The following is a 144,179-nucleotide window of genomic DNA, read 5'->3' as shown; positions in this document are numbered from 1 at the left end:
AAAGTAAAGAAATCTCCAGAACCAGTTATGAGCTCTGCCCTAATCTGTTTCTCAAGTTCTACTTTTACTTTTGAATGCATATATTATAGAAACAAATCAAAGCAACTTGGGCAGATTTTTAGAAGAGGAGTTTCCAGCAGTTTCTGCTGGAAGAGTTCTCCTGAGCTTCGGCTGCTGCACCCGAGTGCCCGAGTGACCAGGGCAGACGGGGGCCTGGCAGGCGGCAGGAGGTGAGCCCATCCTTAGGCTCTCTAGGGCGAGGGTCTCCTCCTGGTCTTGTCACCTGCCCACTCCTTCCAGGGTGCACCGGTGTGTGTGCTTTCAGAGAGAAATACCCAGAAGAATTTGCTATTTGATCTATTTTCACAAAGCTGACTTTTATTTAATCTTCCAAAGGTATCCTGGCCCAATTTTTATGGAACCACCTTAGCCCGCCCGTGGCCTGTGTGACCTGGTAGGTACCATGCACAGACTTGCTTGGCTTAGCAGGGGACTTGGGGATGGGTTTAAATCGCTTTTTTACATCTTAGCCATGATTAGCCTAGAGTCTGCATCGTATTTTGCCCTTTCTCCAATTTGGGGACCCTTCCTTTGCTGATCTGCCAATACTTAAATTTTTCAATGCTGGCTTTCCAGCCATTGCTTCAGCTGTGTGCCTCGGGGTCTGAGTTCCAAAGGAGGCATGCGTCCCCACATGCCATGCTGTCCTGGTGTAGAACTAACAGGTGAGTTAGACACAGCTCCCTTCTTCAGCTTACAGCCTGGAAGGGTATCAGCTTCTAAACCTGTAAAAAGCCTGTTACCAAAATGCACTCAAAGCATCAAATCAGCACGGACAGGTCAGGACAAGACAAGAGGGAGTTAAGTGAGAAGTCAAGCGACAAGAATTCTCCGGGCAGGCTGGTGAGGGGTGGGAAGTAATGCAGAGTTAACATAAGCATATTCCTTTTCTCCGTTTAACAAAGAATAATTCAATTAGGCTTATTTTAAATTAGATAATCCCGATTTTACCTGAGTAAGCATATTCAGGAGATAGGAGAAAGGGAGTTCTGGTTGTAGACCTTGTCTTGGACTGCGGCTTCCATCCTGCAGTTGTCCGGAACCCTATTAAATACCTTCATATCGTTTAGGCTTTGAGCTGGCCACCCCATCCACCCACGCGCCTATCCCCTCAATCTTTCTCCGTTCTTTTCCTCATCAGGTTGTTACTTTGCATCCATCACGTCCTAAATGCTGTGCCAGGTACTGGCGGAAGGACTCGACCTCTACCCTCGAGGAGCGTGGAGTGTTATTTTAGCCAGAGGGCTAGAGGACTTCACACTAAATTATAAACACCACTTTTCCTTTTCTGAGTCCTCCGTTGAGCTCATCCACACAAAATCACTTAAATCACACCCATAAGGTGAAGAGGCTGGCCTGACGAGTGCCCACATAAACACCTCTCTCAAGATTCAGAGCCTCCCCTGTTCAATCGTGGGAGCCCCCAGGTTCTTTCCTCCCACCAGGACTGACCATTACCCCAGATTCTGGCTTTATTATTCCTTTCTTTTCCTTTATAGTTGGCCTCATAGCTATGTATTCTGAATAATACATGGTTTATAATTTCATATTTTTGCATCTAATATAAAAAGTGTCATGCAGTGTATATGTGTGCTCTTGGGCAGCTTATCATTTTTCTTGATTTGCCCCACAGCATGTTTTGAAGTTCCTCTGTGTGTGCAGTCATTTCATGTCTGCATGGCAATCCAGCATAAGAGTGTATCACAATTTTGCTCATCTATTGTTCTGTTGGTTTGCTGGCTTGTTTCCTGTTAGAGCAGTACTGCTATGAACATTCGTTTCGATGTCTCTTGCTCATAGACCAAATGTTTGTTTTTGGGTGCGCACATCTTTTAATTTAATAAGTAACGCTAAATCGTTTTCCAATGTAGTTGTGATAATTTACACTCCCACCAGCAACTAGAGTTTGCTTGCTCTTCCTCTTTACCAACACTTGGTATTATTAGACTTTGAAAATTTTTGCCAGGTCTGGTGCATTTGAAATTGTTTCTCACTGTGGTTTTAATTTTACTTTGCCTGATTACCAGTGAGGTTGAGCGGATTTTTGTTTTCTTGGCAACTTGTGTTTCCTACTCTGTGAAATGACCATTCATGGTTTTTTTTTTTTTTGGTGGTGATGGTTTTTCTTTGTGTGGCTTTTTTTTTGCCTATTTTTCTGTTAGATTGCCTTTTTCTTCTGATTTGCAAGACTTTTTTCTACCTTCTAGATCTTAATCTTTTGCTGACCATATGTGTTGCAAATATTTTCTCCCAGTTTGTGCTTATATTATCATTTTTTTCATAGTGTATTTTAATGAACCCATGTACTTAATTTCAACACAGAGTTAACAATCTTTATTTTATGGTCTTTATTTTTATATTGTGTTTTAAAGGAAAAGTATTTCCTATCCTCCCGTATTTCTTTCTAAAGCTTAAAGTTTTATCCTTCATATTTAAGTTTTTAAGCTATCTGGAATTGATTTTCTTAACAAATCAATATTATTGGTACGTATTAATAAAGCGTACAATTCATCCAAAGTGTACAATCAATGGTATTTGGTACATTTATCACTTTAATCATTATTAATGATGAATTATTATTATTATTGCAATAATAGCAACACAAAAACAGACAAACAAGAAATTCCTCACCTCTCGGTCTCTCCGTTTCCCTTGCTGTACATAGCTGCTGTTTCTGGCTATGGAATTGATTTTTGTGTGTGCTGTGAAGTAGAAATCCAGTTTCATGGTTCTCTTCATGGTTCCCCCATTGCCCTCTGTTCGTCACCTGTTCCCGGTGTCTGGACAGTCTGCCTTCCCCGTGTTGATCGGCAATGCCCATCTGTTCTACATCGAGTGTCCACACCCATGGCTCTGTCTTGGGTTCTCTAGTCCATTCCAGGGGACAGTTTGTCTTTCTCAGCTCTGATGATGGACTAGAGGATTTGGTGGCACTCTTGAGTCAGAATACTATGCGAAATTGCCAAAAAGTATTCATTTATTTATTTTTAAAAAGACTTTTCCTTACAGAGATGGGATAGTGGAAGGAACACTAGACCTGAAGAAAAAGGTAAAAATCCCAGATCTGACACCTTTGTGACTTTGGGCACTATAACCAACTTTTCTGAGTCTTGTTCTCTTTATCTGCTAAATGGAATACTAATTTCAACCCCAGAGGCTGTTATGAGAATTAAATTAAATTTTGTGCTTTAAAGGGTGTGAACGTACCTGGCATGTAGCAGAGGCCCACAGAATGTGTTTTGTAGCACTCCAAAACCTAGGTCACGTGAATGTTTTCTCATGGCCTCAGTACAAAGTAAGTCAGGGCTTCAAATTGCCCCATAAGAAAATGAGCCATAGACTCCAAAACTGATTTTTTTGTTTGTTTGTTTCAGCTTAGCAAGCTCTTTTCCCCAAACCTCCTTATGTAGTTCCAAACTCTTTTTAGAGGGTAAAGGGCTACTAAGTTTCTCTGCTAAAAAATGAATGAGGGCAAAGGGAAACTCACTCTGGGTACTGAGTTGGGAAAAAGTCATGCAGAAAAAGTCACTATCCAAAGCTTAAGTTCCAGGTTCTGAAGCCCAACCTACAGAAAGGCTTTTATTACCAGTTATTGGCAATATAATAATAATAGCAATAAAATATAGTCCTTTATAGTTTGATATGTCTTTTTATCAGTTGGTCCATTTTATTCTCTTCACACAACAAGGTGGTCAGAGGTAGAAAGCTGGCTCCACGAGTTGGAGACACATTCAAGTTCGCTGCTCAAGTAAGTGAATTTTCCGGCATTCAGACTCAGGTCTGCCTGCCTGCACTCTCTTATTAAGGTGCCAAGGGTGACTCTGTCTGTATATCCTGGGATGATTTCAAATATGTTGTCCCATTGTCTGCATTGTACATTTGTAGGCCAGATCACACAACTCAATTTTAGGTTCAGAGAACGTTGTAAATAAGACAAGACGTCTAGCAGAACTGGGGTGGGGCATTCTTTCAGGTAATTGCCAAACTTTCTCAACTCCTCAGATGCAAGGAGTTTTAGAAAGTTTTGTTGTATGCAGATGTAAATGTGTTCTCATGGGTTTCTCCGTGGGTCTTTACTGTAAAGTCCCAGCTGGGACCCAGGCCCTCTGGTGGTCTACTGGGCTTGGGACAAAGGTGAGGCTGACTTGATACCTGCTTCTGTGCCAAGGCAACCCGTATTTCAGGAGATCTGGCCAGGCTTCAGCAAGCTCAGTGGAGCAGCTGGGTCTCCAGGCCCTTGGTCCTACCCTGACAACACCTTGGGAGCAGCATCGTGGGAGCAAAGGGCATCTGAGTTGCCTGAGAGTTCCTGGGGTTCTCCTTAATTAGTGGCTGTTAATGAATCTTGAGTGTCGACTTGAAGGAATTTCTGGTGCTTTATACTGCTGCTTCCTGAAGAATTCAGAGCCCTTCCAGGCCTCCATTCCAAGTGTGGGCCTGCCTGTCTAGCCCACCTTTCACACACAAATATCCCAAGAAGACATGCTCAGGCCCTCACCCCGGTATCACGAATGGGATCTATATGGAAATAGGAACTTGAAGATGTCAGCACTTAAGAGGAGCCAGACTGGATTAGGGTGGGCCCTGATCCAAGACGATTGCTGTTCTTATAAGGAGAGGAACTTTAGACACGGTCAGCAGCAGCCAGAGCGAAGGTGGGCCTGTGCCACAAAGCGTCCTGGGTGCCAGAGCCCTGAAGGCCTGGAGGAGGCATGGCCCTGCTGGCACCTTGACTCAGACTTCGAGCCTCCAGAAGACAATACTTATTGCCCAGAGACAATAAATTCTTGCTGTTTTAAGTCACGCAATCTATGGTGCTTGGTTACAGCCCCTTAGGAAGTGAACACATCTTCTGCCTCCCAGTCCCTGGTCCCAAGAATGCCAAGGGGCTCCTCACCCTCCCTTCAGTGGCTTTAGCCCATTTCTCTAATGTGTGCTGGCATAGCCCTCTTTACTGAAATGCTTCTTCCCACCACTCTAGAGCTCTAGACGTTCTTTGGCTCCTTGTCCTTGAGACCCCGACCCCGGGCTCTCCCTTGTAACGCATACTCAAGGCATCGTACGCTTCCTCCTTGTTGATGTCTTCTAATCGTCACCACTTGAGCCTGACCAGAGATGAGCACTTCAGTCTGTAGGCATCTTCACCATGGTGCTCGTGCTCCCTTAAACTCACCTCCCACCACTTAAATTGTGACCATCCCATTCCTTGATGATCGAAGGGTTATCTTTGACTCTCCTCCTCTCCGCTCCCTGTCTTAGTAATCAAATCCTATCCATTTTTCCTTTCATGATATTTCTTGCCATTTTTGCTGCAGGCATCCTGGTTTAGGTGTGCAGAACTGGGTTCCAATGGCCTCCAGGCTTGATTTTCCACAGTTTCATCACTCTGTTGAATCATGATGTCCTGTCCCCTTCTCAGATGCTACAAGGTCTTCCTTCTCCCGTATTTGATCTCTCAGTCTTCCTAGTAACAGGAATTGACTTTACCCAAACACATTCAATTAATGCTAAGGTTTTTGAATTTCTGCTTGTATGTGTGTGGTATTCTGGGCCCTTCTCTTTGCAGGGATCTTCTCAGCCACCTCCCTCCATACAGTCCCAATTCATGCCTGTCTAGTAAGTTCTGCCATGCCAGTGGCCCTGGGTACCCCTTGCTGTGGTACACAGCATGCACTGGCTGCATTTCATGGAATGTATGTAGGTTTTTTTCTCAAGATGTAGGAGAAAGTTGGAGTTAGGCTCCCTCAGTCTGCCCATATGTTCTTGATGCTGTTGGATTAACTTTCATAAATTCCTCATTGACCTCTTTTCTACAATTGTGCACTCAGTCTTCTCAGCTCTTCTCAGTTCCCAACCCGTCTCATAAATCTGCTTCTCTAATCTCACTTTGGGAATGACCTTGATTTGCACCTGGTGCATGGATGGTGCCTTAGGCTGCAGGCACAGGGGTGGGAGAAAGAGCTTAAAAGTCAGAAAAGTTAGGTCCTTGAGGAAGTCACTTGCCTTCTCTGAGCTTCTGTTTTTTCACATATAGGCTAGAAACAGTACTTCTCTCTCAGGGTTGATAATGAGTTTTTGGTTTGAGTAATGTGCATGGAAAGGCTTTGCAGGAGTAGTTATGAAACCACTTCTCTGCACCTTCAGACCTTCAGCTATTTCTGTCTCTAGCCTCAAAGTGCTCCTCTACCTTCCCTTTCCTCTTCTCCCTCCATCTTACATTGGCTCCAGCAACTTCATGTTTTCTTTCTTCATTCCCTCTTTCTTCCCTGTTGGCAAACAGCCCCCTCCCTATCCTTAAACCACCTTTACCTTGACCCTGCTGCCTGCCTCCCACCCTGACAGCCATGCCTTCTTCCCTCTACTCTGGCGTCCAAAGAAGACATCAAGAAGCCACCCTGGTTCACAGCCCACTCTTGCCATAACTCCTGCCTTTCTTCCCAGCTTCTCTCTGCGAGCCAACAGACGCACCATCACATCTCAGTTCTTACCCTCCTTAACCTTCTTCAAAATCTAACATTGCTAACCACTGCCTTACTTCTTGAAATGCCCTCTCCTCTCAGTTTTCTTGGCACTCCAAACTTTTACTTGAATGTACCCTTCCTTTATCCTCCTTTGCTCTTTACCATATCATTGCTTTTCTGTCTACTTTTCTAATTCAATAATCCCCCCTTGCCTCCTGTTATGGATTATGTCCTGCAAAAAGATGTATTGAAGGGCTAATCCATGATTCCTTTGAATACAACCTTATTTGGAAACAGGGACATTACAGATGGAATTAGGCAAGTTAGAATGAGGTCACACTGGAGCAGGGTAGACCTTAATCCAACTTCCCTGCAGTTCTTATAAGAAAAAGGGATTTTTTGGGAAGTGGCTGTGGCTCAATTGATTGGGCTTCTGCCTACCATATGGGAGGATCCAGATTTGATCCCCGGGGCCTCCTGGTAAAGGTGAGCCAGGCCCATGCAGCGAGTGATGCAGCAAGATGATGAGCAACAAAAAGAGAGATGCAGGGGAGAGTCAAGGCGAGACATGACAGAAAGCAGGGACTGAGGTGGTACAAGCAGTAGGTTACCTCTCTCCCACATCAGGGCTTGCCAGGATCAAATCCTGGTGAAGCTTAGAGGAGAAAATGAGAAGAGAAGACAAAAAGAAACAGACACAAAATATCACACAGAGACCAAAACAGCAGGGTGGTGGGGAGGAAGAAAATAAAGAGGAATTTGGTAGAGGGAAGGATACCATGTGATGACTGAGGCAGATGCCTTGGACTGTCAGGAAGCACCACCAGAGGCAGGAGAGAGGCCGGAGTAGCTTCTACCCAACAGGTCCAAGAGGAAGCATGTCCTCCCCGATGCCTTGCGTTGGACTCAGCCTGCAGCCTGCAAGCCAACACCCCTCTATGGTTTTAAGCCATCCAGCTTGTGATATTTTGTTGTGGCAATCTTAGGAAACCAAGACTTCCCTTTTTCCCAGGCCTAGTTTTCTGCCATCAGTCCACCCCAAACAGGAAAGCATCATCTCATTTTCTTCCATGCTGGTTAATCCACACCTGAAGTATAGTGTTTATTTCTAGGTTGCACCTTCTAAAAGAGTTATTACAAACTTCAGTATGTTCCATGGAGGGTGACAAAGATGGAATAGTTGGTGAATGGATATGGAAAACCTATGAAGAGAAAATTTGGGAAAAACATACTCTCTGCTGTCTTAAAACATTTGAAAAGACTTCAGAAAGAATCTTGGTCTACTGATTTGGATCCCTATAGAAAACAGAAATTAGAGGTAGGCAGATTTGGAATAACTATCAAGTAATACCTTCTAGTCTTGTGAAAGTGGTAAGGTTGAAGCTCTGCAATAAGATGATGTGGCTTCAAATCACAGCTCTGCTACTTCTTAGCTGCATGACACTGAGCAAGATATTTCATTTCTCTGTGGCTTCATTTCATCATCTGTAAAATGAGTGTAGTTCTCATTTTGTATTATTCTGAGGATTACAGAAATCATTGTATTTAGAATGCTTAGCTAAATGTTAAGCACAAAGAAATTGCTCCTTCTCATGCTTCTCCTCCTTCTTCTATTACCATCTTCTTCACCATCATCATCATCATTATCATCTACAGTTAGTCCAGCAATGGAGCCAACTCTTCCCAAAGCAGGAGACTTCCTACTTCTAAAGGAATATTTAAGCCTAGTTGTGCTGGGGCAATGAGAAAATGTTAATGCTTTGCAGCATGTAGGACTTGATGCTATCAAAGGTCCCTTCCTACAGTCACTCCCCATCTCCACAGTCCATTTGGAGCTCCCACTTGGTGTTTCCTGGGCCCATCAACGGCAGCTTGATGCTCCCTAGAACCCAGGCCTAAACCATCCCTGCATTTCTGTGACTCCCTTTTGTAGGTGGCACATAGCAGACTGACAGAGAGGCTTCCTGAGGGCAGGGTCCCTACAAAAGGAACCAGTGTCCACAAGCCTCCATCCCCACTGGGGTCTCATGCCTCTTCTCATTACTAATGCTCTCTCCTGCCCCTCTAAGACTTGGCATGTTTTGTGGAATGCTCTTGGTGTCTAGCCTTTATCAAATTTCTAAGTCTGCCTCCATGGTAGTAGGCCCTGGATTCCACCCTTTTTCTCCTAAAGCTGGTCCCAGCTCATGCCCTGGTCTTGACTCCAACGAGCACCAATGTATATCATCAAGGTTACCAAACTCGTGTGCAAGTTTAAACATTTGCCCCTTTAGTCTTCAGTCATTCTTCATTGTACATCTCCTACATCCTTATGCTATGTCCTTCATTATCACCCTCACTCAGGCCAAAATCTTCTTTCCCACATTCATAACTCACAAATAAAATTCTATGCCCAGACTCTTCTTCCCAATGCCATCCATTTCTCCCTACCTCAAACATTTCAGTGCTTCCATAGCTAACTGTAGAGGGGTCAAACACCGTAAGTTGCATCCAAGGTCCCCTGTATACTGGTCAATTTTTGTTTACACTTTTTTGAGGAATAATTTCATACCGTAAAGTTTATCCATTTCAAATGTACAGTTTGGTGAGTTTTAGGAGGTTTGTGCAGCTGTACATTCACTACCACAATCAAGTTTGTACATTCCCATAAACTAGCAAAGTTCCCTTGTGCCCCTTTGTAGTAAATCCCTGCCCCTCCAACCCACTTCCTGCCACCTGTGATCTCAAGCAGCCACAAATCTTTTTTGTCATAGTTTTTTATTTTCTAGAATTTCATTGTAAAGAGATTCCAATAGTAAATAGTCTTTTATGTCTGGTTTCTTTTACTTAGCATGGTGGTTTTGAGATTCATTCATTTGTGGCATATATCAGTAATTCATTCCTTTCTGTGCTGTGTATTAGTCCCTCATATGGATAAAGACATTTGGGTTGTTTCTGGATTTGGGCTATTTTGAATAAGGCTTCCGTGACTATTCATGTACAAATTTTTGTATGAACATATGTTTTCATTTATTTTGGGTAGATATCTAGGAGTAGAATTTCTGGGTCCTATAATAAATGCATTTTGACTTTATAAGAAACTGTCTGACCCACTTTTCCACTCCCCTTCTAAAACCTACTTCCAGCTAAGTGCATTGTCCCCTGATCATGCCTTTGCTTTTTGACCTCTGACCAACTGATCCCTGAAGTGCCCTCTACATTTCATGCTATTCAAGTCACTGTAAAAACCATTTACTCCCTGTGCAAGATACTGTGCAGGGATAAATAAGACACAGCCACCGTCCTATGAGGACTCACTCTCTAGAAGGTAAGACAGCTGTGAGCAAGACCATCCCATACAAGGAAGGCCACTGAGAAAGAGGAGCCAAAGATGATGGGAGAGGACTGGGGAGACCAGGAGCGAGCTCTTGGATGGGGCACAAGCAGGGAGTGTGGAGACCTGCAGAGGAGCGAGCCTGCTCTGAGGCCTAGGAATGCACACATCTAATCTCACCTCACTTGGGAAGCCTTTGCTGAGAAGCCATCCTAAAGTGCTTGTCCTCAAAACTTCTCAGTGTCACCTCAAGCTGCAAATCTTCTTTTCTTCTTAGGAGAAATTCTTTCAGACTAATGTACAAATGAAGCCATATTCCAACAGGACCTGAGCCCAGCAGTCAAGTATTTGATCTAAGGGACAGATAACAGAAGCCTGGAGCCGGGCTGGAGGAGCGGCCTGGATGCTGGAGAACGTGAGCACTGTGAAGTCTGGAATCCAGCCACAGGGCGGAGCTGTTCTTCACCTGTGGCTGCAGATCTGGGGTGTGTTCTGGGCATTTGGAGTCCCTGTGCTGGGCCATTAGGGTCCTTTCATGTCCACTGCTAGGGCAGAGCTATGTAAACTGTGGGTTCTCCTCAGATGAATGAAAAAATGCATACATGGCCCCAGGTGGACTCTCATGTACGTACAGCATGTTGTAACATGTATTCTGGATCAATCAGCTGTGCAGACACCTGCACAACTTACAATTCTCACTTACTGCTTTCTGGTTTCATGTTCAACAATCCACATACAGAGTTGAATGTCTAAGAAAATAATTTCTTTGTGTTCTGATGCTGTAAAATATTGTTTGGATTAAAAGGGCAGGAATAAATGGATGGATCTCAATTTTTTTTTCTTTTGGTTTGGAGATGACAGGGCAATCCATCAGACAACTTCTTTGGCTCTCTGTGACATTTCAAGCTCAAATGTTTTAGCTTCCTTATTTTTTCTTTTCTCATTTTTTCACCCCCTGGCTCTCTATTGAACTGTGCCTCCAAGAAATGCATCCTATAGATGTGGCTCCTTTGACACTTGCCATGCAGCAGGCACTCAGCTGAGCTTGTCGAATGACAGCTAGGAATACTCAGGTTAGCTTGGCAGGTTGTGCCGAAGATGAGGTAACTTCACAGCCTACCTGTGATGTTGCCACCTGTGGCTGAGAGCTCCAGCAAGCCATTCTTGCAAAGCAGACCAGGCCCCAGACATGGCCAAAAACACAGATGCCAACAAAATGTGGTTTCAGCAGCAGAATTGTGTGTGAAGAAGAAATACTTGAAGCCAGAATGCTTGGCTACTTTACTTCCCTCTACCACATGTACAATGTGAACTTGGAAAGGTTACTTAAACGCTCTAATCCTCAGTTTCTCTGTCTATAAGACTGATAAAATAAGCAAGTATAAGAATAAAATGAACTAATGACTGTGAATCATTGTCAAAAATATAAAACATACTTGAAAATGTAACTAACCTTTGTGTTAGTTAGCTATTGCTGCACAACAAGTAACCCTAAAACTTAGTGAATTAAAACAAACATTTATAATGTCACAAATTTTGTGGGTCTGGAATCTGATATCAACCTAGCTGGGTGGTTCTGGCTCCCAGTTTCTTAAGACTTTGGCTGGGCCGCACCAATCGGGGGACTGACTGGGGTTAGAAGACCTGCCCGCACGAGGGCTTCCTCACGTGGCTGTTGGCAGGAAGCCTCAGCTCCTCAGCACGGGTCTCTCCGTAGGTCTCATGAAATGGCAGGTGATGTAAGAGCCCGAGACAGAAGCCGTCAAGTTTTGTGGCCTAGCCTCGCACCCTTCTGTTCAATCTGGGGGGCCCATACAGGGTAAGTACCAGGAGGGGACATTTGGGACCCCAGCAGCTGACTGCTCCCTGGGGAGTGCAGGATTTAGCTGGTTGTCCCTGAGGTCTTCAGCCCGTGACCACATCCCTGCTGGCTCCACCGGGCTCCCCCGCAAGCCTGCCCGCAGCTTCTACCCTCCCCACTTAGCCAAACGTTCCTGCTACCATTGTCAAGCTCTATTCTGAACTAAGCGTTTTCTCTCTGTCTCTCAGGGGGTTGCGCTCTCGACATGCCGGGCAGCGGCCGCCCTTTCAGGTGCGGCTCCTGGAGTTGACGTAGCCCCTCACGTCCTCATTTCACTTGAGTTGAGGCCTCTCATGGACAGTCAGGGAGAGATGGCCTGGGGCAGCCAAGGACAACTTCCTGGTTTCCAGGTTTGGAGATGGGTCTCGCGTTTTCTATTTTTCAAACAGCTTTTGTTCTGGGACTCTTCTTAGGTCCTGCCGGCTCTGAGGCGGGCGGTGTTGGCGGATTGAAAATCTAAGGCTCAGCAAGGGGAAAGTTCCTTCTAAGTCCTAACTGGGGTGTTTGCTGAAGTAAGGAACACAGTAAGTAGAGAAGATACTGTGTGGTTAAAACATGTAGTTTTGTTCTAAACATCTATAGCCTGAGGAGCCTGGGGTGTGAAGCAGAGGTAAAAAGCAACCCTCAGGGGAGGATCGGGATGATTAACTGGACACGGAAAAGAATCTAATATCCTGATGATTCTGCTTTCTCTGCAGAATTCTCCCCTCCTCCTGGATGTCATGCTGTTTCCAGCCTTCTTGGTCCCTGATGTCCAGCACTGGTCTCCTCAAGACTGTTCTCCTCTGTCCCATGGCCCTCACTGGCTGCTCTCACATGCCGCCATCCTGACGTGTTGCTGCTTTCTAGTGGGAATGTCCTGAACAGACAGGCTGTGAGAAGCTGCGGCAGCGCAGGTTTTCCACGATGCAGCCCTCCACACAACTTCCAGGCTCAATTTCCACAGGGCCCAGAGGGCCTACGCTAGCCATGAAGAAAGGGGCTTTGAGTGAGGACACCTTGGGCCACCTCTTGCGGAGCTGGAGCCAGCGCCTGCCAACTGCCTGGAGCCCAGCAGGTGGACTGTCCCCCCATGCTCATACCATAGACCGGGGTACATGCTGCCTGCTCTCCCTGCCCGGCCCTCCAGCCATCACAAGAAGTGGGGTCCCCTGAAGGCCAGGCGCCCCACAAGCCCAGTCCCACAGGCCATTCGAGCAGCTGCTTCTCCAACCTTATCTTCCTCTTGCCTCCACAGAAACCTGAGAAAGACAGAAAGGGGGAAGTGGCATGGTTTCCCAACACAAATAGCCCCACAGAGCTTTCTCAGCGGTGACCCTTAGCCTGTCGTGTCAGCCTCAGGCTGAGGGAGGAAGGAAGTAGACCTTCTATTGAGTATTTTTCTTCCCCTGTCAAGAAGATCAGAGGAGCTGAGGCCGGCAAAGAAAAGGAGTCAAAAGCGCCTTGGAGCCTCCTTCTGCAGGATTTGTGTTGCTTCTCCCCTCCCTTCTTGAAGACTAAGAAAACAAACTCCCCAGCCAAGTAAGGCCCCAGGCCCGACTCCAGCGAGCCCATAAATAAGGACCCTTCAGCCTCTCTCTCCCTGGCAAGTGGAGAGGGCACTTTGGAGCGGAACATTTGATAGCCGGGGCGGCTGGGGGGAGAGTGCTTGTGTTAATTGAATCCCAATTTCCTCCTCCCAGGCCTCTTATCTTTTTAATTATACGAGGCCTTTAATCTTCCAGAGGACTCTGTGTCATTAACGTGTGATTCCCACTGCAGATAGGGGTCTGCTCAGGGTAATGGGACCTGCAAGCTTTGGGAAACTTCTTACTTTTGAAAACACCCAGAGTGACCCAGGGCAACTGAAGGTGGACTCCTCTGGGCTCTCGGATGCCATCCCTAGACGCTCTGAGGCAGTGACAAGAGACTGCAGGGCACGGAGAACCACTTGTGTCCCAGAGAGACGGGCTCAGAGGCGAGGTCCCAGAAAAAGCTAGGTATTTCGTATTTCCTAAACTCTGGATGTAAATTAGATGCTTGTGAGTGGAAACTTACACTTGCACAGGCTCCCGCTCCCTCCGCAGAGCTGTGTTGTCCCAGGGTGACCTTGGCTTGCAGTGCTCCTGGATTGCTTTTCTTTCCAACCCCTGCCCTCACTGCTGCCCTGACAAATGGGTGCAAGGAATGGACATCTGGCTCATATCGGGTGATCAATAAATGCTTGTTAAGTAAATCTTTAAACAAGAGTTCCGAGAGCCATTCAACTTAAAACAGGAATTCACAAGCATTAATTGAGCGATTACTGCACTATGTTTAAGCGTCACCAGAATTCATTTGCTGGGCTATATGGGGCCCCCAGGGCCCTGACCCAGCAATCTTTTATGTCACAGGCACGTTGTCCCCTGTGTGTGCAGAAAGATGGGTTGAGGCGGACCCCCCCAAGGCACCTGGTGCTCACAAGACGAGCCGTTTCTCATCGCAATAGCAAGATGAATATTGTTACTTTTTAAATACACGATTATATACAAATAAGAGTGTGTATAAGGCAGTTTACTTGCATGTCTACTTCTCTACCATCCACAGCTCCATTCGTAGTTGCAATTGCAGCACGCCTCTGAGGACAGGGGCACAGCCCCCAGGATCACCAGCAGATGCTCCGCTTCCAGCTGGAGTCCGGGAGGCTCCTGTCTTCAGAGATACCTGCTCTCCTCTGGTTTCGCCATCCACTGACCTTGGAGCTGGTGGGGGTGCCGATGAGGGCCACACAGCAAGTGGGTGCGAGGGTCAGGGTCCACCCAGCTCTGACCCCCAGCCCACGCCAAAGCACCCTCCTGTTGAGATCACAGGAGGCTGCTCTGGACTGCACCGGCCGGCCACAGGCTCCTGAGCGAGACAATGACCCTGGACATGGTCCAGAGAAGAGCAATTAGGGCACTCGAGGGGAGGGGGAGGACAGACTTAAAAACCCCAAACCAGCAAAGCCTGGCAGAGGAAGGGCGAGCAGGGAGGTGAGGGGGCGCAGGGGAGGGGGCCGGTGAGTGCGTCTGCCCAGGAGGCGCTCACTGAAGCTGGCACAGCCGTTCCAGGACAATGACAAGAAAGCTCTACAAACATGTTCACACGTTTTCTACCCACTGTGCCACCCACGGGGCGGCCCAGGTTGGAAGCAGAAGTGGGCTCTGGTTGTGCGCTCCCACCGAAGGCTGACTCCTGGCTGCCTCAGTCCCCCACGTTTCCTGTGAAAGATCAGAGAGCAGGTCCTTCGAGCGCTGGCGCCCACACGCGGTCACGACGCTCAGCTCTGCTGCTGGGGCGTGTGGCCCAGCAACGTGGAAAAGGGCTGTGCTGTAACAAGCACTGCCAACAAGGGCGGGCAGCGCCCGGGCTGGCTCTCCAGCCATGGTTTGCCAACCTGTGGCCTCGACCAGGCCCCAGCCAGTGGACTCGCGCCTTGGTGAGCGCACCCTCACTGCACGAGCAGGTCGTGGTGTCCAGGGATGTCCAGAAGCCAGCAGGGGACTACTGGGGCTTTCCGGGGGGTGGGGTAACAGACAAAACTGTACCAGATAAAATGGCCCAAAGTAATAGTTCTGATATTCGTAAATATATATTGATGGTGGAAGACTGCCTTTTCTTAGAAAATATTAGTTGGGGAGGCTTTGAAAATATAATTTACTCTAAGAAACCCAAAGTCTCATTTTAAAATTCCTGGAAACCAGAAAACAAATGTGCTGCTCCATCTATCCATTCCACCAACGCCCCTGTTCTGAGATAGAAGACAATTTTATTTCTTGACAGGTTCTTTAAGTGACATTGCATGGTGTGGTGTGGTGTGTGTATTTGCGAGGTAAATGGTGTGTGTGTTTGTGAGGTGTGTAGTATGTGTGCATTTCTGTGGTGTGGGTGTGGTGTGTAGTGTGTATTTGTACGTGTGTGTAGAGGCGGTGGAGGAGACGGAGAGGAGAGCAGATCATGAATGAGTCAGTGCTCAAAAGCTTCTAAGAACTATTATGTTTCTGGCGTTTTTTGCTCTTAGCTCCATTGAAGACCCTCAAGAAAACGAGAAGGGCTTTGTTTGTTCAAGTGACCCCAATGGAGTCCACAGTCTTCGTGGCAACAGGCTGCGCTCGGTTCACTGCCTGCCCTAGTGCCCTTGGCAGACCTGGAGCTGCCCTGGGCTTTGCACTCTCAGCCACGCGGTCAATGGCTGCCGAGAGCAACAGATCAAGGCAGTCAGAGGCGTGGGGCCTGAGGGATGCAGTAAGAGGCGCAGGGGCCTGAGGGACGCAGTAGGAGGCGCAGGGACTGAGGGACACAGTAAGAGGCGCAGGGCCTGAGGGACAGCAGTAAGAGGCGCAGGGACTGAGGGACGCAGTCAGAGGTGCAGGGCCCTGAGGGACGCAGTCAGAGGCGCAGGGGCCTGAGGGACAGCAGTAAGAGGCGCAGGGCCCTGAGGGACACAGTCAGAGGTGCAGGGCCCTGAGGGACGCAGTCAGAGGTGCAGGGCCCTGAGGGACGCAGTCAGAGGCGCAGGGACTGAGGGACAGCAGTAAGAGGCGCAGGGCCCTGAGGGACGCAGTCAGAGGTGCAGGGCCCTGAGGGACGCAGTCAGAGGTGCAGGGCCCTGAGGGACGCAGTCAGAGGCGCAGGGACTGAGGGACGCAGTAAGAGGCGCAGGGCCTGAGGGACACAGTAAGAGGCGCAGGGACTGAGGGACGCAGTAAGAGGCGCAGGGGCCTGAGGGACGCAGTAAGAGGCGCAGGGACTGAGGGACACAGTAAGAGGCGCAGGGACTGAGGGACGCAGTAAGAGGCGCAGGGGCCTGAGGGACGCAGTAAGAGGCGCAGGGACTGAGGGACACAGTAAGAGGCGCAGGGCCCTGAGGGACGCAGTCAGAGGTGCAGGGCCCTGAGGGACGCAGTCAGAGGTGTAGGGCCCTGAGGGACGCAGTCAGAGGCGCAGGGACTGAGGGACGCAGTAAGAGGCGCAGGGCCTGAGGGACACAGTAAGAGGCGTGGGGCCTGAGGGACGCAGTAAGAGGCGCAGGGGCCTGAGGGACGCAGTAGGAGGCGCAGGGACTGAGGGACACAGTAAGAGGCGCAGGGACTGAGGGATGCAGTCAGAGGTGCAGGGGCCTGAGGGACGCAGTAAGAGGCGCAGGGACTGAGGGACGCAGTAAGAGGCGCAGGGACTGAGGGACGCAGTCAGAGGCGCAGGGGCCTGAGGGACGCAGTAAGAGGCGCAGGGACTGAGGGACGCAGTAAGAGGCGCAGGGGCCTGAGGGACGCAGTAAGAGGCACAGGGACTGAGGGACGCAGTAAGAGGCGCAGGGACTGAGGGATGCAGTCAGAGGTGCAGGGCCCTGAGGGACGCAGTCAGAGGTGCAGGGGCCTGAGGGACGCAGTCAGAGGCGCAGGGCCTGAGGGACACAGTAAGAGGCGCAGGGACTGAGGGACGCAGTAAGAGGCGCAGGGACTGAGGGACACAGTAAGAGGCGCAGGGACTGAGGGACGCAGTAAGAGGCGCAGGGACTGAGGGACGCAGTAAGAGGCGCAGGGCCCTGAGGGACGGCAGTCAGAGATGCAGGGGCCTGAGGGACGCAGTCAGAGGCGCAGGGACTGAGGGACGCAGTCAGAGGCGCAGGGGCCTGAGGGATGCAGTAAGAGGTGCAGGGGCCTGAGGGACAGCAGTCAGAGGTGCAGGGCCTGAGGGACGCAGTCAGAGGTGCAGGGGCCTGAGGGACGCAGTCAGAGGTGCAGGGGCCTGAGGGACGCAGTCAGAGGCGCAGGGCCTGAGGGACGCAGTCAGAGGCGCAGTGGCCTGAGGGACACAGTAAGAGGCTCAGGGGCCTGAGGGACGCAGTCAGAGGCGCAGGGGCCTGAGGGACGCAGTCAGAGGCGCAGGGGCCTGAGGGATGGCAGTCAGAGGTGTAGGGGCCTGACGGCAGTCAGAGGTGCAGGGGCCTGAGGGATGCAGTCAGAGGTGCTGGGGCCTGAGGGACGCAGTCAGAGGTGCAGGGGCCTGAGGGACGCAGTCAGAGGTGCAGGGGCCTGAGGGACAGCAGTCAGAGGCGCAGGGACTGAGGGACGCAGTAAGAGGCGCAGGGCCCTGAGGGACGGCAGTCGGAGGCACAGGGTCCTGAGGGATGCAGTAAGAGGTGCAGGGCCCTGAGGGATGGCAGTCAGAGGCGCAGGGGCCTGAGGTATGCAGTAAGAGACGCAGGGGCTTGAGGGATGCAGTCAGAGGTGCAGGGGCCTGAGGGACGCAGTAAGAGGCGCAGGGCCTGAGGGATGCAGTAAGAGGCGCAGGGACTGAGGGACGCAGTAAGAGGCGCAGGGCCCTGAGGGACGGCAGTCAGAGATGCAGGGGCCTGAGGGATGCAGTCAGAGGCGCAGGGACTGAGGGACGTAGTCAGAGACTCAGGGCCCTGAGGGATGCAGTCAGAGGCGCAGGGACTGAGGGACGCAGTCAGAGGTGCAGGGGCCTGAGGGACGCAGTAAGAGGTGCAGGGACTGAGGGACGCAGTCAGAGGTGCAGGGGCCTGAGGGACGGCAGTCAGAGGCGCAGGGGCCTGAGGGACGCAGTCAGAGGCGCAGGGACTGAGGGACGGCAGTCAGAGGCGCAGGGGCCTGAGGGATGCAGTAAGAGGTGCAGGCCCTGAGGGACGCAGTAAGAGGCGCAGGGACCTGAGGGACGGCAGTCAGAGATGCAGGGGCCTGAAGGACGGCAGTCAGAGGTGCAGGGGCCTGAGGGATGCAGTCAGAGGCGCAGGGGCCTGAGGGACTCAGTAAGAGGTGCAGGGACTGAGGGACGCAGTCAGAGGTGCAGGGGCCTGAGGGATGGCAGTCAGAGGTGCAGGGACTGAGGGACACAGTCAGAGGCACAGGGACTGAGGGATGCAGTCAGAGGCACGGGGCCCTGAGGTATGCAGTTAGAGGTGCAGGGCCTTGAGGGATGCAGTCAGAGCCGCAGGGCCTGAGTGACACAGTCAGAGACGCAGGGCCTGAGGGATGCAAAGAGAGGCACGGGGGCCTAAGGGATGGCAGTCAGAGGTGTGGGGCCCTGAGGGACCCAGTCAGAGGCGCAGAGCCTGGAGGGACCCAGTGAGAGGCGCAGGGTCCTGTGGGACCGGCTTTAAGGAAGACCATTGCGGCACTTGCAAGCCATGCAGCTCAGCAGGTGGCCCGACATGGCGCTGGTGCTGCAGAGCCCGGCTGCGTCCAGCCAGAGCAGCTGCTCTCCCAGAGGCGGCCCTGCCTTACGGCACACAAGTGTGTCAGGAGAAAATACTTGTAAGAAACTGACTTTGTTTCTACCTGCTTCTTGATCCCAAGAGGCGGCACAAGTTGGAGATAAGCAGATGACTCCGCAGGCCCCTGCCATGGACCCTGGGCTGACGAGGCAGGCCCAGTTCTGACCCCAGCTCAACCCTGTGAGCGCTGGACATTGCAGGAGCCCCTCTGCACCTCCAACGATGCTCTGCAAACGCTGTCTGCTTTGTGCCACCGGTTCTCACACTTAGTGGGCCTCTCGTGCAGCCTCCCGCCAACCCAGTCTTGGACACTTGGGGACAGTGGGAAGCTGCTACTGAGCAGCTCAGCTGCTAGTTCATCCCTGAAACCATCTCCTATTTATCACACAACTGCTCTTCGGTTATAAAAATTATACGTATTCATTATAGAAAATTTGAAAGATAAAGAAAAATGGATATTGAAAAAAATCTCTGATAAATATAATACATGGTGATAACTACTATTGGCATTTTGGTGTTTCTTCCTTTTTGTGCATGTATGACATGCATGTGTTTACAAAATTGGAATCATGCTAAATACATATTTCATACCTGGCTTGTTCTTTGCACTGACATTGTGAACACTGAATAGTCTTTCAAGAAATATTTTTAATGGTTTCAAATGGCATTTGTATATCAACAACAAATGGAACAATTTCCTTAGTATTAGACACTTAGGTTCTTTTTAATTTTTCAGTATTATAAATAATACCACATAAAACATCATTTTAGGGAAATCTTTGCTGCATTTTGATTACTTTTTGAAGATAAATTCCTGGAACAAAGGGTGGGGGATTTTTGAGGGCCATGGTACGGAAAGTCAGGCCGTGGCCTGGAAAGGCAGTGTGTTGACATGCCTGGCGGCCAGCAGTGCTGGAGCACGCTCACCCCCTCAGGTACCACCGGACACGAGGAGGTTCTTTTCAGACCTCCCAGCTCCCACCTCCTCCAGGCTACGCAGTCACTGCCTTAAAGTCCTTCCAGGTCTGCTTTCCACGCTCCTCTGCAGATACTCTGGTTTGTCATTTTGCTTTTTATAATGTGTACATCAAATCTAGCCTGACCTGTTCTCACCATCTTTATGCTGAATCCTATATTCTGTCAATGCAGTCTAAGACTGTATTGTTTTTTTTCTATATTTTAGCAGCCAATTGATTCATCTGGCACCATGAGGTCTCAATAATCTGGTTAATTGAGTCTCCCATTTAGGATCTGTTCAACGGATCTTTTGAGCCTAAACATTTGTTCTTGGTGCATCAGGCATGTTCCCACACCACACTGCCCTGTTGGCTTGACCCAGGTCTTCTCACCTGGGCAGAGGTCAAGAGAAGGTCATGGGTTGCTGGGACCTGGGCTGGCGCCACCCTGACCAGCAGGCCACTTATTGGTGCTCTCAAGAGTAGCTGGGATCTAGGCTTGAAACAACACTGAGAAGGGCTCTCGTGACGCTGGATGCCCTGCCAGCAGGCAGGGGTCTCCTTGGGGGCTCTGCAGGCTGCAAATCTGCCCAGCCAGACAGATTGACCATGAGATGGAACCAAGGACCGTGGCTTGCTTGGCCTCTCTAACCACTTTCCCAAGACAAATAGAATGAATTTCTTTGTGAAGCCTCACCTAAGGCAGTTTTGTGGGCAGGCCCGAATACTGCAGGGGCTGTAGCAAGAGTCCAGGTAGAAGCCTGCAGACTCCCTGCCTTCCCACCTCCAGGCTGTCCAGCCGCTTGGCCAGTCCTTGGCCAGGCTGTTCACTGGGGAGGGGCTCCAGGCAGGCTTGCCCTTTCAGCCCGCACACAGTCTTGAAGGCACAGAGGCCCTGGTTGTCCTGGGTCCACATACTGCTCATGGGAAACTGCTGAATCGGCTCTAGGAGCTTGGGCAGGGGCAGGGATGGGGCTGGGAGGATCAGCCAATCCAACAAAGCCAGAAACCCCCAGAAGAGGACAATGGAGCATGCTTAAGTCAAATCAGGTGTGTTTCATTTCATCATCCACAATCATCCTTTGCTATTTAAATCCTTTGTGCAGGAGGTAAAGCAGAAAATGTAAACACATGCTGAAATAAATCCTCTGCCTTATAGCTTGATTTTTACTTCACGTCAGAGTAAATAGACCTGCTGCGACAGCGGGCTCTGGTGCTCCAGAAGCTGTAGCTCCAAGGTCCTGGGTGTCCCCAGCCCCAGAGGCAACCTCTGGGAACACATGACTCTAAGCTCAGAAAACATGCTCCTCACCCACCCCCAGCCTCCTTTGACCTTTTATTCTTCATGACAAACCTGTAGGAGAGAGCCAGCCCCACGTCTCAGGGTCTCTGGGCTGTCACCAGCATTACTATCCTGGGTTACAGGAGTCGAGGAGATCTCTCCCCCTTTAAATCCTGCCCAGAGGTGGGGTCCAAAAGATGGCAAAAGACATGGAACCTTGTCCCTGGTCAGATTTTGAAAAAAGTAAAATTATTTATTAAATGTCAGTACTGGGCTGAGCCTGTGGATGTTTCCTGAGCAGCTACGACGGGTTACTAGTCCCCGCCTTCCCCCCAAGCTAGGAGGCCCAAGTGAGCGGCCTCCCCGGGCTGCCCCACCCTGCCGTGTCCTGGCCCCTCTCTCAGCTGCACCACATGTGCACCATGCCATCCAGTAAGTTCTCCTGGCCGAGTTGAGGGGAGGAGAGGCATTCCTTCCAAAGCTGGACTCATCACAACCAGGCCAAAGCCATCCCTGGAAAGGAGGCTGAGAATAGAACTGGGTTCCAGAGGACTGGATGAGTTTGGGGGCAGGAGGAGTGGGGAATAAGCCCAAAATGGATATGAGAGGATTAAAACTGGCAGCATAGAGGGCCTGGCTGACGAGAGTGGCAGAAAGTACAAGGAGAACCTTCAGCCCCGGGTTTTGCAGGCATCGCCCAAGGGCCAGATTGCATGGGAGAGGCCTCGAGGGAGAAGTCAGGACAGGGGTTGCTGCAGGGGAGGACGAAGGCACTGGTCAGAGGTGGGAGAAGAGGAGGCAGACAGCGGCAGCACCTCCACACCCTGCAGCTCCTCACAGCCTTTGTGCTCAGAAGCCCCTGCTCCACTTTGTGCTCAGATGCCTTCAGATGAGCCCTGAGCGTGTCTGTGGAAACGTGTGCTGAGGTTCGCTCTCAGAACTTCCAGCAGCGTCAAAGGGTGGCTTGAATCAACGCAAAGGATGACTCAGGCCGGTTCGTTGGCAAGTGCCGCGGGGCCTGAGGAGCCATCACGTGCGACTCAGTGACGGAAGTCAGACGAGCATGCCCAGCGGCATTTCAACCACAGCAGAAGGCAGGCAAATTTGGCAGCAACTCGTTCCTCAGGTCATGTGTTGCTGTTGGGGTCACCTCCCGCTTTGGTCTTAGCACACACCAGCTGCAGTTCCTGACCTTTGGCCTTGAGTAAGTTGGTCAACACTGCCTTAATGCTTCCACTGAGCAGATTTCACCTGGGGCAGAACGAGGGCCAGGGGCAGCGTGTCTTAGGGACATGGGCTCCCCTGTGGCTCCGATCCTCCTGAGCAGCTCCCTGTCCCTCTGCCTTTGCTGCTGAAACCCACAGATGTACGGTTCCTGCTAGGAGGGACTTGCATCTGCCTGCGGTAGAACAGTTTCTATCAATTAAATGACGTTGGTGTAGGCAGATCTGTTCAGTGCAGGGGTGAATCTTGCAAGGGCTGGCAATTCCAGGCAAGCAGATGTTCTCACCTTGCTCTCTTGCTGTTAGGCTCAGCCTGTCCTTGCTGAGGGTCTTCTTTCCAAGAAGAAGGTCCGTTTTGTTCCCAGTGCCTTCTTACGATCTGCAGATCCCTCCCTGGCTCACTGGCAGAAGCAGAGTGGAACTTGAGTTGGAAGATCCGCATGTACAGACTCTTTGAATTGATTAACTTCTTGAGTCTGAGTTTATTCAATTCTAAAATATTCACCCAGCCTAAAACAGGATCAAACCACCATCACAACTGCCATCACCCTGCTACCCGAGGCAGCGTTCCCTGTGTATGACGCGTGGTGCTAAGCGCTCCGCCCCAACTGAGTCCTCAGATCAACACGAGATGCAGTATCTTCACTTTACAGGTGAGGAAACGAATCACAAAATGCTTAAATAAATTGCTCAAACACATGCAGTTAGCAATGATGGGCAGAAGTTTGCGCCCAGACACACTGACTCCAGGGTCTGAACTTTCAAATCTCAGCCAATGCTGCCCGGGAAGCACATCTGCCTTAACCGCCAGTCTGCACCGGCCCTCCTCTGATTCCCCCGCTGCCGCCGACCTTCCAGCTGGATGCCTGGATTCAATTTTGTCTGGGACGTGGCGCAGCAAGGAGGCCTGTCTTCCACAGTCTGTACTCTTCCCCTGCTGCTTTGATTCCCACATGCCTAAAGGTGTCCGCTGGACCGCACGGCAGGGCTGGCACCTGCCTCTTTGAGTATGAAACAGCTGGTGAGTGTCAGGTGTGGGCCTGAGATCAGGACATGGGCCCGTGGAATGAGCTCAGCATGTGCCCTTTCCCAGGACATGGGGGAGGAAACAACAGTGTCTTGTTGCTTGGGAAATGTTGATGGGTGGCCTGGCATCTTGGGAATGTGTTCAGACAACCAGGGCATGTTTTCCCAACCTTGCCTTCTCCGCCCCATTCCTGGGATGGCACTTTGGACTCCTCACCACTGTTTCCAGACACACAGGAGAAACCTGGTGTTGATTTTCAGCGCTCCAAGGGCAACTTCAAGGCAGGAAGCTCTGTGTGTCAGCCTGTGCGAGTCAGTGCTAAATACTTGATATATGCCCTTTAACTAACCTCCCCAGCCCCATGGAGACACCACTGTAACTCCTATTTTATAAATGTGGAAACTGAGGTTCAGAGAGGTCGAGAAGGCTCCTCCAGGTCCACAGGCAGGGATGACGGAGCTGGACTGAGTCTGCGTTAGCTGCTGTGTTTCATCTGCAGCTCATGGGGCTGTCCATGGGTGGGCGGTGGGAGGTGAGTGGGGGTAGGGGTGGAGGGGTGGGTAGGGGGTGGGTAAGTATTGGGTGGGGAGGTGGGGGGAGGTGGGTATGGGTGGATGGGAGGTGGGCGATGGGGCCGTTCAACAATCCAGGTGAGTGGAGGAGGCCACAGAGGAGGCCATGGAGAAGAAATGGGGGTTCTGGAGCTCCTGGAAAGGAAGGCATTGCACCCACCCAGCGTCCCAGGCACGTGTTGCTTTTGCAAGCTCCTGGCCCTTTAACTCTGCTCGGTGCTGTGGAGTCCCCTCCTTGCGCTGCTTTACTACATTTGGGTGGTTTCCTTACAGTGATTGTCGTAGTCATAACTATAATAATCTAGCAGCAATGATAAGATTCTGAATGGCTCAAGCGCCTTTCTTCTGAGGATGCTAATGTCCATGAGGTGGGGGTGAGAAAGGTCTTAGTGGAAATATGCTTAGGCCCAATTTGGCGGACAAGTGCAGGGAAGTGCAGACGTGTCCCGAATGAGAGCAGCCGTCCCTCTCAGCGGTGGCGAGCTCTGCCTCCTGTCGGAACTGCGTCCTGTTTGGGAAGATCCCTGGGTGCCTTCGCGGCCACTTCGGGCCACGTTGTTTGCTGTACACAGCTCAGCCCTGTGTTCTAGGAACTGCAAAGCCCACTTGAAGCCATTGCCTCATTTAACCCACAACCTCAGAAACCCCGTCTGTTGTGATCGTTCCGGCCGTGGGGTCTATTCTCTTGTTCAACAAGCTTGGGCCATGTGCCAGGCGTGTCCCTGGCACTCAGAGGCCAAGTGGCTGAGACACCTGGCAGGACTCAAACTCAAGCCTTCTTTCTCCACTCCCTCTGCTCCTTTCCTGTTTCATGCCACCATCTTAAATGCTAAGTGCGAAAACTACCAACTTTCAGCACTTTATCTCTAATGTTTCATATATTCATTAGGGCTTCCCAAACACATGGGAAAATATGTAAAAAGTAAAGGACTCTACAGTTTCCAACATGGTTAATATTGTTAGTACAGCCTGTTTGTGGCGAGGAGTGTGTAGCATGTAGGTCTCTTTTATTTTAGGCAGTACCAGGGATAGAACCCAGGGATTTGTACCTGGGAAGCAGGTGCTCAGCCCCTAAGCAACACCGGCTGCCCATGTGGGTCAGTCATGGCCGATGTCCAGCCTTTGTTCACTTCCACTCAAAACCCTGGCCTCTATCCTCACCTTTCCAAGATTTCCAAGCACTCTACTTCTGGAACATTTGGTACCTTTCCTTTTAAATTTATTTTGCAGCAGGTTTTTAAATAATGCTGAATACTCTGGAAAGAAACATTGAGGGCAGCCCAGCCCAGTTTCCAATTTTCAAGCCCGCCCTCCTGCCAGGTTCTGACTGCTCCCCTCCTGGTCTGTGGTTCTTCAGACTCCAGGTCCTGCCTTATCTCTCAGGTTGGCCCAGTACATGCTGCCACCACGTGGTGGTTTCATTTTCTCCTTCTTCCAACTGTGTCTGCACTTAGAGAAATGCATCTTACCACATCAGTGAATTTACTGAGTGCCAGCTGTGCCCCAGTCACCAGGTGCAAGAAAAGACAGAAATGTTGTCTTCCTGGGACTAACATTCTGTGTGCATGTATGTGTGTGTCAAGCAGAGAGAGAGGGGGAGAGAGAGGAAAAAGAGGGAGGAAGAGAGGAGAGAGAGAGGGAGAGAGAGAGAAGGGAGGGAGATAAAAAGAAGAGAGAGAGAAAAGAGAGAGGGAGAGAGAAGAGAAAGAGAGAGGACAGAGAGAGCCAGTAAACAAATGCATATGGAAAGTGTGATGGTTAGGCTATTGTGTCATCTCAGCCAGGTAATTGTGACGGGTTGTTTGGTCAAGCAAGCCCTGGGCTAACTGTAATACAAGGGCATTTATGGACTTTAGTCTCCATTGACTTTACTGCAGTGGTAAATCATAGATAGCTGGTTATAATTTCATCAATTAGGGAGATTGCCATCAGCAATGAGTGATGCTTAACCCAATCAGTTGAATCCCTTAAAAGGGGAAGTGATCCCAACATCGAAAGAGAATTTCCCAGCTCGTTTTTGGACAGCCAACATCTCCCAGAACTCGTCAAGAATCTTCACTGGACTTTCATCAGAGCTCCTGGTTGCAGCCTGCCTGCGGAACCTGGACTTGCGCATCTCCAAGGCTGTGTGAGAGACTCTGATAAATCTCTATTGACAGATATCCCTTGTTGATTCTTTCCCTAGAGAATCCAGACTAATACAGAAAGAACAATGATATAACTTCAGATATTGTTAAATGCAGTGGAGTGACTGGGAGAGCTTCAGCTGGAATGGTCAGAGAACGCTCTTGTGAGGAGGGGATGGTTAAGCCAAGAACTAAAGAACAACCAGGAGTCAGTCATGGCAAATGGAGCTTTCCAGGCAGAGGGAGATGGGGTGAAGGCTGAGGTAGTAGTGGGCTGAGAGGTAGGCAGGGTCAAACCACACAGGGCCTCCAAGGCCTTTCCATTGCATTGGGAGCAATTAGATGGTCATGAAAAAGGGAGAGACAGGATGTGAAATACCCTGTGAGGCTCTTCACGTTGTGTCTGGACTTCCATTAAATTGAACATGCAAATGCAAGGGGGTTCACGCAGAAATTGTGAACAGGCTTACACCATTGTTGTACATTAGAATTGTCTGTGCTGGGCCCCACCTGTGGCTACTGTGGGATGCAGCAGACCAGGTTAGCAGGCCAAAGGCCAGATCACCTATAGGCTGAGTCCCTCCCTGTCCCCTCTCCTGGAGAAGTGGACCCCTGCAACCTCCTCAGCCTGGGGCCACAGACCTGGAGCCAGAGGACCACAGCAGTCTGCTCCAGCGTGGGGGGATGGGTGCAGCAGTGTCTGCAGCCTGACTCATTGATCACCCCCACCCCGCCGAGCCGAGCCTCCTTCCTCTGCCCTCTCTTCCTGGTGGTGCCCCACCTCCCCTGGTGTCCTCAGCCCTACTGCAGCTTTCCAGACCATTTCTGCCTATCCTCTAGCTATTTTTCTGAAGAGAAGTGACTTCTGTGCCTCTCTAATCCTCCATCTTTCTGGAAGTCAGATAATGGTGTAATGTATTAATAATTGCTGTTTGAAAAAATTTTCATTAAGTCCTGAAAATGATGATTTTTCTACTTTCATTCTTATCAGCAGTTTATCACCTAGAACTATTTGGTTAACATGGTTTATATAGAACAATTAAGATAAATGCTTACTTTTTTCTTTTAAACTGTCAATCTTATTAATTAGTTGGTGTACCAGTTGCTTTCATTGCTCTCCAGTGGATTGTGTCTTTTTCCTCTTTCTCTGCAATCAACTGCTGTGAGTGTACCTGGCACCAGGGAGTGGTTCCCGCCAAGGAATCCTTAAAAGATAGCTGATTCCAGGTCTGGGGGAGGAACTGTACAAGATGATCCTGGGATGTTTTTTGCCAGAAAGCTAGGAAGTTATCAACAAGTAATGGTTTTAGTCAAAAGGATATAGATGTCCAAACATAAGAGTTTTCATAGGCCAAAAATAGGGCAACTTTAACATAAAAAAGAATAATAAAAATTATTAAAGCAAATTGACTATTCAAAATATTTTATTTCACTGTACAGATAATAGATATATATCTACAGAGACGGAGACAGAAGAAACTGAATCAAATATTAATGCGTATATAATGTTTTTAGCCATTGCCGAATTTCCCTCTGTAAGTATTTTTGTATTACTTCCAAATTACATAAGGGAAGCTGTTTCTGTACAACCTCTGCAACAGAGTATATTGTTGAACTTATGAAGATTTACCCATTTAGCAGGTGAGAAGTGGCATCTTGGTGGGATTTTAATTTGCACCTATCTTATTATGAGCCATGTTGAACAACTTTTCTCATGTTTAAGATCCATTTTCAGCTGTTTTCCTATGAACTCTCTGTTCATGTATATATTTTTGATGGGATTTGTTGACATCTTCCTCCTGCATTTATAAGAGCTATTTGTATAATAGAGATAGTAGCATTTGTCTACTGTGAGATGCAGCAGACCAGGTTCACTGTGATATAAATTGCAAATGTATTTTCCCACTTACTTGTGTGTCTTTTGACTTGGTAGTCTTTTTGACATGTAAAAGTTGTTTTTTTAAAAATATAGTTGAATTTATCAGTATTTAACTGCTTTTGGATGACATTTTTATTATTTTTCCAGTGCGTCTGGAAACAGCTGTACTGGGCATTTTGTACTCCTCTGAGAAGAGAAAAAGCAGCCCCTGACGCCCAGGGGCAGGCCTGGTGCCATCCGCTGGCCTCAGTGTTGCTGTGATCTGACCTGGTGCACACCGTGAAGCCGCGGCATCCTGCTGGACACGATTTCACAGAACATCGACGTCAGACAAGGTCACTCTGCGGCAAAAACAAGACCACTCCACAATCATGTCTGGACATAGATAAAACCAGACCAGATGCTTCCCATCTTGGCTAATACGAGTAACTGCTGCTCCTTTATCACTTACACCTTTAACATTAGTCTAGTTTTCCATCCTTCTAGATAAGATTTACTGAGATACCCAATCCTAGACAGCATCTGATCGAGAACAAAGCCCTGCATCCTTAACTCTCCCCACAATCCCCTGGCACCACCCGAAATCCTGTAATAAGTCTGTTCTAGCACCCACTTCCTGAGCCACGCCACGTTCCCATGGCGTGTGCACATTCTCCTTGCCTGTGGATGTATTCCTGGCAGTTTGATGGCGTAGGGAGGGGTAGAGGAAAGCCCTGGCTGAGGAGGAAGTGTGGTTGGAATGCTTGGGTGCTGATCTTGCTTCTAAGATATGTTTTCATGTTATATATGAGGAAAAACTAATGAGGCATGGTTACCATGGGGGCAGTCCTGGGCTTTGGCTCCCTTTCCTAATTCATTCTGTAGCCTTGGCTTCTGTTGAGAGTCTACTGCAATGTCCACTCTGCCTTGTTTTCCTTTGTTTTCCCCATTGTCCATTTCCTCAGCAAGGACAGGAACAGTTAAAGATGCTCTTCAGTGCCAGTTTGCGTTGGGGTGAATTAGTGAAAATTCTCAGGATTTGGAGGTTGTGGAGGGTGGGCAGGAAGCTGGGTTAGCAGCTGAGTGTTGCTGTCACTCTCTGTTTTCTCCAGAATCCTTTTTCTCCTTGAGTCGCCAGATCCACGGGGACAGAGCCTGCTGCCCGCCCACTCCCCTGTCCTTGGACAGGGAGCTCGGCGGCTGGGCGGCACCTGCGCGCTGGCGCCACCCCGTGGCCTCCGGGTAGAGCGACCGGAAAGTCTGCGGGTCCACCCCAGAGGTGCCCACAGGTGAGTGTGTCCTGTGGGGGGCTTCTCCCAGTGTGCAGTGCAGGGACTAGGGGGTCCGAACCCAGTGTCCCCAGGAAGAGTTAGGGGGAGGGTTGGGATGAAGGAGAGGCGGGGTGTTCCCCCATGGGCCAGAGTGTTAGGGGGACACACTGGTGACCAGGAGCTGGACCCATGCCTAGTGGCCCATGAAAAAGGGGCCTCCGTCCCATCTGGTGCTGGGTTGTTAATGCCCTACCCGCAATACGCTGGACCGATTATCCGGAGGTCAGGAATTGCCAGTGACGGCTGGGGAGGCCCCCAGAGGATGCCCTCTGAGTGTCCTGTGTGCCCTCTGGTGCCCTCTTGTTCGGTGAGGGTCACACAAGGCCCCAAGCTCCCAGGAGGCGTGGGTGGGGGCAAGCTGCTTTGAAGGCTGTGTGCAGTGGAGTCCTTTACCCAGCCCCCGTGTGTCCCTTCTCTCCTGGGATCGAGGAGCTCCAGAAAACGTTGCACCCACACAGCATCTGCCAGGACCAGCCCAGACCCCACCTGCCTGGAGGCCTCTGCCTGGGGCAGGTCCAGCTGCTCCGAGCCTCTGGAAGGCATTCCACATCCAGCCCAAGTCGTGTGGGCCAAGGGGCTTCCAGGTGGGCTTTTCCAAATCAGCAGCCATCCTGGGTGGGACAAGAGAGCCCCAGGGATAACCCAAAATTATTTTCCCAGGTCATAAGAGTGGCTTTAGCTAGCCTTGGCTGAACACAGATGCCCTCCCTCGGCTCCTGGCCAGGGGAAACCATCTATGGCATAGTTCGGGGACACTTGCTGTTTTCAGGGGCCACCTGGCAGAAGTGGGGAGGCATTCTAAGTGAGCTTCCGGGAACCAGATGGCCAGATTCCAGTGTACACCTGCAGAGTTAGGGTGAGTGTTACTATTAGAGAGTGAGGTTAAGTTACAGTTAGAAAGGTGAGAACTGGGTTGAGTCCAGGGTGATGGTTGGAAATAGTTTTCCTCAAGTTCTCCAAGTCCCCTTCCGAAGGCGCAGTCACATGACGAGCCTGTCTCTTGAAATTGTTCCTGTGACACCGGATCCCATATACCACCTAGATCCCCTCGCTTGGAGATCGACAGGATCCTCCAGAAATTTTCAGTCACACTTTTGCTTTGGGGGGGAGGTATCCCAAACTGCTTTTCAGACTAATTTTTTAAAGTGAGAGCATATAATGCTTCACAAAACTTTCTAAATGTCACGTTGGCTGTTGGGAACCGCTGGAGCCTGACGTGGGGGCCTGGGTGAGGCATCGCAGGTCTGCTCTGTGCACGGGCTGTTGCTCCTCAGTTGTATGAGCATCCTCCAGGGTGTCAGGCACATGGCAGCACACCTGGGAGGCCCCGGGAAGGTACCAGCATCACTTTAGGGGAATCTTGGGGACCGCTAAGTCTGCAGAAAGGTTTACAGTCCCACTCCAGTGGCCTGGGCAAGACACAGCTTGGGGGAGAGGCCCATGGAGGCCTCTTCTGGCACCAGCCTCTTAAATGTTGTTGAAGTCCCCTGGCAAGAGGCACCAGTTCATGCAAAGGCTGCCTTCAGCTGCTGGGGCCTCGACGACCCTGATCCCAATGGAGATGGAGCCAGGTGGACCCACACTGAGCGGGCAGGCGGGTTGTCACTGTGCGGAGGCGTCTTTCTCCAGCCTCTAGGCTGCCAAAGGCCCATCAGCACCTGGGGGGGGCATGCCCCCATGGCTGCCAGGTGGGAAGAAACCCCTCCCCTCCTGCACACACCTGGATGGGTAGATCACAGAGCAGGTGTTCCTGCACCGCCTTGGTGAGCCCCTCCTGGGGTATGTCCATCACCTTGGAGGCAGCGCCTCCTTTTTGTCCTCTTCTCATTCTCACAGCCCAGGCCGACCTCTGGCAACCCCCCATGGCCAGTTTCCCCGCCCAGCTCCACGGGCAGAGCGCGATGGGCAGCCCGCTGGCCTATGAGAAGCGTGGGACAGGGGCTGCTGGGAAGTTGGGTCCAGCCAGGGCTGCTGGGCAGCTGCCGCCCCCTGCTCTCCTGCCCTGGCTGAAGGGACGGCTGAGCTGCCACAGCTTCGCCTGCAGTTCCTGCCCCAACATGCAAAACGTCAGCTGCAAGGGGGGTCCCACAGCCTCCCCAGTTCTCCAAGGGCAGCTCCATTCCCAAATCCCAGAGCCAGCCCCTCTGTGCTCTTTCTTTACACACCACTTCCCTACCTGCAAGTACACCCAGAATCCAGACACTCTCACCCCAGGGCCATCCCAGGCCGGCTGTGGCAGTGACCTCCTGACCTAGCTTCTGCTCCCATCTGCTTTCACCTTCGTGGCTGAATGATCCTGTTTAAGCCTCGGGGAGCACACCTCAGTTTTGAGCTCGAAACCACCAGCAGTTCCCACCTCACTCTGTGAAAGCTCGAGTCCCCCAGGACCTGCGGCCGACCGGACCCTGCTCTCCCCCTTGTTTTGCAGACTTCCCTCCTGATGTTCCCTGTGCGGCTTGCTTTTCCCCAGCAGCGCTGGCCTGCTGGAGGATCGCCCACCACACACTCCCACCTCAGGGCCTTTGCACAGTGAGTCTGTCCTGTTCATTCTTCCCCTATGGAGCCAGTGACCCACTGGTCCTGTCTTAATTTGTTACACTGTTTAAAACTGCGGTCCCTTCCTCCTCTTATCCTGCTTCCTGCTTATTTTTTCCGTAGTGTTTTTTACTAATTATTTACTTATATAATTTGTTTATTAGCACTGGAACACAAGCTTCAGGATGTCAGGGATTTCTCTGTTTTAGTCCCCTCTGTAGTCATCTAAATATCTAGAATGGAACCTAGAATAAAGAGGGTGTTCAGTAAATGAATGGAGTGTGATGTGTTATAACTTGGTATGCTGTCATGAATATTGGTATACAAATATCTGTTTGAGTTCTTGCTTTCAAGTCTTTAGGGAATATACCTAGGAGTGGAATTGCCAGCTCATGTAGTAATTCTACGTTTAACTTTTTGGGGAACTATGAAACAGTTTTCCACTGTGACTGTACCATTTTTCATTCCCACCAACAATGTAGGAGGGTTCCTGTTTCTCCACATCCTCCCCAACACTAGTTTTCTGTTTTGATTTTTTTATAACAGCCATCTCGTGAGTGTGAAGTAGTATCTCACTGTAGTTTTAATTTGCATTTCTTTAATGCCCAGTGATGTTGAGCACCTTTTCATGTCCTTATTGGTTATTTGTATATCTTTTTTGAAGAAATATCTATTCAAACACTTTGCCCATTTTTAAATTGGGATTTTTTTTGTTCATTTTTAGTAGTACTTTATATATTTTGGATATTATACTCTTATCAGAATATGGTTTGCAAATATTTTTTTCCATGTGGTAGATTTTCTTTTCACTTTTTTGATAATGTCCTTCCACTCAAAAAAGTTTTTAATGTTGATGAAGTTCATTTTATTTATTTTTCTATTTTGTTGCTTATAACTTTGGTGAAAAATTTAAAAATCCATTGCCTGCTACAAGGTCCTGAAGATAGTTTCCTATGGTTTTTTTTCCCCCTCCTTCTCTCTCCTGCCCTGCTGGTTTTTTATTTTTTGTTGTCTGTATCCATTCGCTGTGTGATCTTCTGTACCTATTTCTTTTTTTGTCTTCTCTTCTCATTTTCTCCTCTAGGATTCACTGGGATTTGATCTTGGGAGCTCTGATGTGGAGAGGGATTGCCTGTCACTTTCACCACCTCAGTTCCTCGTTTCTATTGCTCCTCACCTTGACTCTTCCCTTCGTCTCTTTTTGGTTGTGTCATCATCTTGCTGCATGACTCACTTGCGCGGACACTGGCTCACCGTGTAGGCACTTGGCTCACCCTGCGGGCATGCTGGTTTTGTTTTTGTTTTTGTTTTTGTTTTTACCAGGAGGCCTCAAGGATTGAACCCAGGTCCTCCCATATGGTAGGTAGAGGCCCTATCACTTAAGCCACATCTGCTTCCCTCCCTATGTTTTCTTATAATAGTTTTATGGTATCTGCTGTGTATTTAGGTCTTTGATGTATTTTTGAACTAATTTTGGTATATGGTGACATGATGGTGTCCACATTCTTTCTTTTGTATATGGATTTCCTGATGGTCCAGTACCATATTTTGAAAGACTGTTGTTTCCCTATTGAATGGACTTGTACCCTGTCCAAAGATGTGTGGGTTTTTGTTTGGACTCTAAATTCTATTCCATTAGTATATATGTTTATCCATATGCCAGAACCACACAGTATTTATTACTGTAGCTTCATATTAAGTTTTGAAATGAGGAAGTGAGTCCTCTAACTTTGTTCTTCTTTCATGATAATCTTGGCTATGCAAGGTCCTTGCAATGCCATTTGAATTTGAGTTTTTAAATTTTTTTTTGCAAAAATGCTGCTGGAAATTTGATAGGGATTGCATTTAAATTTGTGATCACTTTAGGTAGTACTCAAAGCTTAACAATATTAAATCTGCCAAGTCATGAATGCTAGGTGTATTTCCATTTATTTAGAGCTTCTTTAATTTCTTTTAGCAATGTTCTGTAGTTTTCAGTATACAACTCTTTCACTTTCAGGTTAATTTGGTCTTCTGATTGCTTTTGGTGTGAAGTTAGTTTATTGATTTCTGATCTTTCTTCTTTTTTAATGTAGGCATTTAGACCTTTAATTTCCCTCTGAAAACTGTCTTCCTTGAATCCCAAAGTTTGGTATGGTATGTTTTCCTTTTCTATTGTCTCAAGATATTTCCTAATTTCCCTTGAGATTTCTTTTCTGACCCATTGGTTGTTTAATATGTGTTGTTTGATTTCCACATATTTGTAAAATCCCAGCTTTCCTTCTATTGATTTCTAACTTTAGCTCATTTTGGTCCCAGAAAATACTTTGCATGGTTTTATATTTTAATATTTACTTTGCTTTTATTTGTGACCTAACCTATGGTCTATCCTGGAAAACGTTCCATGTGCCCTTGAGAAGAAACTTCTGCTCCTGCTGGATACAGTGATCTGTAGATGTCCCTCCTGTCTAAGCGGCTAGTAGAACTTCTCATGACCTCCATTTCCTTATTGCCCTTCTGTTTCATTTTCCCATCCATCACTGGAGTTGGTGCATTGAAATCTCCAGCTATTACTGTAGAAGTATCTCATATATTTTTGGTCCCTTTTGTGAGGTGCATACAGCTTACTAGATTGAAACTTTTATTAATATATAATATTCTTTATTGAAGTATGTTTTTCTGACAATAATGTGGTGATTTGAAGTTGTATATAGCCCAGAAAAATTGTTAATAAATTTAACCCACTCCTGTGAGTGTGAGTTCACTGTAAGAAGGACCTTCTGATGAGGATTCTTCAGTTAAGCTGTGGCCCAGCCCATTCAGAATGTGGCCCAGCCCATTCAGCCATTCCTATCACTGAATGCTTTCTAAGAGGATGGAACTCAGAGAGAGAGGAGGTGGGCAGCAAGCCTCAGGAGACAAGAAGCTGAAGCCGGCAGGGAAGGGAGAGCCTGGGAGACACTGAGATGCAAGCTCAGGACGCGGATCCCAGCGGGCAGCCCAGAGCCCCCGTCTTCAGGGAGAAAGCATGGCCCTGAGGCCTGATTTGGATTTTTAGCCTCAAAACCATAAATGAGTAAATTCCCATTGTCTAGCTCAACCCATTACATGGTAGTTTCCAGAGCATCCTAGGTAGCTAGAGCAAGTAATAGTTACTTGGGCTCTGTATTAATAACAATTCTCATGGTATATCTCTTTCCACTCTCTTACTTTTAGCCACTTTGTGTGTTTGTTACTAAGGTGAATCTCTTGTAGGCAGCGTTTAGCTAGATCAGGCTTTTTCCTCCAATCTGCCAGTCTCTTCCTTTTAATAGAAGAGTTAATTCTTTGTCATTTAAGGTAATAGCAGAAGGAAGAATTTAGCTTTTTGATTTCTGTATTCCTTTTATTTTTTTGTTCCTCAATGACTCCAGTGCTGCCTTTTTAGTATTTATAGATTTTTTGTAGTATACCATTTTATTTAATTTCCATTCCTCTTTCCTTTGCTCTACATTTAAAAATTATGTTATTAGTGGTTACCTCTTTTATTAACAATAACATCTTAAACTAATAACCTAGTTCGACTAGTACCAATCTCATTTCGGTAGTACACAATCTCTATTCCTATATCTCTGTCTCCTCTTCTTTGTGCTATCACTGTCTCAGAGTATATCTTTATACCTCACATGCCCATTAGCAAAGATTTAATTTTATTTTACTTTTTATTTCTCTCTGCTTCTCCCCTCCCCCCCTCCCACCCCACCCCAGTTCTCTTCTCTCTGTGTCCATTCGCTGTGTGCTCTTCTGTGACCACTTCTATCCTTATCAGCGGCACCAGGAATCTGTGTTTCTTTTTGTTGCATCATCTTGTGTCAGCTCTCCATGTGTGCAGTGCCATTCTTGGGCAGGCTGCACTTTCTTTCGTGCTGAGCGGCTCTCCTTACGGGGTGCACTCCTTGCACGTGGAGCTCCCCTACGCGGGGGACACCCCTGTGTGGCAGGGCACTCCTTGCATGCATCAGCACTGCCCATGGGCCAGCTCTACATAAGTCAAGGAGGCCCAGGGTTTGAACACTCTATCCATTGGGCCAAGTCCACTTCCCTAGCAAAGATTTTAAATATTTTTTACAAACTTGCCTAAGTCATATATTTCATGGCCCTATTGTTAAGAGCATGTTTTTTTATTTCATCTTGTTGTAGCGACCCTTTCACTAATATATAGTATCCTTCTTTGTCTCTTATAACAGTTTTTGACTTAAAGTCTATTTTGTTCAATATTAGTATAGCTACCAGAACTCTAATTTAGTTACTAATTGCTTCAAGTATTTTTTCCATTGTTTCATTACACCCTCACTACAGCAAATTCAATTACTGTACTTTATAACTCTAAATTTGTGTATTCTTTTTATAATTTCTATCTCTGTCTTGTTTGATGTTTTCCTGATTTATTTTCATTCTTTATAAATGGTTTGATTTAGGTTATTGAACACTTTTAAGATAGGTGATACAAAGTATTTGATTAATAGTTCCAATGTATGAGCTTCTTCAGGAATTTTTCTTGCAAATGCTTTTTTATCTTCTTCTGTGAATGGGTTATTATTTCCTGTTTATTTGTTTATTTTTTATTTTTATTTTTTGACATTCTGATTTTTATGTTGTTATAACTCTTGTAATCTAATGCTCTCACTCCATTGCAATTAGTAGGATTTTGTATGTGTATGGTTGTTGCATGGTAGGTGTGTCATTTTGTGACTTTTCCAAACAAATTTGGTCCCAAATGGGGAATGGAAAGAGAAGAGAGGAAAATAACTTCTACCTAATTGAGACACCTTTGCCACTTTTGCCTGAAGGGTGTTGGAACAATGGCTGCCCTTAGAGCCCACCCTGGCACCGGAGAGCACCACTGGGAGCCAGGGCTACAGACCCCACAGCTGCCTGACATGTGGTTGGTGGATGGTTTAGGGTTTAAGGGTATGGGGTCAAGAGTTTAGGGTTGATTGTAGGGGTCTGGGTCAAGGGACAGGGTCAAGGGGCAGTGTTTAGGGTCATGGTTAGGAGGTCAGGGTTAGGGCATTAGGGGGCAGTGGGTGAAGGCAAGGGTTAGGAGAAGACAATGTTGGGTCATGGTCTAAGGTCAAACAAGGGCCAGAGTAAGGGCTTAGGGATTAGGGGCCCAGGGTCAGGGTTAGGGGTTAGGATTCAAAAGTTGGTGCCAGGAACTTGGGGCAGTAGGGATTGCCGGGAAACTGACCACCAAGCTGCTCTTCTACCCTGAGTGAGGGGCCCTCTGACCCTAGAAGAGGGACCATGCTACCACCATCCCACCTGCAGTCTCTGCCCGACCTGCACGACATCAGCAGTAGGTGGTCCTGAGGCCTTCCCACTTCAATGGACAGCAGCTCCGTGCCCAACACAGTGGAGTCAGCCCTTCTGCAATCTTCATCTCACTCCCTACTTTATTCCTTTGAATATACCCGGAATCTAGATGCTTCTCACCCCATCACGAGTGCAAAGCCTCAGCCGTGGCAGTGACGGCCTGACTGGCTCCCACTACCTCCTTCCCCTTCACAGCTGGAGTGATGCTCTTCAGACCTAAGAGATCGCATCATTTCTGTGCTCAGAAACCATCAGTGGCTCCCCAGCTTACTCATAGTAATGGGGATAAAGTCCTCACAGGACCTTCCAGCCTTACTCTGACCCCACTCCTCCCTTGTTTTGAAGATTTTACTCCTAACAGTCTCTGTCTGCTCATTTTGCCCAGGCAACACTGGCCTCCTGGAGGATCTCCCACCACACATAGAGCACTTCTACCTCAGGGCCTTTGCACATGGGGACTGCCTGGTTCACTCTTGCACTAGACAGCCATGTGACTCATTGGTCTATCTTTACTCAAATGATTACACTATTTAGAATTGCAGCCTCTCCACCCCCCACCCCCCCTTTATCCTGCTTCACTGTTAATTTTTCCCATAGACCTCATACCCTTCTAATATACTGTGATGTTTAAGCTCATGTGTCAACTTGGCCAGGTAATTTTGCCCAGTTGTTTAGTCAAGTAAGCCTATTGTTACTGTGAGGACATTTTATGGGCTTAAATCATCAGTAGGTTTTTTGCATCTATGGCTGATGATATCTACAATCAACTGAGGAGATTGTCTTCAGCAATGAGAGATGTTTCATCCAATCAGTTGAAGGCCTTAAAAGAAGTGATGATTTCAGCAGAGGGAGAGCATTTCCATCTCTACTTCAGCCAGCAAACTTGTCTTAGAGAATTCATCCAAAACCTTCATTAATAAGGTGGAAGTGAGTAGTTGTGCAGTGAAGGGATATGAGGGGGTGTAGGGATACTATTGGGTTGGGCAGTGCAAGCTTGGCAGGGGGCTAGGGTGGGAAGGATGGGTTGGAGGGTCCGTGGAACTAGGGGGAGGGTTGAGGGAGGGAGCAGGTAAACACTGGGGATTGGTGGGTACGTGGCTTAAGCTACAATGTTGAGAAAGCTCTTTTGGCAATATGACAAGGAAGGGTTACTGGTTTAGGGTGTTAAATGCGGGCATGTTCGGCACAGGGCGCACCTGGGGCAGGCTGCTAGGGAGTGTGTGAGTGCTCATCTTGTCAAAGTGCATTATATCAGTGGATGCAGACCCATATAATGAGCAGGAAGGTGTTGTACTTCCATTTTGGGGAGGCCCAATATGTTCTCAGACAGAGGGGAAGGTGTCTCTCAAGAGCATGGGTGGTTCTTAATAAGGGAGGACAGACTAGTGTGTCCAGCCTCAGTGTTGTTGCAAGTATCTATGAATCTTGTCTTTTAAGGAGTGAAACCTGGTGGTTTCTGTGGACCCTGAGGGGTGGGGGAGGGAGAGATAGACTAGATGGAAGAGGGGCTAGTTAGGGGGCAATGGAAGTGTTCTGCATGATCTTGCAATGATGGATACAGGCCATGTTAAGCTTCATCAAAAATTTATAAAAGTGTATGGTCTAAAATATAAACTGTAATGTAAATTACTGACCATGATTAGTAGATGTGTTTCAATATTTGTACATCAGTTACAACAAATGTACAGTCTATGTGTAAAAAGGTCATTAATAGGGAAGGGGAAAAGGGGGAAGATGTTGGGTATATGGGAGATCCCTATATTCTGTACGTGACTTTACTGTGACCTAAAACTTCTTTGAAGACATAATGAAAAGAAAAGTAAAACACTGAGGAAGAAATGGAAGAAATTGCCACTGTTCATATAGGACAACGGTTATTACAGTGCAGTGATGAAAGGCAAAATGTCAAAAAAAGTTTTTTAATAATTTTCAATTTTTACTACCCCAATTTTTTAAAACTTTATTTTAGTTCTAGTTTTTCTAAATTATTATGTATTTTATTTCATATATTTAAGCCTATCATTACTATCTCATTTTCCTATTAATTGAATTTGGCCATATACTTGGCTTCGTTTTTGATGAAGTTTTGGATCACAGAAGGGTTACAACTATGGCAAGGGAGGAGCATTGGTGTAGGGTGTCAGTGATGGGAGATACATCAGAGGAGGTTCACCTGGGCATACATATAAGGTAAATAAATATGTTCAAATGTTCATGGGGCATTGCCACAGTGGGTAGAGTTTCACACAACTACCGAAAGAATACTGAATTCCCGTCCTGGGGGGCTCTGCCACATTCTCTAATGGAACAGTAACAATCCCCCAAGTACAGGGGCAATGACCAGTGAAGAAGGATGGTCCACTGATGGGCCCTTGATATTGATGACTATGCTTATGGGCCTTTTGCTCTTGAAATTGCAACTTAGCTTAGTGTTGTAGGGTGCCTAAGAATTACCTCCTGAGAGCCTCCATATTCCTCAAATGTGGCCACTCTCCAAGCCAAACTCAGCATATAAATGAATTACCTTCTGCCCAGCATGGGACATGACTCCTGGATATGAGCCTCCCTGGCACTGAGGGATTATACCAAGCACTGGCTTGTGATGCAACTGGAAAAAGAGCTTGAATGAAAGGGGGAAATGGTAAAGATAAATGAGTTTATATGGCTAAGAGATTTCAAAATGAGTCGGGAGATATGCACATCTCAGCAGGATCTCATAGACTGTCAAAGTAGATACTACCCCAAAGAGTGGAGCTCCTGAAGGCTATGGAGACACACAGGTCCGACGGTCATGGCAGATAGCTCCAGAGTTTGGTGCCTTCTCAGTGGCCCGACTTTGGAGTTTGTGCTCCCAAGTGTGACAGAGTTGGACTCAGATGTGGCTTCTCTACACATGTCTCTTCTGTCCCTTTTATTGAACCTATAGTTGGCCCTGAGTTGACTGGTGTGTGTCTAAGAGACTTGAATCTCTGGGCTGTCCATGTGCCAGCTGGGCCCTGAGTCTCAGAGGAGTTGCAAAATCTATTCTCTAGTTCATTGGACTCATCCAGAAGAACTAACAAGGAGGTGAGGATGGACAACCTCCACACCAAGGAACTAAGAGAGTCTACAAATGCAAGCAAGAGAGTCCCATCTGTCAGCCATATGGGATCAAAACCCCCTTTCAATTAGAGGTGGAGTAGGCATCACCCTCACAGAATCCTCAGGATTGGGGAATAGAATATGGACTAGAGTGGGCTTACTGATATTCTACTATAGACTTATTGTGATTCTAGCAACGGAAGAAATTATATCATTGATATGGAGACAGTGGCCACTGGAGTTGCTGAAGTCAGGGAGAGGGAAAAAGAAGTGTAATATGGGGACAACTTTATAAAATCCTATAATATTTACAGATATCTCCTATTGGTTCTGTTTCCCTAGAGAATCCTGATTACTACAGCTTGGCACCAGAGTGGTTCTTGAGAAGCAGAGCTTTAAAAATGGGATTTCTGGGTTGGTTCTGGGGTTTTTGCAACAGGCTCTCTACTCTAATTAGATACAAAGACACATAATGGCTCTATTTCCAGCAATAAAGAAGCCACTGATAGACCATGGTGTGAGTTGTCAATAGAAATACATAAAATATCACCACTGGCTATGGCTACTCGCGCTTATAAGAGGCAAAGCTCTGGGTGGGAATGTTTTTGACAATGTAATAGAGTTTTGTGGAATTAAAATGCATAATTATGTTGTCTTGTTTTTCCTAAATATGCTGGCTACTGCTATAAAAGAAAGGGATGAGCTCAAGCCTTCAAATTTTCAACTTAAGTGCCACATAAAGGATGTAAAATTTCTGTGTGCCCTGAAAGAAAATCTTATTTGGCATAGCTGCAGACTTGAGATCTCTGAAAAACAGGCCAGAGTCTCATTGTGTGAGTAGCAGAGTTGCAACAGAAACTAAATTCTCAACTATGCAGGCTGACTGCTGTTAAAGTGAGGGTATTGATTAGAAAGGAATGGGATCCCCAAAATTGGAATGGGGACTTACAGGTTGATAATGATGGCAGTGGGGAAATTCTGTCGAGTCTTTGCCAGATAAACCTGTAACAGTATGTGCTGAGAAAACAGCCAGTGACCTCCATTCTGTCCTGAGGAGACTGCCATCTAACTGCCATCTGAAGAGATTAGTCTTGTTTCACCAAATGAAACTGCAATGGAATGCCCTGAGGTACCTGGCTTGCAAGAAACTTCTAATCCTTGTTATCCATTCCCACCACCCCTCTTTCCTTCTAGACCTGTAACTAAACTGAAGTCCCAATGGTTCCAAAAAGGTGAGGTACAAAGTATGACTCTTGAGTTTTCCAATTTAAATAGACAGAAATCAGGGGACTATGTGTGGGAAGGGGTACTAAGGGTGTGGCATAATCGTGGAAGGAATATAAAGTTGGATCAGTCTGAATTTATTGACATGGGCCCACTAAACAGAGATCCTGGATTCGGTGTGGTAGCTTGAGGAGCTAGAAAGGGCTCTAACAGTTTGTTTGGGTGGCTGACTGAAACATGGACCGAAAGATGGCCACCATTGCCTGAAGCTGAAATGTCAGAACTGCCCTGGTATAATGTAGATGAGGGTTTAGAAAGATTGGACTATTAGAGTGGATTTATCATATAAGACCTGCTCACCCACCCCAGGAATATCCAGAGGGCACACCTTTCACCAGAACTGTGAGGAATTTATCTATCTGTCTGTCTATCTATCTATCTATCTATCTATCTATCTATCTATCTATCTATCTATCTATCTATCTATCTACCTATCTATCTATAGATAGGAGATAGTGGCGATGGAAACCAGGACTTCCTACACAGGAAGCATGCTCTCAACTACTGAGCTACATCTGCACCCCAATAAGAGTTGGTTTTTATTGTTTGGTTAGTTTTTGTTTTTAGGAGGTACTGGGAATCAAACCTAGAACCTCATATGTAGAAAACAAGTGTTCAACCACTTGAGCTATATCCATTCCCCAAAGAATAAATTTGTGAGACTAATTTCATCATCAATGAAGTGTTCTGTGGTTGCTCTTCTCTGTAGGTCATATATTATTGTGGGAACTGCTGTCACTGAGCTGGGATCCTTAAACACAATGGGGGATGGGTGGATTCCAGATTAGCAGAAGCCAAGTGGCAGCCTGTAATCACCAAAGACAAGGCTGCCACAATAAACAGCAGACTCAAACAATCAAAATAATATGAGTCACAGAGACCTATGGTGTTGGCTAATAGATTATGGGGTACCTAGAAGTAAAATAGGTGGATGGTCTACTAAATTCCTACTTGATTTGTGTAAGCAGAACAGTTCTAGGTCAAGTGAATACAAGTCTAGCTTAACTTACAAAAGCAGAGAGTCATGACCCTTTAATCAATTCCCAGACTTGAGACACATTATAGACCCAGAGCTCCTTGAATGAGGGGAAGGCCAGGTCCCCTTGGGGAAGGACCCTGTTACACTGCCAAAAATTTATACTGTTAATCATCCTTTCAGCCTTTCCCAAAGGGACCTATGGGCTTTTACCAGGGTAACTGTGCACTGGGGAAAAGGAAATGATCAGACATTTTGGGGATTATTAGACACTGACTCAGAAGTGACATTAATTCCAGGAGACCCAATACATCATTGCTGTCCACCAGAGTAGGGGCTTATGGAGGTCAGGTGATCAATGAAGTTTAGTTCAGATCAGTCTCACAGTGGGTCCAGTGGGCCCATGGACCTATTCCATGCAGTTATTTCCCCAGTTCCAGAAGGCATAATTGGAATAGACATACTCAGTAACTGGCAGAATCCCCATCGTAGATCCTTGACTTGTGGAGTGAGGGTGATTATGGTAGGAAAGACCAAGTGAAAGCCACTAGAATTGCCCCTACCTAGCAAGATAGTAAATCAAAAGCAATACTGGATTCCTGGAAGGATTGCAGAGATCAGTGCCACCATCAAGGATTTGAAGGATGCAGGGTGGTGATTTCTACCACATCCCATTCAATTTTCCTATTTGGCTTGTGCAGAAAACAGATGGATCTTTAGAGATGGCAGTAGGTTATCATACACTTAACCAGGTGGTGGCTCCCATAGCAGCTGCTGACCCAGATGTGGTATCATTGCCTGAGAAATCAACTCATCCCCTGGTATGCAGCTATTGATCTGGCAAATGCTTTTTTTCTAAATTTCTGTTAGTAAGGACCACCAGAAACAATTCACTTTCATCAACAATTCACCAGCAGTATAACTTCACTGTCTTACCTGAGGGGTACATCAACTCTCAACCATAAGTCAGAATATTACAGGGACCTTGATGTTCTCTCCCTCCCACAAGACATCACACTGGTCCATTATGCTGATATTATCATGTTGATAGGACCTAGTGAGCAAGAAGTAACAAAGACTCTAGACTTCTTGATAAGGCATTTGCATGAGAGAGGATAGGAGCTAAATTCAACAAAATACAGGGGCCTTTCACATCAGTGAAATTTGTAGGTATCCAGTGGTATGGGACATGCTGAGATATCCCTTCTAAGGTGAGGTATAAGCTCTTGCACCTGGCCTCTCCTATGATCAAAAGAGAGGCACAACATTTAGATGGCTTCTTTGGACATTGGAGACAACACGTTCCTCACTTGGGTATGCTACTCTGACCTATTTACCAAGTGACCAGAAAATCTGTTAGTTTTGAATGGGGACCAGAACAAGAGGAGGCTCTTGGGCTATCTCCCTGATATCCCTGTGTGCCTGTTGGCCCCCTTCATGCAGAGTTTCCTGGGATGGGGAGTTGTTATTCTGATTTCTGCCCATGTCCATTTCTTTTGTTATTCTTGAAGGGGAAAAAGGCTTTTCTCAGTGTTCCCCATCGTCTGCAGTAGCTGGATTGATAGAATGGTGGAATGGCCTTTTGAAGACTCAGTTTTCAGTGGCAATACCTTGCAGGGCTTGGGCAGTGTTCTTTAGGAGGCTGTGTGTGCTCTAAATCAGCGTCCACTCTATGGTGCTGTTTTTCCCATGGCCAGGATTCATGGGTCCAGGAACAGCAGGAGGCTCTGTGATAGGTCCAGCCTGCTGTGCAAGCTGCATTACTACTTGAGCCATATGATCTAGCAGATCCAATGGTGCTGGAAGTTTCAGTGGCAAATAGAGATGCTGTGTGGAGCCTTTGGCAGGCCCCTATAGGAGAATCATGTTGCCAACCCTTAGGATTTTGGGACAAATCCCTGCCATTCTCTGCAGATAACTACTCTCCTTTTGAGAAATAGCTTTTGGCCTGTTACTGGGCATTAGTGGAGACTGAACATTTAACCATGGGCCACCAAGTTACCATGAGACCTGAGTTGACAATGAGCTGGGTATTGCCTGATCCACCAAACCATAAAGTTGGGTGTGCACAGCAGTACTCCATCACAAAGTGGAAGTGGTATATAGGAGACGGGGCTTGAGTGGGTCCTGAAGGCACAAGTAACTTACATGAGGTGCCCAAATGCCCATAGCCCCCATTTCTGCCATATTACCTTCTCTTTCTCTGCCCACAGCTATGGCCTCTTGGGGAGTTCCTAACAATCAGTTGACTGAGGAAGAGAAAGTTTGGGCAGGTACTGTTTGAAAGTGGACAGCTTCACCACTGTAGCCCCTTTCTGGGACATCCTGAAGGACAGTGGTGAGGGTAAATCCTCCCAGTAGATGGAGCTTTGAGCAGTACACTTAGTTGTTCATTTTGTTTGGAAGGAGAAATGGCCAGAGGTGTGTTTGTACACTGATTCATGGGCTGTAACCAATGGTTTGGCTGGATGGTAAGGGACTTGGAAGGAAAATGATTGGAAAATTGATGACAAAGAGATCTGGGGAAGAGGTATGTGAATAGACCTTTCTGAGTGGGGACTTCAGCAGAGAAAGATTTTAATAATTAAGTGAACTAGGTGACCTAGTCTGTAGATACCAGTCAATCTCTTTTCCCCAGCCACTTGTGTTTTACCCAATGAGCTTATGAACAAAATGGCTGTGGTGGTAGGGATGGAGGCCATGCATGGGTTCAGCAACATATATTCCCCCTCCCCAAAGCTGGCCTGACTACAGCCACTGCTGAGTGCCCAATCTGCCAGCAGCAGAGACTCACACTCAGTCCCCAGTATGGCACCATTCCCTGAGGTGATCAGCCTGCTACCTGGTGGCACTTCTATCATGGAAAATACAGCAATTTTCCTAACTGGAATAAACACATACTCTGGATATGGGTTTGCTGTCCCTGAACTCAATACTTTTGCCAAAACTACTGTCTGTGGACTTACAGAATACCTTATCCACCATTGTAGTACTCCACAAAGCATTATTTCTGATCTAGGAACCCACTTCACAGCAAATGATGTGTGGGTATGGGCACATGTTTCCCATCATCCTGAAGCAGCTGGGTTGATAGAATGGTGAAACGGCCTTTTGAAGACTCAATTATGGTGCCTACTATGTGGCAATACTTTGCAGGCTGGGGTGATGTTCTCCATGAGGCTGTGTGTGCTCTAAATCAGCATCCACTCTATGGTGTTGTTTCTCCCATATCCAGAATTCACAGGACCAGGAATCAAGGGGTGGAGATGGGAGTGGCACAACTTACTACTACCCCTAGTGATCCACAAGAAAAAATTTTGCTTCCTATCCTTATGACCTTAAGCTCTATTGTCTTACAGGTTTTAGTTCCAAAAGGAGGAGTGCTTCTGCCAGGAGGCACAACAACAATTTCATTGAATGAAAGTTAAGACTGCCACTTTCACTTTGGGCTCCCCATGCCTCTGAATCAAAAGGCAAATAAGGGAATTGCTGTACTGACTGGAATGGTTAATCCTGACTATCAAAGGGAAATAGGACTGCAGTTACACAGTGGAGGTAAAGAAGAGTTTGCTTGCAATACAGAAGATCCTCTAGGGCATGTCTTAGTACTACCATGCCCTATGATTAAAATCAATGGAAAATTTCAACAACCCAATCCAAGCAGGACTACCAATGGTCCAGAATCTTCAGGAATGAAGGTTTGAGTCACCCCACCAGGCAAAGAACAATGTCCAGCTGAGGTGCTGGCTGAGGGTAATGGGAACATGGGATGGGTAGTAGAAGAAGGTAGTGATAAATATGAACTACAGACACATGACCAGTTACAGAAATGAGGACTGTAATGGTCATGAATATTTCTTCATTATTTTGTTGTATGTTTGTATATGTACATTTAAAAACTCTGTTTTTTCCCCTATCTTATTCCCTTTTCATATGACATAAGTGGTATTAGTTTCATGTCATAGTATTTAAGTTATAAGATATCATGTTTCAAGTTTAAGAGTGAATATTATCCAAGGACTGGCACCCCGTCTGGAGAGATTTAGTGCATTTCTGTTGTACACAGTACAGTTACGTATTGTTAGGCAAAAAAATGTATCCGTTATTGGTTTTATTTAGAGATCGACATGTATGGCCGGCAGTTGACAAGGGGTGGACTGTGATGGTTGGGCTCATGTGTTAACTTGGCCAGCCGATGGTGCCCAGTGGTTTGATCAAGCAAGCACTGGCCTAATTGTTACTGTGAGGACATTTCATGGACTTAAGTCATTAGTGAGTTGATTGCATCTATGGCTGATTACACCCACAATAAACTGAAGAGATTGCCTTCAGCAATGGGCGATGTCTCATCCAACTAGTAGAAAGCATTGAAAGAAGTGATTATTTCAGCAAGCAGAAGAGAAAATCTCCAGCTCTACCTCAGTCAACCAACATCTCCTGGAGAATTCATCAAAAGCCTTCAACAGAGTTCCCAAACTTTCATCAGAGTTCTGAGCTTACAGCCTGCCCTACAGAATTTGGATTCGTGCATACCCAGTCGAATGAGATAGTTTATAAAATCTCATATCATTTAAATATATCTCCTGTCAGTTGTTTCCCTAGACAACCTTGAGTAATAGATATTACATGTGATTTGTTTATTAATACTAGAACCTAAGCTCCAGGAAGTCAGGGATTTTTCTCTGTTTTGTCCCCTTTGTTGTCTAAACACCTAGCATGGAACCTAGAATAAAGTGGATGTTCAGTAAATGATTGATAAAACTGTATTATAACTTGGTATTTCCCCTTGTTAATATATCTTGAACATCTTATTCTTAATGTATTTATTTTTGTAGAGAAGTTTTAGGTTAACAGAAAACTGTGCAGATAGTACAGAGAATGGAGAAAACAATTTTTCAAAAGTGGTTTTTATTTTATTGTGTTAACATATATACTGCATAAATTTATAAATAAAAAACAAGTTTTTATTAACTAAACCCAAAGCACAATAATAATAACTAAGTACAGTTTTTTGTAATACAGGTTTATTAATGAGAAGAATGGACACCACCATTTCATTTAATGAGCTGAAAAGTAAGTGTTCCCTGTCATCCAAATTAATCACAAATGTGCATCTACTAATGCTATTATAGTTTTGTATACAAGAGCCAAGGAATTTCACATTGATTCTCTTAGTTCTTTAGCACATGAGAGATTCAAATACTTTACACACAGTATTTGCTGGTGAGCAATGCAATAAAGATCCATAGCCTTTAAATGCTGTACAGTCTTACCAGACCTGTCAATTTGTCTTTTCCTCCTCCATACATATTTTTACCTATAATAGTTGTAATTCATGCTTCCAGATTCCATTTCAGCTTATACTGAGTTTAGTGTTTTATCAACTTCTTTGAAAATATTCTCACCTGAAATTAGTAATTCCACACAGACTATACATAAAGGCTGATTTTAAAAAATTAATTTAATTTTAATTATCTTTTTAAAAAAGCTAATAGATCACACAAAACATTACATTAAAAAAACATAAGTTTCCCATATACCCCACTCCCCACCCCATCATTTTTTAAATTATATATTTTTGAAGATACATAGATCACAAAAAAAGTTACATTAAAAAATATAAGAGGTTCCCATATACCCCCCAACCCCCACCCCATGTTTTTTTAGTCTCTTTCAACTCAGTACTGAGGCACTGACCTCTCAACTGAACCACAACTGAGCAGTCTCTGTATCACCTGTGGACTCATCAAGAGCCAAGGAGAACCACTTTCAGTGATTTGTCTTGTTTCAATTTCCCCCATTTCAAGCAATTTTAAGTGTACAATTCAATGGTATTTTTGAACATTTACAGTGTTGTGCTACAGTCACCTCCCTCCATTACCAAAACTTTTTATCATCCAAAGTAGTAACTCTGTACTCATGAAGCAACAATTCCCACCCGTTAGCCCCACCCCTTACCCCACCTCTAAGCCCTGGTAATCTGTAACCTTTCTGTCTCTATGTATTTCCCTAATCTATATACTTCATGTAAGTGGAATTGTGCAACATTTTTGTTTCTAAGTTATTTCACTTAGGTTATTATTTTCATGGTTTATCCATTTTGCAGCTTGTATGAGATCTTCATTTCTTCTCCTTTTTAAAAATTTCTTTGTCTTATTTGTTTTAATGTTACATTAAAAATTATGAGGTCCCCATATACCCCCCTCACCCCACTCCTCCCATAACAACAACCTCCTCCATCATCATGGGACATTCATTGTACTTGGTAAATACATCTCTGAGCCCTGCTGCACCACATGGTTGATGGTCCACATTATAATTTACACTCTCCCCCAGTCCACCCAGTGGGCCATGGGAGGACATACAATGGCCAGTAGCTGTCCCTACAGTACCACCCAGGACAACTCCAAGTCCTGAAATTGCCCCCACATCTCATCTCTTCCTCCCATTCCCCACCCTCAGCAGCTACCATGGCCACTTTCTCCATCTCAATGCTACATTTACTTCCATTACTATTCACAATAGTTCCAGAATAGAATATTAGTAAGTCCACTCTAATCCATACTCTATTCCTCCATTCTGTGGACCCTGGGATAGTTATGTCCACTCCACCTCTGTATCGAGAGGGTGCTTAGAGTCCACTTGGATGATGGATGCAATTCTCCTGTTTGCAGTTGTAGGCACTCTTGGCTCCCTGGTGTGGTGGTTGACCTTCTTCACCTCCCTGTTAGCTGGCTGGGGTAAGTCCAATAAACCAGAGGGTAGGAGTTGCAAGTCTGTTGAGGCTCAGGGCCTGGCTGTCACATGGACAGTCCAGAGATTCAGGTCCCCTGAATATACACTAAAACCCAGTGCCAACCACAGGTCTGGTAAAAGTGACAGGAGAGGCTTGTGAACAAAGATCACATCTGAGTTCAACTCCATCACACTCAGGAACACAAACTCCAAAGTAGGGCCAACTGAAATTGACACTGAAGTCCATCTGCCATGACCCTAGAACCTGTGGGTCTCTGTAGCCCTCAGAAGAACCAATATTCTGAGGTTGTATCTACTTTAGCTGTCTCTGGGACTCTGCTGAGGTGTGCGTAAGGGCAACCCCTCTGATGACCTCCCAGCTCTTTTTTGGATACTCATAGCCATATAAACTCATTTGTCCTTTCCATTTCCCCCTTTTATTTAAGGTCAAAAAGCATTTTTAACTCCTGATATTACATGTAGGCTGAGATATTCTACTGGTCTGAGTTGACCCTTTTTTTCAAGGTCGTTCTCCAGCTGTTAGGCCTCAAAGCAGGGTCTTTATGGATAACCAGAGATGGAGTGAAGAAAACTTCAACACAGGAGTTAGGCAAACTCACATTTATTATGTCTGCAGAGGTGAGGAGCCAAGGCCAGTCCAAAGTGACTCAGACCTGACTTCCCATGCTGCAGTTCCACTCTTGTTTAAATACCCAAGTTACTATTTAGCATTTGCTTTGATTATGCATTAGTTTTTATGCATATGGAGGAACACACATAGCCAGTTATATAATTGTATGATTAGTATGTTCAGGAAATCATGCTTGCACATACAGTGCATGATCAAGAAAGGGGCAGATAACTCCATCCCTGGTGGGAATTTTACTATGTTAATTAAGCAAGTTGATGCAAGGGCAGCAAGGGGCTGCTTCTGTGAAGGTCTGGCCAACTGGTTGAAGCTGGTTTTCATACTTCATTGCTTCAACAGGATATTCTTGACCACCAAAAGTGGAATTTGGGCCAAAGAGAGGGTTGCATTTCATTACCTTCTGATTTACATACAATTCTTTTCTTTGTATCCTAGCAACAGGGAGAGAAACAAGTTACTTTCAGGTATTCGGTCATCTTACATCCATCAATTCCCTCTTTCTAGTTTTTGGTGATATTCTTATCTCAGGGGAAAAGGACAAAGCTCAGATCTTCTGTAACTACTTCCTGATGAAATTATAGGTGTTGAGCTCTTAGAAAACTTTAGTAAGAGGGTTGTCAGAGGAGGAAAAGTTAGTTTGTTAGAGTTTGCACCTGCTTTTATTTAAAGCACTGCATGTATGGTATGAGTACAGCTGCAATCATCAAAAGAATAAGGATAATAATTAACAAAGGGGACCAGCCACTTGGTGAAGCTGGATGGGTTCCAGGAGGGGAAATTATTTTCCTGTATTATGAGATTATTGGCTTTGTTTTTTTAGTTTTTTAATGCTCTCACTTCTTTGGAGAGGTTGGCGACTTAAGTACAGGGATGCGGCTGCAGTATCAACGAATGCTGTGATTCCTAAAAAGGTAAACAAGGGGATTAATTGGCTTTTAAAAATTATTTGTGGTGTTACATGTTTTGGGGTTTGCTTTTACAAAAGCCTGTTGAATTTTGTTTAAGTAGGCTGTTCTGGCTATTGCTTTTAAGGTGTAGATTAACTGAAACATTTCACAGTAATCTGGTTTAGGCATTACTTGATAGTGATTGTGCAAATTTACACAGTGCCAATACTTGGTTCTATTGTAGAGGTTTTTGATGATTTGCAAAACATGTGTGAAGGATGAGTGATATCTTCCCTCAGGCCTAGTTACGGGCAGGTTCCTGTAGTAAGAAGAACAAGATTAGTATTTGTGGGAGATTTTTCTTCTTGAACAGGAACCGCAGGTTCTCAACTGGCTCCATCTCATATTTTGCTTCATGCTCTGGTGTGATCTCTGGCTCAGAATCTCCTTTATCTGCTGGCTCTGATAAGTAGTAGGGTTTTGCTCTGGTATGATGGACCCAGGACTTGATTCCCTGTAACTTAAGAGAAGAATGAGATATTAAGAGTACTGTGTAAGGTCACTCCCATTTGGGTTTAAGCTGATCTTCAGGATGTTGCTTTTCCAAACTTTTAAAAGAACCTGATCCCCGATTGAGAAGGGCTGGAGAGGCTGGTCAGTGAGGCTGGTCAGTGGGGTATTTTATTTTATTTTATTATTTTTTTATTTTATTGACTTTGTAATAATATTACATTAAAAATATATGTATATGAGGTCCCGTTGAACCCTACCACCCCCACCCCACCTCTCCCCCCCCCCCCAGCAACACTCCCTCCCATCATCATGACACAGCCATTGCATTTGGCAAGTACATCTCTGGGCACCCCCGCACCCCATGGTCAACGGTTCACACCATGGCCCACACTCTCCCCCATTCCATCCAGTGGGCCCTGTGAGGATTTACAATGTCTGGTGATTGCCCCTGAAGCACCATCCAGGGCAGCTCCATGTCCCAAAGACGCCTCCACCTCTCATCTCTTCCTGCCTTTCCCCATACCCATCAGCCATCATGTCCACTTTTCTCAATCCAATGCCACCTTTTCTATGTGGACATTGGATTGGTTGTGTCCATTGCACCTCTATGTCAAGAGGAGGCTCAGATTCCACCTGGATGCTGGATGGGAGTGGGGTATTTTAGATGCATATTTGCATATGTGTGCATGGTGGTAAGGAACTCTCCTAACTGCAAAGCCCACTTAAATGGAGGGCTCCCTCTAAGGTCACTGGTGAATTGGGTTTTTCCTTCAGGTTACTCAGAAAGGGCTTTTTGTACATAAGTTCAAAAGGACTTAATTCAAATCCTCTTCTAGGGGCCACCCTAACCCGAAGGAGAGCTAGGTTAAGTGCTTCTGTCCATTTCAACTGTGTTTCTTGACAAATTTTACTTAAGGTTTTCTTCAAAGTATAGTTCATTCTTTCTACCTTCCCTGATGACTCAGGTCTCCAGGCTGCATGTAGTTTCCACTTAATTCCAAGGCACTGATTGACACCCTGTACCACAGCTGAAATAAAAGCAGGCCCATTATCTGACTGAATTGTTTGGGGCAGTACAAACTTCGGGATGATTTCCTGCAGGAGGAATTTAGTTACTGTGGAATGATGTTCTGTGTGGCAGGGAAAGGTTTCCACCCACCCTGAAAAGGTGTCTACAAATATCAAAAGATACTTAAAATTTCCTATGATTTTGGCATTACTGTGAAGTCTACTTGCCAATCTTCTGCTGAGGCAAGCCCTTGACTTTGTGTCCCAAAAGAAGTCCATGGTGTTCCCTTTGGGTTATTTTTCTGGCAGGAAAGACACTGGTTAGAGACTTTTTGCACAGCTCAAGCAAGGTGAGGTCCCACCATTAGTCAGTGAAGAAGGCTCAGTAGTGCTTGTTGTCCCAAATATGTGGTTTGGTGGAAATAAGAGACTAGGGTATATACTAGATTCTCAGTCAGATAGAATTGTCCTTGGCTGTTTTGCAGCCACTTACCCCCTTTTTCTGATTTTTTTTGAATTTTCCTGAAAACCCCATTTTCTTGCATGTTTGAGGTCTGCAGGGGTATAGACTAGACATAAAACTTCCTCTATATGTTGAGGAATCTGAGGTTTAATGAGTGCAGCTACTTGACTAGGAGGGTAGCCTTTTCTTGCACCCTCTTTTGCCACTTGGTCTGCTTGCCTGTTCATAGGGCTACATAGGAGTCTTCCTTATGATGTCCCTGGCAGTGCATTACAGCTACTTCTGCTGGTAGTTTTATTGTTTCTAAAAGTTCAGTTATTTGTGTGGCATGCTTAATGTCTTTCCTCCCAAATGATAAAAGTCCTCTCTCCTTCCAAATGGTCCCATGTGCACACAAGAAAAGCATATTTTGAATCAGTGTAAATGTTCACTCTTTTTCCATCTCCTCTTTAGAGGGCTCTAAGAAGAGCAGAGCTCCCTTGGGGAAGTGGTGCATCTTCTATTACTTCCCCTACAGTTATAAGAGCATATCCAACTTTTCAAACACCCCCTTCAATGAAGCTACTTCCATCCATGAAGATTTCTAAATCTGGATCTAGTAGAGGAGTATTCTGCAAGTCTTTCCTGGAAGAAAAGACTTCTTCTAGCATTTCTATACAATTATGAATAGGTGTTTCCTCTGTACTTGATGGGAATAGAAAAGCTGGATTTAAGGTTGCACAAACTTTTAGTTTAACTTCTGGGTTGTCTAGGAGTGCTGCTTGATATTTTCCAAGCTTCCCTTGGGTTAGCCAGATTTCTTTTTCCTTCAAGCAGTGTGAGTATTCAATGGGGGGGGGGGGGGCGTTGAATGGTGAGGGGTTGTTCTAATGTAAATTTTTCAGTTTCCTGTAGTAAGACATAGGTTGCAGTAACAGCTCTTAAACATGCTGGCCCTTTTTATGCAGTATTGTTTAGTAATTTTGAAAAGTATGCTACCAGATGATGCTCACCTCTCAATTTCTGAATTAATACTCTAAGGGTTACAGCTTGTTTTTTATGGACAAATAAATTAAAAGATTTTCTGAGATCTGATAATTGCAGAGCAGGGGCACTCATTAGCTCCCTCTTCAGTTGGTGAAAGGCTTGCTTACATTCATAGGCCACTGGAGGGGCTCTGCATCCCCACCAACTAAAGCTGTGTGTGTTTTTTGTTGGATCTCCTGTAATTTAGTGATTGATTTTTGCTTTGGACCACCTTTCCACAGCCCAGCAAGAATGCAGATTCCAGTGAGGATCAGCTTCAGGGACCACCTCATTTGGGGATGTAAGGTTTTGAGGTGCCACCTGCTGCAATGTCTTGGCTTCTTGTTGCACTTTTTCAAGGACCATACGTCTTTCCTTGGGGGTGAGGAGGACGTTTATAAGGGCTTGTATATAAGCCACATTTTGTGTGGCAAAAATGGAAACAGTGTTGTTACTTTCTCAGTATCTGCACAATAAGCAGGAGTGTTATTTTTCCAATTAAATAAACCAGATGTGGTGAAAGGAGTGTGGATGAAAAGAAAGCTTTGGGGTCATCCTTGATCATCAATTCCATTTGGAACTTGCTGGAGCAGGAACTGACCTACAGTCTCCTTTGGGTTGGGGGGGCTACCCTGGCCAAAAACAGCTCCACTCTGAGTGTGGGAGGGAGATTGGAGGAAAGGTCCCTGTGGGAGGGAAAGGAGGAATTGCATCAATGGGTTCTAAGAGAGGGGATCTCAGGACCTCAACTGTTTTTGTAACTGGGGCTGAAGGGGGCCCACACAACATTAACCCACAACTCTTTCTAGTTTCCTTATCTTTCCACAACTCAAAGAACACTTAAACAAATGGGTCTGCCCATTTCTCTTGCTGTTTACAAAACAAATCCAATTGCAGTGTAATATTAAAACTCAAAGTCCCATTTTCTGGCCAAATTTCTCTGTCATCTAATCTATATCTAGGCCAAGCTTCATTACAAAAAGTGATTAATTAATTTTTCTGTAACCCAGATTCCCCAAATTTAGACCAGTTTTTCAGGATGCATCCTAGTGGTGAGCACTCAGGTGCTGATGCCTCGTTCCCCATGGTGGTGGAAAGAGAGAGAGAATAGCCAAAAGTAAAGGCACAAAAGGCAGCAGGCTTCCCCTTAAAGGGAATGAGGGAGCGGGACTCAAACCCACAAAACCTCTCCCACTACCACCAAACCTTCACTACCTTAGCGAAGGTAAACCAAATGCTAACTCACAGTTAGCCAAAGCCAAACAGCAGGTTTCCCTTTTAAGGTATTGAGGAAGTGGGACTCAAACCCACTAAGACCTCTCCCACTGTAACCAAACCTCCACTACCGTAGTGAAGGTAAACCAAATGCTAACTTGCAATTAGCGAAAACAAGAAGAGTAAGGAATAAAGGAATGAACTGACCTGCCAGGAGAAGGAGATGATCTAGTCCTCTGTCCTAACCTCATGAGCCTTTGTTCCTTTGGCAGCTGGAAAGGGGCTCTGCCCTGGGTAGCCCCTGAGTCCTTGGGAAAATCCTGAGTGGCCGCTGGAGTCAGGGATGCCTGGGTGCAGACAACCACTTCCACAGCTCACCTTGGATGCATTCTCTGGTTACCATTTTTATTTATTTATTTAGCCCCTTCATGGTCACCAATTTGTTAGACCTCAAAGCAGGGCCTTTATGGATAACCAGAGATGGCATGAAGAAAACTTCAACACAAGAGTTAGGCAAACTCACATTTATTATGTCTGCAGAGGTGAGGAGCCAAGGCCAGTCCAAAGTGACTCAGACCTGACTTCCCATGCTGCAGTTCCACTCTTGTTTAAATACCCAAGTCACTATTTAGCATTTGCTTTGATTATGTATTAGTGTTCATCCATATGGATGAACACACATAGCTGGTTATAAATTGTATGATTAGTATGTTCAGGAAATCACACTTGCACATACATTGCATGATCAAGAAAGGGGCAGATAACTCCACCCCTGGGTGGGAATTTTACTATGTTAATTAAGCAAGTTGACGTGAGGGCAGCAAGGGGCTGCTTCTGTGCAGGTCTGGCCTACTGGTTGAAGCTGATTTTCATACTTCTTTGCTTCAACAGGATATTCTTGACCACCAAAAGTGGAATTTGGGCCAAAGAGAGGGTTGCATTTCATTACCTTCTGATTTACATACAATTCTTTTCTTTGTATCCTAGCAACAGGGAGAGAAACAAGTTACTTTCAGGTATTCAGTCATCCTACATCCATCACAGCCACATCATCAGTTGGTACTTGGTAGTAATCCCTTGGTCCCAGGGAGGCTCATCCCCGGGAGTCATGTCCTATGCTGGGGGGAAGGCAATGCATTTACATGCTGAGTTTGGCTTTGAGACTGGGCCCAATTTTTTATTTCTTTTTATAGCTGAATAATATACCATGGTGTGTATATACCATTTTCTTTATCCATTCTTTAGTCGATGGATATTTGAGTTGCTTCTACCTTTTGGCTATTGTGAATAATGCTTCTAAGAACAGTTGTGTACATTTGTTTTTTTTAATACCAGTTTTCCATTCTTTTGGGTATATACGTAAGAGTGAAATTGCTGAATCATATAGTAAGTCCATGTTTAATGTATTGAGAAGTTGCCAAACTATATTGTATGGTACTTCATCATTTTATATTCCTGCCAGCAACTGTATGTTTCCTTTACTCCTCATCGTCTCCAACCTTTCCATTTTTTGGATAATCACCATATTAGTTGGTATGGAGTGGTATCTCATCATTTTGATTTACATTTCTCTAATGGCTAATGATGTTGAACATTTTTATGTGCTTATTACTTATTTGTATATCTTATTTGTAGAAATATTCATTCAAGTGCTTTAACCATTTTTTAATTGGGATGTTTTGTTTTGTTTTTCACTTTATCAGTGGAGTCATTTCAAGTTTCCTTTTTTCATTAAAAATTTTATTGAAGTAAATATTCATACATGGACATACATAAACAAATGTATAGTAAAAGTTGTGAACTTAGAAAACAAACATGCATAAACAGTGCTCCCATATATCATCTCACCACCAATACCTTGCAACATTGTAAAACATTTGTTACAAATTATGAAAGAGCATCATCAAAGTATTGCTACTAACTTTAGTCCATATCTAATTGAGATGTTTTTGTTGCTGAGTTTTAGTTCTTTATTATATATTTTGGATATTAAACTCATCATATATATGGTTTCCAAATATTTTCTCCCATTCCATAGATTTTCTTTTCTCTTTATTGATAATGTTCTTTAACTCACAAAAGATTTAATTTTGAAGAAGTCCTATTTATTTTTTTCTTTTTTCACTCATGCTTTGGATATCATATGTGGGTATCTGTTGTCAGATACAAGGTCCTGAAGATTTCCCCTAGGTTTTCTTCTAAGAGTTTTATGATTTTAACTCTTATATTTAGATTTTTGATATAGTTTGAGTTAGTTTTTTATATTGTGAGAGGTAGGGTCCAAAATATTTCCTTTGCATATGTACTTTCATTGTCTCAGCCCCATTTGTTGCAAAGAGCATTCTTTCCCACATTGAATGAATGGACTTGGCACCCTTGTTGAAAATAAACTGACCATAGATGTAGAGGTTTATTCCTGAACACTCAATTTTATTCCATTTTTCTGTGTCTATTCTTATGCCATTCCTACACTCTTATTTTTATTTTATTTTATTTTATTTTCCAAATTCTACTCAATTTATTCATTTTTTAAAAAGATATTACATTAAAAAAATGAGGTCCCCATTCGCCCCCACTGCCCCCACCCCACCACTGCCCCCGCAATAACACTCTCCCCCATCATCATGTCACATCCATTGCATCTGGTGAGTACATCTCCAGGCATCGCTGCACCCCATGTCCCGTGTTTCACACCATAGCCCATACTTTCCCACATTCCATCCAGTGGGCCATGGGAGGACATACAACATCTGGCAATTGTCTCTGGGGCACCACCCAGAACAACTCCAAGTCCTGAGAATGCCTCCACATCTCTTCTCTTCCTCCCCTTCCCTGCACCCAGCAGCCACCATGGCCACTTTTTCCACATCAATGCCACATTTTCTCAATTATTAACCACAATAGTTCATGAGTAGAATATCATTAAGTCCACTCTGATCCTTACTGTATTCCTCCTTCCTGTGGACCTTGGCTTGATTGTGTCCATTCCACATCTATGTCAAGAGGGGGTTTAGATTCCACATGGATATTGGATGCAATCCTCCTGCTTTCAGTTGTAGGCACTCTAGGTTCCATGGTGTGGCGGTTGACATTCTTCAACTCCATGTTAGCTGAGTGGAGTAAGTCCAATAAATCAGAGTGTAGGAGCTGAAGTCTGTTGAGTTCGGGGCCTGGCTATCATTGTCAGTCCAGAGATTCAAATCCCCTAGATATATCTTAAGCCCCAGCACCAACTACAATTCCGGTAAAGTAGCATGAAAGGCTTGTGAAAAGAGATCCCATCTGAGTCCAGCTCGATCACACAGAAACACCAGCTCCAAAGAAGGGCCAACTGACATGGCAGTGAACCCCATCTGCCATGATCATAGAACCTGTGGGTCTCTTTAGCTCTCAAGAGGACCAATACCTGGGGTTGTATCTACTTTATCTGTCTCTGAGACTCTGCTCAGGTGTGCATAAGGGCAATCCTTCTGACAACCTCCAGACTCTTTTTTAGAGATTCATAGCCATATAAACTCATTTGTCCTTTCCATTTCCCCCTTAATTTAGGTCAAACAGCATTTTTAACTCCTGTTATTATATGTAGACAGGGATATTCTGCTGGTCCGCACTGAACCGTTAATTCAAGGTCCTTTTCTAGTTGCATCATCAGCTGGTACTTGGTAGTGATCCCTTGGTGCCAGGGAGGCTCATCCCCGGGCATCATGTCCCATGCTGGGGAGAAGGCATTGCATTTACATGCTGAGTTTGGCTTTGAGACTGGCCACATTTGAGTAACACGGAGGCTGTCAGGAGGGAACTCCTAGGCAAAGACCTACACTCTTTTAGATACTATAGCTTAGTAATATGTTTCAAAACCAGGAAGTGTGAGTCCTCCTACTTTGTTCTTCATTTTCTAGATTGTTTTTGTTATTTGTGGCTTCTTGAAATTCCACACGAGTTTTGGGATCAACTTTTCCATTTTTGCAGAAAGGGTTTTGGGGATTTTGATAGGGATTTTGTTGAATCTATAAGTTGCTTTTGGTAGTATTGACATTCTAACAATACTAAGTTGTCCAATCCATGAACATGTGGTGTCTTTCCATTTATATAGGTCTTTAATTTTTTCATCAATTTTTTTAGACTCCAGTGTACAATCTGTTCCTCACAATTTTTATGTAATTTATGTATATTTCTTCCTAGGTATTTTATTTTTTTTAGTGCCATTGTAAATGAAATTTTTCTCGTTATCTCCTTTTTTGATTTCATTATGCTAGTATGTGGAAATACACAATGATTTTTTCCTTAGTAACAGCTTTATTGAAATATAATTCACATACCATACAATTTACTCACTTAAAGTGTAAAACTCAATGCATTTTAGTATATTCATAATTGTTTAACCATCACCCCCAAAAGAAACTTTGTATTCTTTATCACTTTTCCCTTCCCTCTGCAATTTCTTCCCAATTTTCCCATCCCTAAGTAGCTACTAATTGACCTTCTGCCTCTATACATTTGTCTATTCTGGACATTTCATATAAATAGACTCATACAGTATGTGGTGTTTTGCCATTGGTTTCATTCCCTTAACATATTTTTGAGGCTCATCCATACTACAGCGTGTATTAGTACTTTATTTCTTCTTATTGCCAAATAACATTCCATTGTTGGATATACCATATTTTATTTATCCATTCATCATTGGCGGACATTTGGATTGTTTCCCCTGTTATGAATAATACTGCTATGAACATGCATGTACAAGTTTTTGTATGAATATATGTTTTCATTTCCCTTGGGTAGATAACTAGGAGTAAACTTGCTGGGTCATATGGTAAATCTGTTTACTTTCTTAAAAAGTTACACATCATATTTTTAAAAGTTCTATTCTAGTGACATATATACAACCTAAAATTTCCCCTCTTAGCCATAGTCATAATTCAGTGCTGTTAACTGTTCATTACCAAATTTTACAATCACCCCAAATAGAAACTTTGTACAATTTAAGCATTAACTCACCATTTCCAACCCCCAACTCAGCCTCTGGTAACCTATATCCTGGATTCTGACTCTGAGTTTGCTTATGCTAATTATTTCTTATCAAAGAGGTCATACAATATTTGTCCTTTTGCTTCTAGTTCATTTCATTAAGCACGATGTCCTGAAGGTTCAATCCATGTTGTTGCATGTATCAGAACTCCATTCCTTTTTATGGCTGAATAAGCCATTGTATGTATATACCACATTTTGCTTATCCATTCACAGTTGATGGACACTTGGGTTGCTTCCATCTTTTGGGAACTGTGAATAATGCTGCTATGAACATCAGTGTGCCAATATTTGTTTGAGACTCTGCTTTCAATTCTTTTGGGTATATACCTAGAAATGGGATTGCCAGGTCATATGATAATTATATACTTAGCTTCCTGAGGCACTGCCAGTTTTCCACAGTGGCTGCACCATTTTTGTCAGAATCGTTGACCCAAATGGTATCAGGAATGAAAGACAAAGAGAAGACTGGGATCAGGGGGTCTGAGAGCATCGAGTCATCGAGCTCATCAGACAACTTTATTATTTCCAAATGGCATTATATAAACTCAAGCTATTGTAAGCATAAGCAATAACATGCAGCTGTACAGTAAAAATTCTCACAAGCTGCAGGACTACAAAATCTTATCTCAGAGTACAAGGTCTTAGGGCTCTTTCAAACTGCAAAATGTGTTTTCTCATATTTCTTCCTGCCCCAGGCAGCTTCAGTTCTGTTGACCTGAAAGGCTTAATTGCTGCATTCCTGTGTTAACAGCATAACCATGGAAACAGCACCACCGTGCCTTTGTTTCCCACAAGCGTTCATATTTCTCCACAGTCTAACACTTATAATTTTCTGTATTTTTTAGGAGATACTGGGGATTGAACCTAGGACCTCACACATGGGAGGCAAGCACTCAACCACTTAACTACATCTGCTTCCTGGTTTTTTTTTTAATTATTTATTATTTTTTTTTAATTACATTATGAAAAATATGAGGTCCCATTCAACCCCACCGCCCCCGCCCCCCACTCCCCCCACAGCAACACTCTCTCCCATCATCATGACACATCCATTGCACCTGGTAAGTTCATCTCTGAGCATCACTGCACCCCATAGTCAATGGTCCACATCATAGCCCAGACTCTCTCACGTTCCATCCAGTGGGCCCTGGGGGGATCTATAATGTCCCGTAATTGTCCGTGAAGCACTATCCAGGACAACTCCACGTCCCGAAAATGCCTCCACATCTCATCTCTTCCTCCCGTTCCCCACACCCAGCAGCCACCATGGCTACCGTTCCCACACCCATTCCACATTTTCTCTGTGGACATTGGATTGGTTGTGTCCCTTGCACATCTATGTCAAGTGAGGGCTTAGATTCCATATGGGTACTGGATGCACTCCTCCCGCTTCCAGTTGTAGACATTCTAGGCTCCATGTTGTGGTGGTTGACCTTCTTCAACTCCATGTTAGCTGAGTGGAGTAAGTCCAATAAATCAAAGTGTAGGAGCTGAAGTCTGTTGAGGCTCTGGGCCTGGGTGTCATATTATCAGTCCAGAGATTCAAATCCCCTACATATATCTTAAACCCAGCACCGACTACAATTCCAATAAAGTAGCATGCAAGTCTTGTGAAAAGAGATCCCCTCTGAGTCCAATTCCATCACGCAGAAACACCAGCTCCAAAGAAGGGCTATCTGTCATGGCAGTGAACCCCTTCTGCCATGACCATAGAACCCGTGGGTCTCTTTATCCCTCAAAAGAACCAATACCTGGGGTTGTATCTACCTTATCTGTCTCTTAGACTCTGTTCAGTTGTACATAGGGGTATTCCTTCTGACAACCTCCAGACTCTTTTTTAGAGACTCACAGCCTTATAATCTCATTTCTCCTTTCCATTTCCCCCTTACATTAGGTCAAACAGCTTCCTGAAGTCATGTCATTATATGTAGACAGGTATATTCTGCTGTTCCGCATTGAATCTTTAATTCAAGGTCATTTTCTAGTTGCTTCTTCAGCTGGTATGTGGTAGTGATCCCTCGGTGCCAGGGAGGCTCATCCCCGGGTGTCATGTCCCACGCTGGGGGGAATGCATCGCATCTACACGCTGAGTTTGGCTGTGAGAGTGGCCACATTTGAGTAACATGCAGGCTGTCAGGAGGAAACCCCCAGGCACAATGCTACTCTAGGCCTTGTTCTTATTGCAGGTGTATAGGCTCAAAAGTGTAACCATTAGTATCATGAGCCCACTGTTGGGCCCTCCTTCCTTCCTGGTTCTTGCTGTTGCACCTGGAGGATTGCCGCTGCTCTCCCAGGACCCACAACAGTGACCCCCCCGGCCAGGAGCCCAGTACCCCCCCAGCTGTTGTTTTTGTTTCCACTATGAGTATATATAGACATTACCATATACCCTGGGCATATGCCCTGTATAACTCCCTGTCAACCATATATATCCTGTCAATAACATCCCATATCAGTATTCCTCCGCTGCCATTGTTGAACCACTCTGTGATCCAAAACTTCCCGTAAAGTGAATCCCAACATAATGTCAGCTTCAGAAGAGTCTTAGATCACCGAAATTCATATATACAATATACAGTATTTCCCCAGATCCACCATAAAATCTTTTCCCTTGCACAGCAATAATCTTTTAACTTATTCATATCATATTTCCTGAAACTGATGTACAGATTCCAACACTATACTTTTCAAACAAGGTGACATTTGTGCTTACTATGTGGTCCATATTTTAGGCTGTACAGTTTTCTAAATTTTTTAGTTATCCTATGTTTTGACTTATGGTTTTCATTATTAGTCTGTCATCCCCTATATGTTTTTGGTGTAATATTAGCTGTTTTATATTCATCCTCATATACACTCACATAACTCCTCTTTTGCCCCCTTATTTACCTTTGTTCCATCCATTCCACATCCATTTTCCCCTCCCCTTAGGGCCCACAACGCCTGCCAATCTAATGCCCTGGGAGCCGTCCTTTCTCACGAGAGATACAGTTCTCTCTATTCAACGGCATTAGTCTTCCCCAGGATATGGGTCCACCCCACCCAATGGTAGAACCCACCTTGGCAAAATGAGCCTTCAGCTATTCCCTCCAGAGTCTGTCATGCATCAGACCATACCCCCTGAGCGTCCTAACCAGGTAACCCTCCTACTTATACTTTGATACGTTTTACTCAACATTTAGTTCTCAACGAACTTCTGACACTCTCCCATATTCGTATGTTGCCCCTCCCTCCCACCTATTTCTTGGACAATATTACCCCTCTTCCCATCCCCAGCCCCCCTCAAACCCAGAAAACCCCACCCGAAGGTAACCCCTTGCCCCCATTTTGTCCCTTCTTTGTGCTCATACTTACCGCCAGCTCATCACAGATTCCACCCCTGCAGACATTAACTCACATCCTTCCTCCACCCCCCGATTTCCTGTAAGCCACTTTTCCAGACTCTAGCTCTCTGAGGCACTTAACTTATTTCATATCATTGAGGTCATATAGTATTTGTCCTTCAATGCCTGAGTTGCTTCACTCAACATAAGATTCTCAAGGTTCATCCATGTTATCACGTGCGATTGTAGTGTATTGGTTCTTACAGCTGAGTAGTATTCCATTGTGTGTATATACCACATTTTATTGATCTACTCATCTGTTGATGGACATTTGGATTGATTCCAACTTTTGGCAATAGTGAACAATGCTGCTATGAACATTGGTGTACATATATCGGTTTGTGTCCTTGTTTTCAGATCTGATGGGTATATACCCAGCAGTGGTATTGCTGGGTCATATGGCAAATCTATGGATAATTTTTTGAGAAACCGCCAAACTGTCCTCCAGAATGGTTGGATCCTTCTGCATTCCCACCAGCAATGGATGCGTGTTCCCCTTTCTTCACATCCTCTCCAGCATTTGTATTCTACTGTTTTTTTCATGGCTGCCAATCTTATGGGAGTAAGATGGTATCTCATTGTAGTTTTGATTTGCATTTCCCTGATTGCTAGAGATTTGGAGCATTTTTTCATGTGCTTTTTAGCCATTTGTATTTCTTCTTTGGAGAAGTGTCTGTTTAAGTCTTTTTCCCATTTTTTAAATGGGTTGTTTATCTTTTTGTTTTCAAGATATATGAGTTCTTTATATATGAAAGTTATAAGTCTCTTATCAGATATATGGTTGCCAAATATTTTCTCCCATTGTGTGGGTTCCCTTTTTACTTTCTTGACAAACTCCTTTGAGGTGCAGAAGGCTTTAATTTTGAGGTAGTCCCATTTATCTATTTGTTCTTTTGCTGCTCGTGCTTTTGGTGTGATATTCATGAAGCCATTTCCTATTACAAGGTCCTGTAGATGTTTCCCTACACTGCTTTCTAAGGTCTTTATGGTCTTGGCTCTTATATTTAGGTCTTTGATCCATCTTGAGTTGATCTTTGTATAAGGTGTGAGATGGTAATCCTCTTTCATTCTTCTACATATGGCTATCCAGTTCTCCAGGCACCATTTGTTGAATAGGCCATTCTCTCCCAGTTGAGAGGGTTTGGTGGCTTTATCGAATATTATATGGCTATATACATGAGGTTCTATATCTGAACTTTCAATTTGATTCCATTGGTCTGTGTGTCTCTCCTTATGCCAGTACCATGCTGTTTTCACTACTGTAGCTTTGTAGTATGTTTTGAAGTGAGGAAGTGTGATTCCTCCTATTTCGTTTTTCTTTTTCAATATGTCTTTGGCTATTCGGGGCCTCTTTCTATTCCAAATAAATTTCATAGTTAGTTTTTCTAGTTCCTTAAAGAAGGCTGTGTTGATTTTTATTGGGATTGCATTGAATGTGTAGATCAGTTTTGGTAGGATAGACATCTTAATAATATTCAGTCTTCCTATCCATGAACAGGGAATATTCTTCCATTTATTTAGGTCTTCTTTGATTTCCTTGAACAATATTGTATAGTTCTCGATGTATAAGTTTTTTACCTCTTTAGTTAAATTTATTCCTAAGTATTTGATTTTTTTATTTACTATTGTGAATGGTATTTGTTTCTTGATTTCCTCCTGATCTTGCTCATTATTGGTGTATAGAAATGCTACTGATTTTTGCGCATTGATCTTATAACCTGCGACTTTACTAAACTCATTTATGAGTTCTAGGAGCTTTGTTGTAGATCTCTCAGGGTTTTCTATATATAGGATCATATCATCTGCAAATAATGAAATTTTGACTTCTTCCCTTCCAATTTGAATGCCTTTTATATCTGGTTCTTGTCTCAGTGCTCGAGCAAGTACTTCCAAGACAATGTTAAATAGGAGCGGAGACAATGGGCATCCTTGTCTTGTTCCTGAGTTTAGAGGGAAGGATTTCAGGATTTCGCCATTGTAAACAATGTTGGCTTTCAGTTTTTCATATATACTCTTTATCATGTTCAAAAAGTTTCCTTGTATTCTGATCTTTTGGAGTGTTTTTATCAGGAAGGGGTGCTGTATTTTGTCAAATGCCTTTTCTGCATCTATAGATATAATCATGTGGTTTTTTTCTCTCAATCTGTTTATATGGTGTATTACATTGATTGATTTTCTTATGTTGAACCATCCTTGCATACCTGGAATAAATCCCACTTGGTCATGGTGTATAATTTGTTTAATGTGTTGTTGAATACGATTAGCAAGTATTTTGTTAAGTATTTTTGCGTCTAGGTTCATTAGAGAAATTGGTCTGTAATTTTCCTTTCTTGTGGTGTCTTTGTTTGGCTTTGGTACTAGGGTAATGTTGGCATCATAGAAGGAATTAGGCAGTGTTCCTTCTGTTTCGATTTTTTGGAATAGTTTCAACAGGATTGGTGTTAGTTCTTTCCGGAATGTTTTGTAGAATTCACCTGTGAAGCCATCTGGCCCTGGGCTCTTCTTAGTTGGGAGATTTTTAATGACTGATTCTATCTCTTTGCTTGTGATTGGTTTGTTAAGATCATCAATTTCTTCTTTCGTCAGTATGGGCTGCTTATGTGTTTCTAGGAATTTGTCCATTTCCTCTAAATTGTCATTTTTGTTGGAATATAGTTTTTCAAAGTATCCTCTTATGATAGTCTTTATTTCTGTGGGGTCAGTGGTGATATCACCTTTCTCATTTCTTATTTTGTGTATTTGCATCTTTTCTCTTTTTTTCTTTGTTAGTCTCGCTAAAGGTTTGTCAATTTTGTTGACCTTCTCAAAAAACCAACTCTTTGTCTTGTTTATCTTTTCAAGTGCTTTCTTATTTTCTATTTCATTTAGTTCTGCTCTTATCTTTGTTATTTCCTTCCTTCTTCTTCCTGTTGGGTTACTTTGTTGTTGTTTTTCTAATTCCGTCAAAAGTGCAGTTAGTTCTCCAATTTTTGCTCTTTCTTCTTTTTTGATATATGAATTTATGGCTATAAATTTCCCTCTCAGTACCGCTTTTGCTGCATCCCATAAATTTTGGTATGTTGTGTTATCATTATCATTTGTTTCAAGGTAGTCATTGATTTCTTTTGAGATTTCCTCTTTGACCCACTGTTTTTCTAAGAGTGTGCTGTTTAATTTCCAAATTGTCGTGTGGAGTCTGGGTCTCTGTCCCTTGCAAATTTCCAGCTTCACTCCACTGTGGTCAGAGATATTGTTTTGTATGATTTCAATCTTTCTGAATTCATTAAGCCTTTCTTTGTGGCCTAGCATATGGTCAATCTTGGAGAATGTTCCATGTGTGCTTGAGAAAAATGTATATCCTGCTGTGTTTGGGTGTAATGATCTATATATGTCTATTAGATCCAGCTCTTCTAATATACTGTTCAAATGTTTTGTTTCTTTAGTGATTCTCTTTTGAGATGTTCTGTCCAGAGTTGATAGTGGTGTATTAAAATCCCCCACTATAATTGTAGATGCATCTATTCTTTCACTTAGTTTTTCCAGCGTTTGCCTCACATATTTAGAGGTGCCCTTGTTAGGAGCATAAATATTTATGATTGTTCGATCTTCTTTACAGATTGTCCCTTTCACTAAAATATAGTATCCTTCTTTGTCTCTCACAATTGTTTCACATTTAAAGTCTATTTTGTCTGATATTAATATAGCTACTCCTGCCTTTTTTTGGTTGTTGTTTGCTTGTATGATTGTTTTCCAGCCATTCACTTTCAACCTCCATGAGTCTCTGGGTCTAAGATGTGTCTCTTGTAGGCAGCATATAGATGGGTCGTATTTCCTTATCCAGTGTCCCAGTCTGAATCTTTTGATAGGTGAGTTTAGTCCATTGACATTCAGTGTTATTACGTTTAGAGAGTTATTTATGGTAGCCATATTTTGGTTGGATTTGTGTTTGTTATATTTTGTTTGTATTATTTTATTTTCCCCTTCTATTTTTGTCTTTCTTGTTGCTTTTACACTCTCCTCCATCTCTGACTGTCCTGTTTTTTCCTTTCTTCCTGCAGAACTCCCTTAAGAATTTCTTGAAGGGGAGGTTTCTTGTTGATATACTCTTTCAGTTTCTGTTTATCTGTGAATATTTTGAACTCTCCATCATTTTTGAATGCTAGTTTAGCTGGATAGAGTATTCTTGGTTGGAAATTTTTTTCCTTTAGTACCTTGACTATATCATACCACTGCCTTCTTGCCTCCATCGTTTCAGATGAGAAATCAGCACTTAATCTTATGGAGTTTCCCTTGTATGTGATGGTTTTCTTTTCTCTTGCTGCTTTTAGAATTTTTTCTTTGTCTTGAGCATTGGATAATTTGACAAGTATATGTCTTGGGGTGGGCCTGTTGGGGTTTATGACCAGTGGAGTGCGCTGTGCTTCTTGGATATGTACATCTGTCTCTTTCAGTAGATTTGGGAAGTTTTCATTCATTATTTCCTGCAACAGTCCTTCTGACCCCTTTCCCTTCTCTTCTCCTTCTGGAATGCCTATAATACGTATGTTTGAACGTTTTGTGTTATCATTCAGGTCCCTAAGTCCTATCTGGATTTTTTCTACCTTTTTATTGACCACTTCTACTATCTGTTTGATTTCCAATGCACTGTCTTCCACATCACTAATTCTCTGCTCTGCCTCTTCTAGTCTGCTGATATTTGCTGCAAGTGTATTTTTGATTTCTTGAATTGTGGTGTTCATTTCCATCATATCTGTTATTTTTTTGCACATGTCTGCAATTTCCCCTCCAAGTGTTGTCTTCATGCTGTTAACCTCTTTCATTACTTCATCAAATTTGTCGGTGATAAATGTTCTGAGATCTTTCATTGCTTGTGCGAAGTCCTGCCCCCCTTCCTGATTGGATTCAGCCATGTTTTCCTGATTACTGGTTTGGTTTGTAGATTTTTGTTGCTGTCTTGTCAACATTTTTTCTTGACGGGTTTAATCAGTTCCTTAGCTTCTTTGTCTAGTCTTGGAGATTAATTAGCTGTTGTTTTTGCATAAGTGTTATATCTTCTCTTTGTCACTTTGTTCTTCTTATTCCAATTTCTTATTGCTAGTTAAGCTCACTTTAAAGGAAAGTATTAGTGCTGGGGAAAGGCAATTGTGTAAGGGAGGAAAAAGTGTGAAGTAGTATTGGTGATATATGTTAACAAAGCAACAATATGAGTTCTGGGAGGATGGAGGTTAGATCATGTAAATTGTGTAGAGTTATAGTAGTAGGAAAGTACCTATAATGAGGTAGACGACTGAATATGGGAGGAATGTGGTACGTACTAAGAGGCTATTGTTTCCGTGAGAGAGGGAAAGAGAAAAGAAAGGTAATAGTTTCAGGGATGAATACCAGATGGAAAACTAAACAAAGGTATTAGAAATTAAGAGTTAGACACTTTGTGGATCAAAGAAAGGGAGATGGAATATAGGAGAGATAGCAGATGGTGGAGGATATCAAGTTGTAGGGGAAAGGGGATAGTGTAGATAGGCTAAATCTATTCACAGAGAAATGAGGCAGTGGAGGGTGAGGAAACCCAGCAAATGTGAGGTATTTCCTGTAGGACCTATTGTATTGTTAAGATAAAATAGTATAAAAAGAATATTGGGGACAGGAAAGAGAGGATTAAAAAAACAACAACAACAACAAAAATAAAATAAAATAAAAAATGAAAAAAAACAAAAAAAACCACAAAAAACAAAGAACAGAAACCCCGCCGCCAGGCTCGGCTGGGCTCGGCTGGGCTCGGCTGGGCTCCGGTCCCCTGCCCTCCGCTGCTCGGCTGGGCTTGGCTGGACTTGGCTAGGCTCGGCTGGGCTCGGGTCCCCCGCCCGTCGCGGCTCGGCTGGGCTCGGCTGGGCTCGGCTTTCCCGCCCGCCGCCCGCCGCGGCGCAGCGCGGCTCGGCTCTCCCGCCCGCCGCAGCTCGGCTGGGCTCAGCAGGGCCCGGCCGGGCTCGGCTTCCCTGCCCGCCACCCTCCGCGGCGCAGTGCGACTCGGCTCTCCCACTCGCCGCTCTCCGCGGCATGGCTGGGCTCGACCGAGCTTGGCTGGGCTCGGCCCCCTCGCTCTCCGCGGCTCAGCTGGGCTCGGCCCGGCTCGGCTTCCCCGCCCACCACCCGCCGCGGCGCGGCTAGGCTCGGCTGAGCTCGGCTCCCTTGCCCGCCACCCGCCGCGGCACAGCGCGTCTCGGCTCTCCCGCCCGCCGCCCGCCGCAGCTCGGCTGGGCTCGGCTCCCTTGCCCGCCGCCTGCCGTGGCACAGCGAGGCTCAGCTCTCCCACCCGCCACCCACCGCGGCGTGGCTCGGATCCCCCGCCCGCTGCCCACCGCGGCCCAGCTAGGCTACCCTGGCCGCCGCCCGCCGGGGCTCCGCGCGGTGCTAGCTGCCTCGGCTCTGCCTACCCAAGGAGGGAATCCTCCACACGTAGCTGGGATCTCCGTGTATATTTCACAGATGGATCCTCTCTGTTACCTTCCCTCCAAATCGATGTCCAAACACCTTGGGACTAGGAAAAATCCCGAAACAGCCCGGTCCCAAGGAGTCTCCGACGCCTCCCAGCTTATTCCCTCCAGGAGCTAGTAACCGGGAAGTTCACTCAGCGGCCATCTTGCCTCCGTCAATCGATTGGTTTTTATAAAGGGTATTTATCTGGGGTAGGAGCTTACAGATACCAGGCCATAAAGCATAAGTTGCTTCCCTCACCAATGTCTATTTCCACAGCAGCAAGATGGCTGCCTCTGCGAGGATTCAGGCTTTCTGGGTTCTTCTGGGCTCAGCTCCTCTGTTTTCTCCACAAGGTCAGCTGTAGACTATCAGGCGAATGGCTGTCTCTCTCCCTGGGGCTCCAGGTTAAGACTTCAGCATCAAACTCCAACATCAAAACTCCAATATTTAAAGCCCCTGTTTTTTTTAATAGTAGCTATTCTTATGGGTATGAAATGGTATCTCATTGTGGTTTTGATTTGCATTTCCCTAATAGCTCATGAGGCTGAGCATCTTTTTAATGTGCTTTTTTGGTATATCATCTTTAGAGAAAGTCTATTCAAGTCTTTTGTCCTGTTTTTAATTGGGTTTGACTTTAGATTGTTGAGTTGTAGGATTTCTTTTTATGTTCTGAATATTAAACCCTTATCAGATATGTGGTTTCCAAATATTTTCTCCCATTGAATAGATTGACTTTTCACTTTCATGATAAAAGTCCTTTGAGGCACAAAAGTTTTTTATCTGATGAGTTCCCATTTATCTTTTTTTTTTTTCCTTGTGTTTAGGAAGTAAAGTTTAAGACATTATATTGTTCTTATCTCTGATTTCATCTTTATACATTGTATATCCATTAATATAGATTCAAAATGTTATCTTAATTTGGAAGATAATTTTGCCACATATGGAATTCTTGGTTGACAGTTTTTCTTTAAGGACTTTAAATATGTCATTCCACTATCTTCTGGCCTCTCTGATCTGGTGAGAAATCTGTTGTTAATCTTATTGAGGATTCCCTTCTATGGAAAAAGTCACTTCTCTCCTGATTTCAAACTCCCTCTTTGTCTTTTTTTTTAAAAAAAGAATTATTTTATTCATTTCTCCCCCTTCCTGTTCCCCCCATTGTCCTTTCACTGTGTGTTCTTCTGTGTCTGCTTGTATTCTCATTAGGCAGCTTGGGGAACCAATCCTGGGACCTTCTGGAGTGGGAGAGAGGTGATTAATCTCTTGTGCCACCTCAGCTCCCTGTTCTGCTATGTCTTCTTATTTTCTCTCCTCTGTGTCTCTTGTTGTGTCATCTTGCTGTGCCAGCTCTCTACGTTGGCCAGGACTCCTGCATGGGGTGGCTTTCCTGCACTGGGTGGCATTTCCATGCAGGGTGGCACTCCTGCATGTGGTGGCATTCCCACATGGGCTGGCACTCTGTGAGGGTCAGCACTCTGTGTGGGCCAGCTTGCCCTCACCAGGAGGCCCTGGGCATTGAACCCTGGACCTCTTATATGGTAGATGGGAACCCAGTTGGTTGAGCCACATCCATGTCTCTCTTTGTCTTTTGATTTTGACAATTTTGCTATAATGTGTCATGGTTTAGTTGTTTTAGAGGCTATTGTTCTCGGTGTTTGTTGGAATTCCTGCATGTGTATATTTATGTCTTTCATCAGATTTGGGAAGTTTTCAACCACTATTCTTTTTTAATTTTTTTGTCTTTTTAAAAATCAATTTTGATACACATTAATAAAGCAGACAATCTATCCAAAGTGTACAATGTATGGTATTTGATATAATCACATAGTTCTGCATTCATCATTTCAGTCATTATTAAAGCATTTTCATTATTCCAATCAACAACAAAGACAAAAATGGAAAAAGCTCTACTCCTTAATAAGCACCTCTCAATCACTCTGTTCTTCTCCTCCTGTATATAGCTGCTATTCTGTTTCTGTGTTTCTAATTTATTTGTGTTTATATTTTGTATAGTTGAGTCAAACACTATATAGTACTTTTTTCTAGTTTCTTTCACTTAGTATATTTCATTTTTAAAAAGTGCTTAAAGGAAGATTATTGATATTTTACTATGCACTACTGTCCATATTTTAGTTTGGTTATATTTTTGCCTGATATTAACATCTTGTAACATTAACATACATTTCTTCAGTTTCAAAGAAACAATCTTATATAGGCAATATTGCCCATATTCACATTTCACATGAGGCTTCACTATGCTGTACAACCCCACGTTCCTTTTTTTTTTTTTTAAAGCTTTTCTAGTAATATACACAACCTTAGACTTTCCCTTTCAACCACTGTCATACCCATATATTAGCCCTGCTAGTTACAAACACTATGATGTGCTTTATCATTTCTATTCATTTCCAAAGATTTACAAACAACATTTTTAAAAATCAATTCTGCACAGATTAACCCTTGGTTTTCCATTCTCTAACCTCATTCTATTTTCTAATGACCTATATGCTAGTTATTAACTCCATGGGTTTCACAATATATTTTGTTCACAGTAGCACAACCAAACAGCATTTGTCCTTTTATGTCTGGCTAGCTTTACTCAGCATACTGTCCTCCAAGTTCATCTATGTTGTCATACGCTTCATGTATTCATTTCTTTTTACAGCTACATAATATTCCATCATATGTATGCACCACAATTTGATTATCCATTCATCAATTCAGGGACACCTGAGTTGGTTCCATCTTTTGGGAATTATTAATAATGCCACTATAAACATTGGTGTGCAGATGTCTGTTTGTGTCACTGCTCTCAGTTCTTCTGGGTATATATCTAGTGGTAGTATTGTCAGGTCACATGGCAAAGCCATATTCAACTTCCTTAGGAACTGCCAAACAGTCCTCCACTGTGGTTGTACCATTCTACATTCATACCAACAATGAATAAACATTCTCAACTCTTCACATCCTCTTCAATACTTGTAGTTTTCCATCTTTTTAATAGTGTCCATTCTAATAGGTGTGAAATGATATCTCATTGTAGCTTTGATTTTTATTTCCCTAATTGCTAGTGATGTTGAACATTTTTTTCATGTGTTTTTTTTCCCCACTGTTTGTATTTCTTCTTTGGACAAATGTCTATTCAAGTCTTTTGCCTCTTCCCCCCCCCCCCCTTTTTTTTTTGGAGGTACTGGGGATTGAACCAGGACCTCATACATACAAAGCAAGTATTCAACCACTGAGCTACACCTTTTTCTCTGTCCATTTTTTAATCAGGTCATTTGTCCTTTTATTATTGAGTTGTAGCATCTCTTTATATATCACAGATATTAAACCCTTACTGGATATGTGATTTCCGACTATTTTCTCTCATTGAGTCAGCTGCCTTTTCACCTTTTTGACAAAGTCCTTTAAGGAGCAAATGTGTTTAATTTTGAGGAAGTCCCATTTATCTATTTTGCCTTTTGTTTCTTATGCTTTACCCAAAGTGTAAGGCTCAAGAAACCACTATCTACCACAAGAGCTTGAAAAGTTTCTCTACATATTCTTCTAGTAGTTTTATTGTCCTGGCTTTTATAGTTAGGCCTATGATTCATTTAGAGTTGTATCTTGTGTAAGGAGTGAGATTTAGGGGTCCTCTTTCATTCTTTTGGTTATGGATATCCAGTTCTCCCAGCACAATTTGTTGAAGAGACTGTTCTGTCCCAGTAACATGGATTTGGTAAATTTGTCAAAAAACACAAAAGTTGGCTATAGAGGTGACAGTCTATTTCTGGACTCTCAATTCTATTCCACTGGTCAATGTGTCTATCTTTATGCTAATATAATCCTGTTTTGACCAATGTAGTTTTGTAATACATTTCAAGGTCAGGCAGTGAGAGTCCTTTCACATTGCTCTTCTTTTTAGGATTATTTTGGCTATTTTGCTGCCCTTTCCCTTTCAAATGAATTTGGTAATTGCCTTTCCAACTTTCTGTAAAGTCGGCTGTTGGAATTTAGATGGGTATTGCATTAATCTATATATCAGTTTGGGTGAGATTGACATCTTTACCATATTTAGCCTTCTAACCCTGAACAGGGAATATCTTTCCATTTGCTTAAGTCTTTGAATTTTCTTAGCACTGTTTTGTAGTTTTCTGAGTATAGGTTCTATACATGTTTGTTTAAATTGATTCCTAGGTATTTGAGTGTTTTTGTTGCTATTGTAAATGGAATTTTTCCCCTCATTTCCTCTTCAGATTGTACAGTACAGAAACACTATTGAATTTTTGCTTGTTGATCTTGTATCCTGTCACTTTGCTGAGCTCATTTATTTGCTCAAGAAGCTTTGTCATAGACATTTCAGAATTCTTAAAAACAGGGTCATGGCATCTGTGAACAGTGAGAGTTTTACTTCCTCATTTCCTATTTGGATGACCTTTAATTTTTTTCTTGTCTAATTGCTCTAGCTAGAGATTCTAGTACAATGTTGAATAACATTGGTGACAGTGGACATTCTTGTCTTGTTCCTGATCTTAGAAGGAAAACTTTCAAATTTATACTCTAGAGTATAATTTTGGTTATGGGTTTTTCATATATGCCCTCTATAATATTGAGGAACTCTCCTTGTATTCCTATCTTTTGAGGTATTTTTTTCAATCAAGAAAGGATGCTGGATTTCGTCAAATGCCTTTTCAGCATCAATTAAGAGAACCATTTTTTTTTTGTTCCCCTTTGATTTGTTAATGTGGTTCAACACCCTTGTATACCAGGAATAAATCCCATTTGGTCATGGTGTATAATTCTTTTAATATATTCTTGGATTTCATTTGCAAGTATTTAGTTGAGAATCTTTGTATCTATGTTCATTAGAGAGATTGGTCTATAATTTTCTTTCTTGTAATATCTTTATCTGGCATTGGCATTAGGGTGATGTTGGCTTCATAAAATGTGTTGGGTAATATTCCCTCCTCTTCAATATTTTGGAAGAGTTTAAACAGGATTGGTATTAACTCTTCTCGAAGTGCTTGGTAGAATTCATCTGTGAAGCCATCTAGTACTGGACTTATCTTTGTTGGGGTATTTTTGATGACCGATTCAATCTCTGTAAATTTGATTTGTTTGTTGAGTTCTTGTACTTCTTGTAGGGCCAGTGTAGTTGTTCCTGCATTTCTAGGAATTTGACCATTTCATCTAGGTTATCTAATTTGATTCATACAGATTCTCATAACATCCTCTTATTTTTATTTCTGTAGTGCAGTTGTAACACCACTCCCTTTTCATTTCTGCTTTTATTTATTTGCATAGTCTCTCTTTTATTCCTCATTAATATCACTAGGGGTTTGTCAATTTTATTGATCTTCCCAAAGAACCAGCTTTTGGTTTTGTTGATTTTTTCTATTTTTCTGTTTGTTACTGTTCTCAATTTCATTTATTTATGTTGTAATCTTTATTATTTATTTTCTTCTGCTTACTTTGGGATTGGTTTGCTGTTCTTTTTCTAGTTTCTCTAGGGTTTAGTTAGGTCTTTGACTTTGGATTTTTCTTCTTTTTAAATATAGGCATTTAGGACTATACATTTCCCACTTGTCACTGCTTTTGCTCTTTCCTATATGTTTTGATAAGTTGTGTTCTCATTTTCATTCATCTTGAGATATTTATTAACTTCTCTTACAATTTCTTCTTTGATGCACTGATTGTTCAGTAGTGTGTTGTTCAGCCTCCACACATTTGCAATTTTTTCCCCCTTCCTATCCATTATTGATTTCTAGCTTCATTCATAATTTTGCTGGATGAAGAATTCTCTGCTGGCAATTTCTCTCTTTCAGTATCCTAATTGTTTCATACCACTGTCTTCTCACCTCCATGATTTCTGATGAGAAATCCATACTAAGTCTTATTGGGCATCCCTTCTACATGATGGTTTACTTCTTCCTTGCTCCTCTTGAATTTTTTCCTTATCTTTGGTGTTTGACATTCTGCATAGTATGTGTCTTGGAGTAGGTCTATTTGAATTGATTCAGATTGGGGTATGCTGTGCTTCTTGGTCATGGAAATTCCTTTCTTTTCTGAGAGTTTGGAAATTTTCAGCCATTATTTCCTCAAATACTCTTTCTGCCCCTTTTTCCTTCTCTTCTCCTCCTGGAAATCCCATGATATGTATGTTGTTGTGTTTCCTGTTATTCATCTCCCTGAGCCCTTGCTCAATTTTTCCCATTCTTTTCTCTCTGTTCTTCTCTCTTTTCAATTTCAGTCATTCTGCCTTCTGCAACACCTCTTCTTCTATCATTGTAAGTCTGCTGTTGTGTGCCTCTAATGTGTTATTTATCTCACTTACTAATTTTCACTCCCATAAGTTCTTTTATTTTTCTATTCGGGTTTTTTAATTCTTTGTGTTCACCCAATATCCTCTTGATGTCCTTTATCTCTTTAACCATACTGTGTTCAACTCATTGACTTAATTTAGGAGATTTGTATGAACCTCATTGATTAGTTGTCTTAAATCCTGTATCTCATCTGGAGCTTTGATATATTCCTTTGCTTGGATCATATCTTCCATTTCCTTAGAATGGCTTGTAATTTTTTTCGCTGATGTCTAGGTATCCGATTATGATAGTGTGTTTACTCTGATGCTCAATTTCTCTCTCTTGCATAGGGATTTAATGGCAAGAGGTTGTATGTTACTACCATCCTTTGATTCTTGGTTCAACCTGTTCTAGGTCTTTAGGATTGTCCTTATTAGTTGTTCAAATCCTGGCCATGGACCCAGTTGCAGACCCACTTTCACTGGCTTTGGGGGGGGAGGGGAGGCTCTAAGGGCCAGAAAAGGCCTTTCTTATTTACTTTTAATTTCCTCTCAAGCACATCCTTGGTCCTCCAGCCGATGGAGTTCTTAAGCAGCCTGCTCAGTTCCAACTCTGGTCAGAGTGTGCTGGCTACAACACAGACTGGATCAGTGTGACAGAGAATTGCCTGGAGGCTATTCAGAGCCTTGCAGGTCAAACTTTCTCAGAGACAGTTCTCCAACCTTTGCTGGCAGCCCCTTCCTTTTCCCAGGTAGGAAATATTTCCACTCTTCTCTGCATCCTCAACAACCAGTCCTGGTTAGTAGGGAGGGTGATTGAGAGGGTTAGATCTCTTTAGTCCTGTGCCAGATCCCAGGGCAAACAGTGCTGTGGCTCCATCCAGCCTGGAAGGGCTTGTGGGACAGAGCACACCAAATTTGTTGGCCAAAAGCTGAATCTGCCTTAGGCTGCATCCCCCTCCCTCCCCTTTCCTTTGGAGGTGGACGCTGAGGGTCTCTCTGTCCATATCCACCAGCCAGAGGCTGGAGAATTCAAAGCTGTCTGTTATAAGGGTAGGGGATGGGTGCTTGCAGCTGCAGCTTTTATTCATGGAGTTTTTCTGTAAAGATTCAGATATCTGTAAATAGTATGAAATTTTTAAAAGTTTTCTCAATCAGTTTTGGGGATACACAAGTCCAAATTCCATAGGGCAGGCTGTAAACTAAGGACTCTGATGAAGGTCCTTGTTGAGTTCCCCAGGAGAGAGTGCCTATCTGAAGTAGAGAAGGGAATATCTTCTCAGTTGATTGTAGATGTGATCAGCCATCTATGCAATCAATTCACTGATGATTAAAGCCCATGAAATACTTTTGCATTACAATTAGCCCTAACAACTGGGCACCTAGGGGACACTGACAGACACCTGGGTTCCATCTGTTGCCCCTTGTACTTTCTGGGGTAGGGACTCCGTCAACATCAGGCTAAGGGTTCAGGTAAGGGAGAGGTAGAGGGTTAGGTTTCAGGTCAGAGAGTGCTAGGGTTTTGAATTCTATTTTGGTTGAGGCTGGGATGAGTTTGGCTTAAATTCCCCAAGTGACCTTCCAAAGGAAATCCACTTGTGCCATAGAACTGACCCTTCCATGGTTGCCATACCCTCAGAGACTATGACCCAGTCCGAGCCTGCCTGAGATGGTGGGCAGAGGAGTCTCCCACAAAACCTATGTCCCACTGCTGCCAATCAACAGGTGGTCCAGCAGACAGAGCAGATTTGCCTTGTTGATATGCAGACAGGCCATTCCTGTGGAGTGGATTCAGTCTTGGCAGATCTGCCTGGCACATCCTCAGCTCCATTTTATGCCAGGAGGCCTCAGGCTGGATCCCAAAAGATTACCATTTACTTCCCAGTCCAAGGGAACTGCTTGAGCTTACCTGGGCCCATGGGAAGGGCATCACAGCCAGGCCAGGACCCTGCTATTGCCCTGAGGTTGATTGAACATCCCCATATATTTCAAGTTCCCTGCCCCAAGCAGCCCCATATGGGCAGCAGGACCTGGAATGTAATCATCTGCATCTCAAGAGGAGCCATGGACCTCACTGAGTGGAGAAGCCCTTCAGGGTTGTTTTCCTCTGCCTCTCCATTGGTCTGGATGCCACTGAGGCAGCAGGAGAGACGTGGGGGAGATCATTCCTGGCTAGCATTGGCTTAAAGACAACTTTCCAAGAACCCTGTGAAGGCTGCAGGTGGTGGGTACGAGGCAATAGGGAGGCCCTTGCTGGGCACACCCCCTGATGCATAGGAGTCCCTGCTGAGATCTGGTGGTGTTAGGGCTCACCCAAAAACATTTTTAAGGAGATCCTCCTACCTTTGGCTTAAAAGAATCAAGGCACAGGAGGGCCATTAATTGAGTAGACATCCCAGGCTGTGGGGCTCCTCCTTGGGTGCAGGCTGTGCTTAGTGATGAGGGTGGAACATGGATCCGGTTTTGCTGGGCGGGCTACAGGCAGGTGTGCTTTACCCAAGAGCATTGCCGGTCCTGTTGACCCTGTTCTGGCCCACTGGAGCCTTTCAGGGATGAACTTTGCCAGTTCCCACAGATGGAACCGATGGCTCCCAACCAGGCCTCAGCAGGGCTGTCCACTACCTGCAACAGTCATGTTGGGACAAGGTGCCCTCAGGGCAAAGAGAAGTGTTTTCTGTTCTCTGTTCTCTGTGGTGGCCAGGATCAGGTCTGCCCTCCAGTCTGGGAGGCTGGGGAGGGCTCCCCAGGTAAATAGAGTTGTCCTCCTAACTCCCACACTGGTGAGCATTATGGTCACCTCTGACTCTGGTACCCTCCGACAGGCCAACGCCTATGTCCAGGTGCCTCTGGCAGACCTTTTGCCCACCATCCTGGAAGGCCAACACATTCTCCCAAATGAGGGATTCCAACAGGGGGCTAGGACCTGGGTCCAAATGCAGCGTTCCCCAACCCCATGCCCAGCGAGTCAGGTGAGGATTAGTGAGGGGTGAAGGGTTGGAGAGGTGGTGGGCCTTGATTCCACCGGTGGTGGGGCCTCCTGGGCAGCTCCTCAGAACTTGACCCTGGCAGTGGGCGCTGGAACCAGTCTGCCTACCCGAGGATGTGAGAGGACGCCTCCACCCACCTGTGTCCCTCTGGGGCTGATAGAGTCCCCCGAGACGGGGCGGTTCCAGCAGTCGCCTCCAGGGCTGTGCTGCCCCCCTCATCCCATGTCCAGGAGGGAGGCTATGGGTGGAGCAGGAAGCTTTCGCAGCCCTTCCCACTCAGGTCGCCTGGGGCCCCTGGGAGGGCTTGTCCCAGGTGGGAACCTCAGGAGTTCTTTTCCAGGGCCCTGGGGAGGTTGGCCGCCAGGGTCTCCCCCCTTTGACAGCTGGACTTGTGGAGGCCGAGGGAAGGTCTTTTCCTCCTCACCAGTAAACAATTTTCCGAGTCCCCTCAGAGACTGCAGGCGGCCAGAGCACACTGCGTAGGAGCTTGTGACAGGTGTGCTCCTCAACGCGTGTTGGGGTCACCCGAAAACACTTTCAGGGGGTCCCTCCTGCTTTGTGTCCCGCCGAAGTCGCCTAAGAGGGTCAAGGGCACAGAAGGACTAGGACGTGAGCAAGCCCAGGAGACAGGAGAGGAACAGGGAGGCGCTCCAGCCTGAGGAGATAGCTCCTGTGGGGCTATAGCCCTGTCTACCCCTGTGGGGAGCGCGAGCTGCTGGTGCAGGATGGGGGATGAGGCCTGCGCCCTGCGTCCCCTGCCTGGGAGACGCCCCTGTCGATGTCCAGTGGATGAAAGCTCTTGTGAAGTCCCCTGCGGGTCCTCGGTTCTGGTGAGGTGCCTGAGAGGGCCGAGGGCGCAGCGGGAGCAGTGGTGACTGGGTTGCAGGGGCCCTCAGGGCAAGGTGGGGGCTCAGCTTGGTGGGGCAAGGGGTTGCTGGTGGAGGGGAGCCCAGGCGGGCAGGTCCAGTGCTTGGCTGCGCCCTTCCCCCAAACCTGGGCGGTTCTGGGGATGTCCTGGGGACAGGGCGACAGGCGGGCTCACCTCCTCCTCCACCCAGCAGGTCTGTGGGGTGGCCGCCCGAGGTGTCCGCCTTCCTCCCCACCTCCCTCCCTCCTGGACTGCCCCTCTCTTCCTCCTCCCTCCGCATCTTGGCACTCACTCGGCAGTAATCCTCTGACTCCACCCCAAACCACACCATCCCACTGAGGTCCCTCACGCTCACTCCGAGGCCCCTGGACTCTCTTCTCCCACTTCCTTCAGAATTCTTATGATGATGTAGTCAGCCTTGTGCTTTTTCCTTATTCCCCTTTTCCTATACAGTGCTGTATTTGTCATCCCTACATCAAAAGGCTCCTCTCTCTCTGGAAAGAGCTTAAGATGTCAAGATGATGCTCTCAGGGGTTCCTGCACACACGTTCACCCACGGGCAGCACGAGGACGCTGGGGGATGATGCACGCTCATCTTCCACGTCGACCCGAGAGGACAGCAGTTGGCCTCGGGACCCAGAGTAGCCAAATCCTGTACACCCCATGCCTCCCTCACAGCTCATGCCCAGTATTCCTATGATCTCCTACACGTAGATCAAGTCCCTCTCCAAAGGCTGGAAATCAGGCTGGCGAATCCCTGCAGCTCCGCATCCACCTGCACAGCATCTACCAGGAACAGCCCAGACTGTGTCTGCCGGGAGGCCCCGGGGCAGTCCCCGGCTGCTCTTAGGCCCTAGTCCAGTCCCACAGCCAGAACCAAGTCCTGCTGGCCAGGGAGCTCCTGGGGAGCTTTCCCCTGACAGGAGCCGTCCTCCATGTGGCAAGGAGGGCAGGGGACAACATGAAATCTTTTCCCAGGCTCCCTGGGGCTGCAGCAGGGTGGCCCTTCTGAGCCCTCCGGGCCCAGTTGCTATGCGCTGAACAGCCGCCTTCCCTCAGGAAGAGCGAGTTTCCAGGGCTGCAGCAGGAAAAGCCCGAGGAGACTTGGCACCGACTTCAGCCTGAGGGAGAAGTGCCCAGCTCCTCCAGTGCAGTCTGCAACTGGTGGGAGAGAGACGGGTGCGAGGGCCGGACCAGGGGTGCCCCCTGACCTGTAGGCCTCTCTGCTGAGACCCAGGGGTCCTCGGGCGCTCCTGAAAATGTTTCCAGGACCCCTGCCTTCTGCTCCCGCATCCCAAGAAGTCCTCGGGAGAGGGCCCAGGGTGCAGAAGAACCAGCGACGACGGACCATACAGCCGGGGCCTCAGGGCGCAGCCTGCACCGGGTCCCCTCGGTGGGAGAGCTCCGCGATGGGGGAGCAGGGGGCCGTGATCCTGGATTCTGCCAGGAGGGGCTCCCGGGCAGGATGGTTTCCTTCTTGAGCCCACCGCCTGCCAGCCCCAGGTGTTCACTGGAAGCCTGTGGGGTTTGGGCAGCGGGCAGGGTCTGGCTGGGGTCCCTCTGCCTCAGTCCAGGAAGCTTGTGCATGTGTGTGTGTGCATGGGTGCACGAGCATGTGTGTGTGCAGGTGTGTGATGGGACTGTGGGAAACCAAGACACCAGCAGGCCTGGGCCCTCTTTCCGCCCCACCCACGGGTGGATTTTCTCCTCCTTCCTGCTGCCTTTTTTACACTACGTAACTCATTTCAAGTGAAAACCCTCTGGAGGCTCTGACAACTGACCCAGGACATCAGACTGATATCTGAATGATCCATTTTCACCATCAAACAGACTCTGTGCTCCCTTCCAGGGGCTTTTTGTTTCCTTTTTGTCTTCCCTTCATCTGGTGCTTGCCCTCCATTGGCCCTCTTTGGAGACGGCAGCGGATGTGTTCCACAAAGTAGGTACGATGGGAGGATAGTGATAAGGGGTTAGGACCCCCACGGCTGAATGACTCGTGGGGGCTGTCAGGGTTGTGCCTGGTGGCCTTTCCTGGAAATTTCCTAGACACCTCACGAGGGCAGAGACAGGCCGCCAGATCCAGGGGAGGGAAAGGGGGTGGTCCAGCCTCAGACTCCCCAGGGACTAGTGCCTGCATTCCCTGGGACACCCCCACCCCACTCTCACCTGAGCAATGGCTGGGCCCCTCTCCACACCGTGGGGAGGTCCTGGGAGTTCCTGTGTGGCTGTGGCAGGACTGTCCCGTGTGCCCCTGTGTTGGATGAATGCTCAGGGTTGGATGAATGTCCCCCAAATTCCCCGCCTCCGCTAGGGGAGCACGTTTTGGCTCCAGCTGTCCCCAAGGGGCCACCCAGCTCCCCGCCGACCTGGGCCTCCAGAGCCTTCTCCAGAGCGTCCCTCTCTACTCCCAGCTGTGCCTCGCCAGCCACAAGTGCCCTTACCCTGCCTCGAGGCCCCGCGAGGTGCCCCAGGGCCATCTCAGTGAGGGGAACTAATCTAGTCCCACTACAGCGGCCACCTGGGGACCGTGGGGCCTGCCAGCGGGCAGGGGGGCCCATGCCCTGACTCGATGGCGGCCTTCTGGGCTGGAAACGGTGGGCAGGGCGGAGCCCGAATACCTTGTACCCGACGCCCTCAGGTAGCCGCCACCAGGCCCTGCCTGACCCTGATGGCCAGGCTGGCCCAGGAGGACAAGGCGGTGTCAGGAGCCACTGCCCCCGCCACCCCCACTGCCCCTGGGAGCTGAGCTCGGCCTTCGGGGTCCCTGTCAGCCTCGTCCACCTGCACTTCTGGCTCCACAGTGAGGGTTGGGAAGAGGGAGTGGTGGAGTGCTGGGTTTCAAGCTCGAGAGAGCCAGTGTGACAGATGCCGTGAGAGTGAGGATGGAGATGCGTTTTGGCTCAAATTGACCAAGTGGCCTCGAGAAGGAAATCCCGCAAGTCCTGAGCCTGACCCTTGCATTCTTGCCCTGCTCTCCCACTGGGACTCGGTCTGAGCCACGGGAGGTCTTGGGAGGAGAGGTCTCCTGGCCAGACCCTAATCGCCTCAAGTGCCCATCAACAGGTGTCCAATCTCCTCAGGTGCCCATCAACAGGTGTAGTTCAAGAAATGCCTTAGAGCTGTCCCTGCGAGAGTAGTCCAGGTAGGTGCTCAGCCCGGGACTGAGTGGGGAGGTCTCAGGATGGACGGGAGGATTCTCCCCTCCTTCCCAGGCCTGTGACGCACCCTCAGTGCCTCCTGGGACCAGGGGGAGGGTGGTGCACCAGGTGTGGGGCCCTTGCTGTTGCCCCGGATACTGCTGAAGGCTCGGGCCATATCCCACAGGCCGGACCCCGGCCCACGGCCCAGCCCCTGCCCCAAACCGCATCCTAACCCTCATGGGCGGCTCTGGGACCGCATCACGTAGCTCTGGGAGGGAACTTCAGGGATATAGCTGGACAGGTGAGCCCTCCTAGGAGCCTTTGAGGTGCCAGTCTGCAGGCAGGAGCTCATCTGGGGAAGGGCCAGGCCAGGAGGCCCCGCGCCAGCCAGAGGAAAGGTTCTCAAGTCCCGCGTGGAGAGCGCAACCTGGCAGTGCGGTACAGGCTGGGAGTCCTGCACTGGTGCATCCCCTGAACCGCAGGCGTTCCCAACAGGAAGCATTCCTGAAGCCCCCCTACCAGTCCTGAGGCCAGAGCAGAAACCACGCAGGTAGCAGGGGCTGTCGGGGCACAGCTGGGCCTGGGGTGAGGGGCTGCTGGTGGGCGGGGCTCAGTGGCGCCCAAGGGCATGGGGCGGGGGTCCGTCCTCCTGTGGGGAGGGAGCTAAGCAGGCTGGGTCTGGGGCACAGCTTTGCTGAGGGGGGCGATCACCAACACTGGGCTGTTCGTGGGGAGCTGGGGGCAAGGAGCAGCAGACAGGTGCTGGCTGCTTCCTCCGACTCAGCCCAGGAGGGCTGGGGGTGGGGGTCGAGGATTGGCCCACCACGCCTTCACCTCCCCGGAGACTTCCCTCCCTCCCTCCTGCCAATGGGCTCTCTCCCCCCCCTCCCTCAGCCTTCAGGCTCTTGGAACTTCTTCCCCAGGAGTTCTTCAGCTTGACCCCAAACCGCTCTCTCCAGTCAATGTCAGATCCTCCCACTCCCTTAGGCCCATGCCCTCTCTTCTCGCACTCCCTGGGAAGTCCTTGTGATGGACCCGGCCTGGGTCTCCAGAGTTTGTCCAAGTGACGTCACAAAGGTGCCTCTCTGCCCCCAAGAGCACAGGATGTCAAGAAGGTGCTACCACGGGGTCCTGAGCACGCCTTCACCCTCGTTGCTCTGTGAAAGGATGTGCCAGTAACTTCCCAGTGGCCCGGTGAGGGCGGTGACTGCACTTAGGACCCAGGGGAGGCCCCCAGGGGTGCACGACCTATCATCCCTCATGCTTGGCTTGTGCCTGGTATTCCAGAAGCTTCCCAGAAACAGGCTAAGGTCCTAAGGCTTGAAATCATGACTTTGGAATGCCTGGGGGCCCCAGGCAGGTCGGGGGCTGGGTCAGGGACCCCTGCCGGCTGTCTCCTAGAGGCTCCCAATCCACGACAGCAGCCCTGGCCCAGCCTGGTGGGCTCCAGAGCCCTCATCCTGGTGCCCCTGTACCTCCCCCTGTGTTTCCCTGCTCCCCATCTGCTGAGGGGCTTTCCAAGTATGGTTCCCATCTGCACGCACACCCTAGCCCCTAGCCCCTGGGCAAACAGCAGCTGCCAGGACTGGCCACTGCCCATGCCTGGGCCCCACAAGGCCTCACATGGCTTGTCTGTCTCCAGCTCTGGGTGGTCATCTAAGGCCAGTGCCAGAAAAGAAAGGAACTTCCCGGGCTGATGTGGCCCCGGGAGGGGCACACCCCTGACTTGCAGGCAGCATTCGCGGAGGAGGGACGCAGTGGCCTGGGGTCGACTTACAGAACATTCTCCGGCCCCTTTCGGTGGCAGGTTTCTGGACCTGTCCTACCCCTGGGGCCTCAGAGGCCCTGGAGGACACCACGGGCTAAGAAACCCTCGGCTCACGCCCCTTGGGCAGGTGAGCGCAGCCGCCGGCCGGCCCTGGCTGGCAGCACCTGCGCTCTGGCGCACCTAGTGGCCGCCTCTCAGGCCGCCGGGAAGGCCAACGCTGCATGCCCGCTGAGGGAAGCCAGGGCCGGATCTCAGGGCTTGACCACCAAGAGTGCAGGACAGGGCCCCGCCGGGGTCCCCAAGCCGAGTTAGGGAGATGCTCAGGGTGAGGGAGAAGCGCTGTGTTCATTTTCGGGCCAGACTCTCAGGGTGACGGTTAAGGTGGTTTCAGGGTGATGACCCGCTGGACCTAAGTTACCACATTGGCCCCCGAAGGCCTCGTCACGCCTGGTGCCTGGTGGTTCTCATTCTGCCCCCCCCCACCATGTGCCCAAGACCCCATGTTTCTGGAGGTCAGGAATTGCCAGAGGTGGGCTGGGAGGCCCGGGAGGGCGCTCGGGGCTGTACCGTGGGAGGCCCGGGAAGCCCTCCTGGTGGGTGATGGTCACCCACGTGCTCTGGGTCCTCTCTCCAAGCAGACTGCGCTCCCTGCAGGGCAGGAAGTCCTCGGAGGGCTTGTGTCTGTCCTTCCTTCCTCTGGTGGTTGTCCTCCATCGGGTCCTCTTTGGAGAAGGTGGTGGATGTGTCCCACGAAGTAGGTACGACGGCAGGAAGGTGACATGGGCTGGGGAGCCCTGGCTGAGCGTCCTGCAGGCGGGCTGTCAGGGTCGTGCTCGCCGGTCTTTCCTAGAACCTTCAGGAAATGTCCCAGACACCTCAAGAGGGCAGAGAGAGGCCCAGGGTCAGAGGAGGGACGTGGGAGGTCCAGCCCCGGCTTTCCCGGGGGCCAGCGCCCGCGGTCTGTGACGCCCCCACCCCACCCACACTGCCCGAGCCACAGGCACCCCTTGGCCTCCCCGGGGGCTAGCGTCCGTGGTTCCTGGGACACCCCCACCCCACCCAACCGCACCTGAGCACCGGGCGCGCCCCTCGGCCTTCCCGGGGACTAGCGCCTGTGGTTCCGGTGGCGCCCCCACACCCCTCCCACCCGAGCAACGGGCTGGCCCCCTCCACACGTGGACATCCTGGGAGCTCCCCCGGCTGTGGCAGGACCGTCCCGTGCGCCCCTGGCGGGGCTCGGGGGGTTGGACAAACGTCACCCCAATTCCCCGCCTCCGCTAGGGGGGCACGTTTCCTCCCCAGCCGGCCCTCGGGCGCTGGGCGTGGCGTCCCTTCGTGGGCCCCAATGTCCACCCGGCTCCCCGCCCACGTGAGCCTCCAGAACCTTCTCCAGAGCGGCCCTCTCCACTCCCAACTGCGCCGCGCAGGCCGCAAGCGCCCTGCCCTGCCTCGAGGCCCCGAGAGGCGCCCCGAGACCGTCTCAGCGCGGGGAGCTGTTCGAGTCCCGAAGCAGCGGCCGCCTGGGGACGTGGGGGCTGCCGGGGGCTGGGGGGCCGCGCCCTGACTCGACGGAGGCCTTCCGGGCTGGAAGCGGTGGGCAGGGCGGAGCCCGAAAACCCGCCCTGGACCCTCTCAGGCGGCCGCCTCCAGGCGCTGCCCGACCCTGCCCGCCAGGGTGGCCCAGGAGGACGAGGGGGTCGGCAGCCCCGCCACCCCCCCCGGGGCGCCTCGGGTCCCTGCAGGCCTCGCCCGCCTGCGCCACCGCGTGGCCGCCTGGGGGATCGCCCGCGCCGGCCGCCCGCGGGTCCCACGTGGGAGATGCCGGCAGGTGCCTGGTGCCTCCGCTGCCAGGTGGCACTGCCCGGGACGGGGACAGCGCGGCCCGCTTCCGGGCTCCACGGTGAGGGTTGGGAAGAGGGAGATGTGGGGTGCTGGGTGTCAGATTCAAGAGAGCCGAGGTGATTGTTTCCGTGAGTTGAGGCTGGAGATGAGTCTTGGCTAAAACTGACCCCAGGTCATGAGCTGACCCTTGCATTCTTGCCTTGCTCTCCTGCTCCACGGGAGGTCTTGGGAGGAGGGGCCTCCCGGCCAGACCCTAATCGTCAACAGGTGTCCAATCACCTCAGATGCCCATCAACAGGTGTAGCGCCAGAAATGCCGGGAGCTGTCCCAGTCCAGGTGGGTGCCCAGCATGGGACCTAGTGGGGCGGTAACAGGACGGACCAGAGGCCTCCCCTCTTCTCCCCAGGCCCGTAGCGAACCCTCAGTGCTACCCGGGACCTGGGGGAGGGCAGTGCCGCCCACACAGGGTCCTTGCTGTTGCCCCGGATATGGCTGAAGGCTCCCGCGTGTCCCGCAGGCGGCCCCCACCCCTCGCCCCAGCCCGGGCCATGAACCGTCTCCTAAGCCCCCTGGGCGTCTCGGGTCCACATCTTGTAGCTCTGGGAGGGTCCTGTGGGACATGGCTGGGCAGGTGAGCCCTCCTCGGAGACTTTGAGGTGCTACCAGTAACCAAAATGTTAACATAATAATGAATAATAATAAAAAAAGAAGCATCAGCTGACAGTCTGGAGTGCGTGGGTGCAGCCAGCTGTTTGGTGTGTGGTATCACACAGTAAGGTGTCTCCACATAACAGGAACTGCTTATTCTCAAAACCTCTGTGCCTGCCAGCAGTTCTGCTGCTCCCGGCTGGGCTCAGCTGAGCAGTCCCCCTGGGCTGGGCTGGGGCTCACTCAGGGCAGCCGGGCAGTCCCCCTGGGCTGGGCTGGGCTGGGGCTCACTCAGGGCCCTTGGGCCGTCCCCCTGGGCTGGGCTGGGGCTCACTCAGGGCAGCCGGGCAGTCCCCCTGGGCTGGGCTGGGGCTCACTCAGGGCAGCCGGGCAGTCCCCCTGGGCTGGGCTGGGGCTCACTCAGGGCCCTTGGGCAGTCCCCCTGGGCTGGGCTGGGGCTCACTCAGGGCAGCTGGGCAGTCCCCCTGGGCTGGGCTGGGGCTCACTCAGGGCAGCTGGGCAGTCCCCCTGGGCTGGGCTGGGGCTCACTCAGGGCAGCTGGGCAGTCCCCCTGGGCTGGGCTGGGCTGGGGCTCACTCAGGGCAGCTGGGCAGTCCCCCTGGGCTGGGCTGGGCTGGGGCTCACTCAGGGCAGCCGGGCAGTCCCCCTGGGCTGGGCTGGGCTGGGGCTCACTCAGGGCCCTTGGGCCGTCCCCCTGGGCTGGGCTGGGGCTCACTCAGGGCAGCCGGGCAGTCCCCCTGGGCTGGGCTGGGGCTCACTCAGGGCCCTTGGGCAGTCCCCCTGGGCTGGGCTGGGGCTCACTCAGGGCAGCTGGGCAGTCCCTCTGGGCTGGGCTGCGGCTCACTCAGGGCAGCTGGGCCGTCCCCCTGGGCTGGGCTGGGGCTCACTCAGGGCCCCTGGGCAGTCCCTCTGGGCTGGGGCTCACTCAGGGCAGCTGGCTGGAGTTGGCTGCTCTAGAAGAGCTCTGGCAGGGGCAGCCAGCCTGGGCCAGTTTCCCACATTCCAGCAGGCTGGCCCTGGCTCACCCTCACGGGGACTGCAAAAGAAGGCGCCAAGGCTCCCAGGCTTCCTGAAGCCTGGCCCTGTGTCCTTCTGGTCCTCCCACTGGCCAGTGCCGGCCACACCAGCCCAGACTCAGGGAGCGAAAACCACCCACCTCCAGGCAGAGGAGCTGCAGTCACGCTGCGAGGCGGGTGGGAATTCCACCTCGGAATTCTGTGACCAGCAGTTTCCATGAAAGTCGCAGTTTGTGTTCATTACAAACATCATCTTACGTAAAACACCCCCAGAGCTTTTAAACCTGTGTCCTTAGTGCCTTTTGTGATTTTCTGTCTCAGTGGTCCTTGGCAAGTACAAGAAATCTACCTAACTCCACAGGGACTGTCCCCTGGGGAATGATTTTTGGACTAGCAGGTGACAGTAACATATTTATATCCAAATGCATCTGTGCCATCACTGAATCCTACAAAATGTGCTTTCTAATGACTTGTATTTTAATTTTGAGTGACTCAAAGGAGCTTGGGGTTTGGGGAGACTTGTGGTGCTTTGGGTATTTTCTTGGGGATTTAATGATTCTGCAAAGATTGGCCTCACATGAGGTAACAAAAACAGAAAACAAATTTAAATAGTTACTTTTTTTGTTCTTTTTTCCCCCTGTCTTTTAACAGCTTTCAGAAGACTTTCAAAACCTTAGCAGAATAGAAAATTGAGCTCGTTCATGGAAAAATGCGTGATTTCAGTTGTAATTATTAATTTGAAATAAGTAAATATCAGAAGTTAAAATCAGTTTATAATAGCAAAGTAAATAAATGGACTTGATGCTTTCCTCCCACTACAGCTCTTTGTAAATATCTGAGTTAAATTCTAAAATCTTTCACATTATTATTGTATTTAATGCTTAAAATTTTCATCAGAATAACACATGCATGTATAAAAAAATAGAAAGATCTATAGTGAAAAAAATCCATATTCCATATCCAGTTTTTTCCTTAAAGGCAAATAAATCCAAAATTTTTTATAATAATATCTATACTGATATTTCCTCTTTAATCAAGGAATATTACTTACCTTCCTGGGTGGAAGATGAAGATTTTACCTTAAAGCTATCCGTTACCTCCCCTCCCTGCCTTTCAGTCCTGAACTTGATCTCTTTTTATCTTTCCTTTTTCTGTGTTTGGTAGGCCTTTATCTCTCCTTTCCATTGACTTTCAACCAGATCCTTCCATTCCCGTGGCGCGGCATGCAGGTGCAGGTGCTGACACTGCTTCCCGCCGGGTCCTGTGTTCTCCTACCTCCCGTCCCTGCCTGGGGAGCATTTGCATCTGACTCCTTAACCACTGTTGAATCGCCAGGGTTTTCTTTATGGATGAAAACACCATTGCTTCAACTGTTTTCACTGAAGCAAATTCAATGAGCCTATGATTATTAGATGCTTAAGTCTTTTATTGGGAAAATATTTTCAGCCAATACACATAAATGAGACACCCCATAGCACCTGGAGAAATATTTGCCTGGACTTTAGCTCCTGATCCATTTAATGGTTATTCTCCTGCCTCAGCTCGGGCATGGCACCAGGACAGGCAGGTCCTGTCACCTCCGGGGACCACCCGTTGTGCACAGTTCGGGCGGCCAGACCTGCTGACATGCACACTGGTTTCCTGTTTCGTCCAGTATCAGGTAATGTTGGCATGTCCATCCTGTGCCTAGTATGTACGTACTTCTGTAGGAAACATGCACAGCAGAAATGCTGGGTTCCAGGACATGCAAACTTTATATTTCATCACTACTGATAATTTTCCTCCCAAGAGGCAGTACAAATTTATATATCCCACAACAGTTTATGAGAACGTGTTTTGCTGCTACACATTATCTTCAATCTTTTACCAAGTATTTTTACCAACACAATGGGTAAAAAATGGCACTTCCTTATTTAATTTGCATGTAATTAATCACACATGAGCTAGAATATCTTTTCACATGTTAGATACTATGTTATTACTTTTACTTTTTAAAAGAGATTTATTTATTTATTTCTCTCCCCTTCTCCCTCCCACTCCGGTTGTCTGTTCTCTGTGTCTATTTGCTGCATCTTCTTCTGTGTCTGCTTCTGTTGTTGTTAGCAGCACGGGAATCTGTGTTTCTTTTTGTTGTGTCATCTTGTTGTGTCAACTCTCCATGTGTGTGGCGCCATTCCTGGGCAGGCTGCACTTTCTTTCACGCTGGGCGGCTCTCCTTACGGGGCACACTCCTTGCATATGAGGCTCTCCTACACGGGGGCACCCCTGCGTGGCACGGCACTTCTTGTGTGCATCAGCACTGCACATGGGCCAGCTCCACATGGGTCAAGGAGGTCTGGGGTTTGAACCGCGGACCTCCCATGTGGTAGATGGACGCCCTAACCACTGGGCAAAGTCTGCTTCCCTATGTCATTACTTTTAAAACATTTTACTATTATCCTTTGCTAATCCATATACACTTCCAAAATAAATTACCAATATTGATATTTTCCCTTTTATGCATCCCTTCTTTTATCAAATGTTTGTTGAACATCTATTATGTTCTCAATGTTGCAATAGTGTGTGGTTTTACTCCAACTATATTGAATTATTGAATTTGTGGGGCAACGGACAACTGTAGGTATTAGGTCTTCCAATTCACCAAAATGGATGTCCTCATCTTCTAGTTGGCAAGTTTTTGAGTATTCTTTATTAAACATTCACATTTTTATTACAATTTTTTTCTAGACATTTCATAATGTATGTGGCTGTAATGAAGGGAATGACTCTATTAATTTGCCTGTGGTCACATGTCAGTGATGAGCAGCTCTTGACTGCACTTGGGAGGGCTTGTAGATTGGCACCCTGTCTTTGGCTGGCTGCCAATGCCTGGCACTCCCATTCAGGGGCATGATCTTGTAGATGTGCCCTGAGCCCTCCGCCCTTTCCCTAGCCTCTCTGCATGACCATGGAGCAGCGCCAGGCTCCACCTTCCCTGTTGGATGACTCCACCCCAGCCCCACCTCAACTAGGAATGGCAGTTGGTGGGTGTATTAGTGAGGGTTCTCTAGAGAAACAGAATCAACAAGAGATATCAGTCAATAGTGTGCGATTCTGTAAGAGTCTCTCACGCAGCCGTGGAGATGCACAATTCCAGGTTCTGCAGGCAGGCCACAACCAGGGGCTGCAATGAAAGTCCAATGAAGGTTTTTGACAAGTTCTGGGAGATGTTGGCTGTCCAAAGACGAGCCAGGAAATTCTCTTCCAGTGCTGGAATCACTTCCCCTTTTAAGGGATTCAACTGATTGGGTTAAGCGTCACTCATTGCTGATGGCAATCTCCCTGACTGATGTAATTATAACCAGCTATCTATGATTTACCACTGCAGTAAAGTCAATGGTGACTAAAGTCCATAAATGCCCTTGTAGTACAGTTAGCCCAATGCTTGTTTGACCAAACAGCTGGGCACAATTACCTGGCTGCGTTGACACAATGCATCATAGTGGGAGAGCCCACCTGCAGGTTCTTCTCAGGTGTGTGTGCAGGAGATGGACCAGATCTAGGCACCCCCTGCCTCTGTGCTGCTTGTTTCTCCAGGGAGACACATTCTAAGTGACTGCTGTTTTAAAGTTCCTGGGAGAATTTTGTTTTCGCAATTATCAAAGTTAGGAGAAGTTCTTACAACTTTTGATCAGGTTCCTGGAATGTCCAGCCCTGGTTAGCAAACCTCTTAGGGGACCTTTGCTGTGCTGGTGATGAGAGGAGCTGAAGACAGTCCAGATCCATTGGCTCACACAAAGTTATCTGACAGTCTGTCTGTATAGTAAAATTATTCTAATTCATTCCGTGGGATAAAGGGATGATGGAGCCTTTTCTTTCCTGGTAGAAGAAGAAAGTAAAGAAAGAAATGCTGTGGCTTATCTGTGCTTTGCTCCTCTCCTGCCAGAAGGACAGCAATGGCATAGTCCAGTAAATTAATCCAAAATGGACTTCGAGTCTTGCCTTAACTTGGGTCCCAGTAACTGACTTGGAAGGACTCAGTGTTGTTTGAGGGGTGAGGAACTGAGGATGGTTATCCACCCACTTGTGCCCTCCTGGGCATCCTCCCAAGTGGAAAGAATAACCATATAACCAGGTGGGGGTGGGGCAAAATGCTGAGTAATCCACCCCAAGTGTTCCATGCATGGTTAACTCTCCAACAGAGGTCTTAGTGCAGTTATATGGAGTTCTTTCATGATACCCAGGTGGGTAGATAAGATGGTTGGGTCTGCTTGTGAAAAACTGTATTGCAGGAGATGTTGTCCTGCTCCTTCACCCACTCAGCCACCTCTGTGCACCTGGGCCAACCACCAGCCTCCAGGGTCACATGGCAGCTGGCACCTACTGCTCACACCCAGGGCCGCAGGTTTAACATCCAAGGGTGAGAGTAGCTATACTAATATCAGACAAAATAGACTTTAAATGGAAAACTATTGTAAGAGACAAAGATGGACACTATATATTAGTAAAAGGGATAATCTTTCAAGAAGAAAGGACAATTATAAATATTTATGTACCTAAGTGGGGTGCCTCAAAATACATGAGGTCAACACTGGAAAAACTAAGTGGAGAAATAGATGCCTCTACAATTGTACTGGGAACTTTAACACACCATTAGAAAGAACACCTCGACAGAGAATCAATAAAGAAACAAAGACTTTGAATAATACATTAGAGGATCTGGGCCTAATAGACATGTACAGAACACTACACCCAAATACTGTGGGATATACATTCTTCTTGAGTGTACATGGATCATTCTCCAAGATAGACCACATGGTAGGCCACAGAAAAATTCTCAATGAACTCAGAAAGACTGAAATTATACAAAGTAACTTCTCTGATCACAATGGAATGAAGCTGGAAATCAGTAAGGACCAGAGAACCAGAGTAGGCACAAAGGTACTGAAGTTAAATAACACAGTCTTAGATAAGCAGTGGGTCAAGGAAGAAATTGCAATAGAAGTCAGTAACTACCTTGAAATGAATAAAAAGACAACATATCAAAACCTATGGGATGCAGCAAAAGCTGTGCTGAGAGGGAAATTCATAGCCATAAATGCATATATCAAAAAAGAAGAAAGAGCTAAAATCAAAGACCTAACTGCACACTTGGAGGAATTAGAAAAAGAACAACAAACTAACCCCAAGGAAGTAGAAAGAAGGAAATAACAAAAATTACAGCAGAACTAATGAAGTAGAAAATAAGAAAGCACTAGAATAAAATAAAACAAAAAGCTTGTTCTTCAAGATCAATAAAATTGACAAAACCTTAGCAAGGCCAACAAAGAAGAAAATAGAGGCAATGCAAATACACAAAGTAAAAAATGAGGAGGGGGATATCACCTCTTACCCCACAGAAATAAAATGTATCATAAGAGGATACTTTGAAAAAGTATATGCCAGGAAGTGGTTGTGGTTCAATCAGTTGGGCTCCTGTCTACAATATGGGTGACCCTGAGTTTGCATCCTGGGGCCTCCTTGTGAAGGCAGACTAGTCCATACACTGCGGAGTGCGACCAGCCTGCAAGCACCACGGAGAGCCAACTCAGCTAGGTGATGAAACAAAAAAAGAGAGACAAGCAAAAACACAGAAGAGCATGCAGTGAATGGACACAGAAAGCAGACAGCAAGCAAAAAAAAAAAAAAAAAAAAGCTGCAAGGGGAAATAAAAAAGCATATGCCAACAAGAAGGATAATTTAGAGGAAATGGACAAATTCCTAGAAACACACAAGCAGCCTATGTTGATGAAAGAAGAAATTGATAAACTCAATAGACCAATCACAAGTAAAGAGATAGAACCAGTCAGAAAGAACTAACACCAATCCTGCTTAAACTCTTCCAAAAAATAGAAGTAGAAGGAACATAGTCTAATTCATTCTATGATGCCAACATTACCTTAATACCAAAGACAAACAAAGATACCACCTGAAAGGAAAATTACAGACCAATCTCTCTAATGAAACTAGATGCTAAAATCCTCAACAAAATACTTGCTAATTGTATTCAACAACACAAAAAAATGAATTATACACCACGACTAAGTGGGTTTCATCATGGGTATGCAAGGATGGTTCAACATGAGAAAATCAATCATTGTAATACACCACATAAACAGATCAAAAGAAAATATCACTTGATCCTATGTATAGATGCAGAAAAACCATTTGAAAAAATACAACACCCTTTCTTGATAAAAACACTGCAAAAGATAGGAATAAAAGGAAACTTTCTGAACATGATAAAGGGTGTATATGAAAAACCCACAGCTAAAATCATATACAATGGTATATAAAAGCTCTTCCTCTAAGATCAGGAACAAGACAAGGATGCCCACTATCACCTCTCATATTTAACCTTGTGTTAGAAGTACTTGCTTGAGCACTGAGGCAAGAATAAAAGATAAAAAACATTCGAACTGGAAAGGAAGAAGTAAAAATTTCACTATTTGCAGACAACATGATCCTATACATAGAATTCTGAGAAATGTACAACAAGCTTCTAGAACTTATAAATAAGTTCAGTAAAAATCACAGTTATAAGATCAATGTGCAAAAATCAGTAGCATTTCTGTACACCAATAATAAGCAGAGGAGGAAATCAAGAAAAAAATACCATTTGCAATAGGAACTAAAAAAATCAAATACCTAGGAATAAATTTAATGAAAGATGTAAATGACTTATACACAGAAAACTACACTGTTAAAGGAAATCGAAGAAGTCTTAAATAAATGGAAGAATATTCCCTGTTCATGAATAGGAAGATTAAACATCTTTAAGATGCCTATCCTACCCAAACTAAGCTACAGATTTAATGCAATCCCAATAAAAATCAACACAGCATTTTTTACGAAATTGGTAAAACTAACTATGAAGTTTATTTGGAAGGGCAGGAGGCCCTGAATAGCCAAAGACATATTGAAAAAGAAAAATGAAATCCTAGGAATCACACTACCTAACTTTAAAACATAATGCAAAGCTACAGTGGCCAAAATTGCATGGTATTGGCACAAGGGTAGACATACTGAGCAATGGAACCACATTGAGAGTTCTGATATAGATCTTTGCATATACAGACATCTGATATCCAACAAGGCCACTGAGCCCACTCAACTGGGAGAGAATGGCCTCTTCAACAAATGATGCTTGGAGAACTGGATATCCATTTCCAAAAAATGAGAGATGAATACCAACTCACACCTTATAAAAATTAACTCAAGATGGATCAAAGATTGAAATATAAGAGCCAAGATCATAAAGACCTTCCAAAGTAATGTAGGGAAGCATCTACAGTACCTTGTAATAGGAAATGGGTTCATGAACTTCACACCCAAAGCACAAACAGTGTAAGAAAAAATAGATAAATTGGACCCCCTCAAAATTAAAACATTTTGCACCTCAAAGGAGTTTGTCAAGAAAATGAAAAGACTGCCTACTCAATGAGAGAAAATATTTGGTAACCATATATCTGATAGGAGTCTAATATCCAGCATATATAAAGAAACCCTATATATTGAAAATAAAGACAAAACACCATTTTAAAAAATGGGCCTGTGATTTGAGCAGACACTTCTCTAAAGAAGAAATACAAATGGTTAGAAAGGACATGAAAAGATGCTCAACATTATTAGCTATTAGGAAATGCAAATCAAAACTACAATAAGGTACCATTTTACACCCATTAGACTGGTGGCCATTAAAAAAACAGAGGCCTACAAGTGTTGGAGAAGATGTGGAGGAATGGGAACCCTCAACCCCTGCTGGTGGGAATGTAAAATGGTCAAGCCATTGTGGAGGACAGTTTGGCAGTTCCTCAAAAAACTAACTATAGATCTGCCTTATCATCCAGCAATTCCACTGCTGGGTATATACACAGAAGAATTGAATGCAAGGACACGAACAGATATATGCACACCAACGGTCATAGTGGCATCATTCAGTATTGCTGAAAGTTGGAATCAACCCAAAGGCCCATCAACAGATGAATGGATAAACAAAATGAGGTATATATATACAGTGGAATATTACTCAGCTGCAAGAAGAAATAGAGTACTAACACAAAGGATAACAGGGATGAATGTTGAGGACCTTATGTTGAGTGAAGCAAGCCAGGCATTGAAAGACAAATATTACATGACCTCTCTGGTTATGAATTAAGCAAATTGAGCAGACTCAGAGAGCTAGAGTCTGGAAGACAGATTTACCAGAAATAGAAAGGAAGAAGAAGGTTGTGAGCCAATGCCCATAAGGGCAAAATCTATGATAAGGTGGAAATGAGTAACTGTGCAGTGAAGGGATATGACAGGGTTGTAGTGATACTATTGGGTTGGGCAGTGCAACCTTGACAGGGGCTAGGGTGGGGAGGATGGGTTGGATGGTTCATGGAACTGGGGGGAGCACTGGGGGAGGGAGCAGGTGAACACTGGGGATTGGTGGGTTTGTGGTTGAAACTGCAATGTTGAGAAAGCTCTTTTGGCAATATGACAAGGAAGGGTTACTGGTTTAACGTGTTGGGTGGGGGTGGGGGGCATGTGGACAGGGCATACCTGGGGCAGTCTTCTAGAGAATGTGCGAGTGATCATTTTGTCATAGTGTGTGGTATCAGTGAGTGGAGGCCCACATAATGAGCAGGAAGGAGTTGGACTCCCATCCTGCGGAGGCCCAATATGTTCTCAAACAGAGGAAAGGATGCCTCTTGAGACATCCTGGATCACAGAACAGCTACGACTATGGCAGGGGAGGATCATTGGTGTGGGGTGTCAGTGATGGGGAATACATGGGAGGAAGTACACCTGGGCATACATATAAGGTATATAAATGTGTTCAAATGTTCATGGCTTATTGCCACAGTGGGTAGAGACTACACAACAACCAAAAGAATATTGAATTCCCATTCTGGGGAGCTCTACCACATTCTTTACAACAATTCCCCAAGTACAGGGGCAATGACTAGTGAAGAAGGATGGTCCACAGATGGGCCCTTGATATTGATGGCTATGCTTATGAGCCTTTGCTCTTGAAATTGGGGGTGCCTAAGAGTTACCCCGTGAAAGTCTCCATGTTGCTCAAATGTGGCCTCTCTCTAAGCCAAACTCAGTATATAAATGTATTACCTTCCCCCCAGCATGGGACATGACTCCTGGTGATAAGCCCCCCTGGCACTGAGGGATTACTACCAAGCACTGGCTGGATGCAACTGGAAAAAGACTTTGAATAAAAGAGGGGAAAGGTAAAGACAAATGAGTTTATATTGCTAAGAGACTTCAAAGTGAGTCAGGAGTTCATCAGAGAGGTAATGCTTATGCATGTCTCAGCAGGATCTCTTAGACTGCCAAAACAGATACTACCTTAATAGTGGGGCTCCTGAGGGCTCTGGAGACACCCGCTCTATGGTCACGTGAGATAGCTCTGGAGTTTGGTGCCTTGGCAGTGGGACCTCCTTTGGAGTTTGTGCTTCTGAGCATGACAGTTGGACTCGGATGTGACTTCTCTACATATGCCTCTTCTGTCCCTTTTATTTGAACCTATAGTAGGTACTAGACTTTGTAGGTATACATTCAGGAGTTTTGAATCTCTGGGCTATGTGCCAGCTGGACCTAAGCCTCAGTGGAGTTGTCACACCTACTCTCCAGTTCATTGGACTCACCCTGGACAACTAACAAGGAGGTGAAGATGGACAACCACCACACCAAGGAACCGAGAGAGTCTACAATCACAAGCAAGAGAGTCCCATCCATTAGCCATATGGGATCAAAGTACCCTCTCAATTATAGGTAGAGTGGGCATCACCATCCCAGAATCCTCAGGATTGGGGAATAAAATATGGACTAGAGTGGACTTACTTGTATGCTTGTATGCTACTATAGGCTTATTGTGATTCTCACAATGGAAGAAATTATATAATTGATGTGGAGACAGTGGCCACTGGAGGTGCTGAAGTCAGGGAGAGGGAAAAGAGGTGTAACATGGGGGCATTTTCAGGACTTGGAATTGTCCTGAATGACATTGCAACAACAGTTACAGACGATTATATATCCTGCCATAACCTACAGAGTGGGAGAGAGTGTAAATAATGTAAACTATAATCTATGCTTAGTAGCAAAGCCCCAAAATGTGTTCATCAATTATAATGAAAGCACCACACTAATGAAAGTTGTTAATGTAGAGAAAAGTGGGAGGTGTGGGAGTGGGGCATACGGGAATCCCGTGTATATATATATATATATACACACACACACACACACACACATTTATGTAACATTTTATGTAATCTAAGTATCTTTTAAAAATAAAAAATAAAATAAAATAAAATGTGGCTGGGTTTAAGCCTACCATCTTGCTATTTGTTTTCTTTTTTTCCTATTTGTTATATGTTCCTTTATTACCCCTTTTGCCTTTTTAAAAAATAATCAAGTTTGTTTATGTTTTATTTTTCCATTTTCTATATTATCACATTAGTAACACATTCTTTATTATTCTTTTATTATGTTAGTGATCACGGTATGCATCATTGCATTGCATTCTTCCTGAAATTAACACTTTTACTATTTCCTGAGTATTGCAAGAATCTTTCAACAGATTAATCAATGCTTTTTCCTCCTTTGTGCTTTTATGGTCATGTATTTTACTTCTGCACATCTTATAAAGCCTACATGGCATTATTAGTATTGCTTTAAACATCAGTGGTGGTTGTTCACCCACATGCTCACCCTGCCTGGAGCTTTTCATTCTCTCATTCAAGTCCTGGTGTCCGTCAACATTCGATCCCCTTCAGCTTGAAGAGCTCCTCTAATGTTTCTTGTTGAGCAGGTCTGCTGGTGAAACAATCTATGACCGCTTGCTTTTCTGAAAACATTTTTATTTTGCCTTCATTTTTCGAGGTTATGTTCACCACATACTGAAATAAAGGTTTTTGTTTTGTTGCTTCCATCCTCTTGGAAGATACTATTTGTGTTCTGGCTTCTATAGATTCTGTTAAATTCTGGTGTCTATAGATTCTGTTGAATGGTTGCCAGTCTTTTTGTTATTCCACTGAGATGATGCCATTTTCCTCCTCTGGTTATTTTTTTCTTTTGTCTTTATTTTTTTAATATTACATTAAAAAAATATGAGGTCCCCATATACCCCCCCCACCCCCCTCACCCCACTCGTCCCCCCATAGCAACAATCTCCTCCATCATCATGAGACATTCGTTGCATTTGGTGAATACATCTCTGAGCACTGCTGCACATCATGGTCAATGGTCCACATCATAGCCCACACTATCCCACGTTCCACCCAGTGGGCCATTGGAGGACATACAATGTCTGGTAACTGTCCCTGCAGCATCATCTGGTTATTTTTTTTTATTCTTCTATTTTTATTAGAGACATCATAGGTTTAAGAAAAATCATGAGGTTAAAACAGTGTTCCCATATACTCTCCCTCACTCACAGTTTTCCCAAAGATATTAACACTTTGCATTATTATGGTGTCTTTTTTAACAACTGATGAAAATATTATATTATTATAATTTTACTATTAACTATATTCCATAGTATACATTGTCGTTCACTGTTTGTGTTGTACAGTGGGTTTTAAAAAATTTTATTCTAGTAACTAAAGTTTTCCCTTTTAACCACATTCAAACATATAATTCTATAGTGTCAATGACCTTCAAAATGTTGTGCCTCCCATCGCCAAAACTTTCTTTTATTTCAAACAGAAATTCTCTATTGAATAAGCATTAACTCCCCATTCCCTACTCTCACCCTGGCCCTTGCTGACCTGAATTCTAGTTTCTGACTCTATTAATTTGCTTATAGTAATTATTTCATATCAGTGAGTTCATACAATATTTGTACTTTTGTGTCTGGCTTGTTTCTCTCAATATGTTGTCTTCAAGGTTCATCTATGTTGTCACATGTATCAGAACTTCATTGCTTTATACGGCTGAATAATAATCCATTGTATTTATGTACCACATTTTGTTTATCCATTCATCTGTTGATGGACACTTAGGTTGCTTCCATCTTTTGGAACTGTAAATAGTGCCACTTTGAACATTGGTGTGCAAGTGTCTGTTTGAGTCCCTGCTTTCAATTCTTTTGGGTGTATACCTAGAAATGGGATTGCCAGGTCATATGGAAATTCAGTACCTTCTGAGGAGCCACCAGACTCAGAACTCACAGTGGCTGCATCTTTTTACAGTTCAGACCAATCAACCATGAAGGAGTGCTCCTATTTCTCCATATCCTCCCTAACACTTGTCATTGTCCTTTTTTAAAAAAATAGTAGCCTTTCTAGTGAATATGAAATCTCATTGTGGTTTTGATTTACATTTCCCTAATGGCTAATGATCTTGAACATCTTTCATCTTTTTTTTTTTTTTTTTTTTGCCATTTGGATATCTTCTTTGGAGAAATGTCTGCTCAAGGATTTTGCCAGTTGGGTTGTTTTCTCAGTTGAGTTGTTTGTCTTTTTGTTGTTGAGTTGTAGGATTACTAAGGTATATTGAACCCTTACTGGATGTGTGGATTACAAATATTTTCTCCCACTCTGTAGGTTGTCATTTGACTTTCACAATGAAGTCCTTTGAAGCAGAAACATTTTAAATTTTGATGAAGTCCAATTGATCTAATTTTTCTTTTTTTTTTTCTTGTTTTTTTGATGTGAAGTCTAAGAAATTATATTGCCTAACTATAGGGAGCCCTGCAAAGCAAGACTCCCAGAAGCCTGCAAAGCAGGCTCCAAGGTTCCCAGAGAGAATGTGGATAAAGGAGAAAGTGCACCTGGAGAGACTGGAGATAAAGAAGGAGGCACCCCTGGGCAAAGTTATGTGTTGATCAAAGCCATGTTGATTATGGGTAATGAAGTCTAGGAAAACTGTGTTATCAGAAGGCTAATAAAAACAAAGAAGAACTTGTGTATTCATAATGACCTAGTAACAAGAGCTTCCTGTGAGAACAGCACTGTTTATACTAAGGGTATACAATAAACTGCATGATTACGTTGGGGGTGTGTCGTAGCTGTTGCACTCCTGCAGCTACTCACATCCCACCTGATCCCCACATTTTTGTGTCTTTCATTTCTCCATCCCCTCACCTCTCCCTCCTCGGGGCTGTGCAGACCCTGTTCAATTGTGACTACACTGCGCGGGTTGCAACACCTAACACAAGGTCTTGAAGATGCTTCCCTATGTTTTCTTCTAGGACTTTTATAGTTTTGGTTCCTGTATTTAGGTCTTTGATCCATTTTGAATAACTTTTGTACAAGTATGAGAAAGGGGTTCACCTTCAATCTTTTGCATATTGGTGTCTATATCTTTCCATATATAGGATCATGTCATCTACAAATAGGGAAAGTTTCACTTCTTCCTTTCCAATAAGACGACTTTTCTCTTTTCTTGCCTGATTGCTCTGTATATAACTACCAGTACAGGGTTGATAAAAGTGGTGACAGTGGGCATTCTTGTCTTGTTCCTGATCTTGGAGGGAGAGCTTTCAGTCTTTCATCTTCTAGTGTAATGTTAGCTGTGAGTTTTTCAAATATGTCCTTTATCATGTTGAGAAAGTTCATTTCTATTCCTAGGTTTCTAAGTATTTTCATCAAGAAAGGGTGTGGACTTTGTCAAATGACTTTTCTGTATCAATTGAGATGATCATGTGGTTTTATCCTGTTATTCTTTTAATGTGATGTATTACAATAATTGCTTTTTTATGTGGAAACACTTGCATACATGGGATAAATTCCACTTGGTCATGGTATATAATTCTTAATGTGCTGTTGAATTTGGTTTATTAATATTTTTTGAGAATTTTTGCATCTATAATCATAAAAGGTAATGATGTGCAATTTTTTTCTTGTGGTTTCTTTATCTGGCTTTGGTGTTAGGATGATGCTGGACTCAAAATGAGTTATGAAGAATTTGCTCCTCTTCAATTTTTTGGAAGAGTTTGAGTAGGATTGGTGCTAATTCTTCTTGGAATGTTTGGTAAAATCCACCAGTGAATCTATCTGGTTCTGGGCTTTTCTATTTTGGAAGGTTTTTGATTACTGATCCAATTTCTTATTGTAATTCTATTAATATCTTCTATTTTCTCTTGTTTCAGTGCAAGTAGTTTGTGAATTTCTAGGAATTTTTCCATTTCATCTAGTTTATCTAACATGTTGGCAGACAGTTTTTCATAGTATCTTTATTATCCTTGTTGACAGACAGTTTTTCATAGTATCCTTATTGTCCTTTTTATTTCTGTGGGGTCAGTAGTAATGTCTTTTTTTTTTCTCTTTTAAGTAAAAATTAGATAATATTGTTGCTAGTTTTCTCTAGTTTCTTGGCTATGTTACAAAAAAGAATTTATGAACATGCCAGTTTAGTTAGGCCAGGGGTTTATTAAGAAAAAAGAAGAGAAAGATTATGGGCCCCAGGTACACTTGCAGGCTGGTCCAGGTAGGGAAAGGAAAAAGCTGAAAAAAATGTAAAAATGGATGATTTTACTTCTTGCTTTTTAAATCATTAATTATGTTTGGGGGAGGTCCCTGCTGTTTGCAGTTTTTTTTTTTTAAAGATTTATTTATTTATTTAATTCCCCCCCTGCCCTGGTTGTCTGTTCTCTGTGTCTATTTTCTGCATCTTGTTTCTTTGTCCGCTTCTGTTGTCGTCAGCAGTATGGGAAGTGTGGGTGGCGCCATTCCTGGGCAGGCTGCACTTTCTTTCGCACTGGGCGGCTCTCCTTCCGGGCGCACTCCTTGTGTGTGGGGCTCCCCTACGCGGGGGACACCCCTGCGTGGGGGGGCACTCCTTGCATGCATCAGCACTGCGCATGGGCCAGCTCCACACAGGTCAAGGAGGCCCGGGGTTTGAACCGTGGACCTCCCATGTGGTAGACGGACACCCTAACCACTGGGCCAAGTCCGTTTCCCTGTTTGCAGTTTTGATTGGTTACCTCACCCAATGGTTCCCTGGTGGCTCAATGATAAGGTCCCTTGAGAATATCCAGAGCCTTTCCTTGATCCTGGGTGAAATCTCCTGAGGTTCTTCTAGCAATCTCTGGGGGGTCTCCATGGCCACGTGTTTCCCACAGCTGTGCTTTTCTGCCAGGTCCCAGATTCTTCTTTTCATTCTCTAAAGTAGCCTGCTTCAAAGGAGGGAGCATGGAGGAGCAGGACAATGTCCACATGGGGTGGGTGGGGTGGGGCTGAAATAGGGCCTGGGCACAGGACGGCCGCTCCCAGCAGCTCAGCACAGCCGGGCTGCATCTGCATTTCTGCCCCACAGGCTTCCCGGGGATCCCTCGGCCCGGCTGACTGCCACCCCTGTGTCCAGGCCACGTCCAAGTCCATCCAGCTGGGGCCACGAGACACAGTGCAGGGTGGGCGGGCTGCCCTGGCCCCTTAGTCCTCCTCTGCCCCCTCAAATGAGGCTGACAAATGCAGTTGCTAGGCAACCAACTGCAACAGGGCTATCAAGGGGCCAAAGCTTACCCTCACTCCAAGGGACAGAAGCCCCAGAAATAGACTTAGCAGCACTCGGACAGCGCTTTCCATGTGCCTGCCTGGCCCTAAATGCTCTACAAACGTTCATCCCCTCACCATCACGCCAGAAGAAGTAGGTGCTATGATCATCATCACGCATTTTACTAGTGAAGCCGCAGAGGGCAGGCGCCTGCCCAGGGCTCGCCACTGTGAGGGCTGCACCTGGGGTTTGGATCCAGGGTCTTGTTCTGCCCAGGTCTCCAGCCTTGCCTTCTGGCCTCACCACACAGGGAGGGCATCTCTACAGCTTAATAACCCCACGTCCATTCCATTCTACTCAACTCAAAACCACACCTCACACTCTGTCTTTGCCCCGCACTTACACCGTTATTGATTTTCTGAAGGACAGCAGCTCCTGGTCTTTGCAGAACACTCAGATGGAATCACCAAGGCAAGGGCCAATTTGACATTCAATTTGTAATGTCAAGTTGAGAGGAGAATTTTATTCAATGTAAGACTGAATGGGATGTAAAAAATGGTATGAAACATTTGTGAAAAGTAACACTAGATTTAAATCTTGCTTCTTTTTTGCATTAAAATCAGGGAACTTGATACCGATTCTGACTTGTTTCTTTTGTAGAAGCCCCGCGAAGCTCAGCTGTCCAGGGAAGTGCCTTCCAGGCCTGTGAAGTGGGCTCTGACCTGAGACGCAGAGAACACACTGCCGTGCGCTGCTTTTGTCCTGGTCACTGGGCCCGACACGCCCAAGACCTCAAACACTGTTCGAATGTTTGGCCATAATTAGTGTGATTAATGATCAGAGTTTCTTTTATTTAAGTGCCTGACACCTGGAAAACAACTCAAGCCTGGACTTTGTGGTGTCCACATTTCCAGATTTCCTATCTTAGGAATTAAACAATTCACTTTTGAAGCCACCTTCTTGTTGGGTGTGCATAACTTGATAAATAAATCATCACAAGAAAACCATGCAGTGTTAGCCTCACTGTCAAATAATAAATGCTTCAAGAGATGAGCACAATGCCACAAAATGACATTTTGAGTTTGGTGTTCGACAGAGTGCTTCTGCCTACCTGATATCAACGTGCCACTGGGAATGTCCTCCATTATACATTTCTCTTCTCCATCTCCCACATGGAAATAAAATGCAGTTGGAGTGAAAAGTTAAAACTTAAAAGAAGTGCTGACTTTTGCATTTCTTTTGCTTTGCCCACTCCTGGCGCTGCTTTCTTTGTGTGGGCACTGTTTACTGAGCATTTGTATAGTATTTTATTGGACAATTTTGTAAAATTGATTTCTGTGAAGACACATATGGTGGCCGCCCTTGGGCAGGGAATTGCAGAAAGTTCCACAGAACGAGATAATAGGTGATGGCATCAGAGCTCACTGTGAGCATTTCCTGTTAGTCTTGAAGGTTTATGGTGTTCTTACTTTAGAAAGCTCCTAAAGATTCTGAAGTGTTCTGAGGGAGTAAAGACCAAGGGAGGCCCAGGGGCCAGGAATGACCCACGAGCTTCGAGGCCGGGCTCCAGGACCGTCTTCTGGCTGTTTCCACTGCTGACAGGTGGGGGTTGGGATGGGGCGATGACAGCGAGGAGAGGCAAGGATACGGGGCAGGGCGAAGCCGGCTGCAAGGGGAAGGGGCTGCGAGGGGAAGGGGCTGCGTCTGAGGCCTTGTCCTCGCGTTGTCTTGGAGCTCCCTTCATGCAGCAGGGATTATCTTTCAAAATGTTTCACCTGAAATAATTACAGACTCAGAAGTTACAAGAACAGTCCAGAGAGGCTGAGTACCCACGGCTGGCTCCTCAATGGAGATTTGGTGAGGAGGTGTGGACACTCGAAGCAAGCGGAAAGAAATAGAGAAACTTGGCCCTGTGTCTCCCAGCAGACTTAACCCGGCAGCCTGGGTTCTCCCAAATCACCGTTGTTTTGTTTTGTTTGCTTTTGTTTTTAATTTGAAGTATATCACTCATACATGAACGTACATAAACAATAAGTGTATAGCACACCACATAACACGCACACACTTTAGAGTATTTTAAAGCCGATTCCAGACCACAGGTCATGGCCACCCACTGCACTTCAGGGAGCATCACTGACCGGTGCGGATGCTCTCAGCCGATGACACCTGACAAGTGATGGATGTAGGATGACCGAATACCCGAAAGTGACTGTTTCTCTCTCTGTTGCTAGGATACAAAGAAAAGAATTGTATGTAAATCAGAAGGTAATGAAATGCAACCCTCTCTTTGGCCCAAATTCCACTTTTGGTGGTCAAGAATATCCTGTTGAAGCAATGAAGTATAAAAACCAGCTTCAACCAGTTGGCCGGACCTGCACAGAAGTAGCCCTTTGCTGTCCTCACTTCAACTTGCTTAATTAACATAGTAAAACTCCCACCCGGGGGTGGAGTTATCTGCCCCTTTCTTGATCATGCAATATATGTGCAAGCGTGATTTCCTGAACATACTAATCATACAATTATATAACCAGCTCGGTGTGTTCCTCCATATGCATAAAACTAATGCACAATCAAAGCAAATGCTAAGTAGTAAACAAGAGTGAAAGTGCAGCACAGGGAGTCGGGTCTGAGTCACGTTGGGCTGGCCTTGGCTCCTCACCTCTGCAGACGTGATAGATGTGAGTTTGCCTGACTCTCCTGTTGAAGTTTCCCTCATGCCATCTCTGGTTATCCATCAAGGCCCTGCTCTGAGGCCTAACACAAGGAGAGTGAGTCCTCCTCACCCGCTTACAGTCAGACTTCCCTCTCAAGGGCTTGGTGTCCTTGACCAGGGGCCAGACGAGCTTCACCCAGTGTGTTTTATTGTGACTTCTGTGGGGGCTGAGGGTGTGCCCAGCCCCCAAGGTCTGGCTGACTTGAAGCCGGGCAGGCCCAGCTCTCCAGGCCTGGAGGTAGCCCAGGACAGGTCCCTGGAGAAGGTGGCAAGGCTGCAGCGCAACCAAGCTGGAGGGTGGACACAGGCCTGGCAGAGGGACCTGGGTGGATCCATAGGGACAACTCCTCAGCCAAGCGGTGTGGGAAGCTGTCTTCCCAGCCTAGCTCTACTGCACCCTGCTCCCCTCTAGTCTTGCCCTACTGCACACTGCTCCCTCTTGTCTTGCTCCTCACTGCACACTGCTCCTCTTTTGCCTTGCTCTACTGCACACTGCTCCCCTCTTGCCTTGCTTCTCACTGCACACTGCTCCCTGCTTGCCTTGCTCCTCATTGCACACTGCTCCCCTCTTTCCTTGCTCCACACTGCACACTGCTTCTCTCTTGCCTTGCTCCTCACCGCACACTGCTCCCCTCTTGCCTTGCTCTACTGCACACTGCTCCCTGCTTGCCTTGCTCCTCATTGCACACTGCTCCCCTCTTTCCTTGCTCTCACTGCACACTGCTCCCCTCTTGCCTTGCTCTACTGCACGCTGCTCTCCTCTTGCCTTGCTCTACTGCACACTGCTCCCCTCTTGCCTTGCTCTACTGCACGCTGCTCTCCTCTTGCCTTGCTCTACTGCACACTGCTCCCCTCTTGCCTTGCTTCTCACTGCACACTGCTCCCCACTTGCCTTGCTCCTATTGCACACTGCTCCCCTCTTTCCTTACTCCTACTGCACACTGCTCTCCTCTTGCCTTGCTCTACTGCATGCTGCTCCCCTCTTGCCTTGTTCCTACTGCACGCTGCTCTCCTCTTGCCTTGCTCTACTGCATGCTGCTCCCCTCTTGCCTTGTTCCTACTGCACACTGCTCTCCTCTTGCCTTGCTCTACTGCACACTGCTCCTCTCTTGCCTTGCTCCTATTGCACACTGCTCTCCTCTTGCCTTGCTCTACTGCACGCTGCTCTCCTCTTGCCTTGCTCTACTGCACACTGCTCCCCTCTTGCCTTGCTTCTCACTGCACACTACTCTCCACTTGCCTTGCTCTACTGCACACTGCTCCCCTCTTTCCTTGCTCCTCACTGCACACTGCTCTCCTCTTGCCTTGCTCGCCAGTGAGGTGACCCCCCCTTTGAATGTGCAGGTTGGGGCCCTGACCCCGGTCGGGGGAGGGGAGACCCTAGGGCAGGGGTGGGTGCTGGGGAGGCTCCAGTGTCAGGAAGGGCCTGGGCCAGGGCGAGGGGCTGGAGGGCTGGGAAGCAGGCACAGCCCTGCCGTCCCCACCTGCCCGTCTGGCTCAGCCGCCCCTTTGCCGCCGCAGCCTTTAGCCCCTGTCCCTGCGGCACGAGGCCCTCAGGGTCCCGCCTCCACACCAAGGCGCCAGTCTGCTCTGCTCCTGGACTTTGGGGTCCTCCACCTCCTGCCACCCGTTTCAGACTTGTTGGAATTTCCCCGACAGCCATGTCTTCCTTCTGACTAAATCATAGCACCAGAATATACAAACTGTTCTGGTTTTGAGGCAATGGGTTCAGAGAAAGTGGGCCCGACTCAGGGAGTGAATCTTAACTGGGGGAAAGCAACCAGGTCTCCTTTTAGCACTGTTGGGGGTGGCAGTCGGTGGTAGGATGTGGACAGCGTCTGAAAGTTTTGCTCGTTAACAGAAGGAAGGCAGAAGTCAGGAATGAGTCATCATCTTTGATTTTGACCTGGGGGTGAACACGTGATGTTAGGAGCTATGGCAGTCAAAATGAGACCATGAGGAAAGAGGTCAAGACCCTCTGAGAAGCTGATGCTAAAGCCTGTCCTTCCTGGCAGGACAGATTAACCAGCCTTGGGGTCTCTGTGCTGTCACCGCTGTGAAAGCAAGCCAGGGCAAACCAGGCCTGGCCTGGGCGGGGGTCCTGAGGATGGAAGGGCCTGAGTCACTCGTCCTCACAGGGAACCCTCCCTGCAGGCAGGAATGCACCTCTGGCCAGACCCTCCCCGTGGGCTAAGCCCGGAGTGCCGGTGGCTGGACAGCAGTTCTTTGCCTTGAAGCACTCCCTCCACCTTCCCACAGTGGGAATGCACCAGGTCGGCCGGCCCCGCTGAGTGGGACAGCGTCTCCCTGGCCCCTGGTGTGGCCACCGGACTAGTTTTGAGTAGAGAGTCTACACAGGATTTCTGCAGATCTGAAAGGGAGGCAGCACTCCTTCACTGCCATTCCTGCTTTCTGCTGCAGGTCTGGAGAGTGTGTGTGATGGCTGGAGCTCCCCAGGCCGCTGAGACCATGAGGTGACTCATGGAGGGTGGAGTTGGGAGTCTCACGTTGGAGGGAGCACCAGGTTCTCTTACACGATGGTCTCTCTCCTCGGCCATTGATGTTTGGTTTCTTTGCTCCGTGCAGACACTTGCTACTTCACTAATCCTGGCTTCTTCCCTACATGACAGCTCCCAGGCAAGAGGTCCAAAGCAGGCCTGGAGCCCTGAGTTCACCACCAGTGCCTCCTGGTTCCCAGGGAAGAGGACTGCCTTGTGGGGTTTTTTTTTCCTGCTTTATTTTATTTTAAATGTTACATTAAAAAAATATGAGGTCCCCATATACCCCCCATCCCACCCATGCCACCCCTCCCACATCAACAAACGCTTCCATCGTTGTGGCACATCCACTGCACCTGGTGAATACATTCTGGAGCACCGCTGCACTCCCCCAGTCCACCCAGTGGGCCACGACAGGACACACAATGTCCAGCATCTGTCCCTGCAGCACCACCCAGGACAACTCCAAATCCTGAAAATGCCCCCACACCATATCTCTTCTTCCCTCTCCCGACCATCAGCAGCCACTGTGATCACCTTCTGCACATCACTACTACAATTTTTTCCCTTAGTAATCACAATTGTTCCCCAGCAAAACACCAGTAAGTCCTCTCTAATCCATACTCTATTCCTCCATCTTGTGGACCTGGGATGGCTATGTCCAGTCCCCCTCTACATCAAGAGGGGGTTTAGATTCCACATGGATGATGGATGCAATTCTCCTGCTTGCAGCTGTAGGCACTCTTGGCAACCTGGTGTGGTGGTTAACCCTCTTCACCTCCTTGTCAGCTGGCCAAGGTAAGTTCAAGAAACCAGAGGGTAGGAGCTGCAAGTCTGCTGAGGCCCAGGCGTGGCCATCACATGACTAGTTCAGAGATTCAGGTCTCCTGAGTATACACTAACCCAAATGCCAACCACAGGTCCGGTAAAAGTAACAGAAGAGGCTTGGGTAGAAAGGTTATATCTGAGTCCGACTCCATCACATTCAGGAATACAAACTCCAAAGTAGGGCCAACTGACATGGCCCTGAACTCCAGAGCCATCTGCCTTGACCATAGAACCTGTGGGTCACTGCAGCCCTCAGGAGAACCAGCACCTGGGTTTCCATCTACCTTGGCTGTCTCTGGTTGAGGCATGCATAAGCATCACCCCCTGATGACCTCCAGGCTCTTTTGGAGACTCTTAGCTGTATAAACTCACTTGTCCTTTCCATTTTTCCCTTTTTATCCAAAGTCAAAAAGCAGTTTTTAACACTGATATTATATATAGGCTGAGATATTCTACCTGTCTGAGTTGACCTCTTTGTTCATGGTCTTTTTGTAGTTACATCATCAGCTGGTGCTTGGTAGTAATCCCTCGGTGCCAGGGAGGCTCATCCCCGGGAGCCATGTCCCATGCTGGGGGGAAGGCAATGCATCTACATGCTGAATTTGGCTTAGAGAGTGGCCACATTTGAGCAACATGGAGGCTCTCGGGAGGTAATTCTTAGGCACCACACAGCTATAGGCCAAGTTCATATTTCAGGCACACAGGCTCATAATTGGAGCCATCAGTATCAAGGGCTCATCATTTGACCATCCGTCTTTATTGGTCTTTGCCATTGCACTAGGGGGATTGTTGTTGTTCCACTGGGGAATGTGATAGAGCTCCCCTGGTCAGGAACTCAGCACTCTCTCATCAGTCATTTCCAACTGAAACCACTATGAAAATATCCAAACCTTTCTATGTACCCTGTATACATTCCCTGGAGAACTTCCTCCCAACCGTGTGCCCCCCACTAATGACACCCCACACAAGTGCTCCTCCCTTGCCATAGTTGAACCTCTCTGTAGTCCAAAACTCTTTCAAAAAGGAAGCCAAATATATTGCCAGGTTCCATTAATAGAAAAATGGAATATAGTGATGGGTTTAAAGGTTAGATATAGAATACATAGAAATTTAGAAAAATTAAATAAAGGAAAAATAAATTGGGGTATCAAAGAAATGAAAAAATGAAACTTTGTTTTTGACATTTTGCCTTTCATCACTGCTACAGGTGTTGCCCTATATGTACAGTGACAAGACAATTTCTTCCATTTCTTCCTCAGTGTCTACCTCCTTTCTTTCTTTTTTCTTTTTTCCTGATTATTACGTTTCTCTTGACATAAGTTTTGGGTCACAGTAATTCACATATATAATATATGGTACTCCCACATATCCAACATCAAACCCTTTGTCCCTTCCCCAATAGGGATCTTTTTACATGTTCATATTATATTTGCTGCAGCTAATGTACAGATATTGAAACAATAGCTTTCAAACATGATTTCATTTGGGTTTACATCATGGTTTATATTTTAGACTATATAATTTTCTAAATTTTTAGTTATCTTATGTTTCACATTATGATTTACATTTTAGCCTATAAACTTTTATACGTTTTTAGTGTAATTTAACATGACCTATATCCATCATGGCATGATCTTGTGGAACATTTCCACTGCCCAACAGTTAACCCTGATTTCATGTATTCAACACCTCTTTCCCCCTTTCCTCAGGGCCCACCATGACAATCAGTCTTCATTACTTGAGGGACCATATTCAGAGATACTTGCAAAATTGTTGAGGGCTTGACATACTTGACTGCCCTAACCCATTGAGAGCCACCGATTCTCTCAAGAGATACAATTCCCTATGTTTGAGAACATCAGTCCTCCCCAGGATGTGTGTATACCTCCACTCTCATTATATGGGTCTCCACCCAATGATATAATCCACTATGAACACTCACACACTCCCCAGAAGCTTGCCCTGTGTCAGATGCCCCACCCGTAAGCATCACAAACAGGCAACCTTCCATATTACATTCTTTTTTTTAAAAAATTTTTTATTCATATTGTAAAAATATTACATTAAAAAAATATGAGGTCCCATTCAACCTCACCACCCCCACCCCACCACTCCCCCCCCAGCAACACTCACTCCCATCATCATGACATATCCATTGCATTTGGTAAGTATATCTCTGGGCATCGCTGCACCTCATGGTCAATGGTCTACATCATAGCCCATACTCTCCCCCATTCCATCCAGTGGGCCCTGGGAGGATTTACAATGTCCGGTGATTGCCTCTGAAGCACCATGCAGGGCAACTCCAAGTCCCAAAGGCGCCTCCACCTCTCCTCTCTTCCTGCCATTCCCCATACCCATCAGCCACCATGTCCACTTTTCCCACTCCAATGCCACCTTTTCTCTGTGGACCTTGGATTGGTTGTGTCCGTTGCACCTCTATGTCAAGAGGAGGCTCAGATTCCACATGGATACTGGATGCAATCCTCCTGCTTTCAGTTGTAGGCACTCTAGGCTCCCTGGTGTGGTGGTTGTCCTTCTTCAACTCCATCTTAGCTGAGTGAGGTGAGTCCAATAAATCAGATTGTAGGAGCTGGAGTCTGTTGAGGCTCAGGGCCTGGCTATCATATTGTCAGTCCAGAGATTCAAATCCCCTAAATATATCTTAACCCCCAACACCAACTACAATTCCAGTAAAGTAGCATGAAAGTCTTATGAAAAGAGATCCCATCTGAGTCCAGTTTCATCACGCAGAAACACCAGCTCCAAAGAAGGGCCATCTGACATGGCAGTGAACCCCATCTGCCATGACCATAGAACCCGTGGGTCTCTTTAGTCCTCAAAGGAACCAATACCTGGGGATTGTATCTACTTTATCTGTCTCATTAGACTCTGTTCAGTTGTGTGTGGGACGTGGGGGTCCCGGACCGGGGGAAGAAAGCCTCATGCAGCCGCGGAGGCTTCCCTCGGGGGCTCCGAAGGCGTGGAGGGCGTGCGAGATTCCGAAAGAAACTCACGGAGACAGGCTGATGGCACAAGTCTGGTTTATTGCGGAAGGGGATACAGCTTTATAGGGTTAGGGACTGCGTGGAGAGATTTGATAGGTGCGGGCAGGTACTGCTTCCTGATAGGTGATTGTAAGCGGTTGCTAGGCAGAGGGCTGGCTGAGAGGTTCGGAATAGGGGAGGGGAAAGGGGAAGTGAGAGCTGGCGGGATGTTGGGCTAGGCGGGAGATAGAAAGGGGGAGGGCAGCGCCGGCCAGCCGCTAGCAGCAAAGGCCTAGTCAGGCGTGGTCACCTTATCTAGGCCCAGCGGGCAGAGGCAGTGTCACTTCTTGCTGCACTGTTTGCTACTGTGGCAAGCCGGGCACCCTTCCTCCCACAGTTGTGCATAAGGGTAATCCTTCTGACAGCCTCCAGACTCTTTTTTAGAGACTCATAGCCATATAAACTCATTTCTCCTTTCCATTTCCCCCTTACATTAGGTGAAACAGCATTTTAAAGTCATGTTATTATATGTAGACAGGGATATTCTGCTGGTCCGCGTTGAACCTTTAATTCAAGGTCATTTTCCAGTTGCATCATTAGTTGGTAGTTGATAGTGATCCGTCGGTGCCAGGGAGGCTCATCCCCGGGTGTCATGTCCCACGCTGGGGGGAAGGCATTGCATTTACATGCTGAGTTTGGCTTCGAGACTGGCCACATTTGAGTAACATGAAGGCTGTCAGGAGGAAATTCCCAGGCACAGTGCTGCTCTAGGCCTTGTTCTTATTTCAGGCATATAGGCTCACAAGCATAGTCATTAGTATCAGGGGCTCACTGTTGGACCCTCATTCCTTCCCGGTCCTTGCTGCTGCACCTGGGGGACTGCCGCTGCTACCCTAGGGACCACGACAGAGCACCCCCAGCCAGTAACCCAGTACCCCCCCAGCTGTAGTTTTTAATTGTTGCCACTATGAGTATATCCAAACATTACCATGCACCCTGGATATATGCCCTGTATAGCTCCCTGTCAGCCATATATCACCTGTCAATAGTATCCTATACCAGTATTCCTCGCTGCCATTGTTGAACCACTCTGTGATCCAAAACTTCCTGGAAATTGAAGCCCAATATAATGTCAGGATCCCTTACTAGCAAAATGGCATATAGCGATGGGTTTAAAGGTTAGATATAGAATACGTGTTGACTTGGAAAAATTCTACATCCTATCTTTTTTTTTTTTTCTCTAATTATTGAACTTCTCTTCACAAGAGCCCTAGACCACAGCAATTCATATATACAATATACCGCACTCCCACACATCCACCACAAAGCCTTTTCCCTTCCACAGCAATACTCTTACAACCTATTCACATCATATTTACTTAAAGTGATGTACAGACTCTGAGACAATAGCTTTCAAACAAGGTGACATCTGTGCTTACATTGTGATCCATACTTTAGGACACACAGTTTTCTAAATTTTTAGTTATCCTATGTTTTACATTATGGTTTACATTATCAGTCTGTCATCCCCTATATGTTTATGATGTAATATTACATGTTTTATATCCATCCTTGTGTACTCTCGCGAAACTCCTCTCTTACCCCACATTTACCTTGGTTCCACACATTTAACATCCATTTTCCCATCCCCTTGGTGCCCACAATGACAGCCAACCTCCGTTTCCCGAGGAGCCACGTCCAGAGATACTTGCAACAGTGTTCAGGGCCTAACTTGCTCAACTGCCCCAATGCCCTGAGAGCCACCCTTTCTCTCGAGAGATACAGTTCCCTCTATTTGATGGCATTAGTCCTCCCCAGGATGTGGGTCCACCCCCACTCTCACTACTTGGGTCTCTATCCAATGGTACCACCCACTCTGGCAAAATGAGCATTCATACATTCCCCAGGAGCCCGTCCCACATCAGACCACCCCCTCCAAGCATCCTAAACAGGTAACCCTCTTAATTATATTTTGATACGATTTTCTCAGCATTTTACTCTCAACCAACACCTGACACTCTCCTATGTTCATATGCTACCCCTCCCTCCCCCCACTTTTTGGGCAATATTACCCATCCGCCCATCCCCAGCCCCCCTCAAACCCGCAAAGCCCCACCCAAAGGCAACCCCTTGCCCTCATTTTATCTCTTCTTTGTGTTCATACTTACCGCCAGCTCATCATAAATTCCACCCCTGCAGACGTCGGCTCACATCCTTCCTCCACCCCCCAATTTCCTGTAAGCCTATCGTTCAGTCTCTAGCTCTCTGAGGCAGCTTTCTTATTTCATATCATTGAGTTCATGTAGTATTTGTCCTTCAATGCCTGGGTTGCTTCACTCAACCTAAGGTTCTCAAGATTCATCCATGTTATCACGTGTGTTTGTAGTGTATTTGTTCTTACAGCCGAGTAGTATTCCATTGTGTGTATATACCACATTTTATTGATCCACTCATCTGTTGATGGGCATTTGGGTTGATTCCAACTTTTGGCGATAGTGAACAATGCTGCTATGAACATTGGTGTGCATATATCAGTTTGTGTCCTTGTTTTCAGTTCTGCTGGGTATATACCCAGCAGTGGTATTGCTGGGTCATATGGCAAATCTATGGTTAGTTTTTTTGAGAAACCACCAAACTGTCCTCCACAATGGTTGGTTCCTTCTGCATTCCCACCAGCAGTGGATGAGTGTTCCCCTTTCTTCACATCCTCTCCAGCATTTGTATTCTTCTGTTTTTTTCATAGCTGCCAATCTTATGGGAGTAAGATGGTATCTCATTGTAGTTTTTATTTACATTTCCCCGATAGCTAGAGATTTGGAGCATTTTTTCATGTACTTTTTAGCCATTTGTATTTCTTCTTTGGAGAAGTGTCTGTTTAAATCTTTTCCCCATTTTTTAAATGGGTTGTTTATCTTTTTATTTTCAAGATATAGGAGTTCTTTATATATGCAAGTTATAAGTTTCTTATCAGATATATGGTTGCCAAATATTTTCTCCCACTGTGTGGGCTCCCTTTTTACTTTCTTGACAAACTCCTTTGAGGTGCAGAAGGCTTTAATTTTAAGGAAGTCCCATTTATCTATTAGTTCTTTTGCTGCTCGTGCTTTTGGTGTGATATTCATGAATCCATTTCCTATTACAAGGTCCTGTAGATGTTTCCCTACACTGCTTTCCAAGGTTTTTATGGTCTTGGCTCTTATATTTAGGTCTTTGATCCATCTTGAGTTGATCTTTGTATAAGGTGTGAGATGGTAATCCTCTTTCATTCTTCTACATATGGCTATCCAGTTCTCCAGGCACCATTTGTTGAATAGGCCACTCTCTCCCAGTTGAGAGGGTTTGGTGGCTTTATTGAATATTATATGGCTATATATGTGAGGTTCTATATCAGAGCTTTCAATTCAATTCCATTGGTCTGTGTGTCTCTCCTTATGCCAATACCATGCTTTTTTCACTACTGTAGCTTTGTAGTATGTTTTGAAGTCAGGTAGTGTGATTCCTCCAATTTCGTTTTTCTTTTTCAATATGTCTTGTCTATTCGGGGTCTCTTTCCTTTCCAAATAAATGTCATAGTTAATTTTTCTAGTTCCTTAAAGAAGGCTGTGTTGATTTTTATTGGGATTGCATTGAATGTGTAGATCAGTTTTGGTAGGATAGACATCTTAATAATATTCTGTCTTCCTATCCATGAACAAGGAATATTCTTCCATTTATTTAGGTCTTCTTTGGTTTCCTTGAACAGTCTTGTATAGTTCTCAGTGTATAAGTTTTTTACCTCTTTAGTTAAATTTATTCCTAAGTATTTGATTTTTTTACTTACTATTGTGAATGGTATTTGTTTCCTGATTTCCTCCTGATCTTGCTCATTATTGGTGTACAGAAATGCTACTGATTTTTGCGCATTGATCTTATAACCTGCGACTTTATTAAACTCATTTATGAGTTCTAGAAGCTTTGTTGTAGATCTCTCAGGGTTTTCTATGTATAGGATCATGTCATCTGCAAATAATGAAATTTTGACTTCTTCCTTTCCAATTTGAATGCCTTTTATATCTGGTTCTTGCCTCAGTGCTCGAGCAAGTACTTCTAAGACAATGTTAAATAGGAGCAGAGACAATGGGCATCCTTGTCTTGTTCCTGAGTTTAGAGGAACTCTAACTCTAAACTTGGCTTTAGGTTTTTCGTATATACTCTTTATCATGTTAAAAAAATTTCGTTGTATTCCAATCTTTTGAAGTGTTTTTATCAAGAAAGGGTGCTGTATTTTGTCAAATGCTTTTTCTGCATCTATAGATATAATTGTGATTTTTTTCCTTCAATCTGTTTATATGGTGTATTACGTTGATTGATTTTCTTATGTTGAACCATCCTTGCATACCTGGAATAAATCCCACTTGGTCGTGGTGTATAATTCATTTAATGTGTTGTTGGATTCGACTGGCAAGTATTTTGTTAAGTATTTTTGCGTCTAGGTTCACTAGAGAAATTGGTCTGTAATTTTCCTTTCTTGTGGTGTCTTTGTTTTGCTTTGGTACTATGGTAATGTTGGCATCATAGAAGGAGTTCAGCAATGTTCCTTATGTTTCGATTTTTTGGAATAGTTTCAGCAGGATTGGTGTTAGTTCTTTCCGGAATGTTTTGTAGAATTCACCTGTGAAGCCGTCTGGCCCTGGGCTCTTCTTAGTTGGGAGATTTTTAATGACTGATTCTATCTCTCTGCTTGTGATTGGTTTGTTAAGATCATCAATTTCTTCTTTCGTCAATATGGGTTGCTTATGTGTTTCTAGGAATTTGTCCATTTCCTCTGAATTGTCATTTTTGTTGGAATATAGTTTTTCAAAGTATACTCTTATGATAGTCTTTATTTCTGTGGGGTCAGGGTAATATCGCCTTTCTCATTTCTTATTTTGTGTATTTGCATCTTCTCTCTTTTTTTCTTTGTTAGTCTCGCTTAAGGGTTGTCAATTTTGTTGATCTTCTCAAAAAACCAGCTCTTTGTCTTGTTTATCTTTTCAAGTGCTTTCTTATTTTCTATTTCATTTAGTTCTGCTCTTATCTTTGTTATTTCCTTCCTTCTTCTTCCAGTTGGGTTACTTTGTTGTTGTTTTTCTAATTCCTTCAAATGTGCAGTTAGTTCTTCAATTTTTGCTCTTTCTTCTTTTTTGATATATGAATTTATGGCTATAAATTTCCCTCTCAGTACTGCTTTTGCTGCATCCCATAAAATTTGGTATGTTGTGTTATCATTATCATTTGTTTCAAGGTAGTCACTGATTTCTTTTGAGATTTCCTCTTTTACCCACTGTTTTTCTAAGACTGTGCTGTTTAATTTCCAAATCGTGGTGTGAAACCAGACTCTGTCCCTTGCAAATTTCCAGCTTCACTCCACTGTGGTCAGAGATATTGTTTTGTATGATTTCGATCTTTCTGAATTCATTCAGCCTTTCTCTGTGGCCTAGCATATGGTCTATCTTGGAGAATGATCCATGTGCGCTTGAGAAAAATGTATATCCTGCTCTGTTTGGGTGTAATGATCTGTATATGTCTATTAGATCCAGCTCCTCTAATATACTGTTCAAATGTTTTGTGTCTGTAGTGATTCTCTTTTGAGATGTTCTGTCCAGAGTTGATAGTGGTGTATTAAAATCCCCCACTATAATTGTAGATGCATCTATTGTTTCACTTAGGTTTTCCAGCGTTTGCCTCACGTATTTAGAGGCACCCTTGTTAGGAGCATAAATATTTATGATTGTTCGATCTTCTTGACAGATTTTCCCTTTCACTAAAATGTAGTATCCTTCTTTGTCTCTCACAATTGTTTTGCATTTAAAGTCTATTTTGTCTGATATTAATATAGCTACTCCTGCCTTTTTTTGGTTATTGTTAGCTTGTATGATTGTTTTCCAGCCATTCACTTTCAATCTCCATGCGTGTCTGGGTCTAAAATGTGTCTCTTGTAGACAGCATATGGATGGGTCATATTTCCTTATCCAATGTCCCAGTCTGAATCTTTTGATAGGTGAGTTTAATCCGTTGACATTCAGTGTTATTACTTTCAAGGAATTATTTGTGTTAGCCATATTTTGATTGTATTTGTGTTTGTCATATTTTGTTTTTTTTTTTTCTTCTATTTTTGTCTTTTTTTGTTGCTCTTATACTCTCCTCCAACTCTGTCTGTCCTGTTTTTTCCTTTCTTCCTGCAGAATGCCCTTTAGAATTTCTTGAAGGGGAGGTTTCTTGTTGGTATACTCTTTCAGTGTCTGTTTATCTGCGAATATTTTGAACTCTCCATCATGTTTGAATGCTAGTTTAGCTGGATAGAGTATTCTTGGTTGGAAATTTTTTTCCTTTAGTACCTTGACTATATCATACCACTGCCTTCTTGCCTCCATGGTTTCAGATGAGAAATCAGCACTTAATCTTACGGAGCTTCCCTTGTATGTGATGGTTTTCTTTTCTCTTGCTGCTTTTAGGATTTTCTCTTTGTCTTGAGCATTGAATAATTTGACAAGTATATGTCTTGGGGTGGGCCTGTTGGGGTTTATGACTAGTGGAGTGTGCTGTGCTTCTTGGATGTGTACATCTGTCTCTTTCAGTAGATTTGGGAAATTTTCAGCCATTATTTCCTGCAACACTCCTTCTGACCCCTTTCCCTTCTCTTCTCCTTCTGGAATGCCTATAATATGTATGTTTGAGTGTTTTGCATTGTCATTCAGGTCCCTAAGTCCTAGCTGGATTTTTTCTATCTTTTTATTGGCCCTTCTACTATCTGTTTGATTTCTGATGTACTGTCTTCCACATCACTAATTCTCTGCTCTGCCTCTTCTAGTCTGCTGATATTTGCTGCAAGTGTATTTTTGATTTCTTGAACTGTGGTGTTCATTTCCATCATATCTGTTATCTTTTTGCGTATGTCTGCAATTTCCCCTCCAAGTGTTGTCTTCATGTTGTTAACCTCTTTCATTACTTCATCAAATTTGTCGGTGATAAATGTTCTGAGATCTTTCATTGCTTGTGCGAAGTTCTGCTCCCCTTCCTGATTTTTAGTTTGTTCATTGGATTCAGCCATGTTTTCCTGATTACTGGTTTGGTTTGTAGATTTTTGTTGCTGTCTGGTCATCATTTTATCTTGACGGGTTTAATCAGTTCCTTAACTTCTTTGTCTAGTCTTGGAGATTAATTAGCTGTTGTTTTTGCATAAGTGTTATAACTTCTCTTTGTCACTTTGTTCTTCTTATTTTAATTTCTTGTTGCTGGTTCAATTCACTTTAAAGGAAAATATTAGTGCCGGGGAAAGGCAATTGTGTAAGCAAGGAAAAAGTGTAAAGTAATATTGGTGATATATGTTAATAAAGCAAGAATATGAGATCTGGGAGGATGGAGTTTAGATTCATGTAAATTGTGTAGAGTTATAGCAGTAGGTAGAGAACCTATTATGAGGTAGATGACTGAATATGGGAGGAATATGGTATGAGCTAAAAAGCTATTGTTTTTGTGAGAGAGGGAAAGAGAAAAGAAAGGTAATAGTTTCAAGAGTGGATAACAGACAGAAAACAAAACAAAGGTATTAGAAATTAAGAGTTAGACACTTTGTGGATCAAAGAAAGGGAGGTGGGAGGTGGAATATAGGAGAGACAGTAGATGATGGCGGACATCAAAATGTAGGGGAAAGGGGATAGTGTAGGTAGCCTAAATCAGTTTACACAGAAATGAGGCAGTGGAGGATGAGAAAACCCAGCAAATGTGAGGTATTCCTTGCAGCACCTATTGTATAATTGAGTTAAAATAAAATAAGTGGAAAATGAGGGACAAGAGGGAGAGAGAAAATAGAAAAAAAAGAAAGAAAGAAGAGAAGAAAGGAAGAAAGAAAAAGGGGGTGGGCAAAGGGTGGGGAACAGGTAGGGGAAAGAAAAAAACAGATATACACGAACCACAATTGCAACACCAACTACAACATCAAAAAAAAAAAAAACCCTAAATAACTGAATAAAAAAAAAGACTTTGGGGGATACACTGGGAGAAAAGCCTAGGGGATAATGCAATATTAGCAATCAGGACATTAAAAAAAGTAAAAAATAAGATAAAATGAAAATAAAAACAAAACACAATGAAACGATAAAGAAAAAATGCAAATGTTGAAGGCTAGGGCATTCTAGGACCTCAGATGGACCTCGGGGCATGATGGATTCAGGGGTGGAAAGTCTGAGATATTGAAGAGTCAAGAGGTGTGAGTCTCTGGGGTGTGGGCCACCAGAGTTCAGGGGATTCAGACCTGGCAACCTCAAATCTGGTCAACAGGAAGCCTGGGAGCCCTGCAGTGTAACACAACCCTCAGGGATCCCCGCAGCTGGGTGCCAGCCCTATGGGGGAAGTCAGATCCGCAAACTCTATATTATGTCTGAACCCTCCAATTCACTTATTCACTAGGGTTTATTTATGTGGGTATATCGTCGATTCAGCTTTTGGACAGCTCCCACCCTGTAATCCCACAAAATGGCTGCCTGAGGGCGCCTCTACACCGTAGCCAATTTAATGATGCAAATGCGAAGCCTGGCCGTGGGTTGGGCTCCAGTTGGAAAAGTCAAAAACAGATTCCAAAACCAGAATTCCCAAGCTTCGCAAAATATTCCCCAATCGGCTTCCAGACGTGTCCCCCTCCCTTGCATCACCCTGTAACAACCTCCCAATTATGTCCCTTTATTGTCAACAATCTAATTCCGTTGCAGATCGGCAGCCAGGCTTGTGGGGGTGGGGCTCCAGGCAGAAGTGCTATTATTTGTGTCCGCAATCAAAAATTCCGCCGCTTCACAACAAAACACCATCTGTCTCCCCAAATCGATCTGCAAAGGCGTCCTGTCCCCTCAACCCCCCAACAGCCTGCCCAGGACTCACGAATTCCCCAGCACCACAGAGCCACCAAAAAGTGCAGCCACATCACTGATACCACGGCTCCACCTACCCCCAGGGAGGGAGCAACCCGTGTGCAGGTCTCACCTCCGGGGAATAGAACCCAAATTATATCTTATAGACCAATCCTCTCCATTACCTTTCCACCAAATCGATGTCCAGACACTTCCTGCCCTGCAAAAATCCCAAAAAAGCCCAGCCTCAGAGAACCTCCAGTGGCGCCCAGCCACCTCTTCCCAGGAGAGACCGCAAGGCAAGTTCACTCAGCCACCATCTTGCTTTCTCCCCATATTACATTCTCTAAAGAGTTTTCTCTGCACCACAATTTCTTTTTTTTAAATTTTTCAAATATTTTTAATTTTTAAAAATTCTACTCAATTTATTCATTTTTTAAAAAATATTACATTAAAAAAATATGATGTCCCCATTTACCCCCACCGCCCCCACACCACCACTCCCCCCACAGTAACACTCTCCCCCATCATCATGACACATCCATTGCATCTGGTGAGTACATCTCTGGGCATCGCTGCACCCCATGTCCTGTAGTCCTCACCATAGCCCACACTCTCCCATGTTCCATCCAGTGGGCCATGGGAGGACATAAAATGTCCGGCAATTGTCCCTGCAGCACCACCCAGGACAACTCCAAGTCCTGAAAATCTGCACCACAATTTCAACCACATACCTGACAACCCCCATGGTCAAATGTTCCCCTTATCCTCTCCCCAATTTCTTGATCAATCTGACCCATCCTCCCATCCGTAGCACCCCTAAAGCCCACGCAGTCCCAGACAAAGTAATCCTGATTCCCCCATTTTATCCCTTCCCTGTACAAATACCTACCTCCAGCTTATCATAGATTTCACCCAAGTAGCTGTCAGCTCACAACTTTCCTCTACCCTCCAACTACCTTTAAGTTTATCATCCAGTCTCTAGCTCTCTGAGACAGCTTGGTTTACTTATTTCATATCATTGAGGTCATGTGGCATTTGTCCTTCAATGCTTGGGTTGCTTCACTCAACATAAGGTTCTCAAGATTCATCCATGTTATCACATGTGTTTGTAGTGTACTCGTTCTTAAAGCTGAGTAGTATTCCATTGTATGTATATACCACATTTTATTTATCCACTCATCTGTTGATGGGCATTTGGGTTGATTTCAACTTTTGGCAATAGTGAATAGTGCTATGAACATTGGTGTGCATATATCAGTTTGTGTCCTTGTTTTCGGATCTTCTGGGTATATACCCAGCAGTGGAATTGCTGGGTCATATGGCAAATCTATAGCTAGTTTTTTGAGAAACCACCAATTTGTCCTCCAGAATGGCTGGATCCTTCTGCATTCCCACCAGCAGTGGATGAGTGTTCCCATTTCTCCACATCCTCTCCAACAATTGTAGTCTTCTGATTTTTTGATAGCTGCCAGTCTTATGGGAGTAAGATGGTATCTCATAGTTGTTTTGATTTGCATTTCCCTAATAGCTAGGGATTTTGAGCATTTTTTCACGTGGTTTTTTTGTCATTTGTATATCATTGGAGAAGAGTCTGTTCAAATCTTTTCCCCATTTTTTTAAATGGGCTGTTTGTCTTTTTATTTTCAAAATAAAGGAGTTCTTTAAATATGCAAGATATAAGTCTCCTATCAGATATATGGTTACCAAATATTTTCTCCCATTGCATAGGCTCTCTTTTCACTTTCCCGACAAACTCCTTTGAGGTGCAGAAGGCTTTAATTTTGAGGAAGTCCCATTTATCTATTTGTTCTTTTGCTGCTCGTGCTTTTGGTCTGAATTTCATGAAGCCTTTTCCTATTACAAGATCCTGTAGATGCTTCCCTACTTTGCTTTCCAAGGTCTTTATGGTCTTGGGTCTTATATTTAGGTCTTTGATCCATCTTGAGTTGATTTTTGTATAAGGTGTAAGTTGATAATCCTCTTTAATTCTTTTACACATGGATATCCAGTTCTCCAGGCTCCATTTGTGGAAGAGGTCATTCTCTCCCTGTTGAGAGGGTTTGGTGGCCTTGTCAAACACCTATGGCTGTATATATGAGGATCTATATCAGAACTCTCAGTTTGGTTCCATTGGTCTGTGTGTCTATCCTTGTGCCAATACCATGCTGTTTTCACTACTGTAGCTTTGTAGTATGTTTTGAAGTGAGGTAGTGTGATTCTTCCAATTTCATTTTTCTTTTTCAATATGTCTTTGGCTATTCAGGGCCTCTTTCCTTTCCAAATAAATTTCATAGTCAGTTTCTCTAGTTCATTAAAGAATGATGTGTTGATTTTTTTGGGGATTGCATTGAATGTGTAGATCAGTTTTGGTAGGATAGACATCTTAATAATATTTAGTCTTCCTATCCATGAACAGGGAATATTCTTCCATTTATTTAGGTCTTCTTTTATTTCCTTGAACAGTGTTGTGTAGTTTTCTGTGTATGTCTTTTACCTCTTTAGTTAAATTTATTCCTGGGTATTTGATTGTTTAATTTACTATTGTGAATGGTATTTGATTCCTGATTTCCTCAGATTGCTCATTATTGGTGTACAGAAATGCTACTGATTTTTGTGCATTTATCTTGTAACCTGCAACTTAATTGAACTCATTTATAAGTTCTAGAAACTTTGTTGTAGACTTCTCAGGGTTTTCTATGTAGAGGATCATATCACCTGCAAATAGTGAATTTTGACTTCTTCCTTTCCAATTTGGATGCCTTTTATGTCTGGTTCTTGCCTTTTATGTCTGGTTCAGTGCTCGAGCAAGTACTTGTAAGACTATGTTAAATAGGAGGGGTGATAGTGTGCATCCTTGTCTTGTTCTTGATCTTAGAGGGAAAGATTTTGGGATTTTACCATTGTAAATGATGTTAGCTGTAGGTTTTTCATATATACTCCTTATCATGTTCAGAAAGTTTCCTTCTATTCCGATTTTTTTTTTAAAGATTTATTTATTTATTTAATCCCCCCCCCCTCCCCTGGTTGTCTGTTCTTGGTGTCTGTTTGCTGCGTCTTGTTTCTTTGTCCGCTTCTGTTGTCATCAGCAGCACGGGAAGTGTGGGCAGTGCCATTCCTGGGCAGGCTGCTCTTTCTTTTCACGCTGGGCGGCTTTCCTCATGGGCTCACTCCTTGCGCGTGGGGCTCCTCCACGTGGGGGACACCCTTGCGTGGCACGGCACTCCTTGCACGCATCAGCACTGCACATGGCCAGCTCCACACGGGTCAAAGAGGCCCGGGGTTTGAACCGCGGACCTCCCATATGGTAGACGGACGCCCTAACCACTGGGCCAAAGTCCGTTTCCCTCTATTCCGATCTTTTGCAGTGTTTTTATCAAGAAAGGGTGCTGTATTTTGTCAAATGCTTTTTCTGAATTTATAGATATGATCATGTGATTTTTTTCCCTTCAATCTGTTTATTTGGTGTATTACATTAATTGATTTTCTTATGTTGAACTACCCTTGCATACCAGGAATGAACCCCACTTGGTCATGGTGTATAATTTGTTTAATGTGTTGTTGAATACAGTTAGCAAGTATTTTGTTGAGGATTTTCATGTCAAGGCTCATTAAAGAGATTGGCCTGTAATTTTCCTTTCTTGTGATGTCTCTGTTTGGTTTGGTACTAGAGTAATGTTGGCATCATAGAATGAGTTAGGCAATGTTCCTTCTGTTTCAGTTTTTTGGAAGAGTTTAAGCAAGATTGGTGTTAGTTCTTTCCGGAATGTTTTGTAGAATTCACCTGTGAAGCCATCTGGCCCAGGGCTCTTTTTAGTTGGGAGGTTTTTAATGACTGATTGTATCTCTTTACTTGTGATTGGTTTGTTGAGATCATCGACTTCTTCTTTTGTAGGCTGCTTATGTGTTTCTAGGAATTTGTCCATTTCCTCGAAATTGTTGTTTTTGTTGGAATATAGTTTTTCAAAGTATCCTCTTATGGTAGTCTTTATTTCTGTGGGATCAGTGGTGATATCTCCTTTCTCATTTCTTATTTTGTGTATTTGCATCTTCTCTCTTTTTTTCTTTGTTAATCTAGCTAAGGGTTTGTCAATTTTTTTTCTCTCAAAGAACCAGCTCTTGGACTTATATTTTCAAGTGTTTTCTCTTTTTCTATTTCATTTAGTTCTGCTCTGATCTTTGTTATTTCTTTCTTTCTTCTTCCTTTGGGGTTAGTTTGTTTTTTAACTAATTCCTTCAAGTGTGCATTTAGTTCTTCAACTTTAGCTCTTTCTTCTTTTTTGATGTAGGAATTTATGGCTATAAATTTCCCTCTCAGTACTGCTTTTGCTGCATCCCATAAGTTTGGATATGTTGTTCTATCATTTTCATTAGTTTCAAGGTAGTTATTCATTTCTTTTGAGATTTACTCCTTGAACCACTGTTTTTCTTTTTCTTTTTAGATTTATTATTTATTTCTCTCCCCTTTTCCCCCTCCCCAGTCATCTGTTCTCTGTGTCTATTTGCTGTGTGTCTTGTTTTTTCTGCCCACTTCTGTTGTTGTCAGTGGCATGGGAATCTGTATTTCTTTTTGTTGCATCATCTTGTGTCAGCTCTCCGTGTGTGTGTCCACCCCTATGCAGGGACACCCCTGCATGGCAGGGTACTCCTTGTGCACATCAGCACTGTGCATGGGCCAGCTCCACACGGAGGCCTGGGGTTTGAACCATGGACCTCTCATGTGGTAGATGGATGCCCTATCCACTGGGCCAAGTCTGCTTCCCAACCCACTGTTTTTCTAAGAGTGTGTTGTTTAACTGCCAAATCTTAGTGCCAAATCTTGGTCTCTGGCCCTTGCAGATTTCCAGCTTCATTCCACTGTGGTCAGAGAAATTATTTTGTTTGAATTCTATCTTTCTGAATTCATTGAGACTTTTTCTGTGGCCTAGCATGTGGTCTATCTTGGAGAATGATCCATGTGCACTTGAGAAGAATGTATATTCTGCTGTATTTGGGTGTAATATTCTGTATATGTCTATTAGGTCCAGATCCTCTAATATATTGTTCAAAGTTTTTGTTTCTTTATTGATTCTCTTTTGAGATGTTCTGTCCAAAGTTGATAGTGGTGTATTAAAGTTCCCCACTATAATTGTAGAGGCATCTATTCCTTCACTTAGTTTTTCCAGTGTTTGCCTCATGTATTTGGAGGCACCCTTGTTAGGAGCATAAATGTTTATGATTGTTCTTTCTTCCTGAAAGATTTTCCCTTTCACTGATATGTAGTGTCCTTCTTTGTCTCTCACAATTGTTTTGCATTTAAAGTCTATTTTGTCTGATATTAATATAGCTACTCTTGTCCTTTTTTGGTTATTGTTTGCTTGTAAGATTGTTTACCATCCATTCACTTTCAACCTCCTTGAATCTCTGGATCTCAGATGTATTTCTTGCAGACAGCGTATAGATGGGTCATATTTCCTTATCCAATCTTCCAGTCTGAATCTTTTGACAGGTGAGTTTAATCCATTAACATTCAGTGTTATTACTTTCAAGGAATTACTTATATTAGCCATATTTTCTTTGGATTTGTGTTTGTCATATTCTGTTTGATTTTCTTTTTCTGTTTTTGTCTTTTTAGTTGCTCTTACACTCTCCTCCAACTCTATCTCTCTTGTTTTTTCCTTTCTTCCTGCAGAACTCCCTTGAGCATTTCTTGAAAGGCAGGATTCTTGTTGGCATACTCTCTTAGTTTCAGTTTATCTGTGAATATTTTGAACTCTCCATCATTTTTGATAGAGTATTCTTGGTTGGAAATTTTTTTCTTTCAGTACCTTGACTATGTCATAACACTGTCTTCTTGTCTCCATGGTTTCAGATGTGAAATCAGCACTTAATCTTATGGAGTCTCCTTTGTATGTGATGGTTCCCTTTCCTCTTGCTGCTTTTAGTATTTTCTCTTTGTCTTGAGCATTGGATAGCTTGACAAGTATATATCTTGGGGTAGGCCTGTTGGGATTTATGCTGTTTGGGGTGCATTGTGCTTTCTAGACATGTACATCCATCTCCCTCAATAGGTTTGGGAAGTTTCCAGCCATTATTTCTTTCAACACTGTTGCACTATAACCTGAAATCTGCCCACTTCCCTAGCAACAGCTAACAGCACAAGACCACAAGTCCGCCCACAAGTTTCTGCCAATCCCCAGCCGCCCCGTAGTCCTCACTCCTCCTGCTCTACCCCGCCCTCCTCATTCTCTATATAACCTACTGCACTTCCTTAATAAAACGGACTTGCGCACAAACCTGGTCTCCGTGGCATTCTTCCTCCCCTTGCCGTGCGTCCTTCACACCTGAAAGCCCCTCTGAGGCTGTCTGCCGCAGCCTCAGACGCCGCTGCGGTCTAGCCTGACCCCTTCAGACCCCCCCTCGTCAGCATCGGGGTGCAAGCCGCCTCAGCCGCAACTGGCGCCCGAACAGGGACCGGGGCCGGTCTGACGTGACCGCTGCCTCACCCCCGTGGGACCTCGCTCCCACCCCTTTGCTGTGCTCTCAAGGTAAGGACCCCCGTTTTCGGCCCCCGGCAGAAAAATGGGCGGGCGTCTATCTTCCCGCCAAGCGCCGCAAGTCAGAGCGCTTGCTGGCCTCCTAGACACTAATGGCGTTAGGGTTTCCCTCCGCCACCTGCAAAAGTACTGGGATCTCCTCCTGCCTTTCAATCCGTGGCTGGCCACCTGCCACCTTTGCAGCCCAGACACTTACTCACGTCTCATTGACCGCATCACCTCCTCTATGGAGCATGATGGCAGGTCGTTTCCCCCTGGCCTCCTGCCCACGCTTGTGGCCATCCGCGCCTGCCTCCTTGGCGCGCCTGCCCTGAAAGACGCTTACCAGGTTTCCGCCGGGGCTGCTGCGCGGCTCCTCGACTGCGATCCTGATAAGGGGGACAATCCCGACTCAGATACTGAGTCCTTATCTAGTCAGCTCAATGCCGACCTTGAGCTCCATCCTCTTCGGGACGACCATTATCAGGATGGCGAACTTCCTCTTTCCTCTCCACCTGAAGGGGGGAGGTTCCTGCCTAGTCGCCAAGATGGCGAACTTCCTCCTTCTTCTTTGCTTGAAAAGGGGAAGTTCCCGCCTGGCCACCAAGATGGCACACTTCCTCCTTCTTCTTCGCCTGAAGGGAGGAAGTATGGGCCCTCAGGCGGAAATCCCGCCTCTCTTTACCCGCCTCTTCCCGCCACTCCACCATCTTGGCGCAGACCGGAAGGACAGCGTCCGCCATCTTGGCGCAGACCGGAAGGAGAGCCTCTGCCATCTTGGTGCAGGGTGGAAGGAGAGCCTCCGCCATCTTATAAATCATTGGAAGCCTTGCCGCGGACATTTTGTCCACCGGAAACTGCTCCGCAGCCATCTTGTTTGCAACCGGAAGGAGAGCCCCCGCCATCTTGTTTGCAACCGGAAACTCCTCTGTGTCCATCTTGTCCCCCCTCTCAGACAACATGGCCGCCACCTCCTCCTCCATTGGCCGCTCCACCGGCACCAGCGTCCAGGCCTTGGACCAGTTCAGACACATGGCTGGGCCACTCCGGCCCACCCATGACAGGGGCCACCCCTCACCTCTTCCCTTTGAACCCAGCGCCCTCTCAAGCACGCCCCCAGCAATGGCTCCCTTTCACCACTGATGAAATTAAAAACCTTAGATGTGCAGTTAAGGAGGATGGCATCGGAAGTCCGTACGCCCAACAGCTGCTCGAGGAGCTTGGGGCACAACTTGTTCTTCCCTATGATTGGATTTCACTTGCCCGGGCCATTCTGGCCCCAGGACAGTTCATGGAATGGAGATGCCACTTCCAGGCAGAGGCTGAGAGGCGCATCGCCGAGAATGCCAGTGCGGGTTTTCAGGACCCCCCAGAGGCGTACACAGGCATCGGTACTTTCACCGATCCTGTGCAGTACCGCAATGCGCCCCCCGGTTTTTGGCTCCGGCTTAGAGAACTAGCCCTGCAATCCTTCCGCAATGTCTCCGCCATGAGACCTCAAAAGCTCGCCCAGATGACCCAGGGCAAAGACGAAGATTTCGCTACCTTTGTCGCCCGCGTCATCGAGGCCTGCCAGCGTAAGGTCCGCGGAGAGGAGGCCCAGGTCGCTCTCTCCAAAGATCTCATCGTCGAAGGATGCCTCAATGCTTGCCGGCAGATTATCCTCACCATGCGGGATAAGGGCATCCATGACTGGGTCTTGGCTTGCCGCAACCTTGACCTGCAGGCCACTAGCCTCCCCAAAGCCATCGCCATGGCCCTAGCCGTTTCTTCCGGATGCTTCAGATGCGGTGAGATGGGCCACTTCGCCCGAGACTGCCCACAATCGCAGACCGGGAGACCACCCCTCCCAGCATCCGGCAGCCGCCCTCCATCCCGCCCAAGAGGGCCTTCCACCCCATGCCCTTGATGTGGAAAAGGATATCATTGGGCCCGCGACTGCCGCTCTGCTCACGGCCCTCGCCAACCTTTAAACTCCCAGCGGGGCAAGCCTCAGCCCCGCCCCCAAGAGGCCACCCACCAGAGAGCCCCCAAGCCTTGATGTGGACGGTTCCCATCAGGAGCTCCTCCAAGCCTGTCATGGAGCTCAAAATCGAAGGGCAATGGTTAGAGGGACTGCTCGACTCCAGTGCAGAGGTCTCCTGCATCCCGTTTGAAATCGCTGCCTTCAACCACTGGGCTCTTGAGCAGGGGCCTCAAGTAATTGGGGCCACAGGCTCCGCCAAGTCATGGAGATGTGCCACGCCCATCAAATGGGAGGACAGGGAGGGCCGACATGGTCGCTTCTGCCCCCTCATCCTCTCCACCGTTGGTGGTATTCTCTAGGGAAGAGATATCCTCAGCCAAACGGGAGCCATCCTCACTACTGAGGCCCTCTCGCTCAGCCTGCCCCCCCTAGCGGGGGCCACTGCTCCCATCGCAACACCTGACCTTATCCCTCTGGAATGGGACACAGAGGAGCCCATCTGGGTTGAGCAGTGGCCCTTGCCATCTTACAAACTGCAAGCCCTCTCCGCTCTCGTCGAAGAGCAGTTACGGGCAGGACACATTGAACCTTCCACTGGTCCCTACAATTCACCTGTCTTTGTTATCACCAAGAAAAGCAGTGGCAAATATCGCCTTCTCCATGACCTACGTGAGGTCAACAAGCACATCAAGCCAATGGGGTCACCGCAGCCAGGGTGCCCGCACCCCACCGCTGTCCCTCAGCACATGCACGCGGCCATCATCGACATCAAGGACTGCTTCTTCTCCATTCCTCTCCATCCACGAGACTACCCACGGTTCGCCTTCACGGTGCCTCAAACAAACCATCGAGGTGCAGCCCAGCATTACCAATGGAGAGTCCTCCCTCAAGGAATGCGCAACAGCCCGGCCATCTGCCAACTCTTTGTCGATCGCGCAGTTGATCCACTCCGCAAGAAGGCCCACAGGCGTGCCCACATCATCCACTACATGGACGATCTGCTCATTGCCGCTAAGGATCCTCGTGAGCTGGAAACTCTCGTCTCGGAGCTTCTCCACAATCTCTCACAGATTGGACTTACTGTTCAGCCTGACAAGATTTGCCTTCAATCCCCCTTTCAATTTTTGGGGTTTCGTTTTCACCACCATGTTAAGCCAGTAGCACCAAAGCTACAGGTGTCGCCCAAGATGTCTCTAACGGAGCTACAGCAGCTCTGCGGCCAAATCAATTGGCTTCAGTCAGCGCTCCCCATCACCACGGCTCAACTTCAGCCTCTTTTCGAGCTCCTTCAGACTAAGGATCTTCCAGCCGACGCAGTCACCCGCCCCATCGTCATCACTCCAGCAGCCAGAGCGGCTGTGCAGAATGTCAACGAGGCCCTTCAGGCCTGCCTCCTCGAGCGCTACGCCCCAGGACTGCCAATCCTCGCATTGGTTCTTCCCACGCCAGTAACGCCCACTGGACTCCTCTGGCAAGACGGGCCACTGCTCTGGCTACACACTTCCAAGAGTAAGCTCCCAAAAATCTGCCCCTTCACAAGGGCATGAATCGCCCTCGCCTCCGACCTTGTGGGGCTATGTGTGCATACCTACGGAGTTCCTCCTTCCACAATCGTCTGGCCCTTTGACGCCAAGGCTACCACCAACCTGCTCATCCACGACATGGACATGCAAGTGCTCGCTGAAACTTTCAGAGGCTCTTTCGACAACCACTATCCTCATCACCGACTTCTCCAAGGCCTCTCGCGACTCGCATTCTCCACTCCGTTCCATCCATTGCCGGCCAGGAAACCTCTTCCACATGCAGTAATGGCCTTTACAGATGCCTCAAAGACCTCCTATGCTGCGGTCATCTATTCACCTGGTTCCCCAACGCCACGAACCCTTGTGTTTTCGAACGCGTTTTCTGTCCAAGTCGGAGAACTGCTCGCAGTCGCTGTTGCTCTGCACACCTGCCCCAACCAGCTGCTCAATATCTTCACAGACAGTTTATACACCCTGCAGGTGTGCCATGCCTTGCCTCTTGCCACCTTCTTCCCTACGGATACAGCCATCGATAGGGCACTTCAGTTCCTCCAGCACCAATTAGAAGCCAGAGACCACCCTTGGTTCATCACTCACATCAGAAGTCACAGCGGCCTCCCTAGCCTGCTAACCGCTGGAAATCAAGCCGCCAACCGTACTGTCCAGCCATTACCAGCTCAGGCGTCACCAGCACAGCACGCTGCGCTCGCCTGCCACAGCATGCCCTGCACATGCCAACCATGGCACGCCGCACTTGCCAACCGCAGCGTGCCCTGGCCGCTTTATCTTGGGGACGTTGTCAACCAGGCTAAGCTACTGCATGCGCAGTTCCACTTCTCAGCGCGCTCAATTCATAAGCTCTTTCCCAATCTGCCCATGGAAACCTGTAAGCACCTCGTGCACTCTTGCCGCACTTGCGCGCCTCTCTTACCCCTCGGCCCATTACAGCCACAGGGCGTCAACCCGCGAGGTCTTCGCCCAAACTCCCGATGGCAAATGGACGTTACTCATGTCAACTCTTTTGGAAGACTCAAGTTCCTGCATGTTGCCGTCGACACCTTCTCGCACATGTGCTACGCCCTGCCCCTTCCAGGAGAAACAGCCAAACACGCCATCCGTGCGCTACGCCAAGCCATCCTTTTTATGGGCGTTCCATGGGACCTCAAAACAGACAATGGCCCCGCTTATCGGAGCTCCGCCTTTGCTGCCTTCCTACAAATGTACAAGATCACACACCATTTCGGGGTTCCCTACAACCCACAAGGACAAGGCATCATCGAGCGCATTAACCAACAGCTCAAGCTCCTTATTCACAAAGAGCAAAACAAAGCTCCTCTGAAGCTGCAAGGAGACGTTGTTACCGCCTGCTTAATTCACTTAAACTTGCTCACATTTGACAAGAAAGGCCTCTCTCCCACCCACAAGCATTGGGGCCCCATGTGGCGTCCCACCCAAGCCCCTCTTGTCCATTGGAAAGACCCCCAAACTAACCGCTGGCAACGACCAGCCCCCCTCCTTGCCCAAGGGCGAGGTTTTGCTTGTGTCTTTCCAGATTCTGAGCCGCAGCCCCTGTGAATCCCAGCTCGTCTGATCCGTCCTGCCACAGTGCCTGCGACGGACCACACCCCTTCACCTGACGATCCGGCACCCTTCACCGCCGTCCAACGCACGCCGGCGCCAGCACCTCCAGAGAACGCTGCGCCTGCGCCATCTAGCAATGGTCCACCACCGAGCACCCCCTCTTCGTTCGCCCCCCGAGACAACTACGCCGATGGAGCAGAGGACTGAAGCTCGTCTGTACCCAGTCCTTCTCCTCCTCCTTCCTCTTCTCCCGCCTACCTTCTCCAACCCCTCACACCAACCCTTCAACTGGATGCTCACCCTTTGGCAGCAGGAAAAGCTCCTCGCTGTAAATGTCACCGCAAGCGCTCCTTCCTTCACCGTGCACATCTGTAATCTCACCAACCTAGCTTACACGTCCAGTTATAGCAGTGCCTTTTATAGCTGCTCTCTTCATTGCTATACTTCACCCCCATCGTGCCGCAGCAGGCGTACCCCTGCAGCCACGTATGGTGCGGGCCTCCCCAAAAAGTGCCTTGGCCCCAATGATAACCATTTCTCAGGTTTCTACATCTGTCCATCCACCGCCAGAGGATGCCATGACCCTGCACACTATTACTGCCCTTCCTGGGGGTGTGAGACCATCACCTACGGATGGTCCGGTGCCCCTAACAAAGACCCCTATATTAAGCTCATCCACAGCAGCACAAACTGGCGCTCCGTCACACTACGAGTCAAAAATCCCCTAGATCCAGTCTGGCTGTCTGACCGCACGTGGGGAGTCCGCCTGTATGCAACCGGCTATGACTACGGTGCCTTTATCATTATAAAAAAGGAGCCGATTCCCACACGTTCCATCCCAGTGGGCCCAAATCAGGTTCTCAATCCTCCACAGGCACAGCCTCCCTCTCCCCCCCACTCCGCCTCACCCTCTCCCTCGCCCAGCACCCCCCTCGCTACTGCCCCCCTTACCTCCCACAACCCCAAGTCTCGCTTACCCTCTACTCAGTATTCTAGCCCTCTCATTAACCTAATTAGAGCCTCCTACATCTCTCTGAATATCTCCCACCCCAACCTAACTGCACACTGCTGGCTTTGTCTCTCTTCCTCTCTTCCTCTATATGAGCCCATTGCCACTAACCTCGCCTTCAGTGAATCCTCTGAACATAATCCTGCTGAATGCAATTGGAACGCCTCTTCTATCCCCTTAACCTTTCAATCTGTTTCCTCCACAGGGCGCTGTGTTCATTCTCGTCAAGGTCCCCATCCCCTCCTAAAGCCTGCTCCAACTCTCCTCTCCCAACACTTCCGCCAAATTCTTAATCCCTCATAACACCTCCCAATGGCTTTGCACCTCCACCGGACTAACCCCCTGCCTCAACGTCGCTACCCTCAACGCCACCAATGAAACCTGTCTACTCATTCTCCTAGCCCCTCGAGTCCTTTTCCACAGTGACGAAAAGTTCTTCTCCGCCCTCCAGAGTCACAAACTCCCTGCTCACCTCCAGAAGAGAGAACCCTTCACCATCCTCACAGTTGCTACCCTTCTAGGTCTCAACGGGGCCGGCACGGGAATCGCCACTCTTACCACACAATCCTCTTCCCTTTCCTCCCTCAGGCAAGCTGTCGACAGTGATATCTCCCACCTCCAAGTCGCTATCTCCCATCTTAAAAACTCTCTCAATTCCCTTTCTGAGGTAGTTCTCCAAAACCGCCGGGGCCTTGACCTTCTCCTCCTCAAGGAGGGAGGCCTTTGTGCCGCCCTTGGAGAAGAGTGCTGTATATACGCCAATTCTACTGGCCTTGCCAAGGACAGCCTAAGAAAGGTCCAAGAAGGACTAGAGCGGCGCCAAAAAGAGCATGAAGCTGCTAACTATTTTTCCGGAGTCTTCCATACCCTCCTCCCATACCTCCTCCCCTTCCTAGGCCCACTAATAATAATTCTCCTAGCTCTTACCATAGGGCCCTGGGCTGTCAAGAAGATCATCCAGCTCGCCAAGGACCAAACCAACGCAATCCTCACGTCCTTCGTGCGCATCCAGTACCATCAGCTCGCCACTGAAGACAGCCCCCCCAACGAGCCCTGCTCAGCCCGCTCCAAGAAGAAATCAAGAACAACCCAACACCTAAAAACCCCGCAACGCATCCCATTGCTCCCCCAGCCCGCGCGTTCCCCACCTTAACAGCCAACCTTGCTCCCCTCCCCAGCCGCCGCCACCCTAGAACGGCTTAGCAATCAATAGGGAGCAGGGGGCGGGGTGGGCCCGAGTCTGAATGGCAAGCATAGCCGCACCTAGTGGGGGAAGTGTGCAGCCCACCACTCACGTGTAGCACAGCTGGTCTGTTCTGCTTGCCTGCCACTCTTTGGACCTGCCACTCGCCCCCTGTTAGTGGCCAACATAGCCAGCACACATCCATAAGTACACACCCAAGCAAACCTCTCACCTATACCCCCCCAATAAAAAAGAGAAAAAGGGGCAAATGTTGCACCATAACCTGAAATCTGCCCACTTCCCTAGCAACAGCTAACAGCACAAGACCACAAGTCCGCCCACAAGTTTCTGCCAATCCCCAGCCGCCCCGTAGCCCTCACTCCTCCTGCTCTACCCCGCCCTCCTCATTCTCTATATAACCCACTGCACTTCCTTAATAAAACGGACTTGTGCACAAACCTGGTCTCCGCGGCATTCTTCCTCCCCTTGCCGTGCGTCCTCCACACCTGAAAGCCCCTCTGAGGCTGTCTGCCGCAGCCTCAGACGCCGCTGCAGTCTAGCCTGACCCCTCCAGACCCCCCCGTCAGCATCGGGGAGCAAGCCGCCCCAGCCACACAACACCCCTTCAGTCTCCTTTCCCTTCTCTTCTCTTTCTCGGATGCCTATAATATGTATGTTTGTGCATTCTGCATTGTCAGTCATATAGGACCAAGTTCATAGATGTCTTTGTGTGTCTGTGTCAGGCCAGACTTTCTGTTATGTACTTTGTCAGTCATATAAGACCAAGTTCACAGACCCTTGGTATTCCATGTACATTCTGGGACTAAACCATTGAATTTTTTTTTTTTTTTTAGCAGCTGGAAATTTTATTGGGGTTGGTTTGGACAAAATGTGTATCAATTCTTCCTGTCCAAAAACATAGATTCTTTCTCTAGTTAATCAGGTCTCTTTCACCTTTTCTTTTCATTTGAATATATATTTTATTTAGATTGCAGCACTAACACCATGATGATAAATGGTCACAGTGTTTTTTTTCTTTGTATATATCCTTTATTCTTAATATGTTTTTATAAGCTCTTGAGGCATTGACCCTTTTTATTTTTTATTTTATTCATTTTTATTGTATTGAAGATACATAGATCACAAAAAAAATAAGAGGTTCCCATGTACCCCACCCCCCCACCCCCCACTCCTCCCACGTCAACAACCTCTTTCATCATTGTGGCACATTCATTGCATTTGGTGAATATATCTTAGAGCACTGCTGCACTGCATGGATTATAGTTTACATTGCAGTTTACACTTTCCCCCAGTACTTTCAGGGGATTATGTCAGGATATATAATGTCCAGCATCTGTCCCTGCAATATCATTTAGGACAACTCCAAGTCCTGAAAATGTGCCCACATCACTTCTCTTCTTCCCTCTCCCTGCCCTCAGCAACTCCCATGGCCACTGTCTCCACATCAATGCTACAGTTTTTTCCATTACTAGTCACAATAGTCCTATAGTAGAATACCAGTAAGTCCACTCTAGTCCATATTTTATTCCTCTATCCTCTGGACTCTTTGATGGTGATGTCCACTCCACCTCTGTATCGAGAGGGGGCTTCTCCTGGTTGATGGATGCACTTCTCCTGCTTGCAGTTGTAGGCACTCTTGGTTCCCTGGTACGGTGGTTGACCATCTTCACCTCCCTGTTAGCTGACCTGGGTAGGTCCAACGAACCAGAGAGTAGGAGTTGAAAACTCTGCTGAGGCTCAAGGCCCAGTTGGCACATAGACAGACCAGAGATTCAGTCTCCATTTGCATCAAAAAGCACACAGCTTTCAAATGTGCTGTTTTTTACAAATAATTTAAGTATAGCATTATTTGTTACTAGAGTCAAAGATGACATTTAGATCTTTCTGTTTTTGGGCATTTAGTAACATTAAAATGATTTGTCTATTCTACTATAGACTTATTCTAGCAATGGAGGAACTTTTATCATTGATGTGGAGGCATTGCCACCAGAGATTCTGAGAGGAGGGTGAGGGAAAAACAGGTGTAATATGGGGGCATTTTTGGGACATTGGAATTTCTGAATGACATTGCAATGATGGATACAGGCCATTATATATTTTGTCATAACTTACAAAATTGTGTGGGACAGAGTGTAAACTGTAAAGTATAATCCATGCTTAATGGCAGTGATCCAATATGTGTTCATCAATTTTAACAAATGTACCGCACTAATGAAGGATGTTGCTAATGTGGGAAAGTGTGGGAGGGCTAGGGAGTGGGACATATGGGAATTTTCTACATTTTTTATGTAACATTTATGTAATCTAAAGTATTTAAAAAAATAAAGTATTAAAACAATAAATAAAATTATTAGCTGGGCAGAGCTAAGAAATTCAAAAGCAGTTTCTTTTTCTTCTGCCAGTTCCTCTGCAGTAAGATCCATCTTCTCACATGAAAAATCATTAATAGGGAGACTCAGCAAACTCCCAGGTCTTATTCTTGCTCACGATTGTGAACACCTGGAGCAGATAATCAGGAATGCCATAGGAGTTGCCACCAGGGATAATGCCCATGGACCCAAATGCCCCCTCTGGGGTTCCAAGCCAGATATCTCTAAGATGACTTTCGCAGCAGACATTGCATGTAGAGTTCCGGAGCCTTGGTGACGGCAGTGCCATGCTGCCGCACTGTTGTGAGGAAGCCTCCCTAAGCCAGCTGCCTTCTTTCAGAGCTTCATAAACACCAACTTCCTTTCCTTGCAATTTCACCTTGGCGTGGTTGGCATCTGGATACTGAGTTGGGGAATGGTTTCTCCAACATTCTTTATGTTATCAGCAGTTATACCAGGTTTAAGAGCAGTTTGAGATTTAGCTCAGTTTTGATACAAAGGGTCTAGTAACTGAAGTTTTCTTTGGGGATGGATGGAGTCAACTTTGACATAGCCAGGCAGTTAGTATTGGCTGGGTTTCCCATGAAAACAACCCTGACTGACTTCTTGGCACATTTTTCCAAGGCTGCACCTTGGACTTTGAAGATTTTCACATTTGCTTTCAGGAAATCTTTCCTCTCCATGCCATGCCTTCTTGGCATGGAGTCCATGAGAATGGCACATCCAAGTCTTTGAAGGCAACCTCTTCTTCATCTGTTTTGATGGCATCTTCCAGTAGAGGAAGTGCACAGTCTTGCAATTCCATAAGGACCCTGTCCAGGACCCCCACCATGGTGAGGGGGATATCCAACAGCATGGGAACCAAAGCCTGGTCTTTATGAAAGACAGAGCCATTTCCAGTACTACACAGCAGTGAATATGCAATTTGACCAACTGCTGTAGACACAAGGACTCTGATCTGCTCAGACATGGTTGAGCACCTTCAGGATCAACCTCATGTGGTCAGGTCACCTCTACCATGGAACTGACTCCTCTTTAACATGCTTGAATAGAGACTTTACGTGTTCACCTCAGTAATGAAGTACATCCTTTGTTAACTGCTAGGTTATTTATAAAACGTGTTGCTAAGCTGGGTGTACCAGGTCCTAACCCATTTTATTTGCTCATTGTAGAATCCACATAGTGAGTCATAACCTGGATCTTAAGAAAAGGAAATAGAAGACAGTGGAAGGGAACAGAATAGAACATTTCAAAGTGCTTGGGTGCAATTGTAGTGATTTTCTAAACACTTTGTTCCCCTTGGTATTTCTTTCCATGGTTGACCAGAAGAGTTTGGGAGCCATCAGCAAAGAGGAATGCAGCAACCTCAGCCTCTGATTCATTCTGTGAGTTCATGGATGTAGTTGGGCTTCCTATACAGATAACTAGACAAATACTGACAGAGTTAGCTCTTCCCTTGCAACACTCAACACCTTATTTCCTGTTCTTAACTTACAGCTTTGGTCGTGACCTCCAGTGGAAGATGAACTGTGGGAGCCCCCATCTCTAGGGAGATGAACTGTGATCCTTGTTTTATAGATAGGGAATCTGACTTGGAGCCAGTCCTGGGCCCAGGACCTGGCCCAGGCAGAGCCAGCCAGGAGGGACAGGCTTGTCCACAGTCCCTGTGTGCTGGGGCAGCTGGAGGGTGATGTCTGGAGACAGGGAGCCATGTGTAGCTGGTTGCAGGGTCAAGGTGCTTCCACCATGAGGTAAGAGGTAGGGAGAGGTCAGGGGGCCTAGCTCACTGAGCTCAGTCCTGGGGAGGTAGCAGGTGCCCTCCACAAAACAGCATGCCAGTTTCTACTGTCATCAGTCCCTTTCATAGATGGGGAAACTGAGTTACCTCTCAAGGCCACAGTGTAAGTGCAGGGCTCTGGTGCAGCCCTGATCCTCAAGGACCCCCACCTCTGGTATGAGGCAGGTGCCTTTGGCACCACAATCACCCCTCCTCCACCCCTCCTCCCACTCCCCACCTCCAGTTTACAGTCCGCAGTGTCTACAGCCACCTGGGGCTGGGGGCTGAGGTGTCGGGTACAGTGAGGCAAGGCTCCTCTCAGGGCAGCCAGGGGTCTGTGCTGGGGGGGGGGGGTGTGCAGGACACGGACCTGAGAGAGACCGGCCAGGGTCCCCTGCAGCAGAGGCAGCCCACCGGGTATCACCACTACAGACAGGGTCAGGGCTCTCACGGCCTTTGGGGGTGCAGGGGGTACCTGGGTCACAGCTGCAAGGCCTTGTCCAGGGCTCGAGGTGGGGAATGAGGGCATGGGGAGGGGGCTTAAGCTGAGGAGGCAGGGCCAGAGCCAAGGAAGACCCTTCACCATTGAGCTGCTGCTAGGGGGCAGGGGGAGGTTTCACTTTCAAGATCAGGACCCTCCAACTGTTTCCGGTGGTTAGATGGGTGGAGGGGGGCAGCGACCAGAGGTTCTGAGTGTGGGAGCACTGAGGAAGGGTCTGAGGGGCCGGACAGAGCTGGAATCCCCATGGTGGACTCCTACCCCAGAGGAACGGGTACCACCCCGTCCACTTCCCCACAACCTCACGGTCCTTCTCAGTTCATTCGAGTATCTGAACCTGCATTCCCCAGGGGCGCTTCTAGCAGAGATCACACCCACCCCAAGCTGCAGCCCTCTCGCCCCACTGTGGACACAGGAGATCTTCAAGGAAAAACCATCTCAGCACCAGCTTCAACAGGTAGAGAGTCTCAGTGGGAAGGGAATCTGGGGGGCTGGATGGGAGACCCTGAGAAGCCACCCAGCCAGGTGGGCTTCACCTCTACCCATCAGTCAAGTGTGTCTGGGGAAGGGACCATTTCAGACGTGTTAGATTTCACAAAGTTATCTCCTCTGCACCATTCTCCGGAAGCTACTGGAGGAAGCACTTCAGCAAAATGAAGGCACAAATGAGAAAAGAGGAAGTGGTGGAATCAGAAAATGAGCCACTCAACACAGAGAAGTCCCAGGGTGAAACTGTGCTGCAGACTCACCAGATTCATTCACCCATTCACACATTCATTCAGCAAACATGACTCATTCAGCAGTAAATATAACAAAGCTGTTGTCTCCTGAAGCATATGTTTTAGTGAATTAGACTAAAAAATGCTTTCATATAAAAATACCAATTATGTTTCTAGTTAAGACATTTAAAGAGCTGGGAAGCCATTACTCTAGCCACATAACAAAACAAAGCAAAACCTGAAGATCAATGGCTTTTCTTGGACCCATCAGAGAATTGAAGTCACAGGACAAACGACCAGCCTGAAATCTGGAGAGACAGGCAGATCCTGACAGTCACAGCTGAGATCAACTTACCTGGAGAAGCTGGTACTCATCACTAATCAGGTTCACAAATTAAATCCAACAGTATACAAAAATAATTATATATCACAAATAATAGAATTTATTCCAGGTTTGCAACACTGGTTCAACATTAAAAAATCTGGACTTAGGTGTGATCTTTGTCCACAAGTCTCTCCTGTTACTTTTACCAGACCTGTGGTTGGCACTGACATTTGGTGTATGCTCAGGACACCTGAATCTCTGGACTGACCATGTGATAGCCAAGCCCTGAGCCTCAACATACCTGCAACTCCTACCCTCTGGTTTATTGGGCTTACTCCAGGCAGCTAACAGGGAGGTGAAGAAAGTCAACCACCACACCAGAGAACCAAGAGTGCCTACAACTGTAAGAAGGGGAATTGCTTCCATCCATGTGGAATCTAAGCTCCCTCTCGACATAGAGATGGAGTGGACATAACCATCCCAGGGTCCACAGAATGGAGGAATAGAGTATGGATTAGAGTGGACTTACTGATATTCTATTTTGGAACTATTGTGATTAGTAATGGAAGAAAATGTAGTACTGATGTGGAGAAAGTGGCCATGGTAGCTGCTGAGGGTAAGGAGAGGGAAGAAGAGATATGATGTGGGGGCATTTTCAGGACTTGGAGCTGTCCTGGGTGATACTGTAGGGACAGTTGCTGGACATTGTGTGTCATGCCATGGCCCACTGGGAGGACTGGGTGAGAGTGTCAACTACAATGTAAACCACCATCCATGTGGTGCAGCAGTACTCCAAAATGTATTCACTAAATGCAATGATTGTGTCACAATGATGGAAGCGGTGTTGATGTAGGAGGAGTGGGGTGAGGGGTTGGGGGCTATATGGGGACCTCATATTTTTTGAATGTAACATTAAAAAAATAAAGACAAAAAACCCCCACAAAACAACAGCAACAATAACAAAAAACAATGCAAAGCTACAGTGGCCAAAAGTGCATGGTATTGGCTCAAGGATAGACATACTGAGCAATGAAACCAAACTGAGAGTTCTGATATACAGACATCTGATGTTCGACAAGGCCATTGAGTCCACTCAACTGGGAGAGAATGGCCTCTTCAACAAATGGTGCTTGGAGAACTGGATGTCCATTTCCAAAAGAATGAGAAATGAGTACCAACTCACACCTTATAAAAATTAACTCAGGTTGGATTAAAGCTTGAAATATAAGTGCCAAGACAATAAAGACCTTTCAAGATAATGTAGGGAAGCATCTACAGGACCTTGTAATAGGAAATGGCTTCATGAGCTTCACATCCAAAGCACAAACAGTGAAAGAAAAAATAGATAAATGGGACTGCCTCAAAATTAAAACATTTTGCACCTCAAAGGGGTTTGTCAAGAAAGTGAAAAGACTGCCTACTCAATGAGAAAAAATATTTGTAACCATATATCTGATAGGAGCCTGATATCCAGCATATATAAAGAAATCCTATATCTTGAAAATAAAAAGATAAAACACCCATTTAAAATATGGGCAAGTGATTTGGGCAGACACTTCTCTTAAGAAGAAATACAAATGGCTTAAAAGGACATGATGCTCAACATCATTAGCTGTTAGGGAAATGCAAATCAAAACTACAGTGAGATACCACTTTACACCCATTAGACTGGTGGCCACTAAAAAACAGAGGCCTACAAGTGTTGGAGAAGTTGTGGAGGAATGGGAACCCTCATCCCCTGCTGGTGGGAATGTAAAATGGTCCAGCCATCATGGAGGACAGTTTGGCACTTCCTCAAAAAGCTAACTATAGATCTGCCATATCATCCAGCAATTCCATTGCTGGGTATATACCCAGAAGAATTGAATGCAAGGATACAAACAGATATATGTACACCAACGGTCATAGTGGCATTATTCAGTATCACTAAAAGTTGAAATCAACCCAAAGGCCCATCAACAGATGAATAGATAAACAAAATGTGGTATACACACACACACACACACACACACACACACACACACGCACAATGGAATATTACTCAGCTGCAAGAAGAAATACACTACTAACACACAGGATAACCTAGATGAATCTTGAGGACCTTGAATGAAGGTCAATCTTGAGTGAAGCAAGCCAGGCTTTGAAGGACAAATATTACATGACCTCTCTGATATGAATTAAGCAAATTGAGCAGACTTGGGGAGCTAAAGTTTGGAAGATAGATTTAGGAAATAGAAAGGGAGAAGAAGGTTGTCATAGTCAATGCCCATAAGTGCAAAATCTATGATAAGGTGAAAGTGAGTAACTGTGCAGTGAAGGGATATGACAGGGTGTAGTGATACTATTGGGTTAGGCAGTGCAAGCTTGACAGAGGGCTCAGGTGGAGAGGATGGGTTGGATGGTCCATGGAACTGGGGGGAGAGTTGGGAGAAGGAGCAGTTGAACACTGGGGATTGGTGGGTATGTGGTTGAAACTGCAATGTTGAGAAAGCTCTTTTGGCAATATGACAAGGAAGGGTTACTGGTTTTAGGGTGTTGTATGGGGGGGGGGGTGTGTGTGACAGGGTGCACCTGGGACAGTCTTCTAGAGAATGTGTGAGTTATCATTTTGTCATGGTGAGTGGTATCAGTGAGTGGAGACCCACATAATGAATGGGAAAGAGTTGGACTCCCATCCTGGGGAGGCCCAATATGTTCTCAAACAGAGGAAAGGATGCCTCTTGAGACATCTTGGATAGCAGAACGGTTATGACTATGGCGGGGGAGGATCATTGGTGTGGGGTGTCAGTGATGGGGGATACATGGGAGGAACTACACCTGGGCATATATGTAAGGTATATAAATGTGTTCAAATGTTCATGGCTCATTGCCACAGTGGGTAGAGAGCCACACATCAAAAGAATATTGAATTTCCATTCTG

General features: G+C 46.1%; 1 long non-coding RNA gene and 1 pseudogene across 1 annotated transcript; one reads left to right on the top strand and one right to left on the bottom strand.

Moving 5' to 3' along the window:
- The first annotated feature begins 50,432 nt into the window (after nt 1-50,432).
- LOC111762159 (uncharacterized) lies at nt 50,433-104,841 on the top strand. The gene is made up of 2 exons (XR_002795343.3): nt 50,433-50,809; nt 104,546-104,841. It is a non-coding gene; the product is annotated as an uncharacterized lncRNA (long non-coding RNA).
- A 32,259-nt stretch (nt 104,842-137,100) lies between these two features.
- LOC101434980 (malate dehydrogenase, cytoplasmic pseudogene) lies at nt 137,101-138,909 on the bottom strand (annotated as a pseudogene).
- Between the last annotated feature and the right edge of the window lie 5,270 nt (nt 138,910-144,179).

The sequence above is a fragment of the Dasypus novemcinctus genome, chromosome 17 (assembly GCF_030445035.2).
Source record: "Dasypus novemcinctus isolate mDasNov1 chromosome 17, mDasNov1.1.hap2, whole genome shotgun sequence".
Lineage (NCBI taxonomy): Eukaryota > Metazoa > Chordata > Mammalia > Cingulata > Dasypodidae > Dasypus > Dasypus novemcinctus.
The sequence above is the reverse complement of the archived record's forward strand: the minus strand, read 5'-3'. Positions and strand labels throughout refer to the sequence as shown.